Below are 112,743 nucleotides of genomic sequence, written 5' to 3'. Positions count from 1 at the left end.
TACTGCGTAGGTGATGTCGGGTCTTGTAACAGTGAGATATATAAGTTTCCCTACCAATCGTTGATATCTTGAAATTTCTGGGATGTCATTTCTCTTTGTGATATCTTCTTTGTGGTTGAAAACCATAGGTGTATCTGCAGGGCGACATCCAAGTTTTCCGGTTTCTTTGAGTAGATCAATGACATATTTTCTTTGTGACATAAACAACCCTTTCCTCGACTGAGCAATCTCTATCCCTAGAAAATATTTTAACCTTCCCAAATCCTTTATGTCGAAGGTTTTCTGAAGCAATTCTTTTGCGTCCTTGATTTTGAGACCGTTGCTACCTGTGATAATTATGTCATCTACATATATAAGCACCAAAGTAATGTCATTGTCTTTCTTACTGATAAACAGAGAGTTGTCGGCTTTGCTCCTATAGAATCCATATTGTTCGAGAGCTTTGCTCAATTTGAAGTGCCACATTCGAGGAGATTATTTAAGTCCGTATATCGATTTTCGTAACTTGCATACTGATGTAGAGTTCTCTTGAGACCATCCAGGAGGTAGCTTCATATATACTTCTTCTTGTAAGTCTCCCTACAAAAAGGCATTTTTTACATCTAATTGAAATAATGGCCAATCATAATTACAAGCGATCGAGAGCAATATTCGAACAGTATTCATCTTGGCTACCGGGGCAAAAGTTACCTCATAATCCAATCCTTGTGTTTGAGTGTACCCTTTTGCAACAAGCCTAGCCTTGTATCTTTCCACTGTACCATCGCTATTGTATTTGATTTTAAAAACCCATTTGCAGCCAACTACGCGTTTTCCTTCAGGCAATTGAGTAATTTCCCATGTTTGATTTTTGTTTAGGGCATCAATCTCTTCCTGCATGGCTTTGATCCAAACAGGGTTATCTTTGGCCTCCTCATATGATCTTGGTTCTACTTCTTTTTCTATGGTGGCCAAAAAAGCACAGTGTTTCTCGGAGAAATTTTTGAATGTCACACATTTTTCGATGGGATGCATGACTGCCTTGTATGTAACATAATCTTTCAAGTGCCTAGGCGCTTGAATGATTCTTTGTGATCTTCTTGGCTCGGCGACTCCAGTTGTGTGGCCTTCAATTTCAACTTCATGAGCTCCCATGCTTTCGATCAAGGTTTGCACTTGAGCTTCTTCTTGTTCATTTGGATATCCTTGGTTTGTAGAAATAGCGACCAAATCATCATATATGCTAATATTTGGTAAGGTAGTCTCCCCCTGTCGCCTTTCTTGATGACGGTGATTTTTAAAATATGGCACTGACTCATCAAATTTGACATCTCTAGAAATATACATGCGCTGGTCATGAGGGTTGTAGCATCTATAGCCCTTTTTGCTGACTGAATATCCCATAAACACACATTTGCGAGCTTTCGGACTAAGTTTGTCGCGTTCAGTTTTGTCGATCATAACATACACGGTACTGCCAAACAACTTCAAGTGATTGATACTGATCTTGCGCCCAGTAAGGATGTGAAGTGGTGATCTTCCTCTTAGTCTGCAACTAGGAGTTCGGTTAATCAAATAGCAAGCACTCATAATCGCCTCGCTCCAAAACTGTTTAGGCATACAAGACTGAAAAAGTAAGGAACGAGTAATTTCAAGAATATGACGATTTTTCCTCTCGACTACTCCATTTTGTTGCGGAGTTTTTACACATGAGTATTGATGCATCATACCACTCGTATTTTCAAAATTTTCAAAAAAACAATTTTAAAACTCAGTCCCATTATCAGTTCTCAAGGTCTTAATACCAACATTGTATTGAGTTCTTACCATATTATAGTAAATCACAAAATTTTCAAAAACTTGGTCCTTGGAATTAAGAAGATATAACCAAGTTACCTTAGAGAAATCATCAATAAAAGATAAGTAGTATTTAAAACCATTATAAGAGACTACTGGGGCAGGACCCCAAACATCGGCATGTACCAAATCAAATGGTTTACTAGCAACAGTTTCAGACAAACCAAAAGGAGGGCGAGTCATTTTCGCATATTGACAAATTTCACACACATGTAAGTCAAATATTTCATGAGGAAAAACTAAAGACATGACTCTATTGGAGGGGTGACCAAGTCTGCAATGCCACAAGTGAAAATCAAATTCCGAACTAGCAATCATAGCAACATTATGATTTTGATTGATCACATACACTCCATTCTCTTCTTTTCCTTCACCAATCGTCCTCTTCGTCAACCTGTCCTGAAAGATTACATTGTTGGGAGAAAAAATAACATTGCAATTTAGATCATGTGTAATCTTAGAGACAGATAAAAGATTGGATGCAAGATTAGGCATATAAAGAGTCTTCAATTCCTTTTCAAAGAGATTTGTTTTTCCAACTCCAACAATTTTAAGGGAGGTACCATCAGCTATAGTGACAGTTCTATTTTCACTTTTATTTTCTATATCTTTCAAGTTATTGTGAAAACAAGACATATGTTCGGATGCGCCGGAATCCACGATCCAAGAGTATTTTCTAGTAAGAGAGAAGTTTGAATTCATACCTGGCTGATTCCCGGGTGAAGTGAATGCCGATGCGGCTGTTACCGTGTTGGTGTGTCTCTGGCCATTCATATTTTTAATCATCTTTGCAATAGTGGCAAGTGTAACCTCACCTTCGTCGGATTGAACATCGGACTGAACTAGCTGGGCCTGAGGCTTATACTGCTGCTTTGGAAAATCTCCCTTGTTTGTAGGCTTTCCGTGTAAATTCCAGCACTTTTCTCGAACATGCCCTTCTTTTTTGCAATAAGTGCACACTGGTCGTTTGCCTCTATTTCTGAACGACTGCTGAGCTTCTATTTTTCCTTCAAATCTTTTGCTGGCCGAGTCATTAAAAGCAACTTTTTCAATATTTTCACTGGTGGTTTTAGTATCAATAGTGTCACTGGTCTTCATCACCTTTCTCCTTTTCTCTTCTCGTAAAAGGGTGTTACACACCATATCCAAAGAGGGCAGATCAGGGGTCATTAATATTTGGCTTCTTGCTTGTTCATAATCCTCGCCTAAACCAGCTAAGAGTTTGAAAGTTCTTTCTTGGTCTCGCTGCCTCTTAATGCGAGCAAGATCGGTTGAGAGGGGGCAATGTGAGTCCATCTCATTCCACTTTCCTTTGAGTGTAGCAATATAGTCACTCAAGGACATATGACCTTTCTTCAACTCATAGATTTCATGGGAGAGTTGATACATGCGCGCCGTACTATATTTTTCACTATATAATTCTTTAGCAGCATTCCACATTTCTTCGGCCGTATCAAAGTAATAAAAGCTTTCAGCGATTTATAATCCATCGAGTTTAATAACGAAGACATGACCATATGATTTCCAGACTCCCATTCATCATAGTTAGGATCGTCAATGGCTGGTTTTGGTTTTTTTCCATTAACGTACCCTAGTTTAAGTTTCCCACTCAAAAACAAAGTAGCAGCTTTGGACCATGACATATAATTTAAGCCATTCAATGGAACATTTGTAATTTTGAAAATAGTGGTACCTGTCTCCACGACGATATGTTGTTGTGTAGAAGATCCATTTGTCGAGTTCTGTCCCTGAGAGTCATTGGTTCCATCGTACGACGATGCCATGGATAAGTAAGAAAATAAAAAAAGAACTTGACCCTTTAAAGGCTATCACTGCTTTATGATCAACTGAACATAGAGGATGAAGAATATCACATAGAACAAAAACGTCCTTATCAGATTTGGGGAGCGGATGAGAGTTGGTCACTGGCTGCCTCACACAACTTCCTGAAAAAAACGGAACTGCAAAAATCGACTGCTTCCTCCAGAGTTCTCCAAAAAAATATGGGATAGTGCAGGAACGATATTCAAAGACCTAGAATTCAATTCGTTCCATGCTCGACAGCTGAGATTATGGGAGAAAACAACGCCATAGGTTGGAATCACGGACTGAGCAGAGACTCCTCTGTCGGTCCTCTGTTTTCAAGCGTTGCGTCTATCTCTGTCCGTTCTTCCTGTACTCCACAGCAACTCCTATCGCTGGAATTCTCACAGTCGACAGAATTTCTCTGCTGCATATGTCAGAGATGAACCGATTTCAGCTCCTCACTAATTATCTCCAAGTGCTCAGGTAAACTGCTCTGATACCATGTTAGAATTTGAGAGAAAGAGGAGGAAGGAGAGTGCACGCACGGATTTACGTGGTTCGGATTTGTAAATCCTACATCCACGGCAAAAACATCACGCAGTCTCGCTCTGGTTTTTCCATTACATTATTTTCCACACTTACAAGGAATAGATATACGTTGGGGAAAGATTTACAATAAAGGAATATTTCTCAACGTCCCATTAACGGCTAGATGAGGCATGAATGGCAACAGTAGCAGAGTTAATAAGGAAGGAAAACTTGCCAAATCCATGCGTGATGTTGCAACGGTTTTCTCATCACCCATGGACATGGTAGCTGCCTTTTCGAGATCATTTCATTTCTGGAGTGATTTTTCAGCTGGTAGGAATGATGATGTTCCACCATTTACTTCATTCCACGGATTGTTCAACAGGTTCCACCATTTACTTCATTCCATTGGTTGTTTCGACTGACACCAACATCATCGTTTCTGCAATTTATTTACCGAAAGAATTATGTGTTCAAGTTGTAATGACACTTATGATCCAGACGTATTCTTCTTTTTCTGATTTAGTGCTGATCTAAACGGAGAACTCTTTCCCATGAAAAGTGAATCCCACAAAGAAAATTGGTTTTCTCACTCTATTTTCTTAACGAAAGTTAGTGTGTGTAACGGAACACCGTTACGTGAGAAGTATCACGGAGTATTGAACCTTTGGTCTTCCATCAGGCACAGCAAGGTTTCCTTTTAACAAAGCTGGAATTTGCCCACACTTGCTGAGGAATCTCAATTGAGTTTGATCAAACGGCTGCTGTCTCAACTGCTTAATTGTGTTACCAACTCAGTAAACTTAGACCACTTAGTAAATTTACTAAGACCACTTGATCCATAGTCCCCAGTCACAAAAACTTTCTCGCGTTTTAAACGGGAGATTGTTCTTAGATATGATACGGCAAGTTTGAAAAAAACAATGAAAAAGTACAGTAAATTTTTAAAAAATAAAAAATTAGAAAAATTAAAATAAATTAGAAACTAATAACACAAACATAAAAAACAAATAGATTTGCAACAAATCAAACATTAAAAAATGAAAACAAACAGTTTGTCATTAAAAAAAATGTGAAAAAAACTCGACTTGGCTTAAAAAAAAAAGGTGTTTTTTTAAAGTTTTAAATGGTTTTCTTATGTTTTTTTTTTTTGAAAAGGCGTGTGATTATGATCCAAACAAATCCAAGGGATCTCTGAAAAGTTATAGGAGGTAACTTTATGGCTGAGAATGAGAAATTAGACCCTATCTAAACATTGAATGAAAGCATGGCCACGTATCCTTCTTTTAGCGCTAGTCATGTTTCTCATAATAAATAACAAAATTTTGGAATAGTTTCGTGTGTAATGAAGGTACATATCAAACTTAATCAAGATATTTTTTTTAACCAGTGGCAAATGCTAGTTATTTCGGATGCAAAAATTTCAATGCTGGTGTCGTCTGTGCGCCTGCCTGTCTGTGTGTGTGTTTGTAAGCAACTCGTTGAATCGCCTATCTAACCCAACTATTTTTTTCAAAAAAAAAGTTGCCTAGTGAAGATTCAAGTTTTTGAGTCGAGAAAAGTACTTGGCCACCACCACTGTGCTCAATGCACTATGCGGAGAAACTACAGATCGAGAGACTTAATTGGTCGTGCAGGTAGGCCTGCACACGAGTCAGTATATCTCCAGCTGGGTCAACTCGAGCTCGACTCGATTCTACTGAAACTCGAATCGAGCTCTACAGAACAGGCTTGAGCTCGGCTCGACTATACACCACCATTGTTAGAATTCTGACACCATTCTTCCAAGAATGGTGAAGATCTAGGTGTTACCTATAAAAAAAAAATTCAAAATCTAACATTCTCATTTTTCTTTCACGGCCTGAGCGCAGGGAAATGTCCAAATATGGGAACCGGGAAGTGTACTCTTATTAATATCAACTTATTAATGTTTCCGAAGTGCTTTTTAATATCAACTTATTCTCCCTTGATCACAGTCTAGCTGCAAGTGCAAACGATGACTTTTCGACGTTGTTGAAGACATACACAGTCTTGTTACGCTACCTCCAGCTTAGTCGTGAATGCTGACTCTTCGATACGCTTTTAAGACAATCTGTGACAACTCATGGATCCATTTATGTTATCTAGAAAAATGGTAGGTTATGTCACTAGTTAGTTAGTTTTATTTATTTTTATGTGGTAATTTGAGGCTGCGAAAACAACTTTCGTGGACAACTTAATTGAATCTTAAGCACTATTTTGGAATCCTGACGTCAAAGATAATGACACAAGAAGAAAAAAGTATGAAACTTCTCATCATCTTTTTCTCCTCCTTTTTTTCTCAACTTCTAATCCAAAAGACACTAATCTAAATTCTAAATGTTTGACATCTATCGGTTTCGTATATATATATATATACCAATCTGCTACCTCTATGGCTGAATGATTTGTTTTTTCTTAATTGTGTAACACTGAAAACAGTTGCATGAGGTGCGCTCTGGCGCTAAAAAACCTTGGTCAAGCAATTGGTCTTCCCAAATACACTTATTGCAATGGTTTATAGTAATACAAAAGAAAAGATAACCAGCCAGCCACAAAGGTAGCTGTCCGATAATATATATATATATATATATATGAGAGAGAGAGAGAGAGAGAGAGAGTAGCTTTGATGAACTCGAATCCCCCATCTGTGACGGCAAAGTTGTCATTTGAGAGCAATAACTCAGGTCGAGCTTGTCGAGTGAGGTAGGTCGCCAAATCTCTGGAGGCACTTCTTTTAGTGATCCACAAATACAATGTCTCAAATTTATGCGAGTCAAGCTTTAGAAGCTCAATAGATGCATCAAGTTCACTCATCCTCTCAGAATGATCAAAATCTAATTCCTCTAGATGTGACATGCTCGCAAAATCTGGACAGATGCTGATGTTTGAACAATTACTGAGATTTATGACTTTGAATCTGCTGACTGCGATGGCCAGTAAGTTGGGTATAATAAGAGAGATTAAGCTCTTCGAGTGAGGTCCATTGCCAAACTTCTGTGGGCAGTTCCTCAAGTGAAGAGCAATACGTCAGCGACAAGCACTTGAAATGCCCAATCGATCGATCAAGTTCACTCATTCTAAAACAATTTCCAAAATCCAATTTCCCTAGATGTGGCATGCTCATAAAATTTGGATACACGCGAGATTATAACAAAAGTCAAGTCTTAAGACTTTCAATTTGTCAAGGACCTAAAAGAAACAAGAAAAGGTCACAAAAAAATGCCACAAAAGATGTGATCAGAAGCTTTGTTCACCTGTTCAGCTGCATTGGTTTAAGGAAAGCCAAAAATGCAACGACTCTCTATGGTGTGTCTGTCTCTTAGCATAATAATATCTTGGCGTCAATTTAGTTACCTCAGTTTTTACTAGAACTTCAGAAAACAAACCCATAATATTGATAGACATCTGCCATGTGCGTAGCATTTTTTCACTATTAATTTTCACTTCAAAAAGTCATGAAAAATATTTTAAAATGTTCAGTAGAATTAAAAAATTCTATCTATCTAGTCCCTTCTGCCGCTAATGCACATACATAGCAGTGATAACATCGATTCACATATATAGTCCTATCCTGCTGATAATAATAATTACAATATAATAAAACTTAAAAATAAGTGAATACCCAGAGGCTTCTTACCATAGTTGAATTATAGAGCTATAAGATAAGTCAAGAATAACAATTTTCTCAAGATGAAAAGAGTCAGACAATGAATCCAAGTCATTTAGTATCCATTGCAACCATCTAAGCGCCTTGGGAAGGTATCCATATTCACCTTCTAATCGCACATTCCCCAACCGGAGCACACTGAGTTGGGACATTGCCGCAAAAGACTTTGCGTCCACAGACATTAACTTGTTCTGGCCTTCCCAATGGAGTTGGATGGCTTCAATGTATTTCGTTCCCTGCATTTTAGATTTGATGAACAATTAAATAAAAAAAAATAGTTTCTTTTATAATCAGAAATATGAGTTCAACATTTTAGAAGCAATGCTATAGAACACAATCAGATTTTTCGGCGGATCAGTTACTTTTCAGCCCACAACACACATTTATGTTTTACAGACAACTAGTTTTCTTGTATGGGCAGCCATGGGGCATAGTCTAACGGAAACACCAATGCATCTAATGAAAAGGAAATGGAGACAATTTTAGCTTAATAATAATGAAAAGAACAATAATAATACTTCAAATAATAATAATTGAAAAGACAAACTCTTTACTTTATTGTGTTGCGATACATCTAGTGTCTCATCATCCTTCCACAACCTGCTACCCTTTCCTACTTCTTTGCTCTCGGATTGAACAATTTGTCTTCCCTTGTCCCGAATATGGTCGTGCAATTTCAAACTCTCCCGTATCACCATTTATGCTAACCAAAGATTTGTGCATTAACACTTTGATTGCTATGTTTGTGAAGAACCTACAATCTTCCCACATGACAGTAGCATCCTCTCTTCCTTTGCCAATGAAGATGTTAGACGTTACACAAATCAGCATCGTGATTTCAGGAAGAAGATCAGAAATCAGCAACGTCGTGATTTCAGGAAAGGATTGAGCCAGATTGAGACGTGATCTTGCCTTATCCCGTTGGTGATTTCCTACCTTATCATCTTGTTGTATATTCGAGTAAATAGGGAAGATGAGCACTGAATGTTGTATAAATACCTTACGATTGGTAAGGCTTCAATACAGTTTTTGGAATGAAGAATTCATTCGTCTTCACTTTCTCCCTCTCTTCTTCGTCTTCACTCCTTTCTTGTTTCTACCATTTAATATGGTATCAGAGCCAGCTGCTCTAGAGTTTTGTCGTTCCCGTTGAATCTATCGCTGTTGACAGATTGGGAAGTTACCCAACTGTAATCAGTCGGAGTGGTATTGCTGAACAGAGGAAGACTGGTTGCTAACGGAAAAGGAATCGGCTGGCGTTCTCAACTCCGGCCATCTTAACCGGCGAGCAAGGAGTCAAAACAATCGTCTGCATCTGAGGAACAAATCTGTGAAATCTCATTTTCTTTTAAGCTATGGGTGGAGCACAATCAACCTTTGAAGCACCGCCTTGTCTGCAACGAGCCCCTGCTACAGTCTCTCGCTTTTTCTGAATCCTTGGCGTTGCCTCCACCGGAAGTTCTTCACTAAGCTTTTTGGACGACCAACATCCTCCAAGCACCACGTTTCCAACAAAATGGTGCTCGGGCGGAATCGTTGCTAGTGCCAGTCGAATTTGGTCTTTTTCGGCTGCCCCTCTTTGCTGCATTTTCAGGGTTCTCTATTGCATCCCCTGTTTTGCTTCATTGTTGTTCTCAACCAACAATTAAGCTTGTTGCTTGCACTGGTTTCATCATCATGGCAGAAACCCAAGGAGCTATTGGGTCCCCTTCAAGATCAGAAACAACTGCCCAAGATGACAATCCGTTTTACCTCCATCACTCTGACAATCCCGGTGCTTGCCTTGTCTCTCAGCCTCTCACTGGCGACAACTATGAAACATGGAGGCGTGCCATGACCATGGCTCTCTTGGCAAAAAACAAGATGGGTTTCGTCGACGGTTCCATACCAAAACCCACATCCCCGGCATCTCTTGTTATATCTTGGGAAAGATGCAATAATATGGTCCTTTCCTGGCTGCTCAATGCCATTCATAAGTCTTTGATGCCAATGGTAGTATATGCCAAAGAAGCTGCCTTTGTTTGGAAAGAGCTACAAATCAGATTCACACAGTCTAATGCTCCTCGCTTGTATCAAATTCAGCAGCAAATCATCAATTGCAAACAAGGTCAGTCTCCTATAAGCATTTATTATACACGCATCAAAGGTTTATGGGATGAATATGATGCATATGTTAGTCCTCCGGTATGTGATTGTGGAGCAATAAAGAAGTTGACTGAGATACAAGAACATGATAGACTAATTCAGTTTTTGATGGGTTTGAATGAAAGTTATGGTCCCATTCGTAGCCAGATACTTCTTATGGAACCAATGCCTGACACATCCAAGGCTTATGCCTTATTGGTTCAAAAAGAAAGACAACGAGAGCTTCATACTCCACTTCAGCCTGACGCTATTTCTGCGGCACCTGCCATAAAACGTCAAGATACAAGTCATGATAATGCCGTTAGATCTATGGGACGCCCTCGACCCCAATGTGATCATTGTGGTCGATTAGGCCACACCAAAGCTCGATGTTATCATCTACACGGCTTTCCTAAGAAGAAAAACTTTGGTGCTCAACGACAGCAGCCACAAGCAAACTCGTCCACAAGTGATATTGCATCTCTCGGCAACCCTACCAAACCAGAACAACAAGTTTCTCCCAACTCAGATCTCTTCCAACAGTTTCTAGAGTTCATGAGTTCCAAGACTCCCAAAGCCAATCTCGCAGGTACTAGCCTCTCACTTGCTTGTCAAACTCCTTTCCCAACTTGGATAATCGATTCTGGTGCAACACACCATATCACCAATTCATTATCCAGTCTTATTCATCCTTCGCTAGTTAAATCAAATCCGGTCAAGCTCCCTAATGGTTCTTCTACACCCGTCACACATGTCGGTCAGCTTCACTTAAACCCCTCCATTACTTTGCATAATGTTCTTTGTGTTCCCTCTTTTGCTTTTAATCTTATATCAGTACCTAAACTTGTCAATGAAAATCAATGTCAAGTTGTATTTGACAATGATTCTTGCATTATTCAGGACCGACGCTCGATGAAGATGATTGGGAAGGGTAGGATGGCAAATGGACTATACATTCTTGAGGGTGAAGGACCACGTGCTGCTGCTGTTTCATCGGACCAGCAAAATCTCTGGCATCTTCGACTTGGTCATCCCTCTTTTCCTCGTTTGAAGGCTATTTTCAATTTTTCTAATTCTGCTCCCAAACATGAACATTGTTCTACATGTTATCTTGCCAAACAATCACGTTTGCCATTTCCGAATAGTTCTATCTCTACTTGTAGCATATTTCAGTTGATTCATTGTGACATATGAGGAGGCTATCAAACACCTTCACTATCGGGTGCCCATTATTTTCTTACTATTGTGGACGATTTTTCCCGTTGCACTTGGGTTTTTCTTATGTGCCACAAATCAGAAACATATTTTTACATTGAAAATTTTTTTAACCTCGTAGAAAATCAATTTTCTACAACCATTAAAAAAATTCGTAGTGATAATGGGACTGAGTTCTTTTCCTCCCACATGGAGACCTTGTTGCATAATAAGGGCATAGAGCGCCAACACTCTTGCGTTGCCACCCCACAACAAAATGGAGTGGTAGAACGGAAGCACAAAGATTTATTAAATATCGCTCGTGCCCTTCGTTTTCAAGCTGGTCTTCCTATCAAGTTTTGGGGCGATTGTATCTTATTCGCTGCTTACTTGCTAAACCGGTTGCCCACACAACCTTTACATGGCAAAACCCCTTACGAAATTCTTTATAGAAAGAAACCCAAGTATGAACATCTTCGAGTTTTTGGGTGTTTATGTTATGCATATAACATTGGCAAGTCTCACAAGTTTGACGCCCGTTCTCGCAAATGCATTTTTCTAGGATATCCTTTTGGCCAAAATGCTTATAAATTATATGATCTCAATAGCCAAGAAATTTTCACAAGCCGCGATGTTAAATTTTTTGAAGATAACTTCCCTTTCCACAATATCAAGGACACCCATAGTGATGTTGTTATACCTCTCCCTATTCATGAACCTCTTGAATATGTCGACCCTCCTACCTTGCCTACCCAACATCCAAATACATACCATATGACCAACCAAGCAGCCCCTCCCTACACCCAGCCTGATGCTGCACCACCTGTGCGGCGCTCAACCAGGGTACGTGCACCTCCTTCACACCTTAGGGACTTCCAATGCTACTCCATTCATCCAACTCAATCATCTGAATTGGCGTCGGCATCTACTAAAGGCACCAGGTACCCCATTGCTAACTACCTTCATCTCCAACATTTCTCTCCTAACTACCAAGCTTTCTTCACTTCTCTTCTCTGCCATTCCGAACCATCATCCTTCCACGAAGCGATGCAATTTCCAGAATGGCGTGATGCTATGGCTGCTGAAGTTCGTGCACTCGAAGAAAATTCAACTTGGGACGTCGTTGATTTACCTCCCAACAAGCGCCCCATTGGATGCAAATGGGTGTATAAACTTAAATACCATGCTGATGGCACCATTGAACGACATAAGGCTCGACTCGTCGCCAAAGGTTATACCCAAACTGAGGGCATCGACTACACAGAGACCTTCTCACCTGTTGCTAAAATCACTACCATTCGTTGTCTCTTGTCTATTGCCGCAATCAAAGGGTGGAGTCTATTACAAGTTGACGTCAACAATGCATTCTTACATGGTGACCTTTCTGAGGAAGTTTACATGACTCTCCCTCCTGGTTTTACCCGACAGGAGGAGCACAAGGTATGTCGGCTAAAAAAATCATTATATGGGCTCAAGCAATCTTCTCGCAATTGGTTCTTCAAACTTACTGAAACCTTAATACAACTAGGTTTCACTCAGTCAAAGGCAGACTACTCATTATTCTCCAATATAACTGCCCATAGAAATACCTTTATCATCGTCTATGTGGATGACATAATAATTGCAGGAGACAATCAAAAGCAAATTACAAATTTGAAGTCTGTCATCAACAACAAATTTTGGCTGAAAGATTTGGGCACATTAAAATATTTTTTGGGTATTGAAGTCACCCGTTCCAAACAAGGCATATTCTTATCTCAAAGGAAATACAGCATGGATATTCTAAGCGAGGCTGGATATAGTGGAGCTAAACCTGGCGAAACTCCGATGGAGCAACATTTGAAACTTGATGATGAAGCAGGCCAGCCATTGAAAGACCCAACATTTTATAGAAAATTGATTGGACGGCTCATTTATCTCACCATCACACGGCCTGACATCTTGCACAGTGTCCAATTACTAAGTCAGTTCATGTCGCAACCCAGGAACACGCATCTGGACGCAGCTTTTAGAATCCTTCGGTACATCAAATCCACACCAAGCTTTGGTATATTTTTATCTTCATCTAGTAAAATTTGTGTCAAAGCTTATTGTGACTCAGATTGGGCTGCATGTCCAATGACACGAAGATCCACTTCAGGTTTTTGCGTCTTTATTGGAGAAAATCCAATATCATGGAAAGTGAAGAAGCAAACCACTGTCTCTAGGTCAACAGCAGAGGCTGAGTACAGATCAATGGCCTTAACGACATGCGAGATGATTTGGATAAAATATTTATTAAGAGATCTTGGAATCAAACATCAACAACCAATGGAATTATATTGTGACAATTTGGCAGCACTTCACATATCTGCAAATCCTGTATTTCATGAGAGGACCAATCATATAAAAATTGATTGTCACGTTATAAGGGAGAGAATTCAGAATGGAGAGATCCGTACCAAACATATTGATACTCAAAATCAAGTTGCTGATATTTTCACTAAGGCTTTAGGTAAAGATGCGTTCATCAAATTAAGAAGCAAGTTAGGCCTCCTAGATCCCGGAGCGCCAACTTGAGGGGGAGTGTTAGACGTTACACAAATCAGCATCGTGATTTCAGGAAGAAGATCAGAAATCAGCAACGTCGTGATTTCAGGAAAGGATTGAGCCAGATTGAGACGTGATCTTGCCTTATCCCGTTGGTGATTTCCTACCTTATCATCTTGTTGTATATTCGAGTAAATAGGGAAGATGAGCACTGAATGTTGTATAAATACCTTACGATTGGTAAGGCTTCAATACAGTTTTTGGAATGAAGAATTCATTCGTCTTCACTTTCTCCCTCTCTTCTTTGTCTTCACTCCTTTCTTGTTTCTACCATTTAATAGAAGAACCATGCTATATCCAAAAATACTTGTTTTTCATTTTCATCAAATGCATCAAAACTTATCCTCAATCTTTCATGAATGCCTTTATCTTGGTGTTCCTTCAACTTTCCAACCTGTCCTTCCATTCCTTAACTGTTTTCACATCAAAGAAATGTGATCCGAATATTACAAGGGCTAATGGCAGCCCAGCGGAAGTAGATGCAACAGCGTTTGATAAGTCTGCAAATTTGGCATCTGGCTCTTCCTTTCCAAATGCATGGCAACTGAGAAGCTGAACTGATTGGGTGGCATCTAGCACTTTAAGCTCGTAGACTCCATTTTCCTTTACTCTTGGTGCTCTCAGCACCTTCTTATTTCTGCAAGTAATGGTGATTCTTGACCCTAAGCAAAACCAATCTGTCGCACCAGCCAACGGGTCCAGCTGTGATTCATCGTCAACATCATCGAGAACTACCAAAACCTTCTCTGCGGCAATTCGCTTTCTAATTTTGCTGATTCCATCGTTGGTGTCGTTTATGATCACATTGTCATATCAAAAAACGTCATCGAGTAGTTTTTTTTTGGAGGGAAACGAGTCGCAAGGATTGGTTTTTCACGTCGTCATCTCTTACATTAGCATCAAAACTAGAAGAGATTTGAATCTGCTTCATATCCTTGGGATTTTGAACTATTTAACCCCAGAATAAAATTCAAAACACTTAAAATTATGTTCAAAATCGTTTTAGACAAAATATGGGCATAGTAACATGTTGACGATTACTAAGTCACTAGAAAATATGGTTATAAAAACCCGAGAGGGCCCAAACCTTGTTCTAAATAGAGTAGTTGATGTCCATCTCCCTTTTCAACCTTAGAGACACCACCATCCGAAACTTGGCCGCATCTACAATTCTTTTCACTACAAAAAGAAAAAACCGAAACGAAACTATTTTATAAGTGCCCCACGAAAGCAAAGATCAGACTCATAATTAAGGTTCTAAAATGTAGACAGTTGCATTTTACATGGCTATCAAGATTTCTTTGCAATTGTCGCTTTCTAGAGTTTAATATTGTGGGACAACCTATTTAAGTCAGGAAGTGGGTGTGTGTCCCCCTTCATGCAATATTCTTTTAAAAAATCAATATTTGTATGATTTTTTCAAAAGAAAAAAATTTCTTTAAAATATAAATTTCACTCACTAGTATTGGGTAGCCAAATCTCATACATTATATGAGCTGAAAATGGTATAATCTACACAAGATTAAGTTAGAGACTACACGAGACAACCAAATAGTATCGTTAAGGGCTCATTCTACAATAGGAACACTGATAACGAGCTGGGCTTTATAAGACACTATAACTTAGTGTTCACTAAATCTGTTCAAAAGATTGAGGCATGTTCACGAAACACTTTATTACAGTTCTTATTACCAAACGACCCCCAAGAAATTAGGGTGATGTTCATGATAAAAAAGAAATTATCAATTGATCATTTTTTGTGGTTCTAGGTAGAAGAAAGTCAATGTATTGTCAGCTTTTAGATCTATAATGTAGGTAATGAACTATTTTTGCTCCTTAGTGCTCTCTAGATAAAAAAGCCCGTAAATTGTCCACACCATGACAGTGACAAATCAATAAATATAGTTGGTGATGTTCATCTTCCTCTTCAACCTCAAGACACTGGCATCTTCATGATTGGTCAAAAAGTTGGTTCCGTCCATAATTCTATTCACTAGGAGAAAGGAAAAACCGACTACTAGTTGGATAAGTCTAATAAGTAAACAAAATAAAACTATTTTATAAGGTTCTACAGCGTAGGTAGGTGCATTTACATTGCTATCAAAATTTCTTCAGGATTGTTGCTTTCTAAATGTTAATGTTGTGGGCCAACCTATTTAAGTCGTGAAGTGGGAACATGTCTCTTTTCATGCATCGTTTTGAAAACTCAATATTTGTATGATTTTTCTAAGAGGGCACTTGATGGCTTTGAATTTTGATTTTAGAATTAAAGTTTTAAAAGCAAAATTTTCTTTCAAATTGGATTCGGAATTTGAATCAAAAGTCCAATTCTATTTCCCCATTGTGTTTAATAGTCAGAAATTTTGATTTAAGATTTGAAAATGACGTGTTTATAGTAAAGAGGAATGAATTAAAACCATATTTACATTTACCATAAAAAGAAATAAAAAAAAATTCTAAGATTTTTGAATAGTAATTCCACAACATATCGTCAAATCATCATTCAGGAATTTTGATTTAAGAATAAGCCTTTGTTTTAGAATCAAAATCCTTTGTTTGACAACACAATTCTCACTTTATAAAAAAAAACGATAAATTCATTCTAGAAATTTACAATTCTGACCTCATTAAACACCCAAAAACAAAAAAAGAAAAAGAAAATCTAAAATATAAATTTCACTAACTAGTATTGGATAACCAAATATAAGACACAGTATGAGCTGGAAATGGTATAATTTAGACAAGGTTAAATTAAAGACTAAAATAGACAAATTTAAATAATTACTTAAAATATGTCTTTCATGCAATGAAATTGAATATGTATATGTTATCTTAAACTATGATTAGTAACTTCACGCAGTTATTTGATATCTAATTGGTACTAGCCCTTTCATCGCTCGTTCTACAGCAATTATGTGATGATTTATTCATAGGAACAACATTTTTCTTGAATGAATTTTTTTGAAAATACTCATAAGCTTGTCATACCTGAGCGCATTTTCTTTATATAAACAAAACTTAGGTACCTTTTTATTCAAAGATTTTTTTTTTTTTAATTCTCTCTCTTGAGTCTTGTAGATGTCTCGCTGTCCGCACAAGCCAGGTGCTTAATTTCTCTCTCGATGTTCTTTATGATTTGGAAATCTGAACTAGCCCAAACTTAATCTGAACTATTACAAAGAACTGAACATCTGTCGAACACTAAAGCATCGATCTGCTTCGCCCATTCTCTTAACACACATTTAAGAGCATAGATGGTTTTAAAGAGACACTATGATAAGGACAAAAAGGAAGGTACCTATCTTCTCCTTGGACATGGTAGCTACTTTTTACAGATCACTTCATTTCTGGAGTGATTTTTCACCTGGCATTAATGACAGATATATGTTCCACCATTTTGTTCGTTCCATTGATTGTTCAAGAATGTAGGCACCCGACGTTATCGGCTCTTTTCAATTTATTTATTGGAAGGATTATGTGTTTAATTTATAATGACACTTATTATTCAGATATTATTTGTTCAAATAATTGAACAATTCCTTTTTGCCAAAGTTATTAGACTTACAGAGAAATGATGCATCCGTCTGTTGGAGATAAGAATCAGAACCTTTTAGGCGATAATTCAGCTAAGATCAAGGAAGTTACTGCTGATATGTATAGATTTGTTTCAAATATGAGTGGAGCTGTTATTGATCTTGACAAGGCAACAAATAATGAAGAAAATCAAAACCGCTCTAAAATCAAGAAACATCCCTTACAAGTATGAGGGACTGTAACTCTATGAATTTCAAGGTCGGTACATGAGTCTTCCGTGGACTAGAATTTACTCCAGCCACGTTGAAGTCTTTCTTCTCCATCTCTTTTTTATCGTTGAAGTCTTTTTATTTTTGTTGTAAATTTTAAAAACTTTAGTTTAATCTATATTAAAATTTTGAAAAATTATATTCTGAATCATGTTAAAATTTTGGAACTATAGTTCTGCATTTGCCATTAATTTGGTTCTACTGTTTCCACTGGTTGGTGAACAGGGGCGAGGGAGGGGGCCCTGCCTAAGCTATGGCCTCACCTCAACTAATTGAATATATATATATATATATATATATATATATATATATATATATATATATATATTGAAAATTTTTAGTTGTTTAATGTATTTTTTAGATTTGAGTTTATTGTAATTCTACTGGATAAGTTCGTTAGACCGTTTGACTTGCTCCTCAAAAATATCTTCACACCGGCCATGCCCTGAAAAAGATTCTTCGCACCCGCTATGCTGCCATTAAGAAAGTCAAGTTGTTAGGTTATCTACATCCGTATTGGGGACTTTCCGAAATGCTTTTTAATATGAAGTCATTCTCCCTTAATCACAGTTCAGATGCAAAAGATGATTTTTCGACGTTGTTGAAGACATACACAGTGTTGTTACGCTACCTCCAACTCAGTCGTGAATGCTGACTCTTCCATACGCTTTAAAGACCTTCAGTGACAACACATGGATCCATTTATGTAGTCTAGAAAAATGGCAGGTTATGTCACTAGTTAGTTAGTTTTATTTATTTAACTTGAGTCTGCGAAAACAACTTTCGTGGACTGCTTAAATGAATCTGAAGCACTATTTTGGAATCCTGGCGTCAAAGAGAGCTCCAGTCGGTCAATTCAAATGGAATTATTGGCTGGTTGATTGAATTCATGGCAGCCAATTCAAGAGTAAGCTGACTGGTCATCGACGATGGCTGTGTAGCATTTTGGCTATAAATAGAAGTATGCTCGACTGCACTTTACAACAGTTTACATCCTCTGCTCGACTGGTAGAGAATCGAGCATTTCTTATTCTTATTGCCCAGAGAATGGCACTGCTGGTGGTATTGCCTGGTTTGCTTCTTGCATGGGCCGTGTGGAAGGTGCTGTACGCGGTGTGGTGGAAGCCATTGAGGATTCAAAGGTGGCTGAGGAAGCAGGGAATCCATGGCCCATCCTACCAGCTCTTCTTTGGCAACACAAGGGAGACCATGAGCGGGTTTTACGAGGCATGGTCCAAACCCATGAGCTTGTCTCACGATATAGCTCCACGGGTCCTTGCTTACTTTTACCATGTTGCCAAGGAATATGGTGACTCTCTTTCTCCCTCTCAAAATATATGTATATATCCATAAGGAATGCTTACTTTCATCATGTTTTCAAGGAATATGGCGACTCTCTTTCTCTCCCTCTCTCTCTTTTATATATATATATATATATATATATAAAGAGTGAATGATGACTTTAACTATTCAAAGTCACCCAACTATCTAACAAGGTCTAACAAGGTCATTTCTGTATATTATTGTTAGATAAAATGGTTGACATGAAAATTCTCAAAAAGTCAGTCACTATATATATATATATATATATATGTCGCAACCTCACGCCATGTCCGCATGCGCTTTTCTGTTTAACAAATATTTACTTCAAAAAAGAAAGTACATATTAGGGCATCTTAGGGACTTTTTTTTTTAAATACTATTTCTTTTTAATTCCTTTTATTGTTTATTTTTTTGTTTTTATAAAAAATTCTTACTTTTCACTAATTGTGGTATTTTGGACATTACATATCTTGTTCAGCGAGGTAACCAGCTTTGGCCCCAGTGCGGCTGGGCATCAGGCCGGTGTGGAGCATGTGCCTGCAGTCAAGGCTTAGGCCCCACTATAACCTGCATTTAATAAAAAAAAAAATATTAGTCTCAACTTGTAAATATAATATTTGATAATGAAAAATATAAAAATATAATAAATATAACTATATATTATATTTTATAGGTTATTGGGCCAAACATCCAATAAAATATTGAGCTTTTAACAATAAATTTTTAATTTTTAATCATGAAAATAATATATGATATCCAATAAAATTGGAATTCCTTTTATATACACATATAATGTAAATGATGTCATGTAGTTGCAGTCATGTAATTAGTTGCAGTCATGTAATTAGGTCATCAGTTTGAAGTAGATGGATGTTGAAAAAATAAAAGAAAAATGTGTGAACTAATATCAAATCATGAAAATACTGGTCACTTTTCTTTTGTCTTTTTCTTTTAATGATCCATCATATCATATTGATGAAACAACTATGCGACTTTGAAAATGTAAAGCTACCATTCAATTTTCCCAATATACGTATATAGCAAACATATAGGTCAACGACAAAAATAAAACCTATTGAACTCTTCTTAGAAATCATTTTAAACAAAACATGGACATTACATTTGCAAACACTAATTAAACATAATAACGTCTTAATTTAATTTTCATGTAAATTATTCTACTCATATAATTTAGATGTGCTCTCCATTGTATAGTTTTGTCCTTTCTTTGTCTTTGTTCCTTTTAGTTGGTTTTTTAATAATTATGGGAATTAAAATTAACTGGAATGTTTCAGGCAAGGTGAGCGTGGTTTGGTACGGGAGCACGCCTGTGGTTCTTGTGGCGTCGCCGGAACTGGCGAAAGAAATTCTTGCCAACAAGTCTGGCCACTTCCTCAAGACCCCACCCCCTCCATCCTTGAGGCCACTGGTCACAGGGACCATTATCTATGATGGCGAGAAGTGGGCTGCCCACAGGAAGATTCTTAACCCAGCATTTTATCTCGAACAAATAAAGGTTTGATTATTCCTTCAATTTTGATGCACTTAGTTGTAAACCAAATCTTGATCAAATTGGATCCAAACTCAAGTTTTTTCCTTCCCCATCTTCTTGGATGAGCCCACTGACCAGCTTCACCTGAAGAGCCTTCACCCCATTAGTATTATGTCATTGATGAAAAGATTGCTGAGTTTGGCAGGTTAAACTTGCCGGCTAGTTATCGAAAGTGGTCGTTTGGTTGATCTTTGTCACTGAATGCTGTAGGGAATGCTGCCAGCTTTTTCTTTCAGCACTAGTGAAGTTTTAAAGAAATGGGTCAAGTTAACTGCTGTCAGCGGATCCTGTGAATTGGATGTGTTTGCTGAGATGCAGACACTCACTGAATTTGTGATGTCAAAGATGCTGTTCGGGAAAGATGAAGAAAAGGGAAAGCGACTGTTCCAGATCCAGAAAGAGCAAGCTGAAAGGGGATTCCAAGCTCTTTGGAAAATGCAGTTGCCTGGATCCAGGTCAGAATCTTTTCTTCTTATTTCTTTCTCTTTTTTTCCTTGAATTCTTCGGGTGTGGGATGTCCCTTAAATTAACTTTGGTGAGCAGATCAACCCTGAAAGTGCCTTGTTCAGTTCACTAAAAGTACAGAACAACTTCTGTCGTTGAGATTTCAGTATTTTCGTATCTTGGTAAAAGCTGGAAAAGTAAGGATGCATTAAGATGTCATCAGCTAAGCACATGATAATTTCTTGCTATTACGTGTAGATTAAGATCATCCTTTCTTGGTCCATCCATGATGATACCGAACTTCGATTTATGCAGATTCTTCCCAACAGAGGAAAGCCTAAGAACGCAGAAGCTCCACCAAGAAGCGACGATCATCCTGCAAGACATCACAAGGCAGAGGATGAAGGAGATGGAAACTGACGATGCCAGGAGTGGTGATCTGTTGACACTGCTATTGGAAGCATACATGATTGACAATGATCCAAACGAACCAGAGAGCTTCAAGAAGGTTGGGATATCAATGGATGAGGTAGTTGAAGAATGCAAGGTGTTCTACTTTGCAGGACAGGGGACTACTGCTGTCTTATTGACATGGACCATGGTTGTGCTGGCTATGCATCCTGAATGGCAAGTCCGCGCAAGAGAAGAGGTTCTTCGAATATGCGGAAACGAAATTCCGACATTCGACGTCTTGAACCAGTTAAAAATGGTGAGTGCCATGCTACTAATTCTTGTGTTCTATGCATCTGCATGTTTCTCAAAAGTGCACCATTAATTGGGTAGAGGTAATCCTTTAGATCAATTATATAAGGAGACAAGTTTAAAACTTACAGAGATCATTACAAGCTACAAGGCCAAATCTGCGTGTGATCTAAGGGGTGGCACTCATGTGTGAAAGGTATCAGTTTCAAAAGAGTTTCACATAGAAGTGAGAGAATAGCCATTTACTGTTTTTCCATCTAAATCTATATGTATATTCTGATACCTAAACTAGCAAAATCTTTTTGTCTCTTTTTTCCTCCTTGGCCCTCGATCGTTAAGCAATGGATATGATAGAAACCTCTCGGCTCGAAGCCGAGAGCTGCACTGGGTACTGAACCTTTGAACTCCTTCAAGTTAAAAACATCCTAAGCTGCTCTTGTTGACCAGCTGCTAAAAGGCCGTTCGCTTTCTGAATTGTGACAGAAGAAGCCTTTAGAAAAACAATACTCATTCTACTTTTAATATCATGCTACAAATTCTTTAGTTAACTATTCACTAATGGGCCTTTGCTTGAGAAAGACCTTTGCAACGCCCACAGATCCTGTCATTGGATGAACCATCCTGATAAACATCCAAGTTTTGTGCATTGAAGAACTCTGCAAAGAAAAATAATTTCTCCTGACAATTGAGTCTCCCTATTTCATACAACATTTGCAGGTTACCATGGTTCTGTGTGAAGTTCTGAGGTTGTATCCTCCAGTAGGAATGTTGGGAAGAGAAGCATCCAAGAAGATGAAGGTGGGGAAGTTTGAAATCCCTGCTGGAGTGCAGCTGTTATTACTTACTCAGTTAATTCATCATGATCCTGAGCTTTGGGGTGATGACTCAAAAGAGTTTAAGCCAGAAAGATTCTCCGAGGGTGTCGCAAATGCCTCCAAACATCAATTCGGCTTCTTACCATTTGGCTGGGGATCGAGGGTCTGCATTGGTCAGAACTTTAGCATGGTTGAGGCAAGGGTGGTGCTAGCCATGATTCTGCAACAGTTTTCGTTTGAGCTCGCTCCTTCCTACAGTCATGCACCTTCCCCCGTTTTAACTCTTCAACCTCAATATGGAGCCCATCTCATCTTGCATAAAATCTAGCGTCATGAGATGCGTATATTAACATCTCACGGCTGTGAGTATCCAAGATATCAGGGCTTCGTTTGTGTGTTCTCGCCTGGTTGTCGAATAAGGAAAGCTTGGCATTCCAAGTGTTTGTGTCCTTAGTTGATCTTCTTGTCTGATGAATTGTAATAATTAATTTGGAGGGCAATGTCAGCAGTTTCTAGCAGACAAATTAAACACGCAGTTGAATGTTTCTTCTGTTAGTAATTAAAGGACGAACAAGAGAAAGGTGGTATAAACTAGAGGGAAAAGACATGCACGCAAGATACCGTTACGACTCTATCGACAAACTAACCAGCTTTAATGGTTCCTGCCTTTCCCATGGACATGGTAGCTGCCTCTTCCAGATCATTTCATTTCTCGAGTGATTTTTCAGCTGGCAGGAATGATGATGTTCCACCATTTACTTCATTCCATTGATTGTTCAACAGGTTCCACCAGTTACTTCACTTCCATTGATTGTTCAACAGACACCAATGTCATCGTTTCTGCAATTTATTTACCGAAAGAATTATGTGTTCAAGTAATAGTGACACTTATGATCGACAGATTGTTGGTTGAATAATTAAACAATTCCTTTTTTTTTTCAAAGTTATCCTTGACTTACATGGAAACGATGCGTGCATCCTTGCGTTAATGTGATTCAGCAGAAGTTCGTACTCTTGTTACTCGAAGGATAAATGGATGTGCAGTACACTCTGTTAATTGTAGTTATGCACTTGAGGAAATGGATTTGCTGACAGCAATAAATGCACAGAGTTGGAATAAATTTAGAGGAAAACCCAACTGAAATGTGTCAATGTACTCTTCTTTTTCTGATTTTAGTGCTGATCTAGACGGAGAACTCTTTCCCATGAAAAGTGAATCCCACACAGACAATTGATTTTCTCACTCTATTTTCTTAACGAAAGTTACTATGTGTAACGGAACATTGTTACGTGAGAAGTGTCACGGAATGTTGAACCTTTGGATTTACCATTCTTCGAAGAGTATATTCTCTCAATTGAGTTTGATCAAACGGCTGCAATCTCAACTGCTTAATTGTGTTACCAACTCAGTAAACTTAGGCTACTTGATCTAAAAGTGAGTCGGCTGCTCACAAAAAACTTTCTAGCGTTTTAAACGGTGAGGTTGTAAAAAAACAGTAAAATTTTAAAAAATTAAAATAAGCTAGAAAACTAATAACACAAACATAAAAAACAAATAGATTTGCAGCAAATCAAACATTAAAAAATGAAAACAAACAGTTTCTCATTAAAAAAAATATGAAAAAAAACTCTACTTGGCTAAAAAAAGACGGTGTTTTTTTAAAGTTCTAAACGGCTTTTTTTAATGTTTTTTTCGTGTGTAATAGGAGGTAACTTTATGGCTGAGAATGAGAAATTAGACCCAATCTAAACGTAGAATGAAAGCATCGTCACGTATCCTTCTTTTAACGCTAGTCATGTTTCTCATAATAAATGAGAGAATATTGGAATAATTTCGTGTGTAACGAAGGTGCATATCAAACTTAATCAAGATATTTTTTGGCAAATGCTAGTTATTTCGGATGCAAAAAATTTCAATGCTGTTGTCGTCTGTGGGGCATGTGTCTGTGTTCAATGCATTATGCGGACAAACTACAGGTCGAGAGACTTAATTGCTCGTGCAGGTAGGGCTGCACAGGAGTCAGTATATCTCGAACTCGGCTCGACTCGACTCGATTCAGAAAACTGGAGTTTGAACTCTTCTCAAACTCGAACCGAGCTCTATAGAACAGGCTTGAGTTCGGCTCGACGATACTCCACCATTGTTAGAATTCTGACTCCATTCTTCCAAGAATGCTGAAGATCTAGGTGTTGGTTGTAAAAAAAATTCAAAATCTAACTTTCTCATTTTTCTTTCACAGCCTGAGCGCAGGGGAATGCCCAAATATGAGAACCGGGAAGTGTGTGTTAGCGAGATGGAATCACTCGGAGTTCGGATCAAGTCTCACCACTTCGATTTAATAATAAGATCCAATGTTGTTGGATATATATATATATATATATATATATATATATATATATATATATATATATATATATATATATATAAAGGTAATTATTTACAGATGTTATTTAAAAATAAAATAATTTCAAGTTGGCCACATGTTTCTACACCACTGGAATAATGGACATGATCGTCACATGGCACCAGTCTTTGTGCTACGTGTGAGAGAGATTTTTTTATACGTTTTAGAAGATGTTATGCAAAAAAAAATAGTAAAAAAAACTGTCTTACTTTGCCAATAATCTAAGGAAAGCATTAAATTAATGTCCCAACTTTCTCTTCCCTCCAAACATATAAGGACACCCTCGCTGTCCCAATAGTTTGAATGCTAAAACACCAGAAACTACTAAAACACCAATAACCATTCACTAAATTTCCAAACTTGTTCACAATGTGTTTGATTTCTATATCATGCGTATGAGAATAAATGTTATAATCACGAATTCATAAAATATGGCATAAGGGATTCAAAATGAGAATTCTAGTACCCAATTATGATCCTAAACTTGTTCTATGGGTGCCCCTGGATGTGTAATGACTAAAATACCCTTCATAAAGTGAAAAAGAAGTATTGTAAAAAACATTAAAAGGCTAAAATATATATTTCATTATTATAATTCTAAAGTACCCGTACCCTTTGTCGTTAAGCTCTGATATATATATATATATATATATATATATATATATATATATATATATATATATATATATATATATATATATATATATATATATATATATATATATATATACATGCCAAATTTCATGAGAACTGTCTGGACTATTGATTTTGCAAAGATCATACCGTAGATACTAAGTTGAAAAAAAGAAAATCTAATTGTATTCTTAGAGATCTGAATTAGCTCATAAAGGAGGTAAAGAGAACTCAATTTAAACTCATTTGTTTCCTTCTTTTAGGGTGCTTTAATCTCTTGAAAATACAATTAGACTTTCATTTTTTATAACTCAATCTCCACCATTTGATCTCCTAAAAATCAATGATCCTGACAATTCTCATTAAGTCCATGCATAAAGATTTGAATTAACAGTAGACAATTCAATAGTGCATGCTACACAGCATTTCAAAAATACAGCTGAAGAAAATTTAAGAAACTTTTATTTCTAATTAACTTGGATATTTTGTTTTAAACTTTTTCAAATATATTTTCATTTAACTGTTACTGTTTCAGAACTGATTGAGTTACAACACAGAATGGGCAGTTCTACTGATATTCGGTGGGACTTGTAACTTCTCTCGGTACATATATAATTGTGTTGGGAAAGTATTAAGATTTTCGATTAGGGTAGTACAATTTTTCTTTGAAAAGCGAATTAAAAAGTCAAAAGTCAATCAATAAGAGAAATGTTTTGGAAACAGTAAGCTAAACTGGTCATCACCAATGGCAGTGTGGCATCTTGGCTATAAATATATGTATGTTCCTCTGCACATTACAACATACACATCCTCAGCTCATAAACCTCTGCTTGAGAGAACTCTTTATCTTATTCACCCTCTTCTTCTCGCCTACAGAATGGTACTGCTGGTGGTATTGCCTGGTTTGCTTCTTGTGTGGGCAGTGTGGAAGATGCTGTACATGGCGTGGTGGAAGCCATTGAGGATTCAAAGGTGGCTGAGGAAGCAGGGAATCCATGGCCCATCCTACCAGCTCTTCTTTGGCAACACCAGGGAGACCATGAGCAGATTTTACGACATAGCTCTACGGGTCCTTGCTTACCTTTACCACGTTGCCAAGGAATATGGTATCTCTCTCTCTTCCTCTCTCTCTCTCTCTCTCAATATATATACATATATATATATATATATATGACTAAATGATGACTTTGGTATATATATATATATATATAGATGACTGAACGATGACTTTGGTATATATATATATATATAGATGACTGAACGATGACTTTAACTATCAAATGCCACCCATCTACCTAACCAAGGTCAATTTTAAAGGATTATATATTTGTTGTGTGCGCAGGGTGGTCCAGCCAACTCCATTATGATCAACAACATATCAGCTGAGAAAGCTTCCAAATAGTACCAAAATGTGCAGGTAGAATTGCTTAATAAATTGGTTGCAGAGCAATTATAATGCTCCACAATGGTGAGAATTAATTATGATTCAATGATGTTGATCGCAGAGCAACCAATGCATCTGGCCTTGATTTTCTGTGGGCTAGCCTTTGCTTACTTGGACAAAAAGTTAGCCAATGTCACCCAACTTATTCATGACCGTCCATCCATCATGATGTATTACATGACAAAAATGTTTACATCTTTCTTCTTTTCTCTAACGTGTCTGTCACAATGGATCGATTGTATTCTTAGAGAACTGAATTAGCTCATGAAGGAGGTAAGAGAACTCAGTTTAAACTCATTTGTTTCCTTCTTTGAGGGTGCTTTAATCTCTCGAAAACATAATTAGACTTTCCTTTTTTTTTTTAACGCAATTTCCCAATGGCTCCGACCATTCTTATCAGGTCTGATGTATGAAGATTTGAGTTTACGGTAGCCAATTCAAGAGTGCAGTCCACACAGCATTTCAAAAGTATAATTGAAGAAAATTTAAGAAATTTTTATTTCTAATTAACTTGGATGTTTTGTTTTTGATGTTCAGAGTTGATTGAGTTAAAACGTAGAATGGGCAGTTCACTTGAGAGATGGCTTGGCTGTATTAGGAACAAACAACAACTCTTCTCACGCACTCTCAAGAGGGTGTTAGAAGCAACAAAGAAGAAGACAAAGATTTACGTGGTTCGGAGCAATAATTTCCTACTTCCACGGTCGCACAGATCTTTATTATTACCTCACAGATGAACACAGACACTCTCAGAGAGGACCACAAAGAAAACTGCGGCCCTCCTCTCAACATAAGGATTAGGACAAAACCCGCATTAGTACAAAATGACATAAATGCTCTTACATAAGTATTGCATATGAGTGTCTAGTATGAATCAAGTTTCATACACCAACAGACTAATCTTGTGCAAAAGTGATTCTACTATACATATATAATTGTGTTGTCAAAGTTACACTGTATTTTCCTTTTCAATAAGACAAATGTTTTAGAAAGAGCAAGCTAACTGGTCGTTACTGATGGCAGTGTGGCATCTTGGCTATAAATAAATGTATGTTCATCTGCACTTTACACTTCCTCAGCTCATAAACCTCTAGTTGAGAGAACTCTTTATCTCAGTCGTCCTTTTCTTGTTGTTATTGCCCAGAGAATGGTACTGCTGGTGGTATTGCCTGGCTTGCTTCTTGCATGGGCAGTGTAGAAGGTGCTGTACATGGTGTGGTGGAAGCCATTGACGATTAAAAGGTGGCTGAAGAAGCAGGGAATCCATGGCCCATCCTACAATCTCTTCTTGGGCAACACCAGGGAGACCATGAGCGGGTTTTACCAGGCATGGTCCAAAGCCATGAGCTTGACTCACGATATAGGTCCACGGGTCCTTGGTTACTTTTACCGCGTTGCAAAGGAATACGGTGACTCTCTCTTTATCTTTCTCTCTCCTTCTTTTTCTCTCTCACTATATATATATATATATAGTTGGTTAACTTTGGATAGTCAAAATCATCCTTCACTTATTTTATATATGTATTTGAACGAATTACCTCAACACCAAAGTCATCATTCACTATATATATATATATATATATATATATATATATATATATATATATATATATATATATATATATATATATATATATATATATATATATATATATATGAGTGAATGATGACTTTGGTGTTGAGGATGACTTTGGTGTTGAGGTAATTCGTTCAAATACATATATAAAATAAGTGAACGATGGATTTTAACTATCCAAAGTTAACCAACTACCTAACCAAAATAGTTCATCAAAATGTAAATAGGTAGTTAAGAATAAAACAATGAAAAAAAATGTGAAGTAATAATAGTTGACAAAAATTTTTATGACATTTTTTGTCTTGTTTTCTTTTGTTGTATATCATGTTTTTGTTATATCATGTTAAATCGAACGGTCCAAAGTAAATGACATGATGACTCAAAGCCCAAACCATCATTAATTTTCACACACACACAAATATAATATATATATATATGCCCGAATGAAGAGTAAGTAATTGCATGCACTGCCCTGTTTAACAAATATTTACACCCAAAAAAAAGGTAGATGTTAGGGCATGTTGGGGATTTTTTTTCAAGAGAAATGTTCTTTTTAGTTTTTTAACATTTTAAATATCTATTTTATGTTTTATATAAAGATTCTTCTTTTTTACTAATTACAGTATTAGGACATTACTTATCCTATTCAGCAAGGGAACCAGTTTGGGCCTCAATGCCGCTAGGCATCAGGCCGGCATGGAGCCTGCGCCTGCAGCCAGGGCCTACGCATATGCCGGACCATAGCCTGAATTTAATAAAAAAATAACATAAAAAATTAATATTAACTAGTACACATATATATATCGAACTAATTAAGTCAAGGACAAAAATTAAAACCTATTTTAACTCTTGTTAGAAATTATTTTAAACAAAATATGAACGTTCTAATATGTTTGCAAACACTAATTAAACATAATAACGTCTTAATTTAATAATTATGGGAATTAAAATTAACTGGAATGTTTCAGGCAAGGTGAGCGTGGTTTGGTACGGGAGCACACCTGTGGTTCTTGTGGCGTCACCGGAACTGGCGGAAGAAATTCTTGCCAACAAGTCTGGCCACTTCCTCAAAACCCCACCCCCCTCCATCCTTGAGGTCACTGGTCACAGGGACCCTTAGCTATAATGGCGAGAAGTGGGCTGCCCACAGAGAGATTCTTAACCCAGCATTTCATTTCGAACAAATAAAGGTTTGATTATCTCTTCAATTTTTATGCTCTTATCTATGCCGTTTCCCTTCTTAAAAACCTAGTTGTAAACCAAATCTTGATGAAGTTGGATCCAAAGAGTTTTTTCCTTCCCCATCTTCTTGGATGAGCCCACTGACCAGCTTCACCTGAAGAGCCTTCACTCCGTTAGTATTATGTCATTGATGGAATGATTGCCGAGTTTGGCAGGTTAAACTAGCCATCTAGTTCTCGAAAGTGATTTTTTGGTTGATCTTTGCCATTGAATGTTGTAGGGAATGGTGCCAACTTTTTCTTTCAGCAATAGTGAACTTTTAAAGACATGGGAAAAGTTAACTGCTATCAGCGGATCCTGTGAATTGGATGTGTTTGCTGAGATGCAGACACTCAATGAAATCAAAACCTCAAAGATGCTGTTCGGGAAAGATCAAAAAAAAGGAAAGCGACTGTTCCACATCCAGAAAGAGCAAGCTAAAAGGGGATTCCAAGATCTTTGGAAAATGCGGTTGCCTGGATTCAGGTCAGAATCTTTTCTTCTTATTTCTTTCTCTTTTTTCCTTGAATTCTTCGGGTGAGGGATGTCCCTTAAATTAGCTATGGTGAGCAGATCAACTCTGAAAGTGCCTTGTTCAGTTCACTAAGTACAGAACAACTTACTGTCATTGAGATTTCAGTATTTTAGCATCATGGTAAAAGCTGGAAAAGTAAGGATGTATTAAGATGTTATCAGATAAGCACATGACGCTATTACGTGTGGATTAAGATCATCCTTTCTTGATCCATCCATGATGATACCAAACTTTAATTTATGCAGATTCATCCCGACAGAGGGAAGCCTTAGGATGAAGAAGCCCAACCAAGAAGCGACGATCATCCTGCAAGACATCATAAGGAAGAGGATCGAGGAGATGAATACTGAAGATGCCAGGAATGATGATGTGTTGACACTGCTATTGGAAGCATACATGATTGACAATGATCCAAACGAACCAGAGAGCTTCAAGAAGGTTGGGATATCAATGGATGCAAGGTGTATTAAAATCCTGAATCTAATGGAGTGTCAAGCTAGACAAGAAAAAACAGGGGCAAGATTTACGTGGTTCGGCTTGAATGCCTACATCCACGGGAGAAACCACCAATTTTTTTATTTCTGTTACATGCTACGGCTAAAGAGCTAAGAGAGGAAACAACGAGAGGAAGGAAAGAAGACAACGTTCATTTCTTCAACGTTCCTTTCTTCAACGTTCTTTTAGGAGTTGTCTTTCCGTAACAAAATAAGGCAACTCATGAGGTGATTTTCTCCAATTTGTAACAATCTCCCCCTCAAGTTGGTGCACAGATGTCAATCTATCCCAACTTGTTTGAAATGTATTAGTGTTTGTTTCGTCCAAGGGTCTTCGTCAAAATATCTGGAAGTTGATTGTCACTGTTAACATATGGAGTTTCTATAGTCCCGTCTTGAATTTTTTTCCTGATAAAGTGACAGTCAACTTGTATATGCTTTGTCCTCTCATGAAAAGCTGGATTTGCTCCAATATGAATTGCTGCCATGTTGTCACAAAGAAGTTTTATGGGAATCTTTACGTCCACAAGCATGTCTTTCAGTAACGATTTCAACCACACCAGTTCACATGTGCAAGATGCCATAGCCCTATACTCTGCCTCTGCGTTTGATCGAGCTACGACTGACTGTTTTTTGCTTCTCCATGTTACTAGATTTCCTCCAACAAATGTACAATAGCCTGACGTAGATCTTTTGTCATTGGGATTACCAGCCCAGTCTACATCGGAGTATCCAAATACATCAAAAGATTTGTTTCTTTTCATTAAAATTCCTTTTCTAGGAGATATATATATATATATAAACTTAATATCTAATTAAGAAATTAATTGGATTTAGATTTAAGAAATGACATGCAATTGCACTTGAATTTCATTTTGGTTTTGAATAAATATTCGATCAGGTACGGATCTGAACTCGAATTTGAATGTAGTTTTAAACAAATATCTATATTCGATATCTATACATTTTAAAAGTCGGTTCTCAACATATTATAGCAGTTTGGATGTGGTTGTATTTTTAAAAGCTGGATTCAGATTCAAATATAAAAGTCACATTCAAATTGGTGAATTTAAAAATTGAACTTGGATATGGGATAGACTTAATTTCTTGGTTCATGTTTGAATCCGTGGATCTGGACAATGAACATCCAACAACTTGGATACATTGAAGGATACATCTGATCTGAACACAACCCATTGACATCCCTACTGATTTGGATCTCCCGATATCCTTGCTTTTCTACGTCGGAGCCCAAGGTGGTTGGATTAAAGATCTTCCAAGATGGATGAAATGATTCGGATTTTAGACATGATGAAATCCAAATCCAGCTTCAAAGAGAAAACCGGAGACGTGACCTTAGCCAGCGCCTTGCTTCGTCGCCAAGATATCAAAATTTCCAAATTGTGGGTCTCCAAGCTTTAACAGTCCAGACCATATAAATTTTCAAATTGTGGGCCTAAAAGAAATTCATTGGAAAAATAAATTGAAAAAAGGGTACCAAAAATCCATTAAAATTTTATCTGAAAAAGTAAAGCACATATTAAATCTCAAACTTTCAATCTTATATAAAAAGTTTGTTGGCCCAATATTTTTTCGTATTATATTTATGATAATATGTTAAAATGGCCAGTTTGTTTGATTATTACTTTGGAGTAGGTCCCAATCGTAGTAGAAAGTCTCGACCACACGCCCGTCCATGGTCCCAATCGTGGTAGAAATTCAAGACTTTTGAAGCCTAAATATGACTTCCCAGTGGCTTCACGTCCAAGGAATCGCGATCGGTACAAAGTGTTCTGACCAAAAATTGATCCATCACAGCAAATTTAAACGGCCTGAATAATCTGTGAATCCCAGTGGTCAAATTGTTCCTTTCGAAGTCTCCGCATTTTTCCTTCCAACAACAGGAAAGCCACAGGTCAGGACAGCAGGCTGGGTTCACAGAAGCTTCGTCATACAAATATAAGTCGCACAGAGAAGCCTGTGTAGCAAGTCACAGCCTGTATAAATGGAGGACTCCTCCCAGGCGTTGCCCACTATTATCATCCTTTGGTTTACTGCTTACTGGTTCTTCCGATCAATTGCTACGTGAGAATGGGAGCATCAGCTACCTTTCTTCTGCTGCTCTCTTGTTCTGTTCTTCTGTATTGGGTGGTGAAGTTGGTTTACTCACAGTGGTACAAACCATGGAAGGTGGCAGCATACCTGAAGCAGCAAGGCGTCCATGGCCCCCCTACAAGCTCTTCGTCGGCAATGTCATGGAGGACGTCGGTATGGCCAAGCAAGCCTGGACCAAGCCCATGGACATGTCTCACGCTATTGTACCGCGCGTCACCCCATTCTCGGCCGAAATGCAGAAAAAATATGGTAGGTCTATGAACTCTGTGTACCCACCATTAATAATTCACTTTGTGATTGATATGAGAGAGAGGGAGAGAGAAAGAGAGAGATTGGGTTAATCAATTTTCACGCACAGGATGTTTGAACTGTTGCAGGGAAGATGTTTCTCTTATGGTCCGGTGCGTCCCCTGTGGTGACCATTACGGATCCGGAGATGGTGAAGGACATCCTGACCAATAAGTTTGGCCACTTTGGGAAGCCACCGGTACATCCTCTTTTAAAGTTTGTGGCTCTGGGAATTACGACCTTGGAAGGAGAACAGTGGGCAACGCGTAGAAAAATAATCAACCCCGCCTTCTATCTTGACAAGCTAAAGGTTTTCCTCCTACACCTAATTTATCCCAACCTTGTTTGTGGAGATCATGATTACTCTGAGACACCATGACAAAACTCGCTGTTTCTGTTTCTGTAAGAGAAATGGAGAGAGAGAGAGAGAGAGAGAGAGAGAGAGAGAATCCGATAGCTCCATGTATGGCAAACCATGATAACTCTCTTTATCTCTGTCTTGTTGAATGCTAGAGGGGAAATATTCAATGAAAATGATATCCTGGCCTAGTATAGATTGAGTTGTTAGGATGGAGCTTCCTTCTATGTATATATATATTGTCGCCGCTTGTTTGCTGATCTCTTTTGCTTAGTGCCCATGTGAAGCCCCAGTGAAAGGTATGGTAAATGATATTTTTTTGTGCAGTCTGAACCTATCTAGCAGAAATTGTGCCATACTTAATTATCATCAATTTAAGTTGATAGATGTGGTTATCATGTTCTATTTAATAGTTTCAGACTAGACAAAAAAACATCATTAATTATCTTTGATGTTAGGGGTCTAACATTTGTGTGTTTGTTCATGCATGCTGAGATGCACACAATCATGACATGTACCCTGTTTCTATGTCTGTGGTGAACAGGGGATGACACCTGCATTCGTAGCCAGTTGTGAACAATTGATCAAGAGATGGGAGAATGCAGCATCTGCTCAAGGGTCCTGTGAGTTGAACGTATGGGAAGAACTCCAGGCTCTTACTTCGGATGTGATCTCCAGAACAGCATTCGGCAGCAGCTATGAAGAAGGAAAGCAGATATTCAATACTCAGAAGGAGCAAATGAAACTATTGCTTGACGCTGTTACCTCAATTTTTATCCCCGGACTGAGGTTCTGCAGTTTCTCTTCTTGATTTTAGTTGTGATCTGCATTTTGTGCTCAATTTTGGTGCCTGAGAATCATATTCAATGGCTAAGCACATTAGACAAGCTTTGCTTAGGCATATGAACGTAATTTTCTGTGAACAGATATCTTCCCACAAGGAAGAATATGAAGATATGGAGGCTCCACAAAGAGGTTACATCCATGTTGAGGACTATGATAGACAAGAGAGAAGAGGAGATAAAGTTGGGAATTGCTAGAGATGATGATCTGTTGGGGTTGCTGCTGAAATCAAACAAGAATGATGATGACTATGAGCTGCATGATAACAATCATGGTATCAAGAAGGAGGGGATGACAAAGGATGAGATTATAGAGGAATGTAAATTGTTCTACTTTGCTGGGCAAGAGTCTACTTCAGTGTTGCTGACGTGGACTATGATTTTGCTTTCAATGCATCCGGAATGGCAGTCGCGGGCTCGGGATGAGGTTTTTGAAGTCTGTGGGAACAAAACTCCAACTTTTGATAGTTTAAGTCATCTCAAAACTGTGAGTATTTATTCTTGATGGAACCAAGTTGTTTTAGTCAATGACCAACTAGCCAGTTCTCTCACCCAATAATGGTTTCTCTCCAAAGAAATGGAAAAACAACAAATCAAAGTTCAAGTTCACATAGAAGTTCCAGTTTTCAAGTCATATGTTCCGGACTTACTGACATTCATGATGAACTAAAATGCAGGTTACCATGATCCTTTATGAAGTTCTGAGGTTGTATCCTCCATTTTTCATCAATGTTAGATATATTTGCAAGCCAGTGAAACTAGGAGATGTAACTTTTCCAGAGGGTGTCCAACTATTGATGCCAATACTTGGTATTCACCATGATCATGATACATGGGGGAATGATGCAGATGAATTTCAGCCGCAGCGATTCTCCAATGGAATTTCAAGTGCTTCAAAACATCAATTGGCATTCTTCCCATTTGGCTGGGGTCCAAGGATCTGCCTTGGACAGTCGTTTGCTCTAATTGAAGCCAAGATGGCTTTATCAATGATTCTGCAACGTTTCTCATTCAAGCTCTCACCGGCCTATGTTCATGCTCCTTGGACAGTTGTAACCCTTCAGCCTCAGCATGGAGCTCCAATTATATTCCATCCTATATGAAACGCCTATGCAAGAAAAGTGAAACAAGGCAGCACAGTTTCTCTTGCAGTAAGGGCTTAAGGTTCACGATGATTGATATGGTGCTAAGATCATCTGCAATTTATATATTTGTCTTGCTACCTGTTACTTATTTCCACAAATCTTATAGATGATAATACTTGTAAGTTGTAACCTTAGGATCTTGTTCCTACTGTCCCTAGAGATTGTTGTGTAGCCAGAATCCCTACTATTTTTCTTTCGTTTTAAGAAGATAGATATTTGTAACCTCAAGATCTTGTTGATTTGATGAGAACCAACTTTGGCTTTCCACTGTAACTTGAAAATTTCGAGTTTGTAACTTGAAAAACTCATTTTTACGTGAAGAAACATGATCCACAAATTGATGCTTCATCAAATTGATAACATGGTTAATGCACTTTTGCTTAAGAACAACCCCACAACAAGAGTACCATGCCTCTCTCTCCGCAATTCCCGCTGTTGTTCGAACACCAGTGTGAGTTGCTTGATTCCTAAAACACCAAATTCTCCATATACCACCATGTAAAAACAGATAATCCAACAGGTCTGACTACTAAGACCGTTGTCAAAGAGATAACATGAGAACAATTAGTGGGACTTCACAACAAGGAAAACTGCTACTACAACAAAGACCCCTCAGGGCTGTTGGCAATTCATATGCCAACAGCTCTGAAGCCGCCGGCAAAATTTTCAAAAGGTTGCTGGACAGTCTTGGCCGTTGGGAATGTGAATCAATTCCCATTGTATGATGTTCGGAATTTAAAAAAAAAAAATGTAGTAAAACAAAAAACATTATTTAAGCATTCATCACGGGGTGGGGGGAGGATTTGAGGGGTGAAATCAATGTAATAAAGCCAAAAGAGGTGAAATATTTGCTGAAATATTTTACCCGGTTTGTCTAAGTGTGTACAGCGAGGGAAGCGTACATCACCTACTAAATCTAGAAAAAACTTTTCAGTCATATCAAACGGCCCCTACCGGTGCTTTTCTGCTAGAGATTTCTGACGAAGTAACGACTCCCTGTTAGCACCCATGTTGCCGTTCCGGCAGATCCGACGGTGCATCTCTGCTCGTCGTCAACGGACTTAAGAATTTGTGACGAAGCATTGTCTCTCCGTGTGCGCCTGGTGGCAACGATGAAGAGGCTTCTAACCTATCTTTTTGGGAGTTTAATTTTTTTTTTTTTCTTGATCGACTCTGCCATGGACCTTAATCATTATACACCCACTGACTAACTTACTAAGTACCAATGAATTGCTGTTGGATTAACGTACACTGGATGTGATTTCAAACGTAAAAACTTTCTTATATGATGATTGTATTACGCAATTCTCCATGTATTTTATTTAATGAACACATATTGGCATGTGTTGTATGTTAATATTGTACTACGCAATTTCTCCTTTTTTTTTCATGAACCCAATTTAAACACATACGTAATCAATCATTGCCCAGAAAACGCCAAAGTGGATCTCTATTTTAGCTCTATATCGTGACAAATACTTTCAAATTTTTTTTGCAGCATTGGTACTTGCATGTTTTTTGGTATACCAGTAGTATGTAGTTAGCAGCAAATTCTTCAAACTTTTTGCAACATTGTTGCTTATATTTTTTTGGGTATATCAGTAGTCTGTAGGTAAGATAAATTAAGCCCTCTTCAACTTGATGCGATCTGAAATTATTTGAACCCAAAATGTCACTGCATTGCAAAGCATGGTCTTCAACCCACTTTTTATTAGGGAAACTATGGAGCTATCCTTCTTCATCCTTTTGATATACATATATAAAGCATTCCTATTGCCTTCAAATTCACGTTACAATATGCTCATTTATATATGTCACTCATTTGATATGTATGTATCACAGTTTCACCAACTGCGGTATGCAATTAAACAATTCCATACATAAATCATTTGTACGTGGCATTGTTTCATGCTATATTTAATGAATTCGTACGTGGGAAAGGTTCAAAAGAATCATTTTACTAAAAAGACAAAAGAGCCTCGCCACAGCCACGTTGGGGGTTTCAAGGAGTCTAGCTAGGAACAATTGGCAGTATTCTGATAATTCGCTCATTATTTACCAGTGAATAATTTGTATAGCAAGATTCAAGATTTTTACCAAATGACCGCCATGCCCTTGGTCTAGATGAAGAACAAAACACCAGAAGTGAAATGAAAAAAAAAAAAAAAAAAATCAAACGTCCATTTCTTTTCATGAAATATAGCTAAAACGCCCCACATTTCTCTTTTCAATTATTTTCTCCAACTGCAGTTCTTCGTCCCTATACATGGGAAGCGTTCTTGATCTTATGAGCACCATGGTCGCAAAATCGCTCTTTCTGGATCTCTCTTTAGAGTAGCGAGGCATGAAAGCGTAACTTAAGCTCTGGATTGTGCTTGTAATGCTCTTGTTCTGACATGGGTGGTGGTGGTGGTAACGAAGTTGGTCTACCCACTTTGGTTGAAGCCCCAGAGAGCAGCAAAGTTGTTGAAGAAGCAAGGAGTCGATGGACCTCCTTACAAACTCCTCCTTGGCAACGATAGGGAGTCTGTAAGCCTGAGCATGGAGACGTTCTCAAAGCCCATGGCCTGATACCATGACACAGTTCCTTGTCTCCTGCCTTCTCTGCTGCAAACCATGAACAGATATGGTAAAACATTGTATATTGTGCCGACCCTTGCCTTCTCTTTCTTCTTCCCTTTCTAACTAGGAAATCTATAGACCAGGCCAGGCCATCTAGCTGTTCAAGCACATCAACGGAGGAGTGTTTCAATTATGCTTTTCTCTTCTCTTGCATGATCGAGGAAGTCAAATATAGCTAGCTAGCTCTTTGGTGGCATACTTTTTTATATGATTTCATGAAAGCGTGATTAACTTTAATAGTTAATACTAATTTACTCTTCATAAGAAAAAAAACTTGTTATTGAGAGAGGTGACGAGAGAAAGATATGAGAGATGGACAGATAATCATCACCGAAGCTGAGTAGCTGCGGAAGAATCAGCATGGGAAAGAAACCACTAGAAATTTGTGGGCCTTATATGCCTCGAGATGCAAATATTAATTTCAAAATTTTAACAAGTGCCACCTTTTCTCATTTTACTTCACGTAAAGTATAAATTATAGACAAAAACAGTTCGGATCGGAATTCACCAAATTCTTAAATTGGACTTTATAGTATCGTCCAGTTAAATTGAGCAAAACTGTCCATACCACCATGTAAAAATAGATAATCCAACAAGTCTGACTACTAAGACCGTTGTCAAAGAGATAACATGGGAACAATTACTGGGAGTTCGCAACAAACAAAACTTCTACTACAACAATTTTTGATATTGCCAACAGCTCAGACCATTGTCAAAAACCCCTCACGGCTGTCGGCAATTCATACGCCAACAGCTTTGAAGCTGCCGGCAAAATTTTCAAAAGGCTGCTAGACAGTTTTAACCGTTGGGATTGTGAATCAATTTGCATTGTATGATGTTTAGAATTTAAAATAATGTAGTAATTTTTTTTTTAATAATATATCTGCATGAACAGCTATTGCCTTTTTATTACTACCCCATTATCTTGGCTAGTTGGTGTTTCCTTATTAATATCATCAATACCATCATTATCGCCTTTACCATCACGACTACTAGTATTGTCTTTACCTAGATAGAAAGGGCAAGTAAATGAACTGAGCTGCTCAGTAGTCTAGGGCTGCACACGAGCCGAGTCGAGCCCGAGCTTGCCCAGCTCGACTCGACTCAATGAGCTCGAGCTCAAGCTTGAACTCGAGTCGAGTTCCCTAACACGAGCTCGAGCTCGACTCGTTTAACTCGTTTATTCCTCTATCGATGCTGCTGAAGAGCACGGCGATCATCAGCGGCGTCCTATGGATGAAGCCCATCTTCCTGTCGGAGGACCCGTCGTACCAGAAGCTGGCCTCATCGATGGCGGAGCCATCCTCTTCGACGGCCTGCTTGAACCCAATCAGGTCAGCGGAGGTCGAGAGCTCTAGAAGAGCTGAGCAGGCGGTAACCTTGCTGCCACCAACACAGAACCCTGTGTCCTCCATCTCACAACACAACGCATGTTGCTTCAAGCCCTCTAATCTTCTGCGCATACATGACTCTCTTACCTTGCACAAGAAACCTAATTAACCAAACCATCAAAAGAAGACACTCAAACTTTTTTTCCCCTCTTCTTCTTCCCCAAACAAGAAGGGGGTAAGAAGGGGGTAAACAGACAAAAAGACTTGCGGTTTTCTTCAACAGAGGAACAGAATCGTAAAGGGTGAAGGAGGAAGATGGTGGGTGGTGCTCTAGCGAAATTATAAAAGGAGCTTCGTGCACCTAATCCACAGTGAACAGGAAGGAAAGAAAACGACAAAAATGAAAAATTGATGACCGCCATCTCCTACGTATCCAGACAACCAATCCATTGAGCAGAAAAGCAAGAAACTTTACTTTCTAGACAACCAAAGCACTAAATAACGCAAGACCACCATGAGAAGAGAAGAGGAAAGAGGATAACCCTAATATTTTCTCCATTCCGCCTCTTCTTCTTCATTTTTTGTTTCTTGGTCATCCATTGCTACGTCCAGCAAACATGCCCTTGAAGAAAAAGAAGGAGAAAAAAAAAGTGGAAATAAATAGAAAAAACCAAATAACTTATCTTTGATTTTCCGGATGGACAGACTCACCGATGGCTAGAAACCGCCGGATGCCACCGAATGCTGCCACAGACCGGTGATGGTGGTCAAGGAACTTCATGGTTGGAAAAATAATGGAGAGCACAGAGACGAAGAAGAGAAGGAGAAGTCGAAGAGACCGAGAGAGGGAGGGTCTGAGTCGGAGGGAGGGAGAACGGAAAAAGGAAACCTAAACTGAAAAGGAGTTATGAGTTTCCCGCCTGAGAAGTGCTGAACTGGTTTTTTTAAAACCGGTATTTTAACTAATCGAGCCAAATCGAGCTTTAACGAGCTCACTTCAATGAACTTGAAATGGTTAAGATGCCCTTTCAATTATTTTATCCAACTGCAGTTCTTCATCTCCTTATATGCAAAGCATCTTAAGAGCACCATGGTCTCTCTCTCTCTCTCTCTCTCTCTCTCTCTCTCTCTCTCTCTCTCTCTCTCTCTCTCTCTCTCTCTCTCTCTCTCTCTCTCTCTCTCTCTCTGTGGATCTCTCTTTGGAGTAGTGAGGCATGAATACGGAAACTTATGCTCTGTTTTGTGCTCTGACATGGGTGGTGGTGGTGAAGTTGGTGTGCTCACTTTGGTTGAAGCCCAAGAGAATAGGGAAGTAGTTGAAGAAGCAAGGAATCGATGGACCTCCTTACAAACTCCTCTTTGGCAACAGTAGGGAGTTTGTAAGCATGAGCATGGAGACAATCTCAAAGCCCATGGCCTTATCCCATGACATAGTTCCTCGCCTCCTGCCTTTTCTGCAGCAAACCATGGACAGATATGGTAAAACATTGTGTGTTGTGCCGTCCCTTGCTTTCTCTTTTGTTCTTCCCTTTCTAACGAGGAAATCTATAGGCCAGACCACTTAAAAGAGGGTTTAGCTGACACCCCGACCACCTAGCTGTTCAAGCACATGACGAGAAAATTCAGTTCCTGCAATGGAGGAGTGTTTCGATTATGCTTTTTCTCTTCTCTTTCTCTTGCTTGATCAAGAAAGTCATATATATAGCTAGCTAGCTCTTCGGTGACATTTTCTTTTTTATATGATTTCATGAAAGCATGCTTAACTTCAATAGTTAATACTAATCTATGTTTCTCACAATTCAGTGTCCGATGCATTTCATCGCATAGCTGTGATTGAATAAAACTTATCGATAGACAAAGACTCGTGGTTTTTCATCCATGGACAAAGATACATGGACGAACATCCATGGATATTTTGTCTGTTGCAAACAAACGGCTCCTAAAATGATCTAAGACCATCAATTTATGGTCAAACTTCTTGGTTGGATGCAGTGGCGGAACCAGCGTGGGGCAGGTGTGGGCGCCTGCCCACGCCAGCCCAAGATAGCCCACGTGCAGACCACCATAACTCTGGCTTTTTACATGATTGCAAGGGAGAAATTATCCATGATAAGTTTCACGGAATGGTGGTACACGAAAAACATTTGTTTCATGCCTCATTTAATAAATCATGAGTTTAAATTAAAAAAGAAAAAGGTGAGAGAAGAAGGTCACATTCGGAGACGGCTACGAATTTTCTTAAATATTGTAAAATTTTTAAATGGTTTCGCACATCTTCACCCTGTAGCCTATTAGAAGCATGCATGCCGTTTATAATTTATTTGTCTTAACCACATGGGAAAATTATCAAGAATTGTCTTGAATATTTTAAATTTTTTAATTGTCTCTCACATCTTTACCATGTGGCCTACTTAGAAAAAATGCATGACATATTTTGTCTTACCCACATTGGAAAATTATCTTTTCATGTACGAAATTTTTGTGAGATTCGGATTTCTTGTCGTAGATGATGTCTTACACTCTATCAAGGCTGGTACCAAACCAGTCTCCGGACTTTGCTTGTTCTAACTAGGCTTGCAGAAGTGAGCCGCGAGACCTACAGGAGATTATTCGTAAAACATTTAACACCGATTTTCTAAATTTGCATTTTCAATTATTAAAATCACTTTTCTAATATTCAATAGTATTAATGTGAAAATAAATTTGTAAATCAAGTTATACAAGCCAAATAAAATGCCAACACTTCACTGTTCAATTTAGGCCTTTTAGGCCCTGTCCTCACCATGCCGTTTTTTTTTTTTTTTTTCTTCCTTTCAATAAGATATTTTAAGTTAGAAGATGTGTCAGTCTCTTAAAAATTCTTTATTTTTAAATAAGAATTTTAAATATTTATCATTATATATATATAAGTCCCCCACTAGCTTTGAGTATTTTAAATAAGTGCCTCGCCAGCGAATTTTTCTGGCTCCGCGGCTGGTTGGATGGATGCAAGGTTTGACCTAAAATCCATGGATTTAAAATTTCTAATAATCTCAAACCACCATGGGTGTCAGATCCAATCATAACAAACGCTCCCATTGGAGAGGTACAAAATAATCGCCTCTGTTAGAATTGTCTGTGGAGCATTTTATTTATATATGTTCAAAGAAATGGACATTAATTTGGGAGATTTCATCCTTTCCACTCTCCACTATAAGAGGGTTTTCGTCAGTCCAAGGTATTCTATTCTGGCCATTTTCACCTCAGTGCATGAAAAGTCCTTCAATCAAGTCGTGCGTATAATGTGCGTCGACATACGATCCAATTATGTTCCACCGGCGCCAATGACCAACAAATCCTTAGCCTATAAAAAGAAAAGCCTCTTAATAAGGGCAAAAATTATAGAGGTGATTTTTAGAGTAATTTGATGAAAACATGTATTAAATTAGTTGTTTTCTTAATAATAAAAAAATGAAGGGTTCTGATAACATCAAAATATTGGCAATAGAAAGATTTATATTTTTTTGTATAAAAAAATTTGAATTAAAGTATCATTATGTTAAGTTAGTGTTTATAAACACATTAGAAGATTTATATTTTGTTCAACATTTTTTAACATGAATTTAAAAAGATATATATATATATATATATATATATATATATAAACTTAACCATGATTTCGACGTACCTATCATTTTTATTTTTATTTGTCAAGTAGACAATATCCCTTTCTCTCTCACCGAACCTTGCCTCCCTCCCTTCCGTCCCACCAACATTCCTACCACCAGAGGTTGCTGCCGGCAGCCTGCCAACGTCAAAACAAATGAGTTGTGTGCGCAACTTACGTCCGCAAGAAAGATTATGGCCTTTCAATCACGTAAATTGTTGCTCTTTCTTATGCGATCGTTTATCTTGGTTCTCCTACAACTAGAGATTCTGGTGAGCATGGGGTTTGTTTTTCTTTGTAGTAGCTTTCTCTATAATAGTTGCTCAGATTGGTCCAACCGGGGCTGCTCTTGTTTAATTTTTCCTTATTCTTTTTGCCTGGGTATGCTTGAGCTTGGACCTGTCTTGGTTTCTTGTTGTTGTTCCTTTAACCGTCTCAAGTATTCCTCCATATATCCAATATGCTGATCAATGCGATGTGCAGGCAAGGTGTTTGTTATTTGGTATGGAAATCTGCCAAGAGTGGTCGTCTCCTCTCCGGACCTTGTTAAGGAAATTTTCTTCAACAAGTCTACTCATTTTCACAGTGGACTAGATTCGCTCGCGGTGAAGTTGCTTGGTGGAGGTCTTATTACCCACAATGGTGAGAAATGGGCCCGTCACAGAGGAATACTGAAACCTGGATTGACTAGAGGAAAACTAAAGGTGATGCTGCAATGGCGCTGCTGTCCCTTTTTCAGATAATACTAATTATTTGATTGAACTGCTTTTTTCCAATTTTGATCTTCAATTGGGTTGCAGGAGACTTTCTCAGCTTTTTCTTCTAGCTGCACTGAAATGATCTCTAGATGGAATAAGCTGGTTGGTCCCTGTGGGCACCGGGAACTAGATGTGTCCATTGAACTACGACAGCTTATCAAAGAGATTCACTCCAAAACTATATATGGTAGTAGCTATGCAGAATTAAAGCGGGTATTCGAACTTCAGGCAGAACAAGCCAAGCTATCAGCGACATCACTTTGGGAAATTTATTTCCCTGCATTTAGGTGAGTGTTTGGGGATTTCAAGTAATTATATGCTGAATTTTACTTTCCCCATCAGTTTTGTATGTTATTTTTTATGTGTTGAATCATTTTGCTCAGTAGTCTACAGTCTAATCTGTGGTCTTTATAGCCTTCAAATCAATAAATGCACCAAGTTTGCCATCTGATCAGAGTAGTCAGGTTCACTAACATGACGATCAGCACACCCATTTGACATGTTCGGGTGCCTGAACTGCGATATTGGGCAAAACCAGTTGGTTGCCTATTGCACTCGACACTCTATAATCCCTCTGATGGGAGAAAATTAACTGTACATGAAAGGCAGCAACTAGCAAACAATATGCCCCAAATACGATCTTCCTGCTACATGGAGATAGAAGGGAAATGAACGTCAGCTTTTTCCAATATGAAACGAAGGATCATAATATAATCAAAATGGAACGTATCTCTGACGGAATTCTGTACTCTGTCAAAATAGAAAAAATTCGGCTCCAGCAAACCTTTTTCCACTAGCAACTAGCAAGTTCTGCTCCCGTTATCCATCGAAAAATTAATCAATATTCATCATGGATCAATCACTGGCTAAAATTTTATGTGCCTTCCCAGCACCATTTAGTACCTTCCCAAAATCAAGTGATTTCCTGCCAACAAGATAAATCCACAAACTAGGAGTCTGCCAAAAATGCTTCTGATCTCTCCAATCTACTTACCCCACCACTCCTTTCAAACTCAGGGCCACATAATGAATCCCATGAAATAAGGTCAAACTTATGAGAAAGTTCATTAACACATATGACATCCAAATAATCATTATTGCTCTGTTAATAATGTTTGTTTGATTCATATAATTATTAAAAGTTCTGGTTCCTCTTTCTTTAAACCCCTCAAGTTCTTTTCCCCATTCTTGTAGTCATGCAACTTTTGATCAAGAAATTATACTTGTTTATGAGAACCAAGTTTTTTTTCAAACATGCAGCTTTGCCACAGAAACTAACATCAGGAAAAAGAACATACACGCAGAAGTGACATCTATGTTGATGAATTTGATAAGTAAAAGATTAGAGGAGATGAAAGTGGGAAATCCTAGTAACGATAATGTTCTGGGTGTAATGTTGCAATCGTATATAAGCAGCACGATCCAAGAGGATGGAGGTTCAAAGGAAGTGGGGATGTCAATAGAGGACATCTTGGAGGAATGCAGGTTACTTAGTATTGCACACGACACAACTTCGGCACTGGCGACATGGGCGATGGTAGCTCTAGCCATGCATCCACTATGGCAAAACCGTGCAAGGGACGAGATACTTCAGTTATGTGGGAAGCAGATTCCCACGTTTGACAACCTAAACCAACTAAAGATTGTAAGTCTCTAACTTCTTCCTTTGGTAAAATTCATCTTGTCCTTCATTTTAGCTTCCTGTAGAGTGTTTAAGATCTGAGCACCTGTTAACATTCAGTTTATGCTTGTAGTGGGAAAACATTAATGTTTTGTTACTCGTTGGCCTTTGAGTACTCCGCACTGTGATGTTCTCCAAATTATTAGCTTTAATGGGGTTGTGGTTGTGCCATTATTATTTAGTTCTTCTTACTAGATTCACAAACATGTACTCCAAGTTGGTAGTTTTAGAACCTCAGCTACATATGTTTTCTTCCTCTCATGTTCTTGAATCATAACATTATATTTCAACATGGAAATCTTTCAGGTTACCATGATTCTTTATGAGGTTCTGCGATTGTATACTGGTCTGCCGCTGTTACTTCGGCGAACGTACCAGAGTGTGACGATCGGGCAGTACACCCTCCCGGCTGGTGTTGAAGTATTGATCCCCATACTCCTTATCCAACATGACAAAGAAATTTGGGGTGACGACGCAGACAAGTTCGATCCGGACCGATTCTCCAAGGGCGTTTCAAATGCCTCGAAGCATAAAATGGGCTTCATTCCATTTGGTTGGGGACCGAGGATCTGCCTCGGACAAGCGGTTGCAATCACTGGAGCAAAATTGGCACTAGCCATGATTCTTCAACATTTCTCCTTTGAGCTCTCACCATCTTATGTCCACGCTCCTTATGTTGCTGTGTCCGTGCAGCCTCAGCATGGTGCTCCTCTTATCTCAAGACAACTATGAGATTATGGTTCCTGAAAGGACAATATGGCTTTGCACCGTTTACCGTGCAGGCACCCAGGGACGGACCATATAGCTATTGTGTTTCACTTGAGTTGCAGCAACATTGAATAATTCTGTGTTCTGCTCATATTTCTTGATTTCAGTAGATTGAATATTTGGCACTAATGAAGGTGTGGAGCAGCTGGTCATTTTCTTCAAGTGTAAACCTTATATGCGTGATCTATAAACATCGTTTGGTAGGAAATAATTCCTGAATCATGTCATTCTCGTGTATATGGTTGGAAAATCAATTGCCGGCAATTCTCATGACTTGAAGGTTCTAAACATTGAGTTATGAGTTAAATATCATCGAATTTTTAGATTAGGTCATGGTTTTAAAGGTAGCATAATCAAAAGTATCATTTACAATCTGTCATTCTTGTCAGCATACTTCACAATCATTCAACGGAGAGAGAGGAGGTTTGGAAGATAATAGAGATAGAAATACTGATTGAAAATGAATCAAACCTTCCCCGAAAGTCACGTAATGGCTAACGGAGAATCAACATGGAAAAGAAGCCACTAAAAATTTGTCATTATGCTTAGGGATGCAAATGGGCGGCACCTGATATGAGAATTTTATCTTTGTTTTGCTGTATTTAGTTGGATGTTAATATAAAGTCCAAATGTACGTATTTAGTGAAATCCGATCCGTATTTGGTGAACTCGATCCGAACTGTTTTTGTCCGTAATTTATACTTTACGTGAAATAAGATTGGAAAAAAGTGCCCGTGAGGACCAATTAACCATTATTAGTCATCCAATATATGTTTATCTAAATTGGCGAGGACATTATTTTTGGATTTTGGTTTTTCTGGCTGTAGCAAATTCAATTGGATCCTATTCCCCATGGATTCAGACTTTTCCTGAACCGATCGATTTGAGTGGCACTAGAATTCCATGTGATGGTTGGTGAATTCATGAGCAACGTAAGAAATTTAGTAAATAGGGTAAGTTCATAGTAGTTCCTTTTCTACAAGCCCAACTCAAGCCAACTTGTTTAAATTGGATTTAAAATTTATTTCTTCCAAGATCAGCACCTCCAACAAGTTGTCTTATCTTCAGCCATATGACAAAACTTGTCTAAGATAAGTATATCTTTTAGCTAGTGCCTATCCTACTTCATCCTAACGCCTGTTTAGATATAGGGGAAGTAAATGAAGCGTGCTAGTCAGCTTGTCAAAATCTCAGCCAAACTTGGCTTATTGAAAACATGAACCGGACATGACTCATTCATATTCATAAAAAAAAAAAAATCTGCTTATTAATGGAAGGGAACCACCCCAGATGGTCGTTAGGAACAATGTTAATACGACATGAAATCAGAGTCTGCCCAATTTATTTTGATTTTTCAATTTAGTAGCAAATAAAACTCATTGAAGATAACAAAAAACTTCAAATATATATAAAAGTTCAAAGGTTGTATCAGTATGTCTTGTTTTAGCAGGCGATCGATATGATACCTTTTGGCCTGTACAGATCGATATCGATAACTGACGGATCTGGAAATGAAAACAAACTCAATCCACTTAATCCAACTCCCAAGCAGCTTCTTTAATGTCATCTTGCGCCACTGTGGCAAAATATGGGCCAAAATGTAGAAAAAAATGAAATGCAAAAAGGCTAGAATAACGTTCAGATCCAGCAAAATTATAGTACTGCATCTGACTGGAAGTATTTTCTGTACAGCTTGGTTTGCAGTACCCAAAAGTCCACTTGAGAAATCCAAAATATTTGTTAGATTATATTATAGAATAATAGAATTTCCTTGTAAGGTTCAATGAGTTACAATTATTGATCGTATTAACTTTTGACACTGGTCAGTTCACCTCCCAGTTGGAGTGCAAGTATAACAGTCCACCATGACTGCAAAATTTTGAAGAGTTCGACCCGAAGCAGTTCTCCGGCACAGTTTCAAATTCTTAAAAGCATCAAATGCCCTGTTACCACTCGAATGGGGACCAAGGATCGGCATTACGGAAACATTGGACATGGTCGAAGCACAGCTAGCACTGTCTTCGATTCTGCAACATTTCTGCTCTGAGATCTCACCTTCAACAGTTCATCCTGCCCAGAGAGTTCCGACCACAAACAATGCATTTCATATGTGGCCCACAATTATAAATTGTCATAAAATGAACACAAGCTTGGTGATGTATACAGTGTGAATGATATTTTCCATGTGTGTGATTATTGCTTTTCTCAAAGATATTTCTCCGCAGCAAAATTGGCATGCAAGGTGGTCACAATTTTATGGGCCTGGCCCCATCAGCAATGCAGCAGTGGCTAAGGGGGGAAGCAAGACATAAAGCTTAGCTATATCCAAAGAATGCCAACGCTTTTTTTGCATTTGTCTTTCCCCAGTTTTGTAGTAATTAACAAGTCAAGGTCCAGGCAATGGCACTTAACAGTCTAACTTAACCTTGCTGAATCAACAGAGAGCCTCCGAGTGGCTTTGCCCCCACTGAAGAACTCCAGAACATTATGATGGACCTCATTAGTTGGATCAATCTAGTAAAAAAAAGAAAATAAAAGCATGGAAAATTGAAATTGTAGAGGTCGTGAAGCTCTGGAAACCTTGTAAAAGAATTGCTTTACTGATGACTGATTGTAAACCAATTTAACTATGTTAAAAAAATGAACTGCAGCCAAGAAATGAAAAGGAAAAGACAAACAAGCTTCTAAGAAGCAGCAAACCAGAATTATCTCCAGGTCTTTAAAATCATCTCTGGATCTTCCCAATGGAGTGCAAGTAAATTGAGACTGACACAACCCTGCGTGCAACATAGGAGTTAGATAATAATCGAGTTTCCTGGCTGAAATAAAAAGTAAAAAGAGATAAGGAAATCAGATTTAAGGGCAGATACTTACGTTGACCCAAGGAAAAAAGCAAGAGACAGATGATAACCAAATAGAAATACAGATACAACTGCAGTGAAAAGCATTGCAACTGAAGTGGAATATACCTGCACAATTAAGAAAAATCACTTGGTATGGCAAACATGCAGGAGCAAAGACCAGCTGATGAAACAAATATACCCACATGAACAGAAAAACCCAAGAAGGCTTGATCATTAATGCCAACTATGTTGTTTGCGAACATTAGTTAATTATGCTCTCTGACACTATTGACATGTTGACATGATATGATAAAGGTTGAAATATGCAGGGCGTCATTTTGCAATAAAAATTTCCAGATAATGACATAATGTAACACTAACCACTACATTGTCAAAGAATTTCGTTAGGGACTGAAGAACAACTCATTCTTCTATAACCTAGAACATGCATTTCCAATTGAGTATTGCGTGAGGAAAAATCATATGGCACTTACTTGCTTTGTGCCAAAGCATGTTGATAAACATGAAAGTACATATTTTTGGCTACCAATAGGAAGAAAGGGATTTAGGGACTCAGAGAAACAATTTAAGTGTGCCAATCCAGATTAATATAAAAATTAGTATTTACCTTGACAATATTATCAGCATATTTCATTACCATGGAGACAGCAATTCCACTGTATGGATAACCATTTTGTGATCAGGTCAAATAATAGTGAAATTTTGTTTTGTCATATTGACATCAAAGAAGTACCTGAGTGCATGATTAAGAATCATGCAACTTGTAATAAGCGAATAACCATGGAAGAAGCCCCTGAAATTAAATGATTGTTTTGTTTGTCATTATGCTAGTACAGTAGCAAATGTAAATGGAAATAACAGCTAATAAAGACAAATGCAGAAGAGGTCTAGATATATCTGAACTTACTTGTTCAGGACTGCATCAAAATCCTGAATAAATATTGCTGCAACATTGAATACCATGCCAAAAACATATAACCAGAAGTTCTGCACATTTATATTTCTTGAAGGACGCTTCTTAATGATGGCCTGTAAAAATCATTGATACCTAAATCAATGACAAAGCTTGTAACTGGCAGCATCAATGACTACAGTAACAGAAATAAAAAGTTAATTTGCATAGAATCAAGTAGATCACAAGCAGAAACGTAGGGCCACAAGCAAAATTATGGCCTAAAACATTGCAGAAGTTGCAGATTCCTGGCTCTGCTGCAGAATAAGATAGTTTATTTCATGCATTAAAGATGTTTTAGGCCTTAATGAACTTGTATGGTGCTAATGAAATGTTCACAGTATAAATCAAGAATAATATTCAATATCAGCATTGTCATAAACATCATGCTTCACATATACTAAATAAAAAGGACAACTATTACTAGTAGTGGAACATGATATCAGAAATGCCAGAACAAAATAAACCTAGAAGAAATTAAATTAAACTGACGTGTAAATCAAAAATTAACAAATCTTGTGGATTCGTGCTGATCACCATACCTCTGTGTAAACACCAGCAAAGCCACTCAGTAGTGCCATAACCTGTATCAAAATCCACATATATAATGCTTAACCAAATTTGACGCAAAAAATATTTTCGCATTTCAACAATTAACTAAAAGTCTAAAACATACAATAGCCGTAATCCATCCTTGAAAGGGAGTCTGAAGAACGTGATCTGATCTGCATAAGCAACATCTCAAGATGAGAAGCTCCTGATGAAGAAATTTGCTATTATTCTACTGGTTCAGGCATCAATTACTTTCATATCGGTAGAAACTTCTTAATCTGCTACTTCCAATATTAATTACTTTTCCGATATAATTAACTATATGAATGGATATATGAAAGCAATAAGCAAACAACACACGTACACATCATACACAAATACACCCCACACCCATGTCCATGCATGCACCAAAATAAGAAAGGAAAAGAGATGAAAAAGGAAAATCAGGAAAAATTCAGTCTGCCAATTCAATCATGCCTACAGAGTACAGACAATTAAAGTCATGTAGAAAAGACAAGCCTTACGAGGAATTGAGTTGTGCAGTTGTGACTCCGACACATAGAAGAACAAAAGCAGCCCACTGAATCTCACTTAATCTGGAAGGAAATGGTTGAACAGTCAAACACTAGGAAAACTGATAATTATAAAACATGAGCATTCATAACCATATAAATTGATGCCCTTACATGTCAAATTAATATACTTTTGCCTATTGTGCAAAGTGCAAAATATTTAAGAGATGTCTCAGTCTTTACATACAGGACACGTAAGACATTTCTCTTTTTCTTGTGCTATCTTCTGAATACCCATAGAACGAGATTTGGTTATTTTTTCATTGTCCATTTAAATTTTTTAATAAAATTATCCATTTAATTGCTTTTAATTTTTGTCCATAAAAGTGAAGCTTTTCCTTTTACAGCCAAGCTTCCAGTTATACAGCATGGCAACAGGACCTGTATACTCTGCTGTTGGTCACATATGACAAACCAGATTGCCTTGAGGCAACACTAATTGGCTTATTCTTCCATAAGGAGAGAGAGCCTATATGAAAGTCCAGTACTGACATTTGCTATTGGAGATACTTCTAGTAACTACAATCATGATGGGGAACACTGGGTGCTAGAGGACCTTAGATTTCAAATTAGATTTGAATCACTTACAAAATGTTAGATGTAGAGAGATCTTCTAGCAACCATGACGTGTTATAGGCTTATAGCATAGACATATATAATATATGCATCATGGTAACAGACATCAACAACTTTGCCAGGAAAAGAATGTCTTACTTCTTCTTAAGAATGATTCGGTACAGCACACCAGTACTAATAATGTTCAAATTTTTCAATATCTGGTAACTTGGTGCATCCACGTAAACAAAGATGTAATACTGCCAAAAAGAATTGATTAGAAAACAGAACTGGTGCAACTAATCATAAATTAAACTTGTATATGTCCTAAAACAATAGGGTCCCATAAGACTCAAGAATAAAACATCTACAGAGAGAGTCAAATTTATTAATGCAAGAACTTTATGAAATGACAAAAAGGAGAACATGCTCTAAATTTTTTAAAAAGCTAGTTTAAAACTTTAAGCAACAAATTGGGGGAAAAGGATCTAGAAGAGTGTTATCTAAATTCAGGAAATTGAGCAACTTGCTCATCTAAGCGTACGTAAGACAGATCCAGGTAATTTTTATTAATGAGAAACATTTTGTTTGACTAGAAATAAACAGATACGTGCAAAAATATTGAATTGCTCAATTTGAAGATGGTGGCATACAACTAACTCACCTGCAACAAGTTCTTGATTAGATAAAGTGCTGCAGGAATTGGGTATACTTTAACCTCATCTATGGTAGTACCTAACCTGAGCAAGAGCAACAAACCAAAAATACAACAATAACAATTAAAAAGGGAAAAGAAATGTGTGGATCAAGTACGTGAATGCAACAGTAGTACAGCAAATTATACACCTAGGAATAGATGATCACACATTAAGCTACAAAACATGGAATGAAGGTACATTTCACAACAGGTGGATTCCATTTGCAATTATGCACACACAGGCCCTCACTTCCGTCTTCATTTGCCACCTTTCCTCAGTTTCATTTCCTCCACCCTCTATCTTCTCTCAATTTCATTTATCCGCCTTGTCAACCCATCCATTGCAACATCCAATTGCAGAGTTCAAGCTTTGCTATTTACAATTAAATAGTCTCAAATGAATGCATACGAAAGCCACTAAATATTAATTCCAATTTGTATCTCATGCCTCTGATGTACCAATTCCCTTTGGTAACCCCAATTTGCTTCCAGGTTGAAGGATGGCTCAACAGCATTTTTTTGTCTTCTGTTTCTAAGACAAGGAACTCTAGGTGAAAGCACCAATGCCTCTTAGCTTGGCTCCTCTGTTGAGTCTTTTCACCAACATGCAAACACAGATGAGAAAGAATAAGCTCAACAAATATGAAAATTTATGGTAAAAACTTGCCTGTTGTCTTCAGTAACACCATCACTATTCCATATTTTTGCAAGAGCAAGGAGTGATAAAGCACACTTCAAGGCCTCCACCTGAGGGAATAGAAAACCAGATGTCACCTAAAAGTACTAAGATAAGAAAAGCTACATGGCAACAAGAAGGATGATCAAATGCTTTATCCTATTACAAGTTTAAATTTCTTCTACAGAATGCACTTTTCACATGTATGACATATGTGTGATGCATGAAGTAAGCCAAGGCACATAATTTCTCCATTACATAGAAGTCACATCAGAAATTTGCCAAAATTTCTGGTCCACCCATACCTGCAGAAGCATCCATGTAGGAAGCAAGTCTGTGTAATTAGCAAATCAGATTCAAGGAGAAATATTTAGTGTTTTATACCAACTACCCACCAAAAAATTGGCTGTTGTCACACTGTAGTCATACTTTCCAGATTTTCTTGACCATGCGATTAGTATAGACTGTGAGCTAGTAAGAAATGTTAAGGCAATGGTCACAAGTGATCTGCAGAAACAGAAAAGTGGAAAGAAACCAATAAGAAAACCAACAATTCAGTTTCATATCCTGCATAAAACTACAATTTCACTGTTGGGCTTCTCACTTGCGTTTCCATTTGGAGCTGTCAACAAAGACACCCCCACCCTTTTCCATCTTCTTCAACAGGGCCTGCAAAAGTAAGAGACACAAAGAACCTTCTCCAAATCAAAATTAGATGAAAAGATCAAATGATTCCATGTTGATCTTTTACTTAATCTACACAACCTGCGATTTCCTCAAAATGAACCTGCAAAAGTTCCATCTTTCCTTTTCCCCAAAAAGAAATCATAACATACAACACGCTTTGAGATTTGACCTTAAAGAATTAAAAAAGACGTTTAAATGAAAAGTACCTAAGAGCAACATAATATGACAACTCGTGTAAGGTCATCAAATCTAATGCACCAAAGAGGTTCAACTTCACAAGAAAAAAGAAGAAAGATAAAATGAACAAGCATACACTGATTAGACATGCAATTAATATAGCAAAAGCTTAAAAGTAAACCAATATACAGACGAAAGCTCCCATGATTGAGCTCACTGTATCTGCTGTTGGCTCCACATTTCCTTTAGATAAAATACAATGGATTAGAGGTGTCTCTTTGTTCAATACTTCACAATTATCATCTTCATTCCTCTTTATTTTGGAAGTTAGTTTCTCATGAGGATTAAAGAATCGCAACCTCAATAAATCATTACTATGTATTTACCTCCATCTAGGTATAGAAAGTTATACATTTGAAAAAAAACGCGCCATCTTTGCTAATCCTTCACGATTAAAACCTCAAGGATGTCGAACCGTGTTGCTGCCACATGGGACAAGGGAGCAAGAGAAGAAGAGGAACCCGCATTCACAAGCTCCATCTTGCGGTTCGCCTTAGTGCTACATTGCACCGACAGACAAATTTATAGGCAGCACTAAGCTTACACGCACCTTGCACCGACAGACAAATTTATGCGCTAAAATTTTCTCTGTACCCACTTTCTTGTTCTATGCAAATTCAATGGGCTTCACCTCCATTAAGATCAAGACAGACAGATGCATAAACACAACATTTGATACTGAGCACCCTTTCGTTTAAACTTCCCTGCGCTTTCATTTCCTCATTAAAGGGATCAAGATCACGTTGGCCACAAAAGGGGAAAAACATTAACCAAATTCGGAAAGAAATTGAGAAGAAAAAGACCGCCTCCCATACGTCATTGCGTACCCAAATGTGAACAAACTAAAGGACAACCATCGGCCTAGAAGGGTTAAAAGCGCAACGAAAGCTGGTCTAATAATCAGAATGAAAGCCCAATCTGTTCAACCTTGACCCAGAAACTAAAGGCTAGAAATCGTGAAAAGATCTGCAAGGAAAGTGTTCACTCGAATCGGGGGCCTCGGAACCAAATACAGCGCGACGGAATTCCCAACACGCCGCGGCAGCAGCAAACCCCCACAAGAATCACATAAAACAAGAGAACGAAGAAGAAGATGCGCATACCAGGGGAAAGAAGGAGCACCTCTACTAGGAGAAAGAAGAAGCACCTCTCTCTCTCTCTCTCTTCCCAGAGATGAACGTACTGTGGCAGTGGGACGTTTGGATCAGCTGACTGAAGGAGGAAAAAGGAATTTCCGTTGAAGGACAAACTTTAGCCACAGAATCAAATATGGCCTCTCAATTACAGTTTTCTCAGATACGTGCTTCAGATTCACTAAGAACGTTCAAATAAGAGTCTAGTATTTTCCTAAGTGAAGGCCCAACTTTACCATCGCCTTAAGTGAAAATGTAAATTGCAGCAAAATAAAAGATAATTTATTTTTCGAATTCAAAATAAATAAATTTAAATAACACAGAATTATAAACTTTCACCTGTTTCAACATGTCGCCATTTAACTTCAGTTTCTTTTTCAAAACTGACTGTGAGCAAAAATTAAGCCGTTTATTGAGAAAAATTAGAAATGTAAAGTCCGTATCTGATATTATCGGTGAAAGATAAGGCCATAAACAAAAATATTCTAGAATAAGCGAGATTAATTTTTGTGTCCAGATCTCACTGACTGTAGCCAGTGAGACCCGACAAGGTTGGACATGGATCCGAACTCCAAATCAGATCCACCTGTGCATATCTGGATCTGGATCGAATCTGGATTTATTTAATCTTCAACACGTAGATCTCAAAGAATAACAACCATGATAGGAAATAGAGTAAGATTATGAGTATGCATTTGAGTCAGATTAAGGCTCATCTATTTGGACCATATTTTAATCCAGATCTCAATCAGAAGCAGATCGCTCTCTCATCTCAACGCGATCCTTACATGAAAGTGGCATACATTTTAACCAGTTTTATAATTATTCAATCTCAGAAAGATATATCACAGATGCATGGATTCAACTTTTCCTCATTGGATCTTGTTGATTTATATCCAGATTCAGATGCGGTGTTAATATTTTGAATTTGTATGGATCAGAATAGTATCATTCTTTCCCGTCATCAACGGAGCTTCCAACTATCTTGCAAAACCATGGTTCTTAGATCAACAAGATCAGATCTAAGGCAAATCTGGCCCTTGGATCTAAGGTTCATTTGAACAAACACTAAGATGTGTATAATGTTGACTAATCAAGTATTATCAGACACATTGACTAATGCTTGGTAATTTGCCAACAAAAGTTTATACATGGCATTGATTCATCAGTGTTTTCCCAACAAAAAAAAAAAGAAAAAAAAAATCAATGGCATTATAAGATGTGTGGATAAATTTTATAAATCAAAAATCTAAAAATTCATTTATTTTATATAAAAATTTAAATATATATATATATATATATATATTTCTCCTGCCTAAAATTTTGAAACTATAATCCCCATCTCCCCGAAAAAGTGAAAAATTCATGTCTCCATCCCTGCACCCAATCTCTTGTCCTCTTGAGATACATGGTCTACTTTTTTTATTGTCTTAAGATGTCGCCCTCGATGTGCTTCAATTTATCTGTAAATGACGCTCATTTTGCAGCACAAAGGAACTAATGCTTTGATAATTAAAAACAAAAACTGACCGTCTACCAGTCTTCGCCCAATCATATGGTGCTCTAGATTTTTTCACATTTTTTCGAGAATTTCTAACACTATTTTAGCGTCAATAAAAGTGCCTATCAATGGAGGGGTACATTTCACCGTTAAAATTATTAGTGAAACTACCATTACTGACGTTTTCCCCTACATCACAAGCAGCGTCAATAAAACTGTACCGAGTTTTTTTTTTCGTTTTTAATAATGCTTTTTTAGCGCCAGTGAATATTGAAATTTTTTTAGTGGACTTGGAGCACGCTCTGCGTGCTCTTTCATTGTTTATATGCTTCACCATTGGTTGATTTAGTTCAATTCATAAGTGTTTTTTGACATGCGAATTCAATTTGAAGTTATTTTTTTCTCTTTTATATGCTGATAATGAGCGATGATACTGTCACTATAGTCAAATATCTGGAGTTAAATTTTAATAAGTTCTTTTGACATATGAGTGGGAAAGACATGCCTAAGTTTCTGCAATGATTAAATTATTCAAGCAGGTAATATTTATGCATGGATGGTATACTGTATACATGTATTTCTATCATTTGAGGGATGAAAAAAGTGTAAACATTCTTTTAGCGTCAATTTCCTTATAAATTTCCAGCCTTTAAACATGGATTTAAGTACCATTTAGTGCATCATTTTTTAGCTTTTCATTAGTTGTACTGAATGCAATTAGAACCCATTTCTAAAATTATTAAATTATGATCAATCGAGATCCAAGGATGTTAATGGATGTTGCTTTAGTTGGACTTTGAATTTGGTCAAATATAAAAATATAAAATAATGTCCATCTTTTTACATGCCTGTAGTATAGATGGTTAACCCATTGGTAAGAAATATCTATATTATATTTGCATTCTAATACTAATCGAATGTGCATTTGCAAATATATATATATATATATATATATATATATAAGTTTTTGATGAGTTTTTGGTGCATTGGAATTTTCCACCCTATCATTGACACTAGAAAAATAAAGAGATGGGAAAAAAAGGAGAGTGAGCATGTCTAATGTCAAAACGGCTTCGTTTGATGGTAGATAAAAATTCGGAACGGTAAATTTACCATAGAAAAAAATACATGGTAAAAGGTCGGATATCAGAGGGTCTTATTTTTTTGCAGGTTAAATTACCATGATCTATTTATTTCAACAGGGTAATTTTTCTTGTGTTTGATTTGAAAGTGAAAAGATGTACAAAAACGGTAGATTTTCTCCGATGCACAGTAAAATCTCTCTGTTTGAATCAAACGGGACCTAAGAAGTTGGTCGTTTTAAAGTTCCAGTTAATCATGGAAGTTTGATGCAATATATCAGGCCGACAGGATTAAGCACATGTATACTTCCCGATACAATTGATCAAGTGATAAACTATGAGAGCTAAAATCTAGACAGAGAAATTAATAAATCATATATTAAAAGCTGAAATCTTCTAACCATATAAAGCTTAGTTTAAACGAAAATCTCATATTAAGAGCTAAAATCCAACTACCATTCAAAGTTTCGTCTGATTATTACCATATGATACAATGCATTTAATAATTTACCCAATCTTGGACGAATGTAATACATATATATATATATATATATATATATATATATATATATATATATATATATATATATATATATATATATATATATATATATATATATAAAAGGTGGTTTGGCATCAAAGCAGCACACAGATTTGCCTTTTCACAGTCAAGGCTTCTTAGTCAACGTTCAATAGAAAATGATAACTTTCACGGGCAGGTCATATTTTAACACAAATTCACATGAACACAGTTAGTTTTCAATTATTTATACACAGTGTCATGCATTTCCCAAGGAGGTTATGTCTTTGACTTAAAAGAGGCAGAGGTGATCCGTGTGGCATGAATCACTGAAGACGTCGACTTCATTCATTTTTAATTAATCCATAAGTAATGAGGAGGTTAATAATTTTATCTTCTAAGTCACCTATGTTAGAGAAAAATAATTTTCTTATTTTTATTTTTTAAAAAAGGAGGTTAATTTCTCTATTTCTTCCCCAAAACATGTTGATTGTTACGTCATTTCACTTGCGACGATAAAATTTTCAGATGACCGCTTTATCTCTTTTTCCATGTATCACATGTTATGGAGAATAAGAAAAAGTGCGCTCATGTTTAAAGTCTTTTCATGCTCAAGAGGTTTTCATTTTTTCTAATTTTTGTTACATTAACTTTAAACATAAAAAAAGATTACCTACTATCACATACCTTTAACATCAGGTCAAAAAGCAAAGAACAACGATCTATATATAAAAAGACTTGGGAACGTGCTGCCCTTTTATAAAACTAAGCACAAAGTTTGGTCGATAAGGTAAAACTATTGCCAAGTCAATTGAAAAATTTGTCATCAAGGTCTTATCTTTTATATAATTCTTAAAAAGGTCCCATAATTCTATTGTATTGATGCATACATCATTTAGTGCCATGGCAATTTGTGTCCTATCCATGCCCATAAGGAAGACAGGTGTGAAAGCCCAACCACAAAGCTTTGAAGGGCATAAAACAGTGGCGTAGCCACATTGTAACTGGTGTGGTCAATTGTTTATACCAATCTCTTAAAAGTTTTTTATTATTAAATAAGAATCTTAAATATATATATATATATATATATATATATATATATATATATATATATATATATACCCTTTAAGATTTGAGTAGTTTTAAACAAGTACTCTTTCAACGAATTTTTTTGGCTCCGCTACTGCCCTAATAGTGCCAAGCTGATTATGTACATGATTTTGTTTATGCATAGGTGTGTGTAATGACTAAATTACTCCTATTAAAGTGAAAAAAAAACTTTTAAATGGGTTAAAATGAGAATTATGAAAATATTAAAAGATTAAAATGTACATAAAACTTTAAAAAAAATGCTACTCAATCTCTTAATACTGGAAGTTTCGATGGCTGCCCTAAAAAGTGCCCTATAACAGGAAAAACATAAAATAAAGTTTGCATTTGACATTACGTTCAAAGGGTGAACACCAAATAAAATTACCCCTCAAAAATTTGACGGCTAGAAGCCAAGAGGATGTATTTTATTTTGGTGCAGGGTGTTGGTAGCTATAATTATCACTTGGTGCCCAAGAAACATGCACCAAAATGGACGCATATAAATGCCAACCATGTGGGCGTCCTCTTCTCACCAGCAGTGAAGAAAAGAAACTTACCATGGTGGCAGCCATTTTCTTCTTCGTTGCTGTAGCAGCTCTGCTCTGCTGCCTCTCATGGCTGCTGCTCAAAGCAGCACGGTCACTGTGGTGGGAGCCGAGGCAGCATACAGAGGCCTTCAAGAGGCAAGGGATCGATGGCTATCCTTACAAGCTCATCGTTGGCGACATCAGGGAAGCAGTCACCATGCAAGAGCAAGCCAGGCGCAAGCCCGTGGAGTCTTTCTCTCATGATATCCTCAATCGTGTCGTGCCTTTCTTTCACGAAGCCGTTCGTAAGTATGGTATGTCGGCAAAATCATGCATTTGTTTCTGTAACCAGAAAGTGTTTTTCAGTGTTCTTGAACTTAGGGAGATACCTCAAAAAAGCAAAAGCCGTTCATCATTTTCTCGAAATATAAAGCTGTTCTGTTTCGAAAGTTAGGTGGGAAGCGATTTCATTTTCTCAATGTAGAGCTGTTCTGTTTTGAAACTTAGGTATTTTGAAACTTAGGTGTTTTGAAACTTAGGTGGGAAGCGATTTTATTTTGAAACTTAGGTGGGAAGCGAGTTAATTTTCTCGAAATTTAGAGCTGTTTCGGTGGAAAGTGATTTCTCAAGTAGAGTAAAGCTTTTTGTTTCTATTTTTGCATGTGACTCCTCTCTTTCAGGGCGGAGACCAGCTTTGGGTTATGCAAGGATGGGGTCCAAGGGATTCGAAGCTCGGACCTCCTGCCAAGCAGCCATGGCCTTAGCCTAATGCTTTTTGTTATTCTAACTGCACAATTTTTGGTGTCCTTGTTTGATATATTTTAACTAGTGGCAGAGTTGCACTGCCCACATGGGCCGGCAGGTTTTAAATGAGGAATGGACCTGAGTTCTGGGTCCAGTCATTGGAGCTGCCCCCACTGGAGCCAGGTTTGCTTGTTTTAATAAACTTCAGCTTTAACAGCATTTATTTAATATAGAAGTAAGGTTTTAGAAGTCAAAGTTTCCAAACTATCAATTTTGAATTTCAAAGAACATCTTGAGTCACCTGCCCACACAAGCCCCAGAAAATTACGTTGTGATGAAGCTGAACCTGTGTCCGACCACATGCACTAACCTGGGTTGGTGACTCAGGCGCCGCTTGGCCAACGATCCTGCCTCCTTCACTGCTCAGATATGAAGATCACATCTATGTGGTTGATTTTGGTGAAAAAGAACTGATAAGTATAGACATTCAAACTTCAAATGAAGTGTCTCGCATGCCCTTGAGCATTATCAAGAAGGCGCAAACAGCTATCTGTCTATGATGTCATCGTACAAATCTACTGTCCCTTTTCATAGTTGCCAAGAAATTCTCTTCTCTTTCAGAAAATTTGCTTCTCTAATTTCCTTTTGCTTCTTGCTTCACACTGCATTGAATAAAATCATCTGATTACTTGCTGTTTTCCAAGATATATTGCTTCTCTACTTTAATTTTGCTTCTTGCTTCACAGTACATCCCTGAATGATATCATCTATATGATACTTTCCAAGTTGTTTGCGTCGCTTCTTTCATTTCATGCATCACTTTTGGCATCATTTTTGTTTTTTGGCAACCATGACTATAAAAGCTTTAGATAGTTTTACCACCATAATGGTTTTTGATGGTGAAGAGTGTCTGGAAAAAAAAATGCAGGTAAAATATCTTTCCACTGGTTTGGGAGAACTCCCCAGATCATCCTCATGGACCCAGAAATGGTCAAAGAAGTTCTCCTGAACAAATTTGGTCACTTTCACAAGCCGCCTCAACCAGCTGCATTGAAAATCCTAATGACCGGCCTCTTCGGCTTGGACGGCGAAGAATGGGTGCAAAGAAGAAGGCTTGTTCACTCCGCTTTCCGTATGGAGAAGTTGAAGGTTTGTGTTATTAACATTCTAGACAGCCGAGTAGCTGCTTCCTGCATAATGCCATAGCCCCCAAGATTGAAAGTGGTAGCCTTGAGCTTTAACACTGCTAGGCAGCAACTAGGAATAGTCTTCCTGCCTATAAGTGTATTTCCTTGTCTGCAAACATATATAGAAAAAAAAATGTTGCAGAGTTTGTTTCTTTTCTATGGCTGCCTACTATCTAAATTTGGTTTTTATTTATACAGGGAATGCTGCCATCATTCTGTTTTAGCTGTGAAGAGTTGATCCAGAGATGGGAAAAATCAATTGGGCCTCAAGGATCTTGTAAGCTGGACGTATCTGAGGAGTTTCAGAAACTTACTGCAGATGTTATTTCTAGAACAGCCTTTGGAAGTAGCTATGAAGAAGGGAAGTACATGTTTCAGCTGCAGAATGAAGCAGATGACCTGTTCTTGCAAAGCTTTCGAACACTTTTCATCCCAGGATTCAGGTCAAAGCCGATCTTTTGCCCTCATAAATTTAAACAAACATCAGAAACACAGAAAGATCAAAGCAGAAAACTGAATGTATGCTTCAAGCATTACTTTCACGTCCAGAAATGGCATTCACAACATTGCATAGTAATATAGTAACCATACTTTGCATCATTGCTACTAGGAAAATAGCCTAAATTAAGTTAATATGCTACTGTGACACAGGTTCTTGCCTACAAAGAAGAATTTCCGAAGAAGGGAGCTGAACAAAAGATTATTTCCACACTTAATAGCATAATTGACAAAAGAGAGAAAGAGATGAAGTTAGGAATTGCTAAAAATGATGATCTGTTGGGCTTACTATTAGAATCAAATAAAAACCATAACCAGCACGGTGGTAAGGGAATGACAAGAGAAGAAGTCATAGAAGAATGCAGACTTTTTTATTTCGCAGGTCAGGAGACAACATCAGTACTGCTAACATGGACGATGGTTCTACTTTCTATGCATCCTTCGTGGCAGGCTCGTGCAAGGGATGAGGTTCTTCAAGTATGCGGCAAAAGCACTCCTTCTTTCGATGCCTTAATCCACCTAAAGACTGTAAGTTCTTTTTTCCACGTGAGTGTAAACAAGCAACTAAACTTTAGGACAGGCTTCTGCCTGATGAACTAAATTGGTCATGACTAGTATTAGATAACAAATGAGGTCTGCTGTCTATCCAAGGTTTAGTTTTGTTTAGTTCCAAATTTTTGCCACTTCTTACTGTAACATTGTCAAGCTACATCACAGGTGACTATGATTCTGGATGAAGCTCTAAGGCTATACCCTCCTGCGGCCTTCATACTCAGGTATACATACAAGACGACCCAAGTAGGAGGTCTCATCCTCCCGCCAGGAGTGCGCTTGGTGTTACCAATAATCCAGATTCATCATGATCAGCAGTTTTGGGGTGATGATGCAGCTGAATTCAAACCAGAGAGGTTCTCATCAGGAGTTTCAAATGCATCAACGCATCAGCTAGCCTTCGTTCCATTCAGTTCAGGTCCCCGAGTCTGCGTTGGTCAGTCATTTGCACTAATTGAGGCTAGGATGGCACTAGCCATGATTCTGCAGCATTTCTCCTTTGAGCTCTCACCAGACTATATTCACGCTCCACATATTGTCGTAACTCTGCAACCCCAATATGGAGCTCCAATCGTCTTCCACCGTGTTTGAGAAAGATTCCAGTCTCCTGCATCTGCTTGGTTGATATAGTATACTGAAGATGGCCCATGTGTATCTGTATGCATGCACGTTCTCTCTCTCTCTCTCTCTCTCTCTCTCTCTCTCTCTCTCTCTCTCTCTCTCTTCTCTAAGCATCCTAGTTTGTGGTCTAAGGGAACAAAAGCATTTCTATGTTTTCATTGTAGAAACTGTCAAGTTTTGTGTGGTCATTTGCTTGTGAGTTATAACCAAAAACCACGTTAGGTGTTAAAATCTTCGTGGAATCTATGCATGAATTAAGCAGCATGATCAGAGTCAATAAGCCTGTTTGTTTTTAAAGTGAAGAAAAGCAAGAAGGAAGACATAATTAAAACTCGGAAAGCAATTTATATTGAAGATCAAGCCATTACAGAGACCTCTGATAAGTAAATTCAGAAAATGCCCAACAGCAAGCAAAGAACTTCAGTTGCAAGTCCCACGAAATGGAATCAGATAGCACATAGCAGTTGGAAGCTCAATCATTCAGTATTAACCAAGATGCACGGCACATCAACAAAATGTAGTCGTACCGGGAGAACGATCTGGTCAATGCAACCTGTCAGCAGTACCTGCCTCATTTCATCAATTAAATTACTGTGGGCTGTTGTTGCAACTTCTTCAAAGAAAATAAGAAAGGAACATAGAAATTTGAAAAAGAAAAACAGGAGAAAATTTGGCATCAGTTATCTGCAAAACATTCTTAAAAGGGAGACAAAGGGAGACAACCTTTGCTAAAAGAAATAAAATTAAATAAGACTATGAAAGCTCTAAACACAGAGGAAGGAAAAGGGTTGCAGCAACTTGCTCCAATGAATGAATATTTCTCATGTGGTTCTTGTGGTAAACCCAAAAAACAGTACAAATTCAAACATGAAATGTAAAATATAAATATTTTGGAGAAGATGAAGGAAACTCACTTGTAATACTCCAAAGATGGAGAACATGTACACTCAAATGAGTAGGGTTTAGGCCACTCAAAAGATTAGTTTGAAGTTAGCTTTGATCTTTCACATGATGATAATGAACGATGATATTGTCACTATAATTAAATATCTGGGAGTTAAATCTTAATAAGCCTTTTTTTTTTACAATATATGAGTTAGCAAAACATGTTTAAGTTTTTGCCAAGATTAAATTATCCAAACAGGTAAGATTTGTGCATGGATGGAATTTCTCTCGTTTGAGGGATGAAAAAAAGTGTTAAAACACTTGTTTAGCTTCAATTTTCCAGCTTTTAAACACGGTCGTAAGTTATTAGATGTACAGAATGCAATTAGAACCAATTTCTTATGTACTAAACTATGGTCAAGCCAGATCTTAGTCTTCGCAATTAAAACATGCCCCTAAATTAGTTGCCTTGTTCGGTTCTTTTATAGATGCCAAAGGCCATGCAAAGTTATGTTAATGGATCAGACTTGAATTGGTATAGCTATTATCATGTAGCAGGATATTACTTAATTTATTTGGACTTTGAATTTGGTCAAATATAAAAATATAAAATAGTGTCCATCTTCTTACATGTCAGATGGTTATCCCATTGGTAAGAAGTATCTACATCATATCATATTTGCATTCTACTACTAATATATATATATATATATGGAGAGAGAGAGAGCAAAAGATCCCAGGATATTACTTAATTTATTTGGACTTTGAATTTGGTCAAATATAAAAATATAAAATAGTGTCCATCTTCTTACATGTCAGATGGTTATCCCATTGGTAAGAATATCTACATCATATTTGCATTCTACTACTTTTATATATATGGAGAAAGAGAGAGCAAAAGATCCTCAGCTATTGAAAGAACACGGATCGCGACTCTCATTAAGTTTGTTGTCATGTCATGTCGTTTCTTTTGTGTGCGCCAAGCATCGTTTCTTTTCTATTTTTTAATAAAAAATGTGTCCGCCACACATCAGCATATCAGCTATTTTCTCGACGCTAAGCTCGGCGTAATCAAATATATATATATATATATATATATATATATATGCGTGCCTGCTTACGTTAGCTATCTACCAGGCATCTAGTCTATTGATTTGGACCTGAAAACATGCATTTTTAAGTTTCGTTTTCTTTTTTTTTTTTTTCCCTCTTTTTTAAAGAAAAAAAAAAGAGAGAAGCTTGGCCGTAAGAGAAGAAAGAAAAGAACGAGAGAGAGCGCGAGAGAGACAATTTTGGAGAGAAGAAGGCGAAAATGAAAAAAAAAAATAACGAGAGGGAGGGTTGAATTGGCATTACATTTTGCAGCAATCTAATTAAAAACCAGGTGAACTTCCAACCTCCGGTTATCCGGAAAATGGAAGGAAGGGTGGTTTGGCACGAGAGCAGCACACAGATTTCCCCTCTCACTGTCACCGCTTCTTCGTCAACGTTCAATAAAAAAGGGTAACTTTCATTGACAGGTCGATTTTTAACACAAATTCACATGAAGCACATGGTTTTCATTTATTTCTATCCCATGCCATGCACTATCCGGGTGAGCAAGAGGTATTAATCCCACCGCCCGAAAAAGGCCCGAAGGCCCCCCCATTCCCCCTGTCTCCGGGGTCCTGAGCTGCGTCGGTGTCGGCGATAGCAACGGTGCACCCTTCATCTTAGATGCCGCGCCCTACCGCCTTAAGACACAGGAACATAACGCCCACGGGAATCGAACTAGAGACCTGCCTTAGTACAGGCCCCTAGCTCAACCAGCTACGCTATGCCCCTTGAGGCGCCATGCACTATCAAAACAGGTTACATAGGAATGGGTAAAATGAATCTCTCTAGCAGTCGTTTGGCATTCATAACATGTTGTTTTTATAGGGTTTCATAATTTTAATTCAATTTTTAAACAGTTTTTTTAACTAAGAACAATTTATTACTGGTGCCAAACAAACCTCCTAAAGCTCAAGTCAACATGTATGAGCAGACTCTCACACCCATCCTTCTTGTAGATAACTAAAATTATGTCATATTGAAACTGTATTCTCTCTAATATTGCCTTTTTAAGCTGATAAAATAACTTTCACTTTTTTGAATAAAAAGTGGAAAAAGAAAAAGTGCCAATGTCTGAACTGACTTTGTTTAGCTGGTGGAACTTGATAGAAGACCAGTCCTAAGCAAGCAACCAATTACCAAACTGTTCTAAAAAGTGAGGCTTATACCAGAGAAAACATAAATATAAGGCTTGCATTTGACATTCTGTCTAAAAGGTGAACGCCAACGAAAAATTTTAATGGCTAGAGGACAAGTGTATGTATATTTATTTTGCGGCAGCGTGCAGCTAGATATAATTGTCACTTGGTGCCCAAGATACTTGCTCCAAATGGATACATATAAATTCCAACCATGTGGCCGTCATCTTCATCATGTACAGTTGAAGGTCAATCACCAGCAGCGGAGAAACTATCATGGTGGCAGCCATTTTCTTCTTCGTTGCTGTAGTAGCTCTCCTCTGCTGCCTCTCATGGCTGCTGCTCACGGCAGCACGGTCACTGTGGTGGGAGCCGAAGCAGTATACAGAGGCCTTCAAGAGGCAAGGGATCCATGGCTGCCCTTACAAGCTATTTCTTGGCAACTTGAGGGAATTTCTCGTCATGCAAGATCAAGCCAAGTCCAAGCCAATGGAGTTCTTCTCACATGATATCGTGAACCGTGTCATGCCTTTCTTTCATGAATGCGTTCATAAGTATGGTATGTCAGCAAAAAAATCGTGCTGTTCTTTATAACCAGAAAGAGTTTTTACAGTGTTGTTAAAATTAGGGAAGATACATGGAAGAGGCCGAAGCTTTCTTTTTTCAAGTCGAGTTCAAGTCGAGGGTTGCTTTGAGACCTGAGTGGAGAGCTGTTTTTCAAACTGTTGTTAAGCTTTTTGTTTTCTGTTTTTGCAGAGAGAAATTGTAATCTAGTTCAGAAACTTCATCGCTCACCCAGGTGCATAAAACTATGTGACTCCTCTCTTTTCAGAGAGACCTGCCTTGGCTTATGCGAGGATGGGAGTCCGGGGGGTTCGAGCCTCTGATCTCCTGCCAAGCAGCCTTGGCCGACCACATGCCCTTAACTACAGCTTTTTGTTATGCTAACAGCACAAATATGATGTCCTTGTTTGATATATTTTAACTAGTGGCAGAGTCGCACTGCCCACATGGGCCGGCAGGTTTTAAATGAAGAGTGGACCTGAGTTCTGGGTCCAGTCATTGGAGCTGCCACCGCCAGACCCAGGTTTGCTTGTTGTATTCCCTTCAGCCTGGAGAACATTTATTGAATATAGAAGTATGGTTTCGTAAGTCAAAGTGTCTAAACTATCAATTTTGAATTTCAAAGAACATCTGTTTTTTGTTCTCAAATGCAGTAGCGAAGTAAAGTGCAGGCTGCATCAAAAGTTACATGGTGATGAAGCTGGACTCGTGTCCAGCCACATGCACCAGACCTGGGTCGATGACTCAGGCGCCCCTCAGCAGAAAAATTTGGTCTCCTTCACTGCTTAAATATGAAGATCACATCTATATATGTTGTTAATTTTGGATAAAAAGAACTCACAATTGAGATATTCAAACTTCAAATGAAATGTCTTGCATGCCCTCGAGCATAATCAAGCATGCGCAAACAGCTATCGGTCCATCATCTCCTCGTACAAATCTTGTTCTCACAAATATTATTTGATTCATGGTTGCCAAGAAACTCACTTATCTTTTTCAAAATTTGATTTGATTTAACAAAAAAAACTGCAGGTAAAATATCTTTCCACTGGTTTGGGAAAACTCCTCAGGTCATCCTTATGGATCCAGAAATGGTCAAAGAAGTTCTTCTGAACAAATTTGGTCACTTTCACAAGCCGCCTCAACCAAATGCATTGAAAATCCTAGCGATGGGCCTGCTCGGCTTGGACGGCGAAGAATGGGTGCAAAGAAGAAGGCTTGTTCACTCCGCTTTCCATATGGAGAAGTTGAAGGTTTGTGCTCTTAAAAATCTAGACAGCCGAAAAGCTGCTTCCTGCACAATGCCATATTCCCTAAGATAGAAGGTGGTAGCCTCAAGCCTTTAACACTGCTAGGCAAAAACTAGGAAAAGTCTTCCTCCTGCCCAAGTGTAGTTCCTAGTGTGCAAAAATATATAGGAAAAAATTGGTGCAGAACTTGCTTATCATCCATGGCTGCCCACCATCTAAATTTGGTTGTTGGAAGAGAGCGGACAAAGTTGGTCATAAAACCTAAAAGACTTGCAACAGGTCATGACTGTACATACAATCGCACTGATTCAATAACAGTCATCATTCATTCCACAAACCTAAGCTGCAGCTGTATAAACCAACGAATTAAGATTAGGTTACTCATTGATTGTTTCACGCATTCAGCAATGGGAAGTACCTATTAGGTCTTGTCAATGTTGCTACTGTTTGATGATAGTACACTAACGAGTAAAGGTTCTTCTCTACAAGTTTCAAAATCTGGCTTTCCAATTTCTATCTCAAAAATACTGGTTCTGCAGGGTCCACTTTCTTCTCATTTTCTACCGTAATCAGGCTTCCACAGAGGTAACCGCTAGAGTAATTTAGTTGAATGGCATCTTTTATTGTACAATTTGGTTGTGTAAGAAAACATTAACAAAAATTAGAAAATGTAAACACGCTAATAGCCACACTTATCTAGTCAGTTATGCATCCTCTGTTTTTTAGCATTAACACCCAACAGTTGTCTGATGACCGACAAAGCAATTTACAACGAGCAGTTATATGGCCATTCTCCACAAAGATTCGATCACTGAACAGCTCGTCTTCACCAAGTACTAAACGCAACCATGGGGGTTTCTGAAAACAGAATGTTTCAACAAAGGCATGTAAATGATTCACCAAAACCATAGATGAGAAGATTGAAATGAATGATTTCTGGTTCTACCACCCTACTCATCAAAGTATATTCATTTTCTAGCACCCGCTTACAGTAAGAAAAAAGTTGCCCAACAATTTTTTCAGACTCCACAACCATATTTAATCATGTTATAAGTTCCCCAATTGGTTTATTCATACAGGGAATGCTGCCATCATTCTCTTTCAGCTGTCAAGAGTTAATCCAAAGATGGGAAAAATCAATTGGGCCTCAAGGATCTTGTAAGCTGAATGTATCTGAGGAGTTTCAGAAACTTACTGCAGATGTCATTTCTAGAACAGCCTTTGGAAGTAGCTATGAAGAAGGGAAGTACATGTTTCAGCTGCAGAATGAAGCAGATGACTTGCTCTTGCAAAGCTTTCGAACACTTTTCATCCCAGGATTCAGGTCAAAGCATATCTTTCTTCCTCGTAAATTTAAAAAAACAACAGAAACACAGAAACACAGAAACATCAAAGCAGAAAAGACATCCTAGATGCAGTATGCTTTAGCATCGCTTTTTTCACGTTCACAAATGGCATTCTCAACATTGCATAGTTGTGTAGTACTATGTTCACTTTTGCAGCATTATTACCAGAAAATACCCTAAATTAAGTGTATATGCCACTGTGACAGATTCTTACCTACAAAGAAGAATCTCAGAAGAAGGGAGTTGAACAAGAAGATTATTTCCACACTTAATAGCATAATTGACAAAAGAGAGAAAGAGATGATGTTGGGAATTGCTAAAAATGACGATCTGTTGGGCTTATTGTTAGAATCAAATAAAAACCATGACCAGCATGGTGGTAAGGGAATGACAAGAGATGAAGTCATAGAAGAATGCAGACTTTTTTACTTTGCAGGTCAGGAGACAACATCAGTACTGCTAACATGGACGATGATTCTACTTTCTATGCATCCTTCGTGGCAGGCTCGTGCAAGGGATGAGGTTCTTCAAGTATGCGGCAAAAGCACTCCTTCTTTCGATGGCTTAATCCACCTAAAGACTGTAAGTTCTCTCTCTCCTGTGAGGTTTGTGTAAACAAGCCATTAAAATTTAGGACAAGCTCCTACCTGATGAATTAAATCGATCATGACAGACTAGCATCAGATAACAAATCAGGTCTGCTGTCAGTTCAAGGTCTCGTTTTGTTTAATTCCAAATTTTTGCCACTTCTTACTGTAACACTGTCAAACTGCACCACAGGTGACTATGATTCTGTATGAAGCTCTAAGACTATACCCTCCAGCGGTGTTCATAGCCAGGTATACATACAAGTCAATCCAAGTAGGAAGTCTCACCCTTCCGCCAGGAGTGCGCTTGGTGTTACCAATACTCCAGATTCATCATGATCAGCAGGTTTGGGGTGATGATGCAGATGAATTCAAACCAGAGAGATTCTCATCAGGAGTTTCAAATGCATCAACGCATCAGCTGGCATTCTTTCCATTTGGTTCAGGTCCCCGTATCTGCCTTGGTCAGTCATTTGCACTAATCGAGGCGAGGATGGCACTAGCCATGATTCTGCAGCATTTCTCCTTCGAGCTCTCACCATCCTATATTCACGCTCCACATACTGTTGTAACTCTGCAACCCCAATATGGAGCTCCAATCATCTTCCACCGTGTTTGAGCAAGCTGCCAATCACCTGCATCAGCTTCGTTGATATAGTATACTAAAGATGGCTCGTGTGTATCTCTATGCATGCACGTTCTCTCTCTCTCTCTCTCTCACGCGCACACACTCACACACTCCTGCAAGCATGCTAGTTTGTAGTCTATGGGAGCAGAACTATTCCTATGTTTTCATTACAGAAACTGTCAAGTTTTGTAAGGTCATTTGCTTGTGAGTAATAACCAAAAACTCTGTTAGGATGTAAAATCTTCCGGGAATGTATGCATGACTTCAGTACCATGATCAGAATCAACAAGCCTGTCAGTTTTTAAAGTGAAGAAATGCAAGATGGAAGACATAACTAAAACTCAGAAAGCAGTTTATATTGAAGATCAAGTTACAAACCATTATAGAGGTCTCCTATAAGATCTCCGATAAGTAAATTCAGAAAAATGTCCAAAATCAAGCAAATTCAGTTGCAAATCCAGGGAAACAGAATCAGATAGCAGTTGGTTGCTCAATCACTCAGTACTAACCAAGATGCTCGGTACATCTACAAAATGTAGTCGCACCAGGAGAACCATCTGGTCAATGCAACCTGTCAGCAGTACCTGCCTCATTTCATCATTTTAATAACTATGGGTTACTATTGCAACTTCTTGAATGAAAATTCAGAAAAGAACCATAAAATTCGAAAAAGAAAAATAGGAGAAAAGTTGGCATCAGTTGTCAGCAGAACATTCTTAGCGGGCTGACGGGAAAAACAATCTTCGCTAAAAGAAATAAAATTAAAGAAGACCGTCAAAACTGTTAAGACAGATAAAAGAAAAAGGTTGCAGCAACTCACCTTAATTAATGAATATTTCCTATCTAGTTCTCGTCGTGAACCCAAAAAATAGTTTCCCAGCACGCATCCAAACATGAAACGTAAAATACATATTTTGGGAGAAGATGAAGAAAGCTAAGAAGACTAATACTCAAAAAGTAGAGATCATGCGGAATCAAATGAGTACGGTTTAGGTCATGCCCCGTCACAGGGCCAAGAATCGCTAACCAGCTGCAGTAGGCAACACCACTAATGCTACAGGATTTTCCCCCAACCCCATCATTGACGTTATCCAGATCTTCGTCATTGGAGCAGAAGCACGAATTTTTGGCTACCAATTAGGAACTCCAAGCGTTGGGAGTGACCACAGAACACGTTCAGCAAAAAAAATGCAGATATTATCAATTCTTAGTGAGCAGAGAAAACAAACTGAAAGGAAAAGAAGTACAAAACTAGATGAACAAATTGCCATGGAAACTTAGTTTCAGAAAAGAAGAAAAATGTGTGATTTCAGAGAGAAGGGACTTGCATTAACCGAGGTTTTAACTCATAGCTCCAACTACACGCACGTGAACCGACTTGGGGAGCATCTTGCCCAATCTGCTGTACCCAGAATCTGATTTCAGTATCCAGGAAACCGTGCACATCCACAGCAATCACTAGTGGTTGGACTGGTAAACCCACCAAGAGAGCAACAGGGAATATGCACAGCACACAAATGAGAGAGAGAGAGAGAGAGAGAGAGAGAGAGAGAGAGACGCCGGAGAAACGCAGTCTCTGGGCGGCTAGCAGCGAGGGTTCCACCTGAAAGAGAGAAAGAGAGAGAGAGAAAGAGAGGCTCTAGGTTTGAGATTTAGAGGGAAACAACCATCTGCTCCAGTTTTCTCTTTTGAAGTTTTTTGCGCAAATGTGCGCGTCTTATAAACTATATAGAAAATAGTCTCCTTTTTAACGTAATTACGAACTAGCGGCTATCTTCTAATGTTAATGCGTATAAAACTATGTGAACAAACATCAAAGTAGAAAAGAGATGGGCAAGTTATTCGATGGATTTGTCTTGTCGATTCTTATACTTCTAGACATGAAGCTCATTATTTGAAAAAGAAAGAGAAAAATGACTCAAAAATGTTGATAAAACTCATTAAATTTTGACATGAAGGTCGTTAATATTCTAAACCATCTTGCTTATGTTGATTTGTTTTTTCGGGTCCTAATTTCCAAGTAGATAATCTTCATTTTTGTTGCATCATAATCGCTCTCCCAAGATAAAATCATTCTTCATTCACCATGCTGCCCATGTAAGAACAGTTTCATATATCTAAAATTCCGGTTTAAGAAGCCTTCTTCCGTTGATTTTCTTTTAGAGAGTGTTTGAATTGTCATCCTCAAGTGCGTGAAAACACCTTGTTCTATGTGTTCCACAGTTTCCCGAACATATTTCGAGAATGCAGAACATGAAACATAAGTTATAGGGTCTTGGGAACACATGTTTTGATCCATCGGAACAAGTTGAATGTAAGTTCTGCAGTTCTTTCACCCCCTTGCATTCAGACAACCCTTTTAATGAATGTTCTTGATTATGGCGGAGTCAGAAAAATTTTTTGAATGGACACTGATTCACAAGTTTTTATACTTGAAGAGGCACTTACATGTATAACAAAATAAATATTAAATGATTTTAATGTAAAAACGAAATAAAATTAATAACAAAATAAATATTAAATGATTTTAATGTAAAAACGAAATAAAATTGAGAAGCTGGTGTGGGCAACTGCCCACACAAGCCTATATGTAGCTCCGCCTACGGTTTGATCCCTCCTTTTTGGGCCATAGTTCTGTTGGGTTGTGGCCATGAGCCAAACCCATGATCTCATAGTGGACGAGAGGGCCCGGTCACCCATTAAGAGATGGGTTACAAACTTTAAATAAATCAGTTGTGACTCTAGTGTACTGTTACAATGAGAACCATAAAATAGTTATCCACAGGCCTGTGACTGCTAGCTACGCATATGGTGAGGCGAGTGTAGGCAACGTGTGGTCAATTGACCACACACTGAACAAAAAAAAACTTAGTTTTATATTCACACTTGAGGATAATTTTTTATTTACATGTTCATGTTCCTCAAAATTTTAAAATTTGTTACTAGTGCCGCTTAGCCAAAAATTTTTGAAGACAAAAATAAAAACCCGACACTCTCGATATGCAGTGGATTCTATTGCCATCATTCGACCATGGCCCCTTGAAGTAGGGGTGAACAACGACTCGTTTGGCGACCTGCATGAAGCACTTGGACTCTTCATCCACGACTAGAATTCAATTAGCCAGCTGACCGTGATCAACATGGCAATTACATGATGTTTGGATATCCGAGTTTTAAAATCTTTGGGGAAGTAAAAGGAATATTTTATCATACTGCCTAGAACAGAGTTGAAACTTCTAAATAACTTTTTATCCTTATAAGGTATAGTGCCTACTTTCGGTGCTTTGAGATACCTATCTTCATCATTATGCTTCAACTTGCACGTCAATAAACGTCTGTTTGCAGCACATAGAATTGAAGTTCTAGAAATTCAAATGAAAGTCTTATCAGCTTTCTTTGTGTATGTTGCCCAATCCCCTTAAAAGCTAAGTTTCATTATTTTATCCAAATGAAATATTTCTTTTTAAAACATTTATGGGATGTCAACATATCATATTCAAATTGAACATTCTGCCCAACTTGCTTGAAAATAACTGGATATAAAAAAAATTGACATCCAATTAAAAAAATCAAATAGACTTCACATTTAAAAAGTGACATTCAAATTCTAATTTAGATCCAATCATATTCGAATGTGAGTTCTCTTTTGAAACAAAAAAGATATTATATACGCGATATTCATATAGTTTGAATTTTCTTAACGTATTGACAATGTGATTTGGATTCGGTTGTGTGCTTGGTTGTGTGCTTAAAGTAAACCCGTACAAAAGTATTGTGGATAAATACATACCGGCCACTATATCGTAGTTATATATTGTTTTAAATATGAATTTGGATTCAAACTTTATTATTCACAACGTCTGTTTTTAAAATCAAAGTGCTCCTCCCACAATTTAGAGAAAAGGCGATTGTTTACTTTGATGGACACGTGTAATATGCAATTAATTTAATATGGATACGAATTAAAGAAGATCCAAATCCGATAATAGGCCTCACGCCAGTTGAGCGCAGAGTGATCAGGTTTCGGTTCGGGTACGCAACCAGATATGCCCGACCCGAAGGGTTCGCACGTCTGACGCCCTCTGCAAAAGTCTGACTGAGTGAGATCGGACGGTCGACATTGTGCCCGCTTTTGGCGGGAGACGAGAAGGGAAAAGGTCTGGTGATGATCGGACGGCCACGATTCGCCAGTTGGAGACACGTCCATCGAGGGCATAAACTTATGCCCGCAGACTAACCACGGTTAAGCCGATCTCGGGTTCGAACCCTCGTCTCGGGTTAAAGGCGTCGTTCGCTGCGATCCCCTATATAAGGATCCACCTCGCCCGCCTTGCTCATTCTTTGCTTCGCTTTTCTCTCGTCCAGCATTTCGTCCTTTTAGGGTTTTTTTCCCCATTTCGATTCGCGGGTTTGTCCTCGGGAACATCTCGCTTTTCCCCGGCAACGTCGTTCGGCCGATTTATACAAAGGTTTGGTTGACCGTCTGTTGCGTTTAGGAGTTTATACGCTGATTTGACGTGGATCTGATCGCTTTTGATTGATTTATTGCATTTCTTTTGGTTCATTACAATTCTTTCTCTTGTGAAAGATCGAATTTTTGGATGATTTTTTGGTGTTGATAGCGGTTACGGTGAACCAACGGATGATTTGCTTCAACTTTCTAATTGAGTGTGATGGATTTTGGATTCCTTCTGATCTCAATTGAGAATTGGGCCTTCAGAAGGGTTTTTTATGGTTGTTCTTCTCTGAATCTTTGGGTTACTTGTTATCGCCCTTTCTCCCAAGGACTTTCACCGTTTCTCGATTCCATATAATCTTATGGTGGTTTCACTGCTGATAACAAAAAGCGGATAGAGAAGGACAAAACCTAGCTTTGTGTTGTACGTTTTTACTGTTATATATGTTATTTCGTTTTCGCTAGAGTATCTTTTCTTTTCTTCCATTGATTGAACACTTAAAAGGACAGCCTGGTGCAGTCTTGTTGTATACTATTTTTTATGATTATTTTTCTCGTTAAAGTGTAGTTTCTGAACCTAAATTTTATTTTATAGTCCATATAGAATGATTAAAACCTCCGATGTTTTTTGCTGCCTTGGAATATTTTGTCACTGAATTTGATCTCATCATAGTATTTAAGTTCTCTTTGTCTGATCTTGTGTATGTATACCTGCAATCAAAAAAGTTTGTTTCTTTCTCATTTGTTCCTCCCCACTTTTCTAGGAAAACTAGCTCTCTAAGTTCCTCCGTTTCTGTACGTTTTCCACTTTTAACTTTTTTCTGTAAAAGGTTTTGGTGGTGCATGAACGTACTAATCGTTGACTATATTGTCTCTTATTTTCGTATAATAATGCCTCGTGTTACCCTTCTTCTAATATACCTGTTCTTTTCCTCTATTGTGCGCCAAAGCATCGTTTCCTTCCAGATTCATGTACGAAAGCTGGCATGACCTTCTATAACTACTTGTGGAATTTAATCCTTGGGGTTTAGAGTTCATACTGATTTCGTTAAAAACCTAGTTTTAATTGTTAACTACGAGGAATTGGATTCATTCGTTTTCATTCTTTTGATATGATTGTGAAAGTTTCTTTTTCTATAGCCAAGGGTATTATCACGTTCTTTACATGTCTCAGATGGTTCTTCATATCTGATACTTTTCATCTGTATTATATACATTCTTCTCTTCAGGTTATTCATCTTTATTTATTTGCCTGTCGTGTATATAATTTCTCTTTAAGAATATCAGGAAATGATATTTTTTAGGGTTTAATGTCCCTGGAAACATGCAAGGTAATTTTTGATTTATTTATTTGGTTTCTCATTTCCTGAACAGAATGGTGCTTTAGAAGAAGTACGAGGAGCTAAAATTCAGCACTATGCCTTGGTTGTCTTGCTTTACGAGTTTCAGTCGCCGCTCGGTTCGGTTGTTTGTGATCTTTCGTGTTATACTATAGAAGTCTAAATTTCCTGGTAAAATCTTATGATTTTTTTACTCTGAATTTCTGTCGCACCTTATTTTGATTTCCAATTTATTGCTTTCTGTTTTATCATTACTTTGGGATCAGTTCACTAGAACATAAGTTGGAAAGCATTAAATAAACTTGCTTTTATTATCTTCATCCTTTGCAGATGGCTTTTTTAAGGGGGTAGGTTGTGTGACGGCTTCATTAATGTCAATTAAGTTATCAACTTCCTATTTTTGTTGTTCACGAGGACTTAATCATAAATTCCATGAAATTGTTATTAGCTTCTGAAGTGTTTGTTTCCAAATTGCATTGCTGTTGTGTGTGTGTTGACATATTGTTAGGAATTATGCTTACATCGCATGTTGTTAGATATAGTGCTTACATCGCATGTTGTTAGATATAGTGCTTACATCGCACGAAGCTGCTTACTGGTTTGCTTTTGTTTCCTCATATCCCCTTTTTCCTGTTTTGTCATATAAATTTTCGTCGTTTTTATTGATGTTGTCTCTCATCATTATTGTCTCTTTGAACTGGGCTCTGGTACTGTATTATTTGTGAGGACACTGTGTAATCTATGTTGCCTTTCAATGTTTTCCTTTTTTTTGCTGCATTACAGGAATTCAATGTGAGGAAATCTGGAAGCTGGTTGATTTCATGATCTTTTTTGATGTTGAAAGTTATGTTGCATTACTGATCATTGTTATATCCAGGTTATTTTATCTCCACAAGTCGAAGTGCCCAAGCCTCTACCTGGTTATTGATATTGGACCTGAGGAAGTGATGATGTACATCATAGTCAATTTAAACAGATTCCAAACAGAGAAGGAAGTCAAGAATCTTATAATGATTGTCATTGTAAATGCATGTTTCCAATCCCTTCAGATTTGTCAGGTAATGTTCCTTTACAGTATGATGTTTGATTGGTTATGGCAATGTTGGTTGGAGTGTACCCTGGACCAGCAATGGCAGACTCTGAGTTTTTCCACAAACCTTGGGTTTGTGCTAGATTTTCAATGTCTTCTATGTTTTGTTCATTTGAAGACTCGAACTAACAAAGTGAATTTCTTATGTTCAGCAGTCCATCCACTTGTAGTTTGTTCTCTCTTAAGTATTTTCTCTCCTTTTTTCACAGGCTGAATATTTCCGTCATTTGCTTAAGCCGGTTACGTAGAGCAAAGCATTATACGGTAGATCTGTTTTTATTGACTTTCTGGTGGTGCAAAATTATGAAAATGGAAGCATTAGAATGGTTATGAACAATAGGTGAACATCCTCTTGCTCAGCAGTACGACCATCAGTTTTTCTGTTCTTATTTGGCGACAGCTTTACCTCCTTGTGTTTAGTTTTGGATGGACTGGAACACAAATTCCACACATCCTCAATATGGATCTGGGTGGGGCTTTAATGAATTTCCTGGAGTACTGGATGGTGGGTATGATATGTACTCCAACAGAGACTCTTCCTCTGCACAACGCCTCCCAAGGTTATCACCTGAGCTATATGAGGGCAATCAAGACATGGCTGTGGGTCACGGGTTAGAACCTGCAGCTTGCAATGTGGCTGCTGGTGAAGACATAATTTGTGGGCAACAAATGAATCCGGTTCACGCGGTTGAATTTCAGGCTTGCAGCAACTGCCCTAAGAATTTCATTATTTTTGATCAAACTGATTATAGGAGCAGAATGATGTTCCATCCTTCACTCTCAGATAGAATCGCAACTTTAGGCCTCCACAACACTTGCTTCCACGAGAACGATGGTGAAAGCAAAGAAAGTTCTTTCAAAGAAGACACAAGAGATATTGACGCATTGCTGAGCTCCGATGAAGATGTTGATGAAGAAGAAGAGGTCAGTACAGGTCGAAGCCCGTGGGAGCACCAAAGCAGCACTTCGGCAGATACATTGTCCACTGCAACTTCAAGAGACATTGCAGGTACTGCTGCACGTGAGCAGAATCCAATCTCTGCAAGTGCTGATGCAGACCACACGCAGGAGAGAGTGCAGAAAATGATAGAAGCACTGAGGGAAATCCTACCCTGCGGCGAGAGAATGGATACTGCGGATGTCCTGGACGAGGCTCTGAGGTATCTGAAATTGTTGAAAATGGAAGTGAAAGAACTCGGGCTGATGTGATGCGGCGCGTGCCGCTTTGCTTGGACCCACCCTGCTGTATGCACTAGGTCCCTGCACCTATAAGGATACAGAAGAGCGACATTTGAATCTTACAGTTAGTCTTAGTGTTTCAGAGTTTCGTTTGTCATGGAGTTTAGCGTTTCAGCAAGAGATTCTCATGTGGGCGTGAAAATATTTTCAGTGATTCAACAGGAAAAGAGTGGCGTCTAAATTCCAAAAGTCTTAACCGCGTTTGCTGAATCCAGCGGCGAAGCTCCCAGTGGACCACCAATAGGAGATAAGAAATAATATTGGGGAAATATCTCAGGCCTTGAAAGATGAGACCCTTCCCTCCCCAGGTCCGTCTCGTGCTATTTATTTAGGAGGATTATCAGGCAACGTGCTGTGTCGCCGTTGTTCTTTATGTCTTTAATCGGTTTATTTATGCATAAACTTCTCTCAATGAGCTTACTTTCCAGTGTATGAGTCTTCCTTTTGTAGTCTCATTATGTCTACTTTTTATGGCAATTTGCTAGTGAAAGTGTGGCTGTCGCCATCGGGGGCATCAAGTGTGGATGGTTACCGGAATAATTGCTTTTGTAATGCTAGGGAACGATGGTTGGTGTAACCACTGACAGGGTTTTTAATGGGTTATGGTGATTAATCGGGGAATATTCGGTGACCCATCTCGTAAAAAGTCAGCAGCCTGCAATTTATGAAGGTGGGAGGTCGTTTTAGCGGCACTCCAAAATCAACTTTGTACAGGACCGGTGATAAAGACAAACATGGGGAGCGCGATTCCAAGTGGCGTCGTTTCCTTTTTTTGGGCTTTATATGCAAGGTCCAGGCAAATTAAAAAATATTAACGGAGTAAGGTGCCTTAAAGTCGGTTCCGCTATGAGTGTGATTCATCAGGAGTGATGAGGCACCAGACGTTGATTACTATAACTAATTGGCAAATTAAAGTTTGAAATATGCTTCTGGATTCTGATGGGGTTCACTCGTTTTTAGTGGTTCCCATTGTTATCAAGTTGGTTTTTGTCAACGGATTCATGAAAAAAAATTTCTTCCTGGTTAAGGAAAAGCCAATTGCATATTAATGTGATATCATGATGTAACACCACTGTGTTTCGCTTTATAATATAGAGTGCAGTTACATTCATCAAATATTTTTAATCGCCCATAGGTACTTTTGTGTTTTGTATTATGTCTGATCTACTGTGCATGCTATCCTACATTATATCTTTTCCCTCTCTCTTCCTTTTTTGCTCTTTCACTTTTGGATGACGAGTGAACCCACCTCCACCAGCACTGAACCCTAATGGCCGTCGCTCTAAGAGGGAGGAGGGAGGAAGAAGCATGGAGATGCCAAGCTATTGGCAATGTCATGGGCTGGCCATCGAATGCAGGCTGAATGGCCTTTGAGGCCCAAGGACCTTCAGAAGGGTACAAAAAAATAAGTCTGCTCACAATGAGGGTTGAACTCATGACCAGTTGCCTATGCTAAGAGAGGTTGAATTATAGTCTAGGGAACAGATATAGAAAATCATAAGGATAGCAGAAGATGTAGCAAACAGCTGCTTTTAGAACTGGTTGAAGTGCAATGTGAAATTACCTTCTTGCAGTGCAAATTTGTTCCATGAAACATGGGCTGTTTTCCCACATTCTGTAGAAGGAGCTTTTTCAATTTTCATACAATAAATCCAAGGAGTCTTTGTTCTGCAAAAGCTACAATTTGAGGAACAGTTCTTGTTATGGATGCAAATGTTTGATATTGATACTAAGAGTCTGAGATCAGGTCACCACCTGTTTGTGTCAGCCATCAACCTACCACATGTAGCCATGCTTAAGTTGTCAGTGTACTGATGAGAGAGAATCTGGATAAAGAGTCCTTGTGGTTGGGCCACTTTGTAAAGTGAAACCAGTGGTGACTTAGCCTCTAATGCTAATATTGATGTAATCTAATATCTGTTCGAGTTCAGCAAAAAAAAAAAAAAAATATCAAAATCCTAACCATGTTCTAACCATCTAGGCTCTTAGTTCTTGGCACTATTTCTAACATCTGTGAATGAAACAAATTGGCCATGGGATCCTGAACATCCAAGCAGAGGAAGACAGTAAGTTTGAGGTGAAAAAATTGGTGATGATTTCCAAATCTTCATGCCAATATGATCAATTTCCATGTTTTCCCTTGCAGGCATTTGGGGTTTCTACACGAAAATGAAATTCTCCCCAAACTCATCCCAGGGAAATGTTTTCCTATGCAAAATTTAGGGTCTGGTTGTTTCTGAAAATCGAATCAAATAGTTTCTGCTTGCAGTGTAAACAGCTTCGCAGGAAAGGCAATCCTATGTGCAGTAGAAACAAACAGCCCCCTTAGTCAGGGGCTTAAATGGGTTGGATATAGTTTTGAGCACATCAACCTTTCTTGCCATACCCAACTCAACCCAAATTCAATTTCCATGCTTTTAGCTTGTTCAGATCAGATCAGTCTGTACCCATATCCCTAGCAAATACTTATATTCCCACTCAACTGCTACTGATTCATGGTAGATTCATGGTTGATCAAAGACAAGGGACATACTAAACCAACTGCAAGTGAAAGAAAACTTAAACAATATTTCACAAAGAAGTGTATTGCTTTAGTAAACAAAAAAAAAAACCATGATCATACTTTACAAACTTAAACATGCTTTTTAGTCTTCACGCAAACGATAAACACACCCACACACGCGCACACACACAGACACACATATATATATACACACACACAAAAGTTTGAGAGAGGCTGAGAGAGAGAGAGCCTTGACTCAATACACTTTAGTGGGAAGGGAAATAGACAGGCCTCTTTTTTATGGCTGTTGAGTATGGCCAAATTGTGGCAAGTAAAATGGCCCCATCACACTCCAAAGAGTACCCTAACACAACACAAAGTCCAAACAGTTACAAGCCACAAAGAAACTTTGATGCCACTTGGAAATGCCACAATTGACTTTTGAAGGCCACAAGGCCTGGCCCTTTGGTTTCCTCATGACAATTATTGCCACATTGAACAAGACATTGCTCTGCAAGACAATATTCCCAAATGGCACCAAAAGTTTGGTACCTTTCTATCATGAATAATTCATATGTGCCCTATAAATGGATGTATGATGTAGGCATGATGAAGGCAATGCAATGAAGTACACACTGCGAAATTCAATTAAAGCAGAAAGTAATGGATGTCTGATACCAATTTATGGACATGCTCATGAGGAAGAAAATGTAGTCCAAAAACTTCAAGTGGGTGTCAGTTTCATCAAAGAGAATCTCAATATTTATGATTATATAGTGTGTTGATGTGATGGGGATGAAAAAAAAAAGCATTTTCTGCAGCACTGTGGAACTGTGGTCTTCCTTCCAACCCACTTTCATCTATCAATACAGGTCAACAATAGTGGGTTTCTGGTGAAGTTAAAGAAGTGGGTCTCCTAAAGATCTATGCAATTCTCGATGGATTTTGACATGAACTGCATGATTTTGAAAGGGGTGATCAGTGGAGACCATGAGGCTTTGAGGAGACAACATTCAAGAAACATTTTTTTGCTTGGTCGTTGAACAATAAACCTGTCAATCTGTTTTCGCAAGTCAATTTATTGATGTTATCAATGAATTTCAATTACTGTATTAGTTTTGGATTTTAGTTTTAATGACGAGGAACCAACCAAGATAGATCGGTCGCTAGTTGGCCCCATGTAAAGATCTGTCCAACTTCACATCACCAATTTATTCATAGTAGATCACTTGACTCACTGGCGAGCAGAGCCAAACAATATGACATTTATGGCCTCTCAACATCGAGAAGCAAAGCCCAGCCAATCGGATAGAGGTGGCGGTGTTTTTGGCAATGAACTTGTGTTGTGGTTTCATTGGTGTCTTGATCTTTGGGAGCACTAGAGTTGCCAAAATTTTTCCATATATATGGAGTTGTTTAATGCCTGCTCGGAACAAGGTCCGAACGGTGAAGGTCTCCCCATTCTTCCTGTTTCTGGGGTCCTGAGCTACATCGGCGTCAGTGATAACAATGGTGCACCCTTTAACTTAAATGATGCACCCACCACCTTAAGACATAAGAACATAGTGTCCAGGAGAATCAAACTAGAAACCTACCTTCTTACAAGCCCCTAGCTTGGCCAACTACACTATGCTCCTTGAGGCAAATGCTATTTTTTTTTTCTCAAAACCATTTGTCAACACCATCTAATAAAGTAAAAAATTGATTAAGCTCCAAAAAAGATTGTGACACTGGATTAATAATTCAAAATAGGTACTCATGTTTCACTATTTCCTCAACAAGAGAATAAGAATGTATAACCATTAGGGTGTTTGATAATTCAGGATCGCAGTATGAGAATGGGATCTTATGCGATGCCCACCTCAAATTTATGATTTTGGCAAATTATAGATTTCATATCCATGAATTTAAGATCCTCAATATGCCCCAAATGAAGGATATGAGGTCAGGGAAAGGAAAGGAAATTATTAAGTTATTCTTCTTCCAAATGAAAGTTTTCTGTTTCACGCTATCAATCACGGGATCCGAAACCTTGGAACTTAAGATCCCAAGATCTTATATCACCTCTGGTATAAAAGTCCAACCTATCAAACACGCCCTTAACCACCATTGATTTGATATACACAAAACTATTTCCAGTCAACTTGTGGTGCTTGCAACTTCATAAATTTGGAAACCATGTGCTGCGAAGATAGTGAAACCATGTATGTGAATAAGGCTTTCAAACGTTGACAAAGCAAAAGTGAAGAATGTTCAGAAGATGATTCTCGTATTACTGTTCTTTTAAAAGCTTTGTTTTATATATTGGTAGTGGGAGGTTGGAGTGTCCTGGTTGCCAAAACAATTGTAGAAGGATTTTAACAATGGAAAAAATCTATCAAAGTTATTAACTTAATGAAAGATTAATGAAAGAGAAAGCTATGAATTAGTAAAATTAAGTTATTAATGTTAGATTATTTCCCACAACTACTCTTGTTAAAAGAAAGAAAAAGTTACGAACATAAGCACATAATATTTAATTAACCCCATTTTGAAACTTGTCATAAGTAAGCTTGATCTTTTCCAGCATGCCTCGATTTCATGAATTGGCGTTTTCTGATACTTGGAAATCTTTTGCTGCTTGCTTTTCTTTAATATGAAAAGAATTACTCTGTGGGTAGATTATGCCATCGGCACTTTTTTTTTTTCAAGATGTGGAAGAATTTCATTTAGGTTGGAAGACTTTGTCGAATGCGTAGATCGAATTCTGCAATGGTACCAAGAAACTAAAAAAGTTAACAGCATAAGTTGATTATGCTATAAGAACCTAATCCACTGGTTGGATTTTCAGCCACGTTTTGTCAAACATATAGATTTATGTATTCCAGCTACATCTGTACTCTCTCTCTCTCTTCATATATATATATATATATATATATATATATATATATATGTGTGTGTGTGTGTGTGTTTTGGTGTAGGGGGCACACCAACATGCCGCAATTTAAGACATGAATCAGTGGTGTCTAGGAAGTCAAATTCGACATTCTAGTTGGTGCATTTTAGCTGACCGATGATCAAAGATGCTAGAATGCAACTGCTTAATTGATGAATTATTCTCAGCATTATTGTATTCTTTCTTAGCAAGCCACAGTCTCGCTTACTAAATTACTCAAAATCCCTCTTTTGTGTTTTGTCAAAGACAGCAAGTGGCCAGTCGAAAACCAATCAATCACGGTGCTATTTGTTTTCTTCTTCTTCTTCTTCTTCTTCTTCTTCTTCTTCTGATGCTGCTTTTTTTTGCGAAAATTATATGCCAAGACTGTGATGATGATCGCTACATCACACCTGCATGTGTTCCATAAAAAATGCATCTCTAGAATTTTTTTTTCAATGCTTTCGTTGAAGATTAGAATGTTATATTAATGCCAAGAATGAATGATTTTCCCCAGGATCCGTGCAAGACCAATTCTTGAGGCATTTGGTGAAACAGAGAGTCAATGCCACTACTGCAACTCTCAAGTTCTTTATTTCTAGACCAAGAACCAACATCCCAAGTCCAAGTTCTTTAAAAGTGGAAAAAAGATAAAAGTTCATGATCAAAACCATTTTAAAATAAAAAGTCATTCCAATTTGGAGAAGTCAGTCCGATTTGCAGCTTTTCTTTTGTGCACAATTTGGTTATTTTATTATCTCATACTTGACCAGGTACCAAAGTGTGAACCCAAGGAAGAACAGGAAGACTGTTATTTATCTGTTTCATAGAGAAGAAAGAAGGCTGCTTGAAGCCCCTTTCCATGAAAGAAAGACTGCAACCGTCCATGAGGGGGTTGGCGCAACGGACAGGGCGGCGGCCGTAATCGGCCAATATCCATTTTAGCACCCCAACACACTAAAAATCGGCCTTGTACCTTACAGAAACGAGGGGCTGAATGAGGGCTTTGGCCTTCAGCGGGGCAGTGGGTCTCTCCTCTCACACAGTATAGAAGATGGCAGCAATGAATCAAAAGATTCTTTAGATTTTTCAAGATTTTATGGAAAAACTAGGAGGATCTTGGATGTTTCTGACAATTATAAAAATTTACTTGAACAAAGACATAAGAATGGTGTTGAAAATTCTGTGTTTGTGGGCTCAAACCTATTCCAATATGAAGAAAAAAAAAGTGCCAATTGATCATGGGGCCAGTAGTGCATTCTGCGTCATGGCTGACCAACCGACCGCGTTTCCTTAATTATTTATCATTACCCAACTTGGATCTGTAATGATACTTTTTCAAGTCAAGCAAGTTGCAGAGACATGAGTTTGCTTAAATTTAGACGAAAATTGTCTTCAGTTGTGGAATTTGTGCGTCTTAGTTGCAGCAGATGTACAATTCAGACATGAGCATTCTTCTGAATTTGCGTATCTTGTTGCTTTAATTCACCTCTGTTGCCGCCAAGTTTTGACAGAATAATTGTGAAGACAAAAAACTTTGCTCTCTTTCGTATTTGTAAGGATGATGATACCAATCAGAATCTTTGGTCGTCTTCCTTAAATTTTGCTACTCTAAGAGATAACGATAACGATGTTCTTTCGATTGAAGAAATAACTTTGGGGGAAACATAATTAGATCTTATGAATTAAACCAGTAATATCCAAATAACAGTTGTAAGCCCAAGAGTGACACAGATAATCCTTTTCATCTTACATGATCAGAAAATGGGATGGTACCACTTTCATTTTTTCTTCTCTAAAACAATTCACAAGTGGTTCTTTTCCGAGCAAAGTTCATATGTTCACTCTGCAAGTTGAACATCCCTTCTATTAATCTCGTAAAATAGAATTAAGCCTGCAACCAACCAGTTTACAGCTGACTGCTCTTCCATTGAGGAACTGAGGAAGAATGAGAGACCAAATCTTAGAATTTTAACTCCCAATCTCACCTCTGACCAGTGTGGCCTTGAAGTTTTCCTTCGTCGTGGCTCTGTTTCATGTCTGGACATTTGACTCTACTGCCTCCCAATGAGAAATCGTTGCTGTCTATTGTGCTAGCTTGATCACTGACAGTTGCTCTTTCTTTTATTATTGACTGATGTTGATTGGATTGAGTTGATTTAGTTTCCAATAAAACCAGTTGTTCTCATATGAAATCAGTATTAGGTTGCATTTGATAGCCTTGGATCTCAGATCTGAAGTCGGATTTGCTGAGTAAATCTGAGGTTTATCAAATGATAGGTTTAAGAACCATAGATTGCGGATATGTGAGAATGCTGGCTGACTTCAAGTGTGGTTTCAGATCCACACATGAAGGTAGAGTGAGGAGGAGGAAGTATATCAAACAAGAGCTTTTAAAACCTAAGACTTTAAAATCTCAGATCAAGGTTCTAAAATCTACCCGGAATCTAAGATCCGAGGCAATCAAACACAACCTGAGGAAATTCCATAGATTGGGACTAAAAGTCGCAGTTAGTAATCTTGTATTTATGAAAAACACTCATTATTCGAGTCGGAATTCAGATTCCAAAGAAACGTGAAGCGAGTCCATTGGGAATCTTGATTGTCAAACACTGGCTGGATTATTAGTCAGTAAAATCAGATTTTAGTTCATTTCAAGTCGCTCATGACAAAGGTTCTGTGTGTGTGTGTGTGAAGGTTTTGGTTATCATGCTCCCTATTAGCTGCATACGGTTTAAGCATGCAATGAAAAGTCGATGTGAAGTGCACATGTTCTTAAAAAAAAATGCATGAAAGGACACTATTTCTTGAAAGAAGCACGGTATCATCATGTCCATAGTTTGGTTATTGGATTATAGATCTAGGAAATATGTGAACAAAACAATCGCATTCTGTTTTCTGAGATATGAACACGAAAATTCTTGACACATGAAGAGCACAATGTTCTTATTCAACGCCCTTTTGGATTTCATAATTTTTTTCTTCAGTGTGCACTAGTAGAGCAAGAAATTTTGGCTAGAGGGGTATGAATTCAATAACTTTAGTACTTTTAAGCATATAAACAACCAAATATATCAAAGCATTAATGTAAAAATAAACATACATTGTGAGGCTGGTGTCGGCAACTACCCACACCAGTCAATGGTGGCTCCGCCATTGTCTGCGCGTGTACGCACAACTAGAATGCCAATGTATAGGATTCATATTTGATACCGAACAAATTGCTTAACAAAAATGGATATCGAATTAGATCAGATCGAAGTTAAAAATTTGACATTAAATTGGATTCGGGTTCGGTTTTAAATAAAACACTGGATCAAATTTAGATTCAAATTCGAATTTAGATTAGATTTAAGTAAATAAATATCATGCCTCTGATATCGATACATTTACAAAGTTGAATTCGGATTCAGTTGTAGATTTAAAAGTCAGATTGGACTTCAAATTTAAAATTTGGATTCAAATATGGCATAACTTCTCTTGATTTAGATTCAAAACAAAATTCGAAACATCCAAAAAGTCTGATATGGTAAAAAGTAAACCCGATTGACATCTCTATGTCCCCCAACATTGCATGGGATTGAATGTATGTGATAATCATACCCGTGATTGGAACTACACGTTCACATGCACATGCATGTGTGCATTGGTGCACATGCCCATATATGTCTGTGTTGCATGATGCACATGGCCATGTATGTATGGGTGTGTATGTGTGCATGGTGCATGCGCATGAATTCATGCATGCTCACGTTTTTCTCCTTTTCCTCTCTCTGCCGCATTTGACCGTTACGTTCAAGATGGGAAAACGGCACTCTTTGTCATTATGCGTCGGTGGGACCTTCTTGGTCTTCTTTTCTTCGATGGATCCAAAGATCCAAAAAGGAGAAGAAGACAGATCATCTCTATATTATTGACGATTCAAGTATCCATGTGGTCGGTCCGGGTTAGATGGATTTTAGGTACTGTATTTGGGCCTATTGATTGTGACTAGTCCTTCAATGAATGGGCCTTGGCAAAGCCTATTTTGGATCTTTCTAAGCCTACCCGAGTCCCGACCCTGACTGCCGGATCGGACCAATTTTGTGGTCGTTGGCCCTATTCACACTAAACCACCTGTAAAGCATCTCTCTCTCTCTCTCTCTCTCTCTGAATTTTGCTGCATGTACTTCAAGTTCAATTTGAGATCAGATTCTTTAAGAAATTCTAATTCAAGTCGGCTCTCTGGTAAAAATCCAGATATATGGATTTAGTTGCCTCCATTGGATCCATTAACAATCTGCATCAGAGAAGATACTTGGCTTGGCATCCAAATCCAAAATCTGGAAAGATATATTAAGTCTAAATTGATTCAGTCTAAAATCTCAGCAATAAGTATTGGAAAATATATCTATAGGCTTGAGTTGGACATTATTAGCCATGCCTTTCCTGAAACCCTAACTAGTTTTGAATCAGATGTGAGAATCAGAAGAACACTTCACTTCAAGTTCATACCTGATCGGATTATGGATCTAAACAAGCTGAAACACACCTAGTCTTCTTAGGATGCCAATTAATAGCAAACTTCCCATAAATCAAACCAAGAATGAGAATCAAGTGCTTGGTTCATTTTCCAGCCCTAACCCTAAAATGATGCCCCTCACTTTTGAATATTATAAGTATGCGGAACTTTCGGGAACATGCATGATCTTGACCAATTTGTTGGTGGTTGAAACAACAGATCGAATTTGAACATAGTTGTTGGCAGATTGATAAACAGTTCTTTTCAACATTCTCATGACGAGTTCCTATAACGACCCGGCCTATTCCAACACTTGGTTCCAGCCCCTGGTCTGTAGATCCAAACTCGTCTCCTAACAGTTTTGGTTCTCATTCCAAAAAAGACTAGGAATTAGGACAACGAGCCACTTTAACACAAATCTCTCACGATTCCTCACGATCTTAGATATGAGATTAAACTTTTCAAGGTAAGGAGTTACAATCCGACTAAAATTTTCAAAGTGGCGCATTAGAGTTCCTGAATGGATTGAGTTTGAAAAGTTTGCTTTGAACCAAAAATGATCTTTGTGAACAACCCAATTCTCATTTAAGCTGGTTTTGCCTCTTTGATTGAATATGTCCTTGTTACAACTTCTAGAACGAGAAAGCGAGAAAAACCCGGATCATCATAAACTTGGTTCAACTTCATGATTCGCCAAACAGGACCTTGAAGTCGGTTCAATAAATTATTGGCACCCATTACAGGCCAGAGACATCCTAGCACCGGTGTTCAACAGCAACAATCCAGCATTCAAATTTTCAATCTACCAGATGAATTGTAGTTCACCTAAATTTGTTGATTTGATTTTTAAAAGTAATATATATGAAACCCAATTGAATACATCCATAGTCATCAACTATAATCTTTGGCTGGCTGCCTTCATTTTTGTCTTATTTCACAAGACTAGAACCTCACCAATTATGGGGCCCCTTTGAATACCAAACCTTCAAATAATGAGGACACATATCCATTAAAAAAATCAAAGAAAATAAGGGCATGGCCCATGTCTTTTGAGCAACAAATTGTACTGCCTTCTCAAGATCTTGAAAGACTTCAAATTGAAAGCCGAAGAATCATTTCTTGTTCAAACTTTCAAATCTGAAACCGGTTTTTTCCACACATGAAGACATTGAATCATTCAAGGAAGCAAACAGTTAGGGCCTATTAATTCGTGATATCAATCATTAGAATCTACCCAAGTCCAGAAAGTACTTCTCTAATTATAGAAACTCTTCATGCTGAAACCGAAGGGAGAAAGGAAGAACAATAAAGAAATCAAGAAGAGGACGGATGATTATGGTGTGGTCTTTTTCTTAGCACATGTTAGGAATATGGTTGACTATTGCAATAGACTGTGAGCATCATGCTGTGAGTTTTTTATGTATAAAATAATTGAAAGTTCTACGTTGTTTTTTAATAGATCAGGCTAAGGTGGGAGTTGTTAATTGTGTAATCTCAAGCAGGTATGACCAATTGTCAAAAGATAAAATGATTTCATATGCAACAGATTATGTCTAAGATTAGATGACAACTCTTTTGTTTGATTATATATATTTGTTGGATGCTTTCAGCACAAGATTGCGTGTAACATCTCCAATCGTTGATTAAAAACTTTAAGTATGCACCTCAATTATATCCACCTTCCATGATCAGCTCATCTCTCTCTCTCTCTCTCTCTCTCTCTCTCTATATATATATATATATATATATATATATATATATATATATATCTTCAATACTCAAAGGCACTCGTATATGCGTGTCGTCGACAATTCTTCTCTTAAACATGATTAAAGGACATGTTAGAACATACCTTACACATACATTGTTCCTTTGAGAATTTGTTAAATTTTAAACCAGGCCTTGTACCTCAAAGTTAACACATTCACGAGGGAATTTATTAATCAAAAAGTCTACTTTATGTGTGTGTGTATGAACAAAAATATGTGAAATAAGTAAAGGCGAATCTTATGTGAATTATTTATCAGTTGTGAGATCAACTTAGTTAACGGTTGACATATAGTTTATGCAGAGTTTGTTTATCATAAGGTGATACAGCTGGTTTTTTCTAAAAAGCAAAGATAGATGTGAATTATATTTCACTTAAAAAAACAACTTTACAAATGACACCTTTGAAACTATTGATCAGACTACTCAGTGAAGAATATATATATATATATATATGGAAAAGTGGAACAATAGGGTATTATAAAAATATTTCTACTCAACTACCTTGACTGGTGTGCGGTCAGGCTAAGGCATGGATGGTCTGTGATCTAGTCAACCTGTCCACTTGTTCTTATCGCGATCCCAATCTAAAAGTGCCACGACTGTGAGAAAGGAAAGAGCGGTGATTTGAAAGAATCAACTATTCGCGTGCTTACACAGACTTACAACTTGCTTTCAAATCGATGAAAAAAAATAGAACAAGTGCGCGTGCACCCAACACACACAATCCTGATATTTTATATTGATTGGAACGAAGGTGTTTGCAACTTGTCCTCAGCGTTAGAAAGGAAAAAAAAGGGCATGCAAACATGTACACGCCATCATGTTTGTCTTACTGTTGAGATTAATATTTGCTTACTTTTGCATCATAAAGACAAGGTGTGGATAGAGTTTATTTTTTGGTTGGTGACTCTGAGAAAACCGCACCTAAGTCGAGAGACTTTGTCGCTTACTCGGAAGCATAAAACCCGGAATCTTGTACCCCGAACCCCGGGAATCATATCTGCTTTGATACATGAAAATTAGTTGAGAAACAAAATTACCAATGTGTATGTGTGTGCACCTTCTCTTTCTATTGTTTTTAAGAAGATGGCAATTGCTTATATGGCTTTTCTAGATCTTACTTCTTCTAACTTGGGTCCACATTAGAACTTTTCTAGGAAAAGTCCTTTTCATAAGCATGAATTTTTTATTTTGGTATCAAATGCTTCTTAGGCTGCCATGGCTCTGTTCACACTCCTAACATAAGAAGGATTCAAACAGTATATAAGAGCATGGAAAGTTTATTTTATTTATTTCTTCATCTTTGATTGAGTCAAAAAGATTTCCCCAGGCTTGAATCCACTTGTGGGCAGAGGTAAAACCCCTTGAATGTGCCTTGGGGTGTGTGTGTTTCCACCCATGTGACCTTCTATCGCCATCAACCTTCATGCTTTTAGACCTAACTGAAACCTGCCCTCCCCCATTGAAAGAGACATTCAGCAGGGAAAGCAGCAGCAGCAGCAGCAGCAGCAACCTTCTGAATATACAAACACTAGTTAGGTCAACAATATCATGCTCTCTCTCTCTCTCTAACTGCATCCAAAAGAGTCTTCCTCCCCCACAAGCAACAGCTAACCATGAACAATAACATCCTTTCCTTGACCAATCTTCCTTTTCCACCTTATTCAATATGCAGTGTTCTGCAATCATTTTTGTATTTGCAGGTGATCAGATGGAGCTCTTCAATGGCTTATGTAATGGGTATGTCAAAATCCACCTTTGAAGAATGATTTCTTTTTTTTTCCTTTCTTTCTTCATGGTTGTTCTAGAAGGCCACAATTATTGCACATTAATGCAAGAATTATACATAAATGAAACAACCATAGGCAGTCCCTCATGAAAGGAATGAAATCAGAGGAATATTAGCTCTTGAGCATGTTGTGGCATGATTGGAGATTTAATATGATTATAAATAAAAATTTTCTGGGGTTTGCCGCACCGCAGGCTTGGGCGAATGGCTGCTAGGTGGTTGGTCACTAGTTCGAATAACATGGAAGTTCAAACTTCTTGCATCAAGGACATAGAAATGGTTCGCTAATTGACATGCCATATGGGTCTCATTCCAAGCACCAATGCAACCTTGATCCTGAAGACATGAGAGATTTCGGCTCGAACTAGACCAAGATCAAATACATTATAGTGATATGTATTGCATCTTTTTTATGCTACAAAGGCTTTTATAAAAGAAAAATCTTCTCTGGAAGTGTTTGTTCATGTATAATGCTCTATGCATCTATTGCAATGGTTTTTAAATTAAAAAAAAAAAAAAGTTTCGTCCGGCCACGTACGCCGGATTCCTCTAAATTGTTTAGTTATTTTCAACTGAGAATTTTGACCAACAAATGCCGGTGGCAAAACGATGAACTCCTCAGGAGATGGGACGGTCCAAGTCGAACGACAAAAGGGTAGTTTTGTCATTTCATCACAAGATGCGGATAGGCTCACCCACCATAGAATGCGGTGCAAACCATTGACTGCTCTCTTGTATCATTGAAATGCTTAATTTTTTTCCGCTAAATGACAAATCTGCCCTTTCAAATCCCTGGCAGACCAGAGCAGCCCGATATAAAAACAGCTAAATACGTTAGTGGTCAGGTCAAAATTAGATTTAAGAGAAAATGACACATCATGTTGGGTCCGACCCGTTCAAGCCCCGGCCTACAGGTGTCGGCCCTCCACCAGCCGCCGGCCAGATTTCATGTCCAATATAATCAGAGGCGGAGGGAGGGAAGGGCTCGCGGTTTCACCTGGTTAATAGAAAAAAAAATTACATTGAAAAAAATAATTTTTTTTAATTACGCTATGTATTTTTTGGATTTGAATTCAGTTGGCCCTACTCAAATTCAAAAATTGGATTGTCGGTTCGCTCCTGAAAAAAATCTCAGCTCCACTACTCAAATTCAGAAGTTGGATTATCGGCTCGCCTCTGAAAAAAATCTTAACTCCACCTCCTGAATATGATCAAAGCTTGACCCCAAACAAAAGCAGAAGATCGAAAGATAAGATCTGGTTACAAGTTTTTGGCTTTCTCGCTTCATTGAATTTAATCGAATTCAATTCAAATGGATCTAAATATTCTAAACCTTCTTGGTTCCTTGTTATAGAAGTATGGTTTAGAAAGTTTTCATATTGTTCTTGATAAGATCTTATCAGGTATGGTATTTTCAGTAAAAAATTATCAGGGGAACAGAATCGGAATTTGAAAACTATTCCCCGGAAAAATGCGTTGCGGTTTCGAATACCGGCGGAAAATCCGGTCGCCGGATGCCGAGATCGATTCGATGAAAACTACCTTTTCAGGTGGGCCTCCATGCAGGTCACAGTATTGCAGATATTATCATGTCAACACCTCCTTTTACATGCTTTTAATTTAGATCCGAGATGTAAATCCGGAGGATCTGGTTTGAATCCGGCCGGCTTCTGGTTTGACTGATTTGGAGGTACTGTTAGATCCAAATAAGTCATTAGCATCAGAGATTTGACAAGCAATGAACGCTCTGGCACCCACTTGAACAACAGGGTCCAAATCCAATACGCTTTTTCGGAGCTTGGCCCGAAGCTTCTATAGCTGAAAAAATTGTGTAGCTTGACAGTGCCGGGTCTCTTCAAGAAGGGGACCGATCACCAATACAAAATATAAATAAATAAATAGGAGATAAACCAACCTTTTAAAAATTGCTAATGCAAAAACCTGCACTTTTAATTTGTATTATATTACTGGAATATAATAATTAAAAAATAAGTATTTTTTGTTATTATGGTCTATATGTTCTCAAGCAGAGTTGTTTGGTAGCAGTTTGGTAGCTAGCAGGAATATTATGTTAATATTCAACGAATCTATTCTAAAAATTGAGGTAGATTCATAACATACTAGTTTTTTTTCATGAATCTACCCTAAATTCTGAGTCAGATTAATCAGACACTCAGATAATGTTCCTGCTATCAAATGACCTCCTCTTACTTAAACTAAACGACCGCAAAAGGTCTTCTTAACGCCTGGAAAGACTCTAGTCCTTTGACCAGTCGGAGCAATTAGGGAAAATAAAACCATGTAGAATGACTAATTTAAACATCCTTTAAGTTGGAATTCAAGCAATTTGCTGAAGCTTTAAAACACTATCATTAACCAAAATTTGTTCTTTTAAAAAGTTATTAAATAAACATTTATAAAACATATATATATATATATATATATATATATATATGCACGCACGCACACACACCCCCACACCCACACACACACATGTACCAGATCACTTGGACCAAGCCGTCTTCTCGGACTCTGATCTATATAAATAGTTCATACGGCCAGGAGTCGAGCTGTCTTACTTGACTGTCCTGAATAAGCCCAACTCGAACCCAGTTTAGTGTAGTTGTCTGTGGGAAACTTGGACTTGGTCTGTGTAAGCGCAGGCTGGTTTCAGCGGTTCAACGCCTGCAAAGTAAGGGTCAAGCTGCGTTCTGACCAGGGTACCCAGCATGGGTCTGGTTAAATCCAACCACAAAAAGGGGAATTGGTCAACGTTCTTGACCCTGGAAGGAACTGGATCTTACACATATTACTGGATCCAGACATCTGAAATTAGATATCCAAATTCATCTCGGATCCAAACAAATCATGTCCTGTTGATCTTAGTTACAAACCAGTAAACTGCACTCACATCAGGACCTACGGAACATGTTGTATTGTCCGGAACGCATGTAACTGAGGCTTGCAGAGTTGGCAAACCCATTTGAGACTCGGATCAGCAGATAATTGGGTCACTGGGTCACTAAGTTGACCTGTCGACTCGACTGAGTATTCAAATAACCATAATGTATTGTTGCTGCGGCCGAATCAAGTGATTCCAGCCAAGTCGGGGGCGAGTCGGGCCGAGTCAGGAGCGAATAAAGGGTGAGCCAATCCACGCTCCTTGACTCATGGCCGGATTTGTAGGCGAACCGAGCTCCAGACGAGTTTGTGGCTTGTTCATTCCTATGTGAATGTGTGCAAATGGACATATAAATCTGGTTGGATTTTGCATTCTTATATCCAAATGGTGTTGCATTTTGCGTTCCTAAATCCAAATCTGGTTGGATTTCTTAAAAACGGATGTTAATGTTTTTTTTTTCTATATTCTACTCTCTAGAGCAATTCATTGGATATCCCTACATATAAATCGATTAAGTTTACATGTAGTTTGAATAAAATCAATTATCTTTTCAAAGCAATATTAATCAGATCCAAATAGATTGACTGATCTGAAATCCTGCAGGGCCTAAAGAACAGTAGTTGTCACTATGGATTTTGGATCGAGGTTTAGTAGCAGAAACATTAAAACTTCAGATCCACTGATCTCAATATCACCATGGATCTCAGATGCGGGGTAAACGAAAATATAACATATACAGATGTGACAATTATTTTGATTAACGATATTTTTATAAACAAACATGGTGCTTAAATGAGCAAAAATAACTAAAAAATATCATTTATTGCAAAGATATTATTCTGTTATTCTTTTAGTATAATGAAAGCATTATATTGTATTTTTTAAATTTGTTTAATCGTCCTTTTCCTATTTCTATGAAGTTTCCATGAGAAAGAACCAGAAGTTTCTGGTCATCATGTGAGTCTTACTTCAATTGGATCAGGGTTTGGATCGAACTCCGAAACCTATTTTTCTCTCTTCTAATTTTTTTTTCTTCTTTTTTTTTATTTTTCTTATTATATAAAGTCAACTGCCTTTAAGGAGAGGCTCATTTTCGTCCTTGACCGCAAGGTTGTGGACACTTAGTATGACGCAGCGGCACGTCACTGAGTCGGCACGTGTCCACAGGTTTCCCACGCATTTTACGACCGTCGAGCGCACCGTCAAATGCCGGTTTCCCACCGGCCACGTGGCAGACTCCGACCGACTCCTTTGAAGTTTGACCGCTACCGCATCCACGTCACCGGCTGTAGCCGGTAGTCGGCGGGCCCCGCACCAACCTCCCCCTAAGTGTGTACAAATCACACGCTAACACTCTCTCGGCGACTCATCCATCTCTCTCTCTCTCTCGATCTCGAAGGGTGGAGCTCATCCTGCAACTCTAATGGCGGAGGGGGGAGACATCTTCATGATGGACGCACAGTTCCACCGGAAGCCGAAGGTGGAATCGACGAATTTCGACGTCGGGTATCCTTTCTCCGACCACTTTGCGAGCTCGCCGGCCGGAGATCTCATGGGTATGAACGAACTGGCGGGGTTTGATACATCATTCCTCAGCTTCACGCAGTGTCTCCAGGCCAAGATCCCAGTGGACTGTACAACTGGCCCTGCTTCGGACGCGCCGTGCTCTTCGGAGGTCCTGAATTTAGGCGAGGCTGATCCGGCTGCCGCTGCAGTTGGGCAGAACTCGTCCGACTCTTCGTCGACCACCGAGGCGGCCGAGGAGGATTCCGGCCAGAGCAGGAAGGATGATCAGCCCGGTGCAACTGAGGATGGGCAGGAGAAAAGCAAGAAAAAGTAAATTATTATCTCTATTGTTCTTCTTCTTTTACTTTTTGCTAGGACTTTGCTCCTTATGAAGTAGATCTCCTAGCTGGCTCGGTTTACTTATTCCGGCGCCGCCTATGGTTTCCGGCGTGAGGATATGCTTTGATTAGCATGAAATTTAGCATGAAATTTGGTTCGGGGAGTGAGTTTCTTATTAGTTGATCAGTGGAATCCCAGAATTTTTCTGGAGTACCACTATTGTATCTATTCATGAGTACAATAGTGCACCAATAATGGGGAGTTGGAGAGGTAGCAGTAAAATAATTGACTGTTTCTTTTCTTCGATTTATTGTTGAAGTGTGACCATTTCTCCTTCCTCCTCTTCCCCTTCAGCTTCCTTGTTCACATTGAATTTATGCCCTTTCAGTATCTTTCCACCTTTATGGTTGATCCATCACAATCTTGCTGTGTCTTTTTCACAGGAACAAGCCAAGGAAGAAGGGGGAGAAGAAGCAAAGGGAGCCACGCTTTGCTTTCATGACCAAAAGCGAAGTAGATCATCTGGAAGACGGGTACAGGTGGAGGAAATACGGGCAAAAGGCTGTGAAAAATAGTCCTTATCCAAGGTACCCTAGCTTTCTCCCTTTCCTAGCAACTCTCTCACTCTCTATCGCTCTACATCTCTACATCTCTTTCTGTAGTTTTCCTTCCTAGACAAGGTGTCGGCTTGGTCCTTGCACTCCACAAGCACTCGAAACCCTAAGCAAATTAAGTGACAAAGGAGACCTAGAACTCTAACCGGCCGCCCACCCTAGAATGTTTGAGTTCTACAAACCTTTGAAACATTGGACCTCTCATCAAGGTGGGGAACAAACTGTGATATGGAGAATTTATTTCGAGTTTGATATACAATTTTGATTTAATATGAAAGACGCCATTAACTTCACATAGAGCAGCGGTAGGATTCAGGATGACTTCATGGTTTTGGACCTTATGTTGCTTATATGATAGGGTCTGCAAGAAAATTTGAAGTTATTAGCTGCACAACTGGTAAAAAAGAAGAACTCAAAAGGAAAAGAGCTTTCCGACTGTTTTCAGGCTTGGTGCACCTTGTTAGGTGCTGTTTCTTGATGTATTTTTTCATAAGTGCACCTTGTGGTTCTCCTTGTTTGGCTGGTCGTAATGGGTCAAACAGCTGCATAAATAACATTCCAGATTTCATGTGCAATTGCTGCTGAAGATTGGATTGAGAAGAATTTTCTTCTTCCAGCATACGTATTTCAACTAATTGTTCTCGTGGTATAGCAAAAAAAAAAAAGTAGAAACGATAATGTGAAGTATCGATATGGATGAAAAGAGGTCGGTTCTAAGATTGCAGTTGCAGAAGCTTCCATGGCTCATGGTCTTCGTGATCCTGATACTGCAGAAAAAATGAGAAGCATTACGATGAATTTCTACCGTCCGCCTCACATTTCCCTATGTTCTTAAGATTCCATGAAGTTGGTATGCGCCAGAATTTCCATACAGATCATTGCAGGTGAAAATATTTCTTCTTCGCTGTTGTTGCAGGAGCTACTACAGGTGCACCAGCCAGAAGTGCTCAGTAAAGAAGCGTGTGGAACGATCCTATCAGGACCCAACCATAGTGGTCACAACCTACGAAGGCCAGCACACGCATCCCAGCCCCGCATCCCTGAGGGCGAGCAATGGAGCCATAATGGGGATGCCCCCACTCTCGGCGTCGGCCGGCTACCGCTTTCCGGTGGATCGGCCGGTGCAACTCCCCAACACGAACAGCTCCTTCGATGCCCACTCTTTGTTCATGCAGAACATCACTCCTTCACTTCCCCAAGTGCAGTATCATCATCAGCTGCCTGACTATGGCCTCCTTCAGGACATCGTTCCTCCTTTCATCAACAGAGACCAACATTAAGAGATTAACAGGACTCATCAGACTATCTTTTTCCTTTTGTTTCTTCTCCTTTTTATGTATAGGTATGTACGAGATCGATCGCTCATTGGTCGTAGAACTAGGCATGGAACATGGGTGCTCCACAGCATTAAATTGTTATCTTTTCTGACACCTCTCATGAATCTTTTCTTGTTCTCTCTTCCCATATCCATGTCCAAAAATCTAACTGAACTTCTTCAAAAACAGTTCTGAGAATTTCTTGTTTGGGCAACGTGCATTAATGGAGCTTCTGTGAATATGGGGTTTCCCTGCGTCTACTTTAATGCTGCATGCCACCATCCCGTCGCTTGTCCTTGTTCACTATGTAAGATTCTCTTTCTTTCCATCTCAGTACAACAACAACAACTACGGTGGTTTAGTCTCTGACTACGTGATTTTTATGGAAAACTTTTTCCAAGGGGAGTGAAAAGGGGAGGGAAAGTGGTACCTTAAATTGTGGGGCGTGATGGGTGGGAGAAAATGTTTTTATATTATTAAAAAAGTGTTAGGCATGTGGAGAAGAAGGTATATAGTTATGAGGGCTGACGTTTTGTCCATGAACATGCCATTGAAAGGGGTTTGTGGAGGAGCACGATTCCCAAGAGCCTACTAAATTCAACGGTACCATAATCTTCTTTTCTCATATATATATATATATATATATATATAAATATAAAAAGAAGACATTCAACACACATACACATGCATGAGTGCATGCATGAATGGCAGGTTTCGACCAGTTTTCACCTTCTATGTAGCTCGGTTGCAGTAACTGTTGCTATTGTACTCTCTATTAGTACATTTTCAATATGCGATAGACTTAGAAGTGTGGTCTAAATTGCTTGGCACTTTTGTGTACTCGAACTTTGGAACAATTAAAACTTCGTCGAACTTATATTTTGATGAAAACCTTGCACATATATGTGAAGGGTATTTTGGTCATTTATGAAAATAAAGGGAAAGGGATATAGTAAGCATTTGACAAAAATATATAATTTTTTAAATTTCCTCTTTTGCCTTTATAAAACAGTTTTTCCTTTTTACAGATTAAGAACCTTCTGGTCATTTTATATATATATAATGGTTTTGTATTTTCGCTAAAAACTTAACGGCATGAAAAGGTTGAAGAACATGCAGAAGCGCAGGCTAACATTTCATCAACGGCCTTCATGCCCTTTTGCAGTTTTGCACTTCTCTTCTTAACCTCGGAAGATAAAACATTATTGTTTTAATCACGCAAGGGTTGAACGTTTCTTTTACTCTTTAAAGGTACTTCCGTATAGGTGTATCTAAAAGAAGGTACATGTAATTAATACATTTCAGTTCGAAGGTGAAAACGACTTATTTTACCCAAGAAATGACCACCTATAGACTCTTGCAAAACTACTTTATATATATATATATATATATATATATAAAATAGGTGTGGACTAAGGGAAAATAGTTGGATGCACATTGAATGATATCTACCGACCTCAAGTTTCTTTTTGACTCAACGAATTTTAGCAGCTATGCTATGATCTATTCCTATCACATGAGAAGGTAGTCCATGATATATATATATATATATATATATATATATATATATATATATATATATATATATATATATATATACACACTATAACATAGTGACGTAAGTGGAATATACATGACAAATTAAGAGCCTTGGTACTAGAGCTTTTCAACATCATGCACACAACAACTACCTGAATACAAATCATATTAGTAGTAGATAGCTCAGACAAAATCCGGTCAGCCTAACTTCAATAAATTCCGTTCGATACTTAGACGGTTTGCTGAGAATGGATTTCATGGAAAGAAATCTCTTGGTGTTTAGAATTCATTCAATTCAAACTCCTCATTATCTGCATGTGGGGGATGGTGAGCATTAATGGCGTTCGAGACAGATTCAAGAAACGGGTAACCTAATTTGACAAAGAGACAGGTTAATCAAGTTGACTCTCGAGCTATGGAACCCCTGGTCACCTCCTCCTGGTTGAGCTCTCTGCAGCTTCGTAGAGTAGATGAATCCATTAGGTCAACAATGAGATTGAAAATAGCAGGTCCCTATTTGCCTTGACCTAGATCACCAAATATATCAGAGGCTGCCCATGTCGTCTTCTAGATTACAAATAAAGAAATAGCAATGGATGTGAACGTATCTGGATGCTATGCTTTATCTAGATGTAGCCACCTTTCCCCACTCTAACAAGCACAAGCACATGCCTGCTCTTCTTTTTCTTTTTGTTCTTCTTCTTCTTCTTCTTCTTCTTCTTCTTCTTTTAATATATAATTTTGTTGTTGTTCTGGTTCCTATATATTATTGTTCTCCATTTTTGTTGTGATAGCTTTTTTTCCTTCTCTCTCTCTCTCTCTCTTTCTGTGAACCATCTTTCTAGCCTCTATCTTTACAGCTGTGTAATAGATTCTTGCCTGGAGTTTATAAGTGTTTGGCGAACTACCAAGGATGTCAAAATTTTTCTTCCAAAACCAAATAGATCATGAACTTCTGTTCTTCGAAGAAAGGAAATCTGGGAGTTCTTGTTTTCTCAATATTAACTGAACGTACAGAATTCCTTTCATTTCCTGGAAGGGAACTCGAATGTGAAGCATCTGAATTCCTGGACTGGTGACTTTTTCATGCTGCTCACGTTGGTACCAGATATTATGTGAACTCTTGAGCTCGTTATCAATCTCTACCAACATGCAAATCCAAATGGTGCAAAATATTTCATTTCGTGGACGTCATGGGTTTCTGAGATGATCCCGCATGGAAAATTAATTCCTTGGGAAGTTAGAGAGAGCGAGAGAGAGGGAGAAAGAGAAGGAAATTATCCCTCAGAGGATGTTTGGTTTTTTAGATAACTCGTACGTGAAGATGAGAACATTATTAATTTATAAGAAAATCCTGGGTAGTTTCTCCCAGCCTGGGAAAACTTTTCTCTTCATTTCTTAGAAACCATGATTGAAGGTGAGAGACCTGATCTTGTACTGGTTGCCTTCCTGATGTATAGAACCAAATTCCGGAGGAAGGTCTCTTTAAGCAGTCTCAAGAACACAGCAGTAGCGATAACTGTTTCTAGAATTATAAAAAGTTATTTACAATGAGATTTCAACACATTAAATACAATATTATCACAATCAACAGATTGGAATTGAATAAATTCAGTGCCGATTGAAGGGTACCATATGCCATTGTCAAATTTAATTTCTTATTTTCAAAGATTTTCTCATACATTTTTTCATTTATCGTTTTAATGATTAGCATTTTTTCCATTTGGACCGAAGCCGACAGATTCGGAAACTTTTTCTTTATTATATGGATGAAGCCTTCCTCGGTTGTAACTTTTTCACATGCATAGAGTAAAGAGATCTAAGGAAAAGTAGGCAAGGGAGCACAGGAGAGACAAACGAGCGACAGAGTACAGAACGAACGATAAAGAAATAAAAGACAAACCGGCGAGCGAGGTACAGAACGAACGATCTAGAGAGAGAAAGCGACTAACGGCACACACGCACATCACTTTGCATGCGTGCATGCAAGGAGATGCCTCAGCATCATGTGATGTGGAATATAATGCAGGGTTGCATATATTCTCCACAATTTCTTGGTCCAAAAACCATATTCCTCACAGTATTCTGCATCATCTTCATAATAATAATATTATGAATGTCCATGTGCCATCTTGATCACCGTTCGATTGTCATCCATGCCCATGTGACATGCACGCCGGCCGGTGAGACCACCGGCCGGCGGGACCTACCGCACCGCCACCGACGTGAAGAGTGGCCCCCATTCACCCTTGATGTCGACAAAAGAAGTGTCGGTCCATTGAATTCAGGAAAAGATTTTTCTTAATTTTTTATCTTGTGACATCATTCTATCATCACCATGTGATTACTTTTTATCATTTTTACCAAAAGGGGGAAAATAATTGAAGGGGAAACCCTTTACGAGGAACAGAAGAAAAATAAGAGTCTAGTTTTAGCATCGAATTTAGCAACTTAAATTAAATTAGGGTGTTTGAACATTAAGATAAAGTCTACTAGTTTTTGAGTTATTAGAAGTGGCCCGCTGTTGTCTCAATGGGCATACAACATACTTCGAGCCGCGCTCAGGCTCAGGTTTTAATGGTTGGGCCAAGCAAGGGTTTGAGGCGTTCGAGCCTGTCTCCTTATCAGGTCAGGCCGGCTCAATGCCGAAACTTACTTAAAACATTGAAGGCAAGAGGAATAACAGGGCCTTTGGAACTTTTCCAAGCAAGACCATGATGTGATGAGTATTTCTCTTACTTAAAAAAAAAAGAAAAAAGAAAGAAGGTATTTTGGGCATATGTTTTATAGAGATAAATTTTAGATCTCTTTTGTCTTGTTTGCGTTGACAGGAAAGATTTTTCGTTTCTAAACACAAGCGCTGTCTAGTTTTATTGGTCGCTACAACCCACATGTTCACAGTTTGATCTAAACTAAAAATGTGTGAATTTATTGCCCTATCAAGTAAGAATGTCAACTGACCGGATTTGAATCCGATGATCTTTTTCATATCCGATTTATCAAACATTTACGTATTAGGATTCGAATTCAGGTTTGGATGCAAATCAAAAAATGTTTGTACCATGTGAATCTGATTATTAAATTCGTAATATGAATCCATTTCCAAATTCAACTTTGATTTTCTTATATAAAGCTGAATCCAGCTTTTAGATGCACAATCAAATCTGAACTGTATCATGATATGCTAAGAATTACTTTCAAGCCATAGATATTGGATGTAGAATATTTCTTTTAAAACTAAATCCATACTTGAATTCCGATCTAAAATTGGATACGATAACTGTTTAAAACCAAATCTGAATCCACTCTGGTACCATGTCTTAAATCCAAAACCGGTTTGCATTTTTACTGAGATGTTAATTTTTTTCTATATCCAACTATATTTAGTATCAGTTAGATTAGATATCTAATCTGAATTTGATTCATTAACATCTTTATATGCAACTGCTAAATTAACTCGTTGCACCAGATAGATGTTCATAAGTTAATCTTGGCTTTGTGCATACATTTACGGCAGCGGGCCTGACAAGTGAAAAGTTGTACTTACTTAGTAAATTGTTAACATTGATCAATGAAAGAGAAAGAGAGAGAGAGAGAGAGAGAGAGAGAGAGAGAGACCATGCCCTCATATACTAGACTTATACCAACAGTTGATTCTAAGAAAATTATGTTAAAAATATAAAAACAAAGTTGTTTTTTCAAGAGTTTGAAATATTCCTCAAAGAATACATGGGTTCTCCTTAAAGAAAACCGATTTATTTCTCTCTTTCTTGCTTCCTCACTGCCTCCTCCCTTGAAGGGGTATTTTTGCTTTCTATATTTTCAAATTAATGTTCAGCATATGATAATTTACATCAAGTAGGGTATGGTACTTCTCTCTCTCTCTCCACCTATTATTATTTTGGTTTTAATGTGCGGTTATCTTGTATATTCGTATTTTATTTTTGTGGTTTGTTCTTGTATTTAGGGGACTTCTTGTCCTCAAATTTGGCTATGAATTCTCATTTTATCGGTTCTCTCTCTCTTTATATATATATATATGTGTGTGTTGATGACTATAAAATTACATGTGACTACGAATTAAGTTTTACTTTGTTTTACATGTATAATTTTTTCATGGGCACCACCTGATCAGGCCAAAAGAAATTAAATGCGAATACTTGACAAGTTGTCTCGGCGGTGCATGGCAATAAGAGGGTGCATGCTAGTAGTGCCTAGCTAGGATATATTTTCGCATTTTTAATCCAATGCTACCTATTACATTAGAGGGCTACTCCTTTTGTATAAATCTTATGATATAACTATTAAGTCTTCCAACTAACATCCTAGGGGACAACTTGCTTTGCATAGCCAAATTAGACTCAGCAATTAGTTAAATAAGAAGCATCAGACTAGACTCAACCTTGAGATGAAAAAGAAATATCGTTGAATCCAAAACAGATTCTCATGACATATGGCTTGTTTATTGTAGCAATCTAGCTAGTAGACTTATTCTCCCTATTTGTAATTATAAAAAAAAAATATTTTTTAATAAAAAAACAATCACAATAGTTGCTCAAGATTTCTAGCTTATTATTCACTGGGAGGCTACAACACCCAAACTCTCCCCCTCTCTCTCTCTCTCTCTCTCTCTCTCTCTATATATATATATATATATATATATATATATATAGAGAGAGAGAGAGAGAGAACAACTTTTGCTTCTCAAGGGCAACTAAAAAATTTTTGAATACTGTATAAAAGTCAGTTTGCTTTCAGTCATACTTGGGGAAATTATTTTGCTTAATTTAGGGGATGAACTGATTGGATTGTTCTCTTTTGATTCCCCTCCTACACTACCACTTTTCTTCTTCTCTTTTTTTTATGGGGTTTGTGGAAAGAGATAAAGCACTGATTTGACATGGATTGGACAGGTTGGAAGCTAATGAAGATAAAAAAAAAAAGCATCAATCTTACTGGTAGCTTCTCAAGTTGGCTACAAGACTTGAAATCTATATGCTGTGAAACTATTAAAAATTTTATATATATATATATATATATATATATATATATATATATATATATATATATATATATGAGAGAGAGAACCGATAAAATAAGAATCTATATCAAAATTTAGGGACAAAAGATCCCATAGTTACAAAATTTGGGAACAAGAAATCTCTTAGTTACAATAACAAGTCGCAAGACAGAAGCAAAAAGATAAAATATACAATATATAGAGAGAGACATGCACCGTGGGTAATTGTTGCAATGGTTAAAAAATAAAAATTCATATACTATGAGCTCTTGTTAAATATACAATCAACGATTGGTATACTATGAACTCTCACTAATGTTTTCCTATGTATGATCTTTCATTTTTAATCATGTTACTCTCTAGTAACATGTAGAAGTTTTAAACTTTTTTCTTGTTGTGTTCGTGTATATGAAAGTTTTTATCCGCTAATTTGGACTCGTTAGCATTTTTTACTGAAGGAATACGTTATTCCTAATTTTTTTTCATATTTTATTAGTTTTTAGGCAAATTTTGCAGAACCAATGTGATCTCATTGATCTGAAGAAAAATAATAACATGATTACCCGATAATTAAGATTTTATTAACATTAATTTGGTAATCAACGATTGATCTTTTTAGCTTTCATTCTATGTGCCAAAAATTATGTTGCTTAAGAAATATCGTAAATATGCTTAAATTATTTTCTTGTATTTTTTTTATTGGACATTGGCATGATGAAATTTTCCAAAAAAAAATATGTGATGGACGATCTTACATATTGAATATAGGACATCTTTTACAATTTGAATGCAAATTTGAATCTGATCCAACTGGATGTTTATTGAAACTGAATTCAGATCTGAATCCAATCAAATGACTTTTCTTTACCAAATCTGACGAAAACAATTCAGTTTCGGATCCATTTGCTGATCTTAGAAGTGAATTCTATCTGTATCCACAATGCAAAGATGTTGTTCAACAGATGATCTCTTTATCCTTCCAGAAAGACGCCTATGACTTGACTTGGTCAACTTGGACCACAGGGTTCGACCCACTGGGTTCACACGGTCGAGGAGTTTGAGTTCACTTGGTCAACAAGTTTGGGCTGACCCCCATGAGACCAAAAAGATTATGATCTTCATAATTTCGGTCAACTTTGTAACATCAATTGAAGGAGGAGGAAACCAAATTCAAACGCTTGAGATTAATTCTCATGCCATTGAGAATTCCATTCTGATTTCTAGAAGGACGTCAAAACGGGATACGTGCATGTGCTTGACCTTTTTCCGGTGCGACACGTGCCGGTTTCCGGCCACATACGCCGTCTCCGGTGATGTTTCTTTTATAGTATTATTAAACTTTAATCGTATGCCGGAAAATAAATAGTTTTAAATTTTTAAATTCTAAATATAAAAATTCCAATATTTTAGTAGGTTTAACTTAATTCAACACCATGTCGTCAAGACACATGATTTTGCTGGCGATCTTTAGATTGTCAAAACTAATTGGTGAAAGCCTTCACGTTGAACAGCTTGAATTAGGGTGGGCGCCGGGCCGCCGGCGGGGGCCCGGGACCTGGCCTGGGTCCGATGGGTCAGCCCGGATTTGCCGGACGGGGCCAATCCGGCCCCATAACATTTAAAAAATATGTTTACTATTATTAATCATATATATTTACTAATAAAAATATATTTTAGATTGAAATTTTATTTTATATTTTAAAAAACGGTTTTTTATTATAATCGGGTCAGACCTGAATCCAGGTTTCATGTATCCGTTTCAAACGGGGCCCGGACCCGGGTTTCGAGTATCGCGCTCGAGTTTTGAACATCGGGTCTGCTCGAACCCGGTTCTTACGAGGCTGGCCTAAAGCTTGGGCGTCGGGTCGGGCCGAGAAAACTGGGTCCCGGGCCGGGCCCTGGCCAGATGGTGCAGCCCTGGTCGGCCCGGCCCGGCTCGATCCAGCCCGTCGCAGATCTCCCTTTCTCACAGCGCTTTAGGCAATGTCAACGGCGGGTGTCTAGCGGCGGTGCGGGGACTCTTATGGGCAAGGGAGACAACCCAACCCTCCGGCGGCCTCCCGCCGGATTTCAGCGACCCTTCGCGGTGGGAGATTGGTCCTCCCATGGAGGACTTGGACTCGATGCTAAATTGCTAATGGCAAGAGCCGTCGCTCATGGCTCATCCGGTGAATCTTCAGCGAGAAGGACGACTCCGCCCCACCTCAGCCACTTTTGTTGCCCCAGATGCTTGCTCAGGACTCAGGAGGACGCCGTCATCGACTCCCAGGTGCCCTTCACCGCTCACCCTCCCAGATGCCCTTCACCGCCACAAACCCCACCGGCATCAACAAGTGGGCATCGAGCCGGGCTAGGACCCGGGATATCGGGCCAGCCTTACGCTAATCTTTAAAAAGTTCGGACCTCATTCGAAGCTGTCAAACACTCCTTTAGGGCCGTTTAACAATAATAATTTGTTATTATTTTCATGAATCTAACTTAAAGCTCTGAGATTTACTATGTTAAGTACTTCAACAATGATTAACCTCAGTGTTTTGTTTCTATTGACAAATAGTCTTACAACTACGTGTGACAAGAAAATATATTCGTTTTCCCAAACAAAAATTCAGGGAGCATGAAAAATATCTGAATGTGCTGCTTCTAGAAATAATAATAAAAATAAAAAAAAAACAAAAAAAAAAAACAGCTCAGAAGTGGGCCAAGCGAAAGGAAGAAGATTAGCTTAAGGAGTTGAGAATCTAGAATTTCAACTTTTGAGACCAATAGATCATGACCACACCACCTAATGAGTCACGACAAGCACAGCCTGGGCATCGGGCAGGTCCGATAAGGAGTTGCGCTCGAGCCGCGCCACAGCTAGTAATCATCTCCTGGGCCCGGCCTGACACCCAAACGCAAGCCTTGACTCTACCCAGGTTCAGTTAAAATTAAATAATATATATATATATATATATATATATATATATATATAATATTAATATAAATTAATATATCAATATAATTAATCGTGATAATATATATAAATTATTAAAAGTAACTTATCGAATCAAATCGAGCTCAGGCCCAATGCATAGCCTTACCAGCTGCCCTTCCCGAGCAGGGGCGGAGATGGGCTGGCCCCAACTCAGAATTAAAAAAAAAAAAAAGAAATTTACATGTAAAGTTTAGAAAATTTTACCTGTTTTATATAGAAATTTTGAAAAATGATATTTTGGTTCGTGTCAAAATTTAGAAACTTTGATTCAGCCCGCCTCAAAAAAATTTTTTGGCTCCACAGCTGCTTGGCGGACATGTCCTAAAAGAAGTGGGTTGATCGGCATTATTCGTTTCTAATTACTTTCTTAACAGGCTCTCGTTCATATATTTGCAGAATTTTGAGAGAATAATGATTTTATCATTCACATATTTCTTTAGAAATACTTTTTTTTTTAGAAAATCTCTCATATTACAAATTTTTGAAATTGAGCAGGGACTACAATGTTTTTTCATGGTTATTGGTCATAATCAAAACAGCCTAATCGGGCAGACTGCAGAATAATTGAATAAAAATCAAGTAAAGAAAAATTTAGTACTTATAAACATATTTAATCAAGTAAAGAATAATTAACCTCAGTGTTTTGTTTCTCTAATTAGTACTTATAAACATATTTGAAGGTTCACATTTTATTTAAAACATTTGTCTACTGGATGCTAGACACTTAGATATTAAATAAATAAAGAATAGTTTCAGCCTTTCATCTTTTTCAAACTAGTGGTTGAAAAAAAAAAAAGAAGGTGATGAATCACAAAAAACGTGTATTTTTTAAAAAAATGAAAAAATGTGATAAATTAACTAACCGTTCAAAACTTTAAAAAATCACATTTAACGGGTTTTTAACACGTTTTTTTACATTTTTTTTAAGTTTTTTTAATGTCAATTTTTTTTTGTTGCAAATATACTTATCTTTTGATGCATTTATTTTATCTTATATTTTATTTTTTGTTTTTAAAAAATTATCATATTTTTCTTATTTTTTTAAGTTCGTCATAGTATATCGAGAAAAACTTTACCGTTTAAAACTCGTTAGAGAAATATTTGTGACTGATTGATACATGTTTTTTCTTTTTCTTTTTTGAAGTTTTGATTTCAAAAATATCGTTTGATATCTACTTTATCTTAGATCTACCAGTTTTTCACATACATATGTACTTGAGAATTTCTCGAACTAAGAAATCCAAAAATTACTATATACATATATCTATACCGTGGGGCCGAAGGAACCGACGGCAGAATTCCGATGGTTGCGCCCTTCACCGGACTCCGACTAACACTTCCTCCATAAAGAGGGACTCGCCCACGACGTAACGTGCATCTCATCAAATTTCAACCACTCTCTCTCTCTCTTTCTTTCTTTCTGTGTCTCTCTGGATTTCCCTGTCGTTGGTTCAGGCAGAAGAAGGGAATGGAGAAAGGAGAATTCATGGCGAAATCCGGAAGAGAAGGATCAGGGGAGGCAAAGGAAGCACGGACGGGCTTCTTGAGGAGGACAAGCTGGAGGTGGGCGTCGAGGCTTAGCCTTCCCCGCGGGTGGAAGCGTCCCTACATCCGCCTGTCCCTCCTCCGCTCCTCCATCGTCGACGGTCTCCTCTTCAAGATCGCCTCCGCCTTCGAGCTCCTCGCCCTCCTCGCCATGCTCGGCTTCTACTTCCTCTGCTGCGGCTGCAGCTTCTGATCAAAGGCGAGACCCCAAACGGCGACGCGGTTTGGTTACGCCGTATCATTGTGTTGGCGCTGGGATTGCATGAAGAGGGCGATCGTCACTGGTTCATCCCAGCGATGTTAATTTCTTGTTCATCTTTATTTTTCTTATGATTTTTTCTAGAGTTCTGTTTCTCTGTAAATCGCAGAACGAATCGGATGTAAATTTGAAAGAAGTTTATTCAATCTCCCTTCTCTCTATCACCAATGTTCAGGTCAGAAAGATCGATGCTGCTCAAGTTTATGAAATCAATGGTTTTCATGAACTTGGTCGTTTTCCACAGGGCCGGCTAATTAAGTTACAGTCGGCGGATGGCCAACTTGTAACTGGGTTCGATATGAGCCTGTAGTTAAACGTACCAGACCGAGCCGGAGCCGGCGAGTTCTCCGGCCAACTTTACCAACCCTGACCTAGGTCCAGGCACAACCTGTTTTACCTGGCCGGGCCTCAGCCGGTCTACTGAAGACAGCTCCGGATCATGTTCTGCACCCAAAGCTGGTTCCAGTCTGCACCTACCCAACCGGCAAATGGGCTCCATATGAGTTTGGATTCAACATACCAGACCCAGCCAAAGCAGGTCAGTTTTTCGGCCAATTTTACTCTAACCTGGCCGGTCCGGCTGCCGGACCGCCTAACGGAGTCTGGCAGAGTTGGTTCCAGTCTACACCTACCCAACTGGCAAATGGGCTCCATATAAGTTTGGAGTCAGCATACCAGACCCAGCCAAAGCAGGTCAGTTTTTCGGCCAACTTTGCCCTAGCCAAGCCAGTCCTAGGTCCAGGCACCCCCAGCCTGGCCGCTTCGGCTGCCAGACAACCTACCGGAGTCCGACGAAGTTGGTTCCAGTCTACACCTACCCAACCGGCAAATGGGCTCCATATGAGTCTGGAGTCAACATACCAGACCCAGCCAAAGCAGGTCAGCTTTTCGGCCAACTTTGCCGTAGCCAAGCCAGTCCTAGGTCCAGGCGCCCCAAGCCTGGCCGGTCCGGCGGCCGCAGCAGAAAAGTAAACCGGGTCCACTAACAAGGTTCGGATTCTCTCGGTCCAAGTCAATTAAAGGAAGCGCGTGCCGAGTGGTGCACGCTACAACTACAAGTCGTCATCTCACACGTCCAACGGAAGGGTCCAGGATGGTGCAATCTTGGCCACCAGAATTTTACAGAAAGCCCTTCAATTTTTAAAGGGACCGCAAAAGCAAGCCCAAGATTAAGTACATTACTCTTAACTCCCTGAATTCCATATAAAAAAGGTGGTAAAATAGGCTGCTGATTCTATCAAAATGTAGTTTTTCGAAGGATTTTCAAAAGCCGAGCGTGTTTGTGTAAACTTTTCATTTTGATATAATTCTTCATTCCTTTACGCAGTGGCAGTCAACGTCCCCACGCGCATTCGATCACTAGTGAGATTCTTCATCCGGAAGCTCAAAGTCTTCATTTTTTCTAATAAGTCTTCATAGTTTTCTTAAACAGAAAAAACTTTATCTATTATTTAAATTATTTTTTTTCTCAATTTCATTCCTGAACTACAGGCAATTGGCATATTCATTCTCATATATATATACATATATTCTCTTTGGTTTTGTGTCATTACAATAAAATATTCTCAATGTAGTTTTATGATTTCATATGCTTGACTTTTAGTCAGTACTTGTCTCATTTTATTGAAAGAAAAGCAGTTCAAATAGCTATTTTTTTTAACTACGTTGACTAGTTGGCCCCCATTTGTCAAAAGCAATAAACAAGCATGGATTTGTTCATTGCTTAAAGCCAAAGAATAAATTTAAAGAAAAAAGTTTAGTTAAATACAAAGGAAATATTAACCATCTTCTAGTGCAGGCGACCTAACCCATCTTCTGCATGATTCTATCGGTCCACCTTTTTTATATTTAAAAGCCAAACTAAAAAACTGAATTGTCAATTGCAGCCGGATGTTGATCGAATCAGAGTGGCACCACTCATTCATCTTGCTTAGAGACAATCCCCATTTTATTCAAACGAACATACACATACTTCTTTATCTTTTGAGTTGTTTTCCTATAGGATCGAAGGTTCTGCGATATTGACTGCCATATTGCAATCATATATATATATATATATATATATATATGCCTTATTTTCATGTTTTTTCGGAGGTATGGAGAAAGCAACAATCAATAGGA

The 112,743-nt window shown here is 38.1% G+C and overlaps 9 protein-coding genes, 1 long non-coding RNA gene and 1 pseudogene across 14 annotated transcripts; 9 read left to right on the top strand and 2 right to left on the bottom strand.

Moving 5' to 3' along the window:
• Positions 1 to 18,564: 18,564 nt before the first annotated feature.
• On the top strand, positions 18,565 to 22,950 carry LOC116247152 (cytochrome P450 CYP72A219-like). Its single transcript, XM_031619144.2, has 5 exons — positions 18,565 to 18,877; positions 20,187 to 20,407; positions 20,654 to 20,898; positions 21,203 to 21,596; positions 22,307 to 22,950. Exons 1-5 carry the CDS (start codon positions 18,616 to 18,618, stop codon positions 22,730 to 22,732), a joined length of 1,548 nt encoding a protein of 515 aa, XP_031475004.1. The 5' UTR covers positions 18,565 to 18,615; the 3' UTR covers positions 22,733 to 22,950.
• Positions 22,951 to 26,275: 3,325 nt separating this feature from the next.
• LOC116249027 (cytochrome P450 CYP72A219-like) lies at positions 26,276 to 35,733 on the top strand. Its single transcript, XM_031622123.2, has 10 exons — positions 26,276 to 26,548; positions 28,031 to 28,099; positions 29,431 to 29,558; positions 29,925 to 30,169; positions 30,464 to 30,681; positions 32,567 to 33,076; positions 33,205 to 33,425; positions 34,018 to 34,262; positions 34,400 to 34,802; positions 34,993 to 35,733. The coding sequence occupies exons 1-10, from the start codon at positions 26,320 to 26,322 to the stop codon at positions 35,416 to 35,418; spliced, it is 2,694 nt and encodes an 897-aa protein (XP_031477983.1). The 5' UTR covers positions 26,276 to 26,319; the 3' UTR covers positions 35,419 to 35,733.
• LOC116246929 (cytochrome P450 CYP72A219-like) lies at positions 29,667 to 31,201 on the top strand. The gene is made up of 3 exons (XM_031618851.2): positions 29,667 to 29,816; positions 29,925 to 30,169; positions 30,464 to 31,201. The coding sequence occupies exons 2-3, from the start codon at positions 29,928 to 29,930 to the stop codon at positions 30,825 to 30,827; spliced, it is 606 nt and encodes a 201-aa protein (XP_031474711.1). The 5' UTR covers positions 29,667 to 29,816; positions 29,925 to 29,927; the 3' UTR covers positions 30,828 to 31,201.
• Positions 35,734 to 43,337: 7,604 nt separating the features above from the next.
• LOC116249015 (cytochrome P450 72A397-like) lies at positions 43,338 to 46,395 on the top strand. Its single transcript, XM_031622106.2, has 5 exons — positions 43,338 to 43,440; positions 43,543 to 43,763; positions 43,860 to 44,104; positions 45,078 to 45,462; positions 45,805 to 46,395. The coding sequence occupies exons 1-5, from the start codon at positions 43,338 to 43,340 to the stop codon at positions 46,228 to 46,230; spliced, it is 1,380 nt and encodes a 459-aa protein (XP_031477966.1). The 3' UTR covers positions 46,231 to 46,395.
• A 1,590-nt stretch (positions 46,396 to 47,985) lies between these two features.
• On the bottom strand, positions 47,986 to 60,075 carry LOC116247662 (CMP-sialic acid transporter 2-like). Of its 4 annotated transcripts, none has more exons than XM_050076297.1 (15): positions 59,944 to 60,075; positions 53,739 to 53,803; positions 53,530 to 53,641; positions 53,126 to 53,205; positions 52,426 to 52,501; positions 51,921 to 52,021; positions 51,159 to 51,230; positions 50,759 to 50,807; positions 50,625 to 50,666; positions 50,038 to 50,159; positions 49,864 to 49,923; positions 49,738 to 49,786; positions 49,141 to 49,235; positions 48,967 to 49,043; positions 47,986 to 48,780 (listed from the first exon to the last, which is right to left on the bottom strand). In XM_050076297.1, the coding sequence occupies exons 1-14, from the start codon at positions 59,956 to 59,958 to the stop codon at positions 48,992 to 48,994; spliced, it is 990 nt and encodes a 329-aa protein (XP_049932254.1). In that variant the 5' UTR covers positions 59,959 to 60,075; the 3' UTR covers positions 47,986 to 48,780; positions 48,967 to 48,991. The 4 variants fall into 4 exon arrangements, with proteins under 4 accessions (XP_049932254.1, XP_049932255.1, XP_049932253.1 ...); XM_050076298.1 differs by having other exon boundaries at positions 47,986 to 48,336; XM_050076296.1 differs by having other exon boundaries at positions 47,986 to 49,043.
• LOC116247661 (cytochrome P450 72A397-like) lies at positions 59,944 to 63,748 on the top strand (annotated as a pseudogene).
• A 3,075-nt stretch (positions 63,749 to 66,823) lies between these two features.
• On the top strand, positions 66,824 to 71,519 carry LOC116247903 (cytochrome P450 72A397-like). 2 transcript variants are annotated; one of them, XM_031620349.2, is made up of 6 exons: positions 67,052 to 67,190; positions 67,388 to 67,718; positions 68,228 to 68,448; positions 69,525 to 69,769; positions 69,998 to 70,373; positions 70,572 to 71,519. In XM_031620349.2, exons 2-6 carry the CDS (start codon positions 67,661 to 67,663, stop codon positions 70,995 to 70,997), a joined length of 1,326 nt encoding a protein of 441 aa, XP_031476209.1. In that variant the 5' UTR covers positions 67,052 to 67,190; positions 67,388 to 67,660; the 3' UTR covers positions 70,998 to 71,519. The 2 variants fall into 2 exon arrangements, with proteins under 2 accessions (XP_031476207.1, XP_031476209.1); XM_031620347.2 differs by lacking the exon at positions 67,388 to 67,718 and having other exon boundaries at positions 66,824 to 67,190.
• Positions 69,366 to 69,781, bottom strand: LOC126409822 (uncharacterized). The gene is made up of 2 exons (XR_007572612.1): positions 69,641 to 69,781; positions 69,366 to 69,550 (listed from the first exon to the last, which is right to left on the bottom strand). It is a non-coding gene; the product is annotated as an uncharacterized LOC126409822 (long non-coding RNA).
• Positions 71,520 to 75,347: 3,828 nt separating the features above from the next.
• LOC116248036 (transcription factor bHLH144) lies at positions 75,348 to 79,558 on the top strand. The gene is made up of 4 exons (XM_031620604.2): positions 75,348 to 75,475; positions 76,837 to 76,973; positions 77,680 to 77,860; positions 78,102 to 79,558. Exon 4 carries the CDS (start codon positions 78,319 to 78,321, stop codon positions 79,099 to 79,101), a length of 783 nt encoding a protein of 260 aa, XP_031476464.1. The 5' UTR covers positions 75,348 to 75,475; positions 76,837 to 76,973; positions 77,680 to 77,860; positions 78,102 to 78,318; the 3' UTR covers positions 79,102 to 79,558.
• Positions 79,559 to 96,876: 17,318 nt separating this feature from the next.
• LOC116246956 (WRKY transcription factor 71-like) lies at positions 96,877 to 99,401 on the top strand. The gene is made up of 3 exons (XM_031618880.2): positions 96,877 to 97,346; positions 97,799 to 97,942; positions 98,886 to 99,401. Exons 1-3 carry the CDS (start codon positions 96,934 to 96,936, stop codon positions 99,247 to 99,249), a joined length of 921 nt encoding a protein of 306 aa, XP_031474740.1. The 5' UTR covers positions 96,877 to 96,933; the 3' UTR covers positions 99,250 to 99,401.
• A 10,715-nt stretch (positions 99,402 to 110,116) lies between these two features.
• On the top strand, positions 110,117 to 110,786 carry LOC116248687 (uncharacterized). Its single transcript, XM_031621617.2, has one exon. It carries the CDS (start codon positions 110,287 to 110,289, stop codon positions 110,554 to 110,556), a length of 270 nt encoding a protein of 89 aa, XP_031477477.1. The 5' UTR covers positions 110,117 to 110,286; the 3' UTR covers positions 110,557 to 110,786.
• The last annotated feature ends 1,957 nt before the right edge of the window (positions 110,787 to 112,743 follow it).

Source organism: Nymphaea colorata, chromosome 2, assembly GCF_008831285.2.
Source record: "Nymphaea colorata isolate Beijing-Zhang1983 chromosome 2, ASM883128v2, whole genome shotgun sequence".
NCBI classification, from domain to species: Eukaryota; Viridiplantae; Streptophyta; class Magnoliopsida; order Nymphaeales; family Nymphaeaceae; genus Nymphaea; species Nymphaea colorata.
Note: the sequence above shows the minus strand (reverse complement) of the source record. Positions and strands in the feature narration are given on the sequence as shown.

What these genes read in the sequence shown, in the direction of transcription:
- LOC116246956 (XM_031618880.2), top strand. Translation starts at nt 96,934, where the DNA reads ATGGCGGAGGGGGGAGACATCTTCATGATGGACGCACAGTTCCACCGG. An exon ending in CAGGAGAAAAGCAAGAAAAA is followed by an intron (nt 97,347 to 97,798) that starts GTAAATTATTAT and finishes TCTTTTTCACAG; the next exon opens with GAACAAGCCAAGGAAGAAGG. An exon ending in AAAAATAGTCCTTATCCAAG is followed by an intron (nt 97,943 to 98,885) that starts GTACCCTAGCTT and finishes CTGTTGTTGCAG; the next exon opens with GAGCTACTACAGGTGCACCA.
- LOC116247662 (XM_050076296.1), bottom strand. An exon ending in AGCTCCAAATGGAAACGCAA is followed by an intron (nt 53,642 to 53,738) that starts GTGAGAAGCCCA and finishes CTGTTTCTGCAG; the next exon opens with ATCACTTGTGACCATTGCCT. An exon ending in GCTTTTTTCCTTGGGTCAAC is followed by an intron (nt 49,044 to 49,140) that starts GTAAGTATCTGC and finishes TGTTGCACGCAG; the next exon opens with GGTTGTGTCAGTCTCAATTT.
- LOC116247903 (XM_031620347.2), top strand. Translation starts at nt 66,908, where the DNA reads ATGGTGGCAGCCATTTTCTTCTTCGTTGCTGTAGTAGCTCTCCTCTGC. An exon ending in CTTTTCATCCCAGGATTCAG is followed by an intron (nt 69,770 to 69,997) that starts GTCAAAGCATAT and finishes CCACTGTGACAG; the next exon opens with ATTCTTACCTACAAAGAAGA. An exon ending in GCTTAATCCACCTAAAGACT is followed by an intron (nt 70,374 to 70,571) that starts GTAAGTTCTCTC and finishes ACTGCACCACAG; the next exon opens with GTGACTATGATTCTGTATGA.
- LOC116249015 (XM_031622106.2), top strand. Translation starts at nt 43,338, where the DNA reads ATGGGGTTTGTTTTTCTTTGTAGTAGCTTTCTCTATAATAGTTGCTCA. An exon ending in TCCTTATTCTTTTTGCCTGG is followed by an intron (nt 43,441 to 43,542) that starts GTATGCTTGAGC and finishes TGCGATGTGCAG; the next exon opens with GCAAGGTGTTTGTTATTTGG. An exon ending in ACCTAAACCAACTAAAGATT is followed by an intron (nt 45,463 to 45,804) that starts GTAAGTCTCTAA and finishes GAAATCTTTCAG; the next exon opens with GTTACCATGATTCTTTATGA.
- LOC116247152 (XM_031619144.2), top strand. Translation starts at nt 18,616, where the DNA reads ATGGCACTGCTGGTGGTATTGCCTGGTTTGCTTCTTGCATGGGCCGTG. An exon ending in ATGCAGTTGCCTGGATCCAG is followed by an intron (nt 20,899 to 21,202) that starts GTCAGAATCTTT and finishes CGATTTATGCAG; the next exon opens with ATTCTTCCCAACAGAGGAAA. An exon ending in TCTTGAACCAGTTAAAAATG is followed by an intron (nt 21,597 to 22,306) that starts GTGAGTGCCATG and finishes CAACATTTGCAG; the next exon opens with GTTACCATGGTTCTGTGTGA.
- LOC116248687 (XM_031621617.2), top strand. Translation starts at nt 110,287, where the DNA reads ATGGAGAAAGGAGAATTCATGGCGAAATCCGGAAGAGAAGGATCAGGG.
- LOC116249027 (XM_031622123.2), top strand. Translation starts at nt 26,320, where the DNA reads ATGGTACTGCTGGTGGTATTGCCTGGTTTGCTTCTTGTGTGGGCAGTG. An exon ending in CGAAATGCAGAAAAAATATG is followed by an intron (nt 33,077 to 33,204) that starts GTAGGTCTATGA and finishes GAACTGTTGCAG; the next exon opens with GGAAGATGTTTCTCTTATGG. An exon ending in GTTTAAGTCATCTCAAAACT is followed by an intron (nt 34,803 to 34,992) that starts GTGAGTATTTAT and finishes ACTAAAATGCAG; the next exon opens with GTTACCATGATCCTTTATGA.
- LOC116248036 (XM_031620604.2), top strand. Translation starts at nt 78,319, where the DNA reads ATGGACTGGAACACAAATTCCACACATCCTCAATATGGATCTGGGTGG.
- LOC116246929 (XM_031618851.2), top strand. Translation starts at nt 29,928, where the DNA reads ATGGTGCCAACTTTTTCTTTCAGCAATAGTGAACTTTTAAAGACATGG. An exon ending in ATGCGGTTGCCTGGATTCAG is followed by an intron (nt 30,170 to 30,463) that starts GTCAGAATCTTT and finishes TAATTTATGCAG; the next exon opens with ATTCATCCCGACAGAGGGAA.